Genomic DNA, 144,179 nt, shown 5'->3' on the forward strand with positions numbered 1-144,179 from the left:
ATACTACACCATGCTTGGGGATACTAATCTTGCGGTGGCAACAATGACAATCATTTAGAGACATAGTCTGGAAGAGTAGGGGTCAGAGGAATGGAAGGGGCCCCTTTTTCATCCTCTATTCTGACTCTTTCCTCTTCTCTATACTGTTAAAAATATTTTTAGATAGCAGTCAAGTTGAGATGCCTATAATTAACCATTTGAAAATAATGGATTAATTTGGCTATCACCTTTGTTATTGATATCACTCCTCACATAAGGTATTTGTCTAAACAGCTTTATCTAGAAGAATAAATTTTTAAAAGTTGAATTTTAGACATCATGAAAAGAATGGTGGTAAGACATTCTTGGGTTTTTAATTCAAATCCCTTCACATCTTTTTTTTTTTTTTTTTTTTTTTTTTTTTGCTGTACGTGGGCCTCTCACTGTTGTGGCCTCTCCCATTGCGGAGCACAGGCTCCGGCTGCGCAGGCTCAGCGGCCATGGCTCACGGGCCCAGCCGCTCCGCGGCATGTGGGATCTTCCCAGACCGGGGCACGAACCCGTGTCCCCTGCATCGGCAGGCGGACTCTCAACCACTGCGCCACCAGGGAAGCCCCCTTCACATCTTATAGACCTGATTATATGCATACCTGTATGTGAATGCATATGTATATGTATATGAGTATATATATATATATGTATCAACATTCTATACATATGTACCTCATTTGAATTATCACAAAGATTGTCCAGTAACTAATAAATGGTTAAGCCAATTACAATCTCCTTTTTCTGTTTGACAATTATTGAAGTTTTCCTGCCTCTTCTTATTTTCTTATTTTTTTCTCTCCCTGGGAGAGATGAGTAAGTCTAATGGATTTATATACTCTCTTAATGCTATTAAAGAAGAACCAAGAGGGAAAATCTGCTTTACCAGGTATTGGGAGATAGTATAAAGGCATATTAATTTAAAAAACAAAAGGTATGGTTTTGGTAGGAACCGAAAATTTAACTAATCACTAGTAGTAAAGCTCAGAAGAAGACATATAGGACATAACTTATGACATAATTGCAACAAAAGGTAATGTGAAAAGGGTAAATTACTTTTGTTAGACAACATTGAAAAAATTGGCTTATTGGAAAAAATTAAAATTGTGTCCCTACCTTATACCACATATAAAAGGAGTCCAGATGGATTATATGCCTAAATGTGAAAGGTAAAACTCTAAGTTAATAGAAAACATTTAAGAGGATCTTTTTGTATCCTAGGAGTGAAAAAGGATTTCTTCACAGAGTCTCTAAAAGCTCAAATCCAAAAGTAAAAACCTGACAGACTGCTATATTAAAAGTAAAGATTTACATCTCCAAACAACAAAAAAGCCAACAAACAGAATAGAACAGACAAAGATAATTGGACTATTAAATAACAATAAGGGATTACTATCTAGAAAATAGAGTGGTTTTCTACAAGATGGAGAGGGAAAGAAAAATAGCTGATGGAAAAATGGGAACAAGATGATGAACAAACAACCCCCAAAAGGGAAAGCCCAAATGGCTAACAAATGTATATAGAGATGCTCAAATTCACTAATAAGGAGGAAAAAAAAAATCCAGAAAACTTAAAATATCAGACATCACTGTTTATCAGAATATCAAAATTATAAAAATTTGTAAAACAAAGTGTCGGTGAAGATACAGGAGACAAGAACTTTTTGGTGGGCTGTTGATGGGAGTACCAAGTAAGACAGCCAATCTAAAATGCAACATTAAGGCATAGAAAGTTAGGTATGCATGTGCCTATGAGCACTGCCACCCCTGAGTGTACTTTCCAAGTCATTTCTAACTCAGAAACATAAGAAACCATGCAGAGGAAGGTTCAGCACAGCATTTTTTGTGTTATTAAGGAATTGGAGTCCTTCACTAGCTCAGGGAATAGATACATGAAATGTGGATGCATGGTGTGGAATTCTGTGCAGAGCTAGAAGTAATGGACCAGGTGTAAAAACAACAACATGGATAAGCACAGTGTTGAGTGAGAAGAGAAGAATACAAAATGAGATTTTAGCTCAATTTATGCAAAACCACATGAGCACATGAACTAATGCTATATATTCAAGTATGTAAATCAGGTACATGAGAAGGGCTGCTTGCAAGGTGAAAAACCAGTGCTGAGTAGGAGCGGGGGTTGAGAAAAAAAGGAAAAAATAAAATGAGAAGAAGCTTTGCCCAGACTGATTTGCTGTGAAATGAAGAAAATGACCATTGAATTCCACCAAAAGAAGAAAAATGTTATTAATAAATGAAAAATTTTATTGTAAACTTTTATGAAAACTTTTATTGCATTTAAAATAAATTTCCCAGTAGCTTTCCTAGGCCTGCATGACCCCTGCATGACCTGGTGCTTGTCTAACTATTTCATTACACTTTAGTTATATTGACCCTACTTTAGTGCCTGGGACACACCATATGCTTTTATACCTCAGACTCGTTGTTCATTAAGTTTCCTCTCCTTGGAAGACCACTTCTCCTCCTTCTGGGCTTGCTTAATTGTTACTTCTTAGTGATGTGATCCCTGTTCATACTTCCTAAAAGGTCCTCCTCTCTTATTCTGTATCACAGACCTGACTTTGATATTTGTTCACACTTACAACAATTTGCACTTGTTTTATTTGCCTGTTCACATACCATTTATTCCCTGCTAGTGGGTGAATTCCATTAAGGAAGGTGGTATCTGTTCCTTTCATTGCTGTGTCTGCAGCCTCTAGCATGTAGTGAGCATAACAACATTTGTAGGGTGAGTGAAGGAATGAAGGAATTTTAGGCAGAGAATTTCACAAGGTCCCTGAACTTAGGATACTCTTCTTTTAAAATCAAAATGAAATGATATTTTTGAAAGGGATAAACAGGTATGAGGCAGTTTTTGCAAAATCATCTTTCTGCCTTGCTACATTAAAAAAAAAGATCTCATCCACAAGGCTTAGAAAACAGTTTACATAGAGTACCATATTTTATTCAATTATTAAACATATATGGATTGTTGTTCAATATCTGTATAATATTCAGGATATATGTATCATTGTTATTATATAATTACAGCTACATAAGTGTTGTAGGTCTAGTATTTTCAGTTCTTGGTATGTCCCATACACACCACACTTTTTTTTACAAAAAGAGAATATGTATATACATACACATATATATTATACATATATTTTAACATATATATTATGTATATATTAACATATATATTATATACATATATACTCTTTAGGAAAAAAGTAAAAATGAATACAAATATGATATGACCTTAAATGAGTCACTTGTAAAGGAAAGAGAAATCAAAATTTAAAAATAAATTATGTTTTGCCCTTTAAGATTTTAAAATATCTATTAACAGCAGCTGAGTTTCGTCATGTAAGAACTATTTTCCTTGGAGAAACTGAATAACAAAAGGATTGCTTAAGGTCACACCATGAGTCAGTGACTTTGATCGGAATGAAAACCCAGAGAGCTGACTCACTGCATTCTAGGTGGTGAGCTCTCAGCCACGGTCCTCAACTGCCATGCTCCTCAAGTCAGTCTGAGGTCAGCCACTGGTTCAAAGAAATCACAACTGTCTTCAATCATGGCAGATGGAATTCTATAGATATTGACATGTGTCCTGTGGTAGTTCTATTTTTCTTAGAAGAAAAGATTATAAATAAGTCATTTGAAGTGTACTAAAACAGTAGGAAAGAGAAATAATCTTGAAAGTCTTTATTTACATTATACAGACTGTATAAAAACCCCAAAGCCCTCTAAAATAGCTGGCATAACCCCAGATTTTACCAAGAACAAAATTCTCAGTTTCTCAAAGCTAAGAACCCAAGGGACATCAACATTTTTCTACTATGTTATAAATATTTTCAATTATAAATAAAGTGAGTTAATTATTGAAATGGCTGGTACTTTTGTATAACAAGGTCAGTTGTATTTGTTCATTCAGCTGGTTATTCATTCAATACTCATTTACTTAGTGTATTAGGCATCATGTTCGGTGGCAGACACAATCCTTGCTCTCATGGAGCTTATCTTCTATTTTCATAAATAGATTAAACCATGCTTGGCCCTGAGATGAGCTTAAAAGACTAGACCTATTTTTTTTTCCGTTAAACTATTTACTGAAAAATAATGCTAATATTACTCAAACTTTTTCTATAAAATATACAATATGTGCAGATATTTGTTAGTGCTAAATTTAAAAAGAAGCAGAAATTATTTTAAAACATATGAACTGCTTGCTATACGCACTGAAAAAGAGCTGATTGTGGGTAATAAAATATGTGGTTTGTTACTGGTCAGAAATGATAAGCTATGATACATTCATAAGGATGTGGATATTACACATCTTTTGAAAATCAGACTGTGTATACTGCCATAACAGAACTGATCTGGACTGAAATATTCAGATGATTATTTTCACAATGGCCCTAGTACACAGTTAAATGCTGTAATAGATATTCAGAATCCAATTTACTCATAATCATGTACAAGTGACTTTAAGTACAATTTAAAAATATTCATAACTTCCAAGTGGAAACCTGATAATTAGGGAATTGTAATCCTTCTATGATTGAGAAAATATGTGTATATTTTCATGATAAATTACAATTCAAGATTTGATATTGATTTAGAAAGGATGCCATATTTTCCTCACTAATATGCTTATGAGATTTTTTTTTTAAGGCTAAATATCCCCAAATGGAATACGATGTGTTGAAATGCCCCATTTAGGATTCCAAGGCAAGCAAAATTTCTGTGACTAATGGATGCTGTATAAAGATATTGTATGTGGGTTTCCACATATGTGGAGAGAACAGAGCCCAGAAGCCCTGACTCACAGTTCCTAGCTTTTAACCACCACCTTACATTTCTCTGATTCCTATTGTGAGGAAATAACACAGGAATAAAAACTGGGAGGAATGAAGTCCTCAAATTTCAAGAAAACAGTTCTGTAAAGAGGTAACATGGGGAGAGCTTTGCAGTTAGGAAAAAAACATTGTTAAAAATCCCAAGCCCAGGGCTTCCCTGGTGGTGCAGTAGTTGAGAGTCCACCTGCCGATGCAGGGGACACGGGTTCGTGCCCCAGTCCGGGAAGATCCCACATGCCGCAGAGCAGCTGGGCCCGTGAGCCATGGCCGCTGGGCCTGCGTGTCCGGAGCCTGTGCTCTGCAATGGGAGAGTCCACAACAGTGAGAGGCCCGCGTACCACAAAAAAAAAATCCCAAGCCCACGTATTATTCCTCTTTAGATTTTCGTTTTCTCATCACGAGGTAGGAATAATAATGCTGAGCCCTTAGAGGAGATCCTGATGCTAACTGCCATTGATGATGATGATGTTGGTGATGATGAGGATGATGACAATTGTTGATGGTGCTGAGGATATCTAACATTTATTTCGTGCTTGTCCTGTGGTAGACTAGGGTTAGGAGTAGATGTGGGGGTGCTCTGTATGCTGTGTGGAGTCCGGGGGAATGGAAAGAACATGAGCTTTGAGGATGCTGGAGGGAGCAAGGTCCGAGAAGTGACGCTGGGAATACTATATGCCCTTGGGTGAGTTACTTTATGTCTCTGACTCTCAGATCTTTTACCTATAAAATGGGACTAATAATCATACCTTATTCTTAAAATTGTTGTGAGGGTCAAGTAAAAAAAATGTATGCGACATACCCTCCTCAGTGCCTGGCATATATGGGGACTCTTCCTGCCTCCTTAATAAGACACTTGAACACATGTAGCTACTTCTCCCTCCATGAAGGGAAATCATTAAGCTTAACGCTGACTTGGTTTTCTTCATGTGTGGGGAGAATCACTCAGTCCTCCAAAATAAAAAGGACAGGGGTGTTATGGGCTGAATTGCGTTCCCCCCCAAATTCCTATGTTGAAGTCCTAACCCCCAGGACCTCAGAATGTGACTGTATTTGGAGACAATGATTAAATTAAAATGAGGTCACATGAGTGGGTCCTAATTCACTCAGACTGGTGTCTTTATAAGAACAGGAAATTGGACACACAAAGAGGGGCATGGGGAGTGCATGCCCATAGAGCAAAGACCATGTGAGGACGCAGAGAGAAGGTGGACAACTGGAAGCCACCTTTGCATCTGGTCTTTGGTTTTAGACTTCTAGCCTCCAAAACCATGAGAAAATACATTTCTGTTGTTCAAGCCATCCAGTCTGTGATATTTGTTATAGCAACCCTAGGAAACTAATGCAAGGGGGGGGTGCTTATGTGGCATCCCTTTAAAAAGGAGGTGAGGTGCCAGCTTTCCAGGCAGTCCCTGTAGCTGACTCAGCTATGCCACCAGTATAGTGTCTGGGGCATAGGGTTTCAGGCATTCACTGTCTAAACTTCATGCAAGAACTCTGAGGCTTGCTTTTCTTTTGCCCAGAAGATGGTATTGTTAAAGTGAACATTTGTGTGATCCATTTTTGCAGATGCCAGTGGTTTAGAAAATACACAAGTGAAACCGAACATAGAATGTGCTACCAAGGAAAAATGGATAAATATTATTACTGATGAACAAATGGGTGGGAATGCAAGGAATGTGAGAGGTACACATCCCTCCATGCAGCACAGAGTATCTCTCACATGACACTGTATGTGGCCTTATATTAAGGTTGTGTTGAAAAAGTTTATATTTTATTAACTTTTAAGAAGAAATGTATCCTAACTTCTACTGACATTAGAAATTGTCAGATCATTATATATTTTAAAAAACTGGACATTTTAATAAAAGATCTTAGGCACTTGAGCTTTCACAAGATGCAATACCAAACCGGGCAGCCAACTTCAAAACAAAGACTAGTGGTGGAAAAAACATGTGGCGGGGGGTGCGGAACAACTTAGATTATGAAAACTAGGATTGTTTAGAATGTGGAAAGGCGGCCAGTGGAAAAGTCTCTAAAGTAGCAGCAGGAAAACACACACACACACAATGTTATTAAAGAAGACATTGAGGGTACTGTAGAAATTCTTAATCATTACTTTTTTTTGCCTAATATTTAGCAGACCTAATAATATTACTCAGAGCATAACTATAATTTAGAGAAGATAAAGATAGCTCTCCCCCCCATCAATTACTGCTGCTTCATCATCTTCGTCCCCATTTGCACATGCTGTCTCCTCTACCAGGAATGTCCTCCTTGTCTTTGCTTCCTAGGAAATTTCCCATTTCAAGAGCCAGATCACTGTCACATTGTTTTCTAACTCTCCCAGACAGTTTGGTCATTCTCCAAACCTTATCCTCTATCCCTTTTTGTTAGCACGACACTGCACACACCTTGCTTATGATCCTTAGCATGATGTGTCATGATTGTATGTGTTAATGCATCTATCCCCCCCACCCCAGCAGATCCGAGACACTTGGAAGGTAAGGACTCAGTGCCTTCCTCTGTGCCTGCCATACTATAGACACTCAATAAAGTTTGAAAAAAGAATTTAAAAAAATACATTAGATATATAGATTTCAAATGTAACAAATATACATATTTGTTACATAAACATCAATATATTCTCACTGGAAAAATTCAAATTATGCAGAACAAAAGTGAGCAAATGGGGGGCTCATTACTCTGTAAACCTACTGAAGATATAATATTCTTTTCCTACTTGGGAGTTTATAAGTAGATATTTTCATGACACTAGCTCATGTTTACTGGTAAACAGCTGCACAGTATTCCATAACTTGGATTTGCCTAATTTAAATAACCAAGTACCCATTCATGGCTATTTAAGTTCTTACCTCTTTTTTGTTTATTTATTTGCTTGGTTGGTTTTGCTATCACAGCTGAAGAAACAATGATCATTGTTGTACCTACATCTTTGAGCACATGTACCTGTTACTTTTAAAAACAGTGTACCAGAAACGGAATTGCTTCAATAAAGGAGATTGACACTTAAAATATAAGTAGATACTGACAATTTGCTTTCCAAAGAGGTTTCACCCAGTTTAGACTGTCTTCGACAGTTTCAGAATGTTCTTTTCAACAAATTCTAAACAATAATTCATGTTTTTAACACTTGAGTTGTGCTATTCTGATAGAAAATAGTATGTCATTAAAAACTTTTATTTTCCTGATAACTAGTGAGAGTGGCTCTAATTTCAAATGTCTACTAAGCATTTGGAATTATCTTTTTATCTTTTTTGCCCATTTAAAAAACTGGGGTTACTTGCAGATTTCATATTTATTTATAAAAACTCCTTATATAGTTTGACATTAATGTTTAGTTGTTAAGTAAGTCATACACATTTTTTCCCAACTGTTACTTGAGTTTTAACATTTGTATGGTGTTATTGTCTTCTTGAAGTACTTTGTTTAAATATATTTTTTAAAATGTGGCCAGATGTGTTAGTTTATTCCTTATGTTTTCCGGAATGTTTAAAATCTTGGTTAGGAAGCCTTTCAATACTTCAAATTATAAAAAAATTCTTCTATATTTTATTTATTTTATGGCTTACTTTTTTATGTTTAGCTTTTTTATTTCATTTGGAGTTTATTTTTACATACTATGTGATATGTAGAGGTCCAATTTAATGGTTTTCTAAATGAATAAACCATTGTCACAAACTATTTATCACATAGACCACATCTTTCTCCTACTGATTTGAAATACAACCATTATCATAAGTATGTGCATATGTAGGCAAATTTCTGTACTCTATTCCATTCTATTCATCTCTTTCTCTAGATTTGCACCAAATAAAATAAAGAAAATTAACATCATAGAATCCTTTGGAATATGGTAAGGCAAGTTCTCTTTAATTCATTTAAAAAATGTCTTTGCTATTAAAGATTTTTCTTTTCCATGTAAAGTTTAGAATTATCCTGTCAAGTTTTATTTTAAAATATCAAAGTGGGATATTAATTAGAATCCAGGAATTAGAAATTAACTTGAGGAGAATTGAGTTATTGATGAACCTGAGTTTTCCCATCCAGAAACATTACATAATGGTTGGCTCTAATTATGTGATTCGGGCAAGTCACTTCACTTCTCTATGCTTTAGTTTCCTCATTTATAAAATGGGGATTTTAAGAGTACTGATCTCAAAGAGTTGTTATGAGGTTGAAATGAGATAATACAATGAAAGATTGCAGACTACTACCTAATATTTAATAAGTGCTAGTAAGTAATATTACTATCACTATTGTAATTGTTATGTACTCCATGTTTTTCAGTTAAATTTTGTAATTTTCTTCATTTAAACCTTATACATTACTTGTTGGATTTAAGCGTAGGTATTTTATATTTTCTAATTGATATTGTGGTTGTATACATTATTGATTTTGCTTATTGATATTATAACTGGGAATGTTAACTTGTGTTACTGTTGAAAGTTTTCCAGATAATTTTCTTAGATTTTTCAAAGAAAACAATTAACTGCCTGCAAATACTGACTTCTTAAGACTTATGCTTCAGATTTTACTTGTCTCATTGAATTAGCAAGACTAAATTTTGGCAGTGGTCACAGACTCAAATGTCTATCGAGGCCAATTAACATAAATGAGGGAAGTAGGAACTGAGTCAAAAGGAGAAATTGGTGGGAAGTGTAGTAAACTGGGGAATGCATTCCCTGTCTAAAGGCATTAAAAATACAGTGAAGGGACCAATATGTTTGGTCTGAGGAATGCTATTTTTTGGCTCCTTATTCACCTGGTGATCACACTATATTAGCAGTTCTCAAAGTGTGGTCTGGTGCTTTTGGGAGTTCTCAACACCCTTTCAAGGTCGAAGTATTTTTATAATAATACTAAGACATTATTTGCTATTTTACTGTGTTGACATTTACACTGATGGCGTAAAAGCACTGGTGAGTAAAACTGTTGGCTCTTTAGCTGGTACAAATCAAGGCAGTGTCTTGAAACTGTCCTAGGAGTCATCGCATTTTTCATTGCTATGAGCTCACAGTGGGAAAAACAAACAAACAAACAAAAAGCCAGTTTTACTTAAGAATATTCTTGATGAATTCTAGACTTTAGTAAATCTCAACACTTGAGTACACACACCTCTTAATATTTTCTGTGAAGAAATAGAAATATGCACAAAGCATTTTTGTTGCCTACTGAAGAAGAACTATGCTGGTCTTGAGGAAAAGCACTTATGCAGTTGATTTCTGAGCTGAATGAACTAGCTTATTTTTTCATGGAACACCATTTTACTTGAAATAGGGCTAATTAATAGACAAACTGGTTTGTGGGACTTGGGTATTTGAAAAAATGTTCTTAAAAATGTTCAAGGAGAATAACTGACAGTATTTGCTATCAATGATAAAATTCAGGCTTCTAAACAAAAATTAGAATTTTGGAAAACTCCTAACCAATGCTAGGAGTTTCCCAATACTAACAGACTTTTCTGATGTTATCAGTGGTGATATTAATCAGTTATTTTTTGATATTATGTTATAAAATGTGTCAACATTTAGAAGATCTGTATTACTCAGTGCTCAATATTTTCCATAAGACTAATGCACAAGTTTAGAAAACCATGCATGGGTTAAATGTCCATTCAAAATGCAAGATAGGCTCCCATGAGGCTATTGGCTGACTTTTTAACAGAAACTCTATAGGGCATAAGGGAGTGGTACAATATATTCAAAATGATGAGAGGGAAAAACCTACAACCAAGACTACTCTACCTGGCAAGGTAGAGGTCAAAAGTTTTAGACAAGCGAAAGCTAAAAAAGTTCAGTATCACCAAACTGGCTTTACAAGAAATGTTGAAGAGATTTCTCTAAACAAAAAAGAAAAGACCACAACTAGAAACATGAAAATTATGAAAAGATGCACCCCAATGTTCATAGCAGCATTATTTACAATAGCCAAGATTTGGAAGCAACCTAAGTGTCCATCAAGAGATGAATGGACAAAGAAGATGCGTCTTATATATAGACAATGGAATATTGGTCATAAAAAAGAATGATTTTTCTTCCACTTGCAACAACATGGATGGACCTAGAGGGTATTATGCATACTGAAGTAAGTCAGACAGAGAAAAGACAAATACAGTATGATATCACTTACATGTGGGATCTAAAAACTAAAACAAATGAATATAACAAAATAGAAACAGACTCACAGATATAGAGAACAAACTAGTGGTTACTGGTAAGAAGAGGGAAAAGGGGAGGGGCAAGAAAGAGGTAGAGAATTAAGACTCACAAACTACTATATATAAAATAAATAAGCTACAAGGAAACATTGTACAGCACAGGGAATATAGTCAATATTTTATACTACTTTAAATGGAGTATAATCTATAAAAATATTGAATCACTATGTTATACACCTAAAACTAACATAATATTGGGCTTCCCTGGTGGTGCTGTGGATAAGAATCTGCTTGCCAATATAGGGGACACAGGTTTGGTCCCTGGTCCAGGAAGATCCCACATGTCGCAGAGCAACTAAGCCCGTGTGCCACAACTACTGAAGGTCACGTGCCTAGAGCCCACGCACCACAACGAAGAGTAGCCCCTGCTCACCACAACTAGAGAAAGCGCGCGCACAGCAACGAAGACCTAACGCAGCCCAAAATAAATAAATTTTTTAAAAAACTAATATAATATTGTCAATCAACTATACTTCAATAAAATAAAATAAATTACAAAAGGAAATTTTTCATTGGCAAAGGCAAATATATAGTAAAACTAGTAAATCAGCCATGTATAAAGCTAGTAGGAAGGTTAAAAGACAAAAGCAGTAAAATCCAATCATTATATCTGCAATAAGCAGTTAAAGGGTACACAAAACAAAAAAGATGTAAAATACGATTTCAGAAACAGTGATCATGGTGGGGGGAGTAAAAATGCAGGATTTTTAACATGTGTTTGAACTTAAGAGATAAGTAACTTAAAATAATCACACATATATATAGATTGGTATGTACAGTGTGGGGAATGTAGCGTACAAGTACATAATATCTTTGGCAATGTATTGTAACTAGATTTATTGTCATGATCCTTTTGAAATGTATAGAAATACCAAATTATTATGTTGCATAACAGAAATTAACATGGTGCTGTAGGTCAGTTATACTTCAGAAAAAAACAAACAAATTCATAAAAAGATCAGAAGTTTTGTTACCAGAGGTAGGGGGTGGGGTGGGGGGAGAGAGAATTGGATGGAGGTCGTAAAAAGGTGCAAACTCCCAGTTATAGGATAAATTAAGTGCTAGGAATGTAATGTACAACATGATAAATTAACACCGCTGTATGTTGGAAAGTTAAGAGAATTTTAAAAATTGCAAGATAGACGAATAGATTATAAAGTGACAGCGTGTGGAAAATTCATGATATGGTTTCAGAATCCCTATTGTAATAATCTTAAGAAACTACAGCTTACTGAGTTTTGATATAGTATCAAAGAAGAATATTTACAGTTATCCAAAAAGTCTACTCTTCTGTTTCCAACTACATCTGTGTGAGGTTGGATATTCTTTGTTTACTTCAACCAAAGCAGTATATTGTAACAGAATGAATGCAGAAAGTAACATGATATACCAGCTCCCTTATATTAAGCCAGACTGTAGAAAATGTTTTAAAATAAAAAATTTCAATGGCAATCTTTCCACTAATTTTTTCTTTGAAAAATACTGTTATTTTTCATTAAAATGTTATTTATATTAGCTGCAAATTATATATTAGCTGTAAAATCACCCAGGTGACAGGTTTATTGTTACTTTCAATGTATTAATGAGTAAATACTTTTAAAACTTCTAGTTTTTTCTGTAAAGACCCATCTTTCCCATATGACTTAGTAAGACTCACTGTAACTGTTTCTCCTGATTCCTATAAGACTTGAGATGACTCCCTTGTTTCCCTGTAACCATGTCAAATACAGACCCTCTAAATTCCCATTCTTTGTCTCCTACCTAATTAACTGAGCTTCCTCTTCACTCCCACAAATCTCCAAACTAGTTAGATGCAGGTAAACATTTCTTATCAACTGACTGACTGAGATTCCTCTGATGACAAAACGAATCCCACTGTAAAATCTTCCCTCCTATAACTTGTCTATTTCTTTCCATAAAGGTTTAGGCAAAACAACCTGCCAAGACACTCTGATCTTTGGACCTAGAGTGTTTTTCCTATTATAATAATAGCTAAATAAAGTCGTTCCTCCTCACTTGTTCGTTGATTGTTGTTGTTGTTCTTTTGCCTTTGACATAGCTTTCAAAATAGTTTGATGCCTACAAAAATAAGAAACTCTGGACTGACCTTTATTTTTAAAATTACAAAGCATGGTTTATAATGCAAAATTCATCAGTTAAAATTTCAACCTCAGGAAAATGAAGTTGTATTTCCATTTGTACCTACAACTTTTCTATGATTTCATTCAGGAGAAGGAAAGAACCAGATGAATCAGGCAGGAGTTATCTGGCAATAGAAAAGAAAGGGCTTCCTATGCAGGCCACACAACCGGATGAAAGGTCACAACACATATAGTGCAATTTGTAGAGCAGAGAGCAGCCCTCCAATCTTAAAATATCTCTCCTGTATGCTTGGACATCTGTATGTGTGTGTGTGTGTTGGATGGAGGGAACACAAAAGTGACATCTAAGTGAGTTGTACATCAAGAAGCAAATAACATGAAGCATTGATTTAACCCTTTACATTGACACCAGCTAATGCTTTAGCTGGAATTAGTTAACGTGCTAAAAAGTAAGATCACAGCATGGTTATCACAAACAGGGCATTGTGCAGGAAGAAAGGAAGGAAGTACATGGAAGCTGACTGCGACATTGAAAGAGTCCTGTTGTCTTCTCTGTAGTTCTGCCTACTGCCTATCCTTGGTTTCAATATGTTGGTCTTTGACTCCATTCACTGACTCAGGAAATCAGGAAGTTCCATAGAGGCCAGGAGTCAAGTGTGTTTTATGGCCCATTAGTCCCTGCCCTGCTGCTGGAAACAGGCTCTTTCAGGCCATGTATGTGCTGGCGTAGGTGTCCTGGCCAAGAGGTAACAAATGGCGGTGCTGAAACTTACTAAGGAAACATGCTCTCCCCTATTACTTGAACCTGTAATACCTGTCACTGGAACAATGTATTTTTAATAGTAATAAGTATAAAAACAAAGGGAAAGGCAAGTAGATAAAAGTTCTCTCATGAGTCTCCTGTTCCTAATATACTTCTAACTTCCTGTGAAGAAATATATGTATTTTTTGTTACCATTAAATGAAAAACACTACAAACACAGACTTTTGGAAGCAGGTATATTTGTTACACTTTGGCAATGTAATGCAGTCTGAAGACTACTAAGGAGAATTTTACTAACTACATCCTGTATTGTTACAGAGAACTCAGAGTTGAGGGGAAAAAAATACCATTACTGAATATTTTTAAAGTCAAGGTATTTAACTATTAACCCTGAAATATTTTTGATTGGTTTATATAATGCAACCAACTTACAATAACTCACTGTAAATTGGGCTATAAATTTACTGACTGATATAAAGTTGAAGTAAATCTTCACTTAAGTTTTCCTACATTGAAATATTAAATGCCCTTTTGTAGTATTGATAGAAACAAAAGATATTTTGGAAATAATACCTTTGGAATTATATGCCATCATTCCACTAAAAATTGTAAATGATTTTATCTTTTGGGAATTTAATTATTCTCATAACATTCCCAAGGGGCAATTAAATACAGTAGGATATTTTAAATTATTTGTTTTCTTTTCTTAGATATCACTAAGCTTAATTTGAGAACTGAACTCAAATAAAATCATATTATATCTAAATTTATAGAAAGTTTCTTTTCTGAACATGACTCAATATAAAAAATAAAATTTGAGATTAAAATTTTCCTCCATAATTTGAAAGATATAGAAAATTTAGGAAAATTATCAATATTTGGCAAATTTCAAGATGTACTAAATTTCCCAGAATTTTTGATATTAAAATTCTAGAATATTAAAGTAGTCTACTATTGGAGGGTACATCTATTATGTGCTTTTTTTTAGTGAGTCAGAAAGAAAACATCTAATTGTTTTAGACACTCTCATACTATATAAAAATGAAAGATTCTCTAGAGAGTGAAATCTCACAGTAACTTATTCTTTACTACTATTCTATAGCAATTTTTTCTGAAAAGAAGACTATTTCTGAAGTAAGCATTCACTTCATAAGAGAAAAAATCAAAAGCCTCTGAATTTAGGAAAGTACATTTAGCCAATGTGATAATTCTCTGTCATGCAGCTCTTGGAGGCCACTCAGCAAACTTGCCGTGACAACATGAAAGGAGCTTTCCAGAGTTCTGTTGTGAATCAATCCTCAGCAGTCCAGAACACACCAGAAAGGATGCAGTGACTATGAAATCATTTCCATGTTTTCATCAATAATATCAGTAACTGTAAAAGCTTGAGATGTATTATGTAAAACATCAGAAAAGTCTAGACAGAAAAGCACCAATCATCCGTTCTACCTGCTGTAAGCACCAATCATCCATTCTACTGCTGTCTCACAGAGACAACAGGCTGTCCTGTGAGAAGAACATTTGTCATGAGTCCAAGGATTTCTGTTCAAGTCTCAGCGAGGCTATTAACTCACTGCATGACTCTGGGGGAGACTCCTGTCTCCCTAGGTTTTCTCGCATGCCTCACCCAGGAGATAAAGAGATTGGACAAGAAGACCCAGGAAATTTCTTCTGGCGAACTTATTATGTTCCAGTTGTAATTATTTAAGGAAAAGTTTTTTTTTAACTATCATGAATGTATATGTTTATAAAAGCAAAAAAAAAACAAAACCGCTAACCACTAATGGTTAGAAAATAAAATTCTGAAAAAAATGATTTATTGTTATTCGTGAGACAAAATATATGCCCCACATAGAAAATGCATTAAAAAAAATAAAACTGGCTAATTCAGTTTCTCTTCCATCCTCTCTCTCCAGTAATCCTTCTTCAGTTTTTACCAGGAATGTACGGTATGACCAAAGTTAACAAAAGCAGTTCTCCGCGCATGGATAATTCCTAGCCAGTGATCAAGGGCGAAAAGCAATGACCATGTAGTAAAGGGTCAGAGCTGTGTGTCAGGGGATGGTTCACACTCCCACTGAGAACAAAGCAAAGCTCTTGGATCCTGTGACCCTAAGTCTGTTTCTTTGTAAAGTTCAAGAAAGACTCAGTGAAGTGCTAAATAACAAACTTATCCACGGGTGCCTGAGAATGGATTTACTTTACAGGAAATTAAATCCAAGCTATTGAGGGCTTGACTTCATCCTCATTTTTTAAAAATCAGTTTCCTACCACATAACCCAAGGCTTATTTTCATTACACCACCCACTTGATTTGTGCTCATAGAAGACTGATTTTCTTAAGCCATTGAAACATTAGGTGGAAAAAAAAAAAGGATGAATATCATGAACACATAAAGTTTTGTTTTTTCTTTGACATAGATTTGTTCTGAAGAACAAAACAAAACTAATAACATCACAGAAACAGCAAAAACAAACCTGAGTTCCCGAGACAGAGAAGAACTAAAATATAGCAGCACAGTTGAAGCTACTATATGGTAGAAGATCTCCCTTAGTTTAATGTGAAGTTTAATAATAATATGGACATAGATTCAGCACACTTTTACTACGAAAAGTAGGAGTTGTCCAGCTTGTACCTTTTATCTCAGAACTAGGAAGGTAAAGCCAATAAAGATGATAGAACAAAAAACTCTACATAATTTTACATCATAATTTACAAGTTGGCTTGGAAACGTTTATTCTTGTTAAAAGAGGTACCTGGCTAGAATTTCCCAACTCTTTTGGGCAAGAATTGTTAAAAAGAAGGAGGAAGAGGGCTTCCCTGGTGGCGCAGTGGTTGAGAGTCCGCCTGCCGATGCAGGGTATACAGGTTTGTGCCCCGGTCCGGGAAGATCCCACATGCCGCGGAGCGGCTAGGCCCATGAGCCATGGCCGCTGAGCCTGCGCATCCGGAGCCTGTGCTCTGCAACGGGAGAGGCCACAACAGTGAGAAGCCCGCATACCGCAAAAAAAAAAAAAAAAAAAAAAAGAGGAGGAAGAAAGGGAGGAGGAAAGGGATTGTGAAAATGGCTTCTTCTATCAATATGTTTAAGGAGAAGTCCAGCTATTTTTATAGAAATGAAAAGCAAATAAGCAACATGTAGTCTAAGTTCAATTATGCCTTAATTAAAAATTCAATAACTTTTTTCTTTGATTTTTGCAAAGGCAAGCCAGCAGTGAAAACTATGGCAGCTCAAATCTGAGCCCAATGCTCTTTCCACTAAAGTTTACAATATATTTTCTTTTCCTATTTCCCCCCCCACTAGCTGCCATTAAAAAAGTAATTTTGCATTATGTCATTATATTACCTCTTGTAGAAAATTTCTCATTTTGGTTTTTACTCTACACATTATTATACCTACTTCTGTTACCATACTAGGCAAAACAACGTATTTGGAAAATAGCTCAGTTCTTTGATGAAAATGCTGATAGAAACCTGACAGGAAAAATGTGTACAGGAAGCCAATACTTTTAATGATTATAAAGGGCTTTATACTTCCCATCTGTCCCCAAAACTACCTTTTAAGGAAATAAAATATATTTGGGATAACTTGAGAAATACTCTGATTCAAGGAAAAATCAGGCATCATGTGTTTTCCATAAAACACAGCAGTTTAAGCTCTATTCCAAGAGGGTAGAAATATTTGTGAAAGAAAAATGTAATTACAAAAATCAAAAGAATTACACAACAGAATGATGGTTTTTTCCTGAAAGAGGAATATTTAAAAACTGAGGGAATTTTTCCTGTAGATTTCTCTGCAAATTTCCCAATTTCTAACAGTCATTTACTGATTGTTCCCAAGTGAATAACACAGTGTTATCTGGGTCTGAGGCCAGACAAGTTTGTTTATAAAGACACCAGAGCACTTCAAAATGCTTGATGCTTATCACATACATAGGCTCGGGCAGTAGGCAGTGGGATGAAGGGAGGTATTTTCTCATAAAACCTGTGAGAGTGATCTTAAAAGCATAGCTAAGATTTTTCAGATAAGGAAGAGGCATATGGTGTCTTTTTTTAAAGGGTTAGGGTGACCCTAATTTTGTAGGAGCCTTTTTTTTTTTTTTTCTGTATGAACGTGTGGGACTCACTTTGGAGTTTTGCATCTGTTAATAGAAATAAGCAAGGTGTACTTTAAAAGCTAAGGCTAACTGCTGGATGTCCCTCTATGTGTCTCTCACAGTCTAGCAACATTTCAGACTCTTGACCTATAATACCTCAGCTACTGGAATTCTGGCCTCAATTTTGTTCTGTTCTTCTCTGTCATCCCCATGTGGATGGAATAAATTAGGGGAATTAATAATAATTATGGAATTTTTAAGCACACTAATTAAATCTGCAATAATAGCAGAAGTTTGGATTTTTTTTCTTTTGGAAATAATCCCTTATTGTTGTTTTGACTTTTTTCTTCTACCGGAACTATTTACACTATCCTATTTTCCTGAAGGATTTGCAACTGGTAGCCAGTAGAAAAATAAAAGGAGTTTTCCGCCAAAAGGAATTTTAGAGATAATCTAACCAAAGCACCAGTTCCTAGAGTTGAAGAAACTGAAGTGTAAAAATTGAGGTGATGTTCTAATGCCACATGATAAATAGAGTCAGAGCAAGGACTTGAACTCACGTCTGATAATTCTTCATCTTATTCTTCCTGATATGCCATGCAAAATAGAAACATTCAGATATGTTAATTATCTTTAAAAGAAAATAGTCTCTTCTGTGGAAGAGTAAAGGATTTTATATTCTCTCACTTCTCTAATAGAAGTTTCTGTTTTCTTCTTTCTGAAATTTTGATTCTTACTAGACATAGTTTTGATTTATTCAAAGTATAAGTAAAAAATAATTGGGAAAATTTTGTCCCAATTTGTTATCATTTTGTCTTGAAAGGGTCACTGGTCACTCAGATAGAGCTTTAGCCAAAGAAGAAGATTTAAAGTGGAGATTGCACTCCAGAGATTGGTTCTTCAGCTTTCCAGATCCTAATAATTTTTTTGCCAGTATACTTTGAGGTGATGAATCAAGTCTTGTAAACTGACTCACAACAAACTTACTGGAAACTGATTTATAAAGTTAAGTGACTAACTTGTAATGAAAACTAAAACTACCAAGCAGACAGAATATTTATGTTTACTGAACAGCAAATAGAAGAGATGCCAAATTATAATGCAGAGGTTGCTCAGATGATTTAACCAGCATCCGGCAAATTAGACAATTTAGATTGATAAGATCGACCGTCTATTGATAACCTGATTTTTAACTCAAGCCTCCTCACTAATTTTAGTTTATATGATATAATAAGAAACTTAAAAAAATGTATTTTGCATGTATGTGTGATATTAATAGCATACACTTTTACGTATACAAAAGGAAAACGTGCATTTAACTAAGCACATTTCCTTAAATTTGTTACTCATTACAGTGGCTTTTTATTCTTTACATCTATGTAAAGAAAACATCTATTTTAAAGAAACATTTGGATATTTGTGGTAGTAATGCCTCAGATTCCTTATAGAAGATTACTTTGAGATGTGTTTTACCCACTCTTACAATGGTGCTGTAAATTTTGATTTAATGCTAGGTGATCAGGCTCTCTTAGGGAGTAATTCTTACCCTTTAGTAGCCTACTAAAATAGCCATGTACATTTAACTGGAATATGCACTCACTTTAAATGTTCTCTGTCCATCAAAAATCAGTCTTTCAAAATCCACCTAAAAAGTCTTTACCTCTTTCAGAAAACCCTACATGATGTATTCTGTCTGATTCTGATTATGCTGTTATCATTTCAGAACTAGTATGTTCATTTTAACTCTATGAATATGTATTTGTTGATTTAAAATGTGCTGTTTGTCCCTGTTATTTAATGACTGTGGTAGCCAGCATCAAAGATGGACCCAAGTATTCTCCCATCCTGCTATTCATAATCTTAGTTGTACCCTTCCACAGTGAATAGGGCTAAATCAGATAACTAATTGGATATTGTGGAAGTGACAGACAGTGACTTCTGAAGCTAGGTCACAAAAGACTTTGAAACTTCCCCCTTGGTACTTCCCTGGTGGTCCAGTGGTTAAAACTCCATGCTTCCACTGCAGGGGGCATGGGTTCAATTACTGGTCTGGGAACCAAGATCCTTCATGCCATGTGACACGGCCAAAAAAAGGAAGAAACTTTCCTCTTGCTCTCTTGAATCATGCTCTGTGGGAGAAACCAGCTGATGTTGTGAGGACACTCAAGAAGCCCTATGGAGAGGTTCCTGCAGTGAGGAGCTAAGGCTTTCTGCCAATATCCACGTGAGAGAAAGCCATCTTGGAAAGGATCTTCTAGCCCCAGTCAAACTTTCAGTTGACTGTAGCCCAGGATGACAACTTGACTACAACTCATGAGAGATCTTGAGCTGGAACCACCCACTTAAGCTGCTCTCATTTTCCTGCAGCAACTGTAAGATAATACATTTATATTATTTTAAGCTACTCAGTTGGGCAGTATTGTGCCATGCATAATAATAACTCTAACATAATGATCATTTGTGTTCTAACATTTAAGCTACTTAAAAGGATTCTAAAAGCAGCAAGAGAAAAAAATGATCTCATACAGGGGAACCCCCATAGGGCAACTGCCAACCAAGAATACTTTCCCCAGCAAAGTTATTCTTCAGCAATGAACGTGAGATAAAGACTTTCCCTAACAAACAAAAGCTGAAGGAGTTCATCACCACTAGACCTGCTTCATGAGAAAGGCTGAAATGAATTCTTCAAGCTAAAATGAAAGGATGCTAATTAGTAACATAAAAACATGTAAAATTAAAAAAATTTTCTTTCTCTTTTCATTCCTTTTTAGCTTACTTCTGGGTTATGAACTAATGGCTTCTACATGCAATGTATGACACAAAGATATTCATATATTATTATCCCTTGAAAATACCATACATTAAAAATAATCTTCACAAGAAAATTGTAAAAGCTATCAGAAATGAACCTCATTATTTTTTGAAGGCAAAAAACAATAGAAACAAAATCTATCAATTCTACTTGACAGTAGCTGAATTTCAAGAAGGACACAGATTCTGAACTAGTGTTTTAAACGAATTAAAATTTTGGATAAACTAAAAAAGAAAAAAAAATAAGCTATTTAAGGTCATAAAATTTGCTATTTATTTCCTCTTTTTTTTGCACAATCCTTTAGACATAGAAGTAGCAGAACTGATATACAAGGTTAAAGATAAACGTCATAGAGAAATGGTGACCTTGCCACTGTGATTTGGTGTCTAGCATTTTTCTCTGTAAATAAATGGATGATAGGGAATTCCCTGGCAGTCCAGTGGTTAGGACTCTTGTGTTTACACTGCCGAGGGTGTGGCTTCAATCCCCGGCAGGAGAACTAATATCTTGCAAGCTGCGCTATGTGACCAAGAAAAAAAAAAAATTGATGATAGGGATCATAGTTTACTCATCTTATCTCCAGTAATATGAACTAGATGAGCAGGTACCATAATCTAATCTTTTTTCCTATAAGTTCTTGATGGTAGAATAATTCCCTGGTAGCTAGTAAAATGTCCACTTTTTTCTTTGTCTCAATTTCCCAAATTAGGTAATAGTCTGTTGCAGTTCTAGTAAACAACGTCAAATTATTTTCAATCTCTCTCTCCCTTTTTCCCTTCTCCCCTCTCCCTCCTTTATCAAATAACTAGCTGAGGATGGAGCAGAGGAAGGTTTTTAAAATATCTTTAATATTGATAAGTAATAGTTTTAAGAGTTTAATACATGACCCCTCTTTCCACTTATTTAAAGTAGGCATAATCACTTTTTTTGAAAGAAAATTTAAGAGAATTGTCTCCGTTTTGATATTTGACTTCTCATTATAACTAATCAAGCTATAATATATCTGAGGGTGGGGTAACCAATGAGGAATTGAGGTGTAGAAATAAAAATCATGCTGATGGGAAAATAGGTGAGAGGATTTTAATTTATAATAATTGCTGGTTTATGGTGAACAGTGATAACCATTTTGCAAATATTAGGGCTGTTCTCATCCATATAAAAAGTTTTTATTATTCGGAAGATGTAGCAGTCAGTATTCTCCAAAGAAACAGAACAAGTAGACAACATATATATATGTATGTATATAAAGAGATTTATTTCAAGAAATTGGCTTTTGCTATTGTGGAGGCTAGCAAGTTCAAGATTTGTAAGACAGGCCTGCAGACTGGAAACATCAGGAGTTGATTCTGAAGTCTTTAGGTAGAATTTCTTCTTCTTCACAGAAACCTCAGTATTTGCTTTTAAGGCCTTTCAGCTGATTGGACAGGCCCACCCATATTAAGGAGAATAATCTCCTTTACTTAAAGGCAGTTGACTGTAAATGCTAACCATATCTACAAAATACCTTCATAGCAATACCTAGATTATTGTATTGATTGAATAACTGGGTACTATCACCTAGCCTAGATAGTATGAATTTAGAATTAACCATACAGTTCCCATTAATAGTAGGAATTATAAATTCCCCAAACACAATTATTATAATTTTAAAAATGCTTTAAGAACATTTAAAGTCAACTACATGTTGATTTTTGTTGTTGTGGAAGACTGAAATACTTTTTTCTATTAGGGAACTGGTTGAAATCTTAGCACTGTGGCTGAAAAGAGGTCCGTATCTTCAAAGATTTCCCACTGTTAACATTAAACTCCTTCTATTTCTCCAAATAAAATGAGCAAGGGCTTCTGGCACATAATCTGGAGCGAGAAGAAGAAAGCTGAAGCTTTTGCACTGTCCCCATTATACCCACAATTTTTCCTTTTTATCTGCTGCAGATTCTCCACTGGTGAAAATTTTTGGTTTAATTTTAATCAGAAACAGCTGTTTCAGGCAGATGCTCAGAGTTCAAAGACATTATGAACACAATTATAAAAACTTTCGTTTTCAGACAACAGGAGTAAACCAATCTAAGTGTAGCATGATAGGGATTCAAATTACATCCTTGTGTTTTATTCAAGAATCTACCTAGTATATGCTTCCTAGCAGATAAGGAAACAACTCTGTCACTTCTCAAGACCTAGAAAAGCCAGTGTCAGGTCCCTGGGGAGGCTGCCTTTTGTCATCTCTCCAGATATGCAAATTGTTTATCTCAGGGCAGAGGTGTTTTTCACTACCTCCAAACAAATGTTGCCTATCTTTACTGTAAGCAACGTTAACAACAAAAATCACCGACAGTTACTGACCCAATTACATCTTTCAAAGTAAAATTCTTGGCTACCTACTCTTCCAATAGGCTGCCAAAAGATACTAGAAAGAGTTTCTAACTTCTGCAAACATTTCCAAAGCCACTTAAATTCAACTGAGAATTCTAAGTACTTACTCTCCTGGGATGTGAACGCTTGTCACCTGCTGGGCTGATATGTTGTCACTTGCTTCTATCATATATTAGGACAGAATTGCATGATGGGTTAGGTATTTCTGAAAGGGTGAATCAATTCTAAAGTAAACACGAGTGGAAAGGCAATATTTTTGTATTAGATTCTCTGCTCAAATGTGAATAAATTTAGATATGCATGATAGTTTTGATAAGCCAAAAAACATTGGAACTTCTTTAATACTCTATTTTTTTTAATATTCAAAAACTCTGGATGGAAGAAAAAGCAAAGCAAAAATTCTGGATGGAAATGAGACTTTTTATTCTTCAAAAATTTATGTTAACAACCATTGAGAAAAGAATGAAAATGTCTGGGTTTTAGGTTTGGTGCTGTCACTGATTAATTGGAAGATCATAAGGAAGATATTTCACCTCTCAGGGCCTCAATGTCTTCCCCTACAAAATAGAGAAGTGTGTTAGGGAAGGTCATTAAGAAGATGTGACTGCCAGTTTGACCTGTGAGCTGGACCAGTTATTTGGAAGCTGCTCACTCCCTCCACTGTCCTTGCTTGCCTTCTTTGTACTAGAAGCTACACAAGGATATAGTAATGTGACAGTGAGAACATCTGGATTGTGTATGTGACTTAACCCAGTTAAAGCCTCTGTTTAAACTTTTAAAATTTGGTGAGTGGGAGCTAGATCTATTTATCTTGGGCTGCTCAATATGAGCGTTGTAAATTAAGCTCCCTTGCTTATTAAACTTGCCACCTACCAACCTAGAGTGGTCTACCTCTTTCTTTGGTCTCTCCCTGCTCTCCACATACAGGGTCAGTTTCAGGTGACACCTGGGAATCTCCCAAGGAAGTTGCCACCCAACAAAATAGGACTATAGTAACAGTTCCCAGACCTGTGTGATTCATGGGTCACTAAAATTAAAAACAAAGTGAAACTGAGCAGGACCCCGTGGGGCTCCCTGGTACAAATCCTTTTTGTGTCCTTTGTTTCTTGTTTGTAGAAAATAGGCTTCACTCAGCTTCCATGACCTTCCCTGAGTTTCAAAAAGTAGATTCAAACAGTTGCTAATCCAGGAAGAGAGAGGATGCAGAAAGAAGGGAGGAGCAGTCAAGAAACAATAGTGCAGGCTTGAGGCAGGGTCCTGGTTCCTCCTCAAGGAATATACACAACAATACCGTTGAGTTCTTCTGCAGAACTAAGGCCCCCACCCAAGTTGAGGATGGTAACTTCTGACTGAGCACAAGATTCTTGGAGCACCGCCCTGTTACCTCACCACCAACCAGTCAGAAGAAAGTCACACACCCTGCAGCCCTCATCCCAAATTTTGCTTCTAAAAACTTCTCCCTAAAAACCATCAGGGAGTTTGGGGTTTTTGAGCACAAGCCACCCATTCTCCTTGCTTGGTCCTGCAATAAACTTTTCTCTCCTTCAGACTCCTAAGGTTCAGTTTATTTGGCCTCACTGTTCATAGGGCACACAAACTTGTGTTCAGTAACAAAAGAAGTTTTGTTAAAACGAGTGATCTAGTTAAGTACAATGACGTTGGACTGCTGACTTTTTTCTTCTTTTTGCTAGATAAGAGCATTTTAAAAATACAAACTTCTACCATCTACCATCTTCATCATATTATTCAAGAAGGCTTTGAATACTAAGAAATGGGAACAACATAATCCCAGAATAATATCAGTTTTTTAAATGGAATAAACCTAGATTAAAGAAAAAATAACTACGCAGTCTTCATCTACTCATTTATCCATAGATTTGTGAAAACTTCACAGAAGCCCAGCACCTGCCCTCCAACAGTTTTGGAATCACTAGTGAAAATGTTACCTGAAAACTTGGTTTGCCTCTTTGTGGGTGTTGAGTCAAAAGACACAACAAAGCCAAAGATTGGGAAAAGGAAGAGTTTATTACTGCTTTGAGTAAGGAAGACACTGAGGATCTTTCCCAAAGCAGTGTCTCCCCAAAGAGCAAAACTGGGTGGTGGTGGGGAGGGTTTAAGCTAAGGGCACATGCATATTCATGAAGGGGCTTGAGCAGAGGGGAATTTAGCATAGAATTGGGGCACAGGTCAACAAAGTCTAAGCTTTAGTTGATTGAAGTCACTGAGGGTCAGAAAAGGTCAACATCATCAACACTTAGGTTCCAGTTGATGTAGTGGTTGATTGCCCAAGGTGGGTTTAATTCTGCGAAACAGCTCAAGAAAATGATTCAGGCTTATCTTTACCACTGAAACAGAACTGGGAGTCTTTACAACTGATTTATTGTCTTTGGTATTTTTCCTTCTCTTGCCTGATAACAGTTTGTTCTTTTGTTCCCCATAAGATCATTATTACTGAGACCTGTTCAAAGGCAAGTGCTGTGGCCAGGCTTAGATCACAAAATGACTTTGACCAGAATAACTTCTCTTAAGTCAAGAAAGCCATTCCTCATTCTCTTTCTCTAGGGAACCCCTAACCTATCTGCTTACAATTATTCTGCCAACCACATTTATCCAGATTTTTTAAAAATAAGGAGACCAAGTGAAATAATTTCCACAAAAAAGAAATAGAAGAGCCACACTTTGAACCCATATTTTCCTATTCAGAGACCGTCTTGCTTACTACTGGTCTTCCCCCAACTTCTATGGCTCTGTCTCTTCCCAAAATAATCTTTTCTCATCCATTCTCCTATTACTCTAACAAGCCGTAATGACACACATACACCTAACTTATAATTTTTAATGCATAGCTGGACCCAAACCAGAAAATCAAGGCTGTTACAATTAGGGTTCAAATAAGAAAAAAGCTTTGAACAGATCCTTAAAGTTTTTTCACCAAATATAATTTATGATTTGAATGCTCGGATTTTATGAAATTTTGTGTGTCTTCTTGGAGACATTTTTGCTTATATTCAGATTCTCATCCATATGAGAACACACTTTCTGTGAAACACTGAGTGATATGGTGTACATGATATAAATTTAGTGCCTACATTACCTATTTGATGGTCCATTGTTTTATGCATCTTCCACTTATCTAGCTGTATTATCTAGCTATATTGCACCATACTATTTCTTCCCTAAAGTGAAAAAGGGTGACCTTCTCAAAATGGTACCTCCATGTTTTGCTTATTCCTGTACAACAATTCTTTACTTATGGTATTCTCATACAAAAAATAATAACAATCACAATAACTGTAATGTGATTTATAATAAGAAATATATATTTGGTTGTCCCCATTTATGTTGCAGAGCTACTAAAACTCTTGGAATTTCTTAAGTGATGAGAGAAACAAAGGCATATTTTGTTATGTAAATGACATGACTTGGACCACACATAAGGATGGGGCCTAGTTGGTAGGGGAAACAACCATGTGATTGGAGGACTGGAACTTTTAGTCCCATCCCCCTGACCTCCAGGGAGCAGATAAGGACCGGAGGTTGAATTGAGAGCCAAAGGCCAATGGGTAATCAATCATGCCTATGTAATGAGGCCTCCAAAAGGGTGGGGCTCACAGAGCTTCTGGATTGGTGAACACATATAGATGTAAGGAGAGTAGAGTGCCCAAAGAGAGCATGGAAGCTCCATTTTCTTCTTCTATTTTCGCATACCTTATCCTATGCATCTCTTCCATCTGGCAGTCCCTATGTTATATTCTTTTGTAATAAACCAGTGATCTAGTTAAGTACGATGTTTCTCTGAGTTCTGTGAGTCACTCAAGCAAATTAATGTAACTGAAGGAGGGGTTGTTGGAACCTCAGATCTACAGCAGGTCAGTCAGAAGCACAGGTGATAATCTGGTCTTGATTGCCCTTTGAAGGAGGGGAGTGGTGGTCTTGTGGGATTGAATCCTTAACCTGTGGAATCTGACACAGTCTCCAGGGAGATAGTGTCAGAATTGAGTTGAATTCTAGGACACAAACTGGCGTCAGAGAATTGTTTTGTGGTGTACTGAAAAAACAAAAACAAACAAACACACATTGGAATTGTAGTCAAAACCATTAATAACTCAAAGTCAAACCATATGTCATAAATTAACCTTAGTTTAATAACTGCACAGGCGAGGTTCTCTTAAAAACAGATTCTTAATGAAAATTAGTCTGAGATGGTCCATTGGTGAGTTCTCTTCTTAACAGCACTTTGAAAAGTAAGAGAGGTAGGACTGGGCACAAAGAGAAGCTGAAGAACTGCAGTGCAATTGCAGCAGAGGCCTCAGCCAACCCTCAAAGAGCTCTGGAAGTGGGACTGCACTTCACAGATGTTCCAAATTGAGGCAGGAGGGCTAGGTCTTTGTACCCCTGTATCAACTAGTCACTGGATGCAGGCTTTCCTTGGAAAGAGGTATAATCTCACAAAGGCAACTCCTTTCAGCAGAGAGCAATCCCTGAGGGGACTCTGCTGAGAGCAGCAGCAGACTACACCATTAGCAACTGTGGGGATGAGAGCATTGACCCTTAATGGGGCATAGGTAGTGCACCAAGGCATTCACTGCAGTACCCTCCTGCAGTGCTTAGATCTGCTTTCTTTGTAAATAAGCTTTCTGCATCTTGGAACAGCTCTTTCCTGCTGTGTTGTAAGGCAGAGTCCTCAACATCACTTTTAAGTGCTTACCTTTAACAGGGAATAGTGGATTTCTTCAAGTACATTGACCCTGATGTCTCCATTGTAAGTTTCAGGGTCCTACTCCTTCCCAGTCAGGTCCCCCCAGGAGAGGGTTGAAAACTCCTCCTTCTCTACAACACCCTTATGTAAGGCCTGGGTCTGATCCTCAGCTTTTTGTGCTTTTGGCTACAGAAGTGAGTCTCTGTATATGCTGTCAAGGTCTCTGGCTTTCACATTTCACTTGAATTGGTAATTAATTGCTCACGACATTTTAATTACTTTCTTTAAGGTCTCAGTAGCTCTGGCAACAACCATCTGATTCCATATTCCTTATACTTATGACTTCTCCCGAACCTCTCGAACACCTGAGATATTTCCATTATCAGCGTATTTCCTTGCACTTATATCCCATCCCAATTGCATGGAGGCAGCATGCCAGAGTCTCTCTGAACTCCACCTATTATCAGTGATAGATCCTCATGGCTGCTGGATAAAGGTTGATTCAACTCCAAAATCCCATTTTAGGACTTATTCCTAAAGCCAACTCTCTTAGATGGATGTCCTAGGGAATAGGCTCTGATAGAAATTTAAGTACAGGAACAATACATCTAGAGGAATGAGGGAAGCAAGACTGGGAAGAGGGGTACTTAATATGTGATGCAGTTTATACAGAGGCTCTCAGACAATCTCTAGATGAGTCAAAAGTGTTTGTGCCTTTATACCCCAGTATCTAACAGTCACTGGATGTGAGCACCATCACTCTGGGTTAGGCAGCTCTCATGGATGGGGGGGAAAACCCTGGGGAGGGACTTACCTGTGAGCCATCAGTAGGCAATGATCCTAGCAGTTAAGAGATTGAGTACTTTGGTCTGAAATGAGAATCTACACTTACTGGCCCAATCACATCTTTTGAAGGAAATTCTTGTCTACCTGCCCTTTGTACAGGCTGCCAAAAGATATTAACATTTCTAACTTCTGCTACCACACTATCCATTACAAATAAATTTTGAATTATAGCCTAGAAATGCTTACATTTATTATTTTCTTCAGATTCAGTCATTTATTTCTCTTGCATTCAAAAAATATCTAAAACATAACTAATGAGTACTCATCAAGCACTGGGCTGGGTAATAAGATTACAGCAACATATGTGATAGACAAGTTCCTTCCCTTGTGGAAGTTACATTTTTGTGAGTAAGACAGGCAATAAACCATTTATTAGTTTAACTAATATTTGAATTAAGCATCTAATATTTTGATAAATCCTATTTTAAGACTAAGGAAATCACAGTAAGACAAAGAATGTCCCTGCTGTCAATTATCTAACATATCAGTGGGAGAGATGGAACATTTATAAGTCAACAAAGAAAAGAATAGTATTATTTCAGATAGTGACAGGTGCTATGGAGAAAATAACACACAGTAATGTGATGGAAAGTGACAGAGTGGAGGACGGTCAAGAAGGGCATGTCTAGCAGGTGGTATTTGAGATAAAACTTGAATGGTGAGAGCAAACCAGTCATGTCAAGGTCAGAGAGACACATGCTCAAGCACAGGCAACAAGTGAACGCTCTGATGAAACAGGAAGAAAGCCAACAGAAGTATCGCTGTGCAGCGTGAGGAGGGAAGGTAGATGGTGAAGTTAGAGAAGTGGGCAGGTCTTGCAGGCCATGGTAAGGAGTTTTGATCTTCTTCTAAGTGATGGGGAAAACATTGAAGGCTTTTAAATAAGTACATGAAGAATATGACTTCAGTTTTTAAAAAAGATTATTATGACTATTATTAAAAAAATTGAATATGTGGGGATAGATGTGGAAACAGGTCCTCCAATTAGAGGGTACTGTGGTAGTCTAAAGCAGTGATGTTGATAACTAGACAGCATAATGACAGCCAAGATGGAAACTAATGAACATTTACTGAGTGCATTTAGGAGATGGAAGTGACTAGCTGATAGATTAGGCACAGGCATGAGGGAAAGAGAGGAATAAAGGATAATTCCTTTTTCATTTGATCATATACTAGATGAATGAGATAAAAGTGGTAAGTGCTGTGAGAATAATGTGATAGGGAATAATGGGTGAGCATCTTTATATGGAGAGATTATGGTTGTGAAAGCCTCCTTGTGAAGGTAATGTGTGAGCAGAGATCTGAGGCATGAGAATGAGTTGGCCAGATGAAGATACGGGGTGAGGGTGTCAGTAGTGCTTTGGACTACTGACACCACGACAAAGGCTTGATATCAACAGGAGCCCATTATGGCTGGAGCAGAGTGAGGGAGGGGAAATACTGTGAGATATGGTTGGAGAGGGAACAAGAACCATAAAATAGCTACTCACAACTGTTTTTCCTAGACCTGTATTTAAATCAGCAAATTCATTGATTAGATAAAAAGCTATGCATGAGAACTGGAAGAAGACCAGTATGCCTGGGGGCAGGGTGAAGTTGTTATAACTCCCAGTATTTGGCAAAGCTGGTTTGTTTTACCACTTATTTCCTAGGGCCACTTTGAGATCTTTTCATCGTGCTTCAAAATTCCATATGACCGAGTAAATGAAAAATTCATTTGTGGCTTTTAGTTTTAAATTTAGAATTAATTTTTGGCAGGTTTACTAAGAATAATAATATAGAACACATGTAATGTACAAATGCTCTTTACTTTCAACATTTTTGTAAGACAATGCAAATATTATTATGCTCATTTTATCAATGAGTTAAATTGAGTCATGGAGCAGTTTAGTGGACTTGGCCCAAATGAATTCCCAACTGACGGAGGAGTTAGCATTAGAATTCAGGTCCCTTGTTTCTTAGCACAGAATCCTTTCTAACAGACCCCTTCTTCTCTGTAAATGATGAATCATCACAGAGAACAATGTTTAGCAGAATGCAATTTTGGAGTCTTGGTCTGAGCAAAACTACAGAAAGAAGCTGCAGAGAACAGTGTTCTCCACAGTAAAGAATACTTAAAGGTAAATAGGCAAGAAAGAAGCAAGCTGGGAAATAAAAAAACTGAAAGGGTACTATTGCTTATCACTTTCTTCTCCTGTTTCTAGTTTTTCCCTTTCCTGGAAAATGCCTATTTTTCTAAGATCAAGAACAACAAAAAATCTAACTGCTGGTCTCTCACACCTACTTTAGAACTGGGGATGTTGGCCCTTACATTACTTCTTTCTTTCTATACTCTTTCCATTTTAAACCCGTGGATTGACTGCATTTCTTTTTTTTTTTAATTTAGATTTTAAACACCTGGAGAACAGGGTATCATCTGTGCATTCTGTACAGAGTACAGTACATTGTGTGAATACATGGCAAATAGTTTCACAATGATTTAGTATAGTTTCTTTTTTTTTAAAAAAACCAAACAATTATAAAAGGACAGTGACTACTTATTGTTGGTTCATTAGCTGATAAATGCCTGTCCAAAGAATATAGGCTTCATAACTGAAGTTGATCTCAACGTGTTCAAGTCAGTACATGTGGGTTTGGAAATTCACATTGATCATAGACTGTGGCTACTCATCTACACGGGGCATCCTCAAAAGACATGTTTGAAAATGTTTTTCCTTTGAGGGATATACAATTTCGTATGCTGCATGTCTTATTTCCCCTCGTCCCCTCTCTGCTTCATGAGTGGTAAAATCACGCTGCATGTTTTGTTATCCCAAGATTATGAAAAATATGAATCTGTTAAGCTGAACATTGTTTATACACAAGTTTTATCAAAGAGAAATAACATTTTCCTTTCAGGCTGGGTTTTTTAGGGGGAGAGAATCTAAAGAACGATCAGATAACAATAAAGAAGGAATTAACTCTTTGCTCACATGTCTCTGTTACATTATATGAGCATTATAGTGTGTTTGTACCTTTTACCATTCCCTGCTTTGAAGACTGAAATGCTTTGCATAATTCATTTCTGTCAAATAACTATCTCAAAGTATACTTTATGAAAAGTAGAAATGAGTTTCAACACACAGCAGTGACACTGCAGGAAACAGTCTGGAACCTCACTAAGAATATTGTCAGAATATGAAGAGAGATTTGTTAGAGGCGTGACATAAAATGTAAAAATTGAATTTCTTGCACAAATTTAAAACCAAAACATCGTATAACCTCTCTGTGTTTTGGACCCAACATGTCTCTGTCTATTTGGATAAAAACTGTTGAATGCACATTTTTTTGGTGAGCTGTCAACAGCGAAGCATGAAAACAGATGTATTTCTGCTCTTTTCATTATTAGGGAAATAAAAGCAGCTGTGCTGGGCTTGTGTGTGAGGGAAGCTCTCAGTCAAGGCTTCACACTCTAGGAGTTGGGAAACCTGGCAGTGTAGACCAGGATTTACATCATGAACATCTTCAAACAAGGCCACTGAGGATAATTCTTGGTCACTGTTCAGGGCCTCACTCCTTTCTGCAGTTGTTATTGCCGTTTTTCTGGTACTGGAATTCTGTGTGGGAAGCTGTGGTAAAGTGAGGTAAAATTACTATGGCCTTAGTTTGCGTGAAACAGTAAGAAAGGCCATTTCAGAACCGGACTTTGTTAGAATCTGAGGCTCAATCATAAAAAAGAGTGAATGTAGCTAATCACAAACTAAGGCTAGTGCTTCGATAGAGATCTGCTAAGACCATCTGAACAAGGAGGACTAAATATGCCTTTTCTAGACACAATACACACAGTGGAATAAACCCAACATGTTTGGTGAAAGAAAAATAAATCCAAGTATAAAAACAGAGTCTTCTTTTATGCACTTGCAGACCTGACAGTAACCAGATGGTAAGTTTTTTTGCATTGAATTGATGGTTTTTGTGCAGAAGGGCTATTTTTGGTCCGGTTTGGGACATTTGTCACTGTAGTTTGTTTGTTTCAGGCTTTCTCTTCCTTCTGTAGCTTGGTGTTTGTGTTTGTGCATGTGTGAGTGTGTGTGTAGTGGAGTGTGTAGGCGTGGAGGGAGTACTTGTATATGTGGTGATGTACTTACCCTGCCTTATATAGGGCAGAAGTTATCCCTCGGCAAAGAGAACAAAGATAAAATGCGAGAATGATGAAATTGGATTTGTGTTGATCTGAAGTTTGAACTGATGTTATATTGTTGATCAGAGTAAGAGAAGATTAAAATAAAGACACTGATAAAAGAGAACAGTGACATACTTAACAAATTTTCGGAACTCTGCATTGATTGATAGTATCTTGTGGAATTTTCTTGAGGGGAGGGATAAGATCAAGAATGAACATCAGATAGGGCTTCCCTGGTGGCACAGTGGTTGAGAGACCACCTGCCGATGCAGGGGACACGGGTTCATGCCCCGGTCCGGGAAGATCCCACATGCCGTGGAGCGGCTGGGCCCGTAGGCCATGGCCAGCCTGTGCTCCACAGCGGGAGAGGCCACAACAGTGAGAGGCCTGCGTACCGCAAAAAAAAAAAAAAAGAATGAACATCACTTAAATGGGCTATGGATAATCAGACCAACCACTAAACTTAAGAAAGTGAAACTAGTGCTTTAAAACAAAGATGCTACACTTTCTTTAGGTATCTGTATGAGAGCAACTCAGCACTATAGCCTTAGTCAAAATCTTCGGGTCACAGAATTAGCTGCAGGTGTTTCTAATAAGAAATGAAATTCTGTAGCATTTATTTTCACAAACTGCTCATGTGCCAGAATCTCCTAAAATTTGATTTGTTCCCCCTCTCATTACAGATCTCAAAAGACTCAAGATTATGAAGCAGTTTTAAAAGAAGAATGGGGAAGAGGAGAACATTTAGGTATGGCTTCCAAAAAGCCTTGGCATAAACTCTGAAAGTCTTGCCCACACCAGCAATTGTGGAGAGCTACTCAGAAAGCTTTCTTTCCAAGGTGAAATACTTTTGATTCTGCAAGTTCAGCTCATATGTTAATTTTTATTTTCATAACATTCCTTTCTGTCTCTTCTGTCTCTTTTTTTTTCTCATTCTCCCTCTTTCTCCGTATATTTTTGGTTTTCAGATGGTAGTACTACTGGCTTATATTTGACCAAGCTCAGATAAATTAAGTATGAGAAAATGAGAACACAACCATCACGGAATGGTTATTAGGAATGACGGGTCAAATGTGCAGGATGTTTGATCAACATTCAAAGAAGTATTATTTTAAAATTAGCACAAATTGGGTCAAATCCTATTTATCTTTAAAGGCCAATTTTCAAAAATAACTATGTCCAGGTTGCCCCTGCTGAATATTGTGTACTGATTGTGGATTGAATGGGAATTCAAAGACCTCCTCTCTGTAAGAGCAGGCGGTAATGGCAGATGCCAAGGGAAAAGTAGGCAGCACCTCCTAGAGATGTAAGTGACCACGCTCTAACCCCCACAGTGGGGTCCACTGGGATCAACTTCTAAGGTTTTATCTTGCTCACTCTTTTGTATTCCTGCCTTCTCCCAGAACATTTAATCCCCATTTCTTTGGGCTTGATCTAAGTCTTGTGTAAGTGCAGAGAATGTGCAGAGAGCAGCAGATTCCAAAGCTCACTCACTCACAACTCCTTTACACTCAGCTGCAAAATTAAGTTCACTAATTATAACATCCTTCAACTTTCTTTTTGCCAATTCTGATACATTGATTTGCATGCACATCTTCCAGTCTTAGAGGACAAGCCCTCCCTCGTGATCAAGGTCAATTTCTCCACCATGCTCATGATTTCCTCTCTTCTTGGAATGGGACCTCACTCCATCCATTTTCCCTCCTCTCCAACACCTTCAACACACTTCTCCTCACCTTTGCCTTTGGCCTATATTATAGACAAATGTCTCCTATCCATAAAAGAAGTTCTATCTTGACCCTGTTTCCTCCTCTAGTTATTGCTCTTTCTTTTTTTCCACTGTAAATGTCATAACAGCATTTTCCTACTCTTTCATCATTTTCCCCATTTACTCTTCAACCTACTGCAATCTGGCCTCTTTCCCCACCCCTAGGAGAAATTCTTTACACCACTCCCTTGATTCTCATCTTACTTCTCTGACTTTCCTTCCTGGTTTCTTGAGGGGCTTCTTTATTTCTGCCTTCCTCTAAAATTTTGATGATCCTCAGATTTCCTTCTTACAGTATGTACCTTATCTGAGAGATATTCATCTGGTTTCAAAATTTTAACTATTGCCTGTTCGCTAGAATCTCCTTAATAGATTTCTCCAGCATAGTTGTCTCCTCAGAAAAAGTATCTTGTATTTACCTCTTCTGAACATTTACACCTGGGATTCATAAGACTTTCATCTCAATACCTCTCAACAGAATCAGTCTCCTTTTGCTCCTCTTCATATGATCCCTGGGCTTTGCCTTCTCCCTTTCTCTCACACTATTACAAGCAAACCACCACCAGGTCCTACAGAATTTATTTGTTAAATATTTCTTGACCCTTTTATCATTTTCTCATCATTTCTTGTCTGGATTACTATAATAACCTTCTAAATGGTGGTTCAGTCTCAAAATTTTTGTTTCTTTTTTTTGTTTGTTTGTTTCTTATATCCATTCTGCACAGTTAGTAGAATCAACTACCACCCTATTCAAACCATAAAATAGCTCCTTTTGACTTAGTCTATAAATTTTCCATCATCTGGCTTCTGCTACATGTTCAGTTTTATTCCCAGTCTCAGTCTGTTCGCCAGTGTTTCTTTTCATTCACCACATTTCTCTTACCTTTGGGGCCTTTACTCCTGTTTCCTCTAACTGAATCACTTTTCCCTCATATCTTCATCTAACTTCTGTTCACCTTTCAAGGTATCACCTCTATATGATGCCTTCCTCAATACCTCTTCAAGATTGTCAGCTTAATGGATGGGTAATGTTTATGCTGGTGACCTGGGGCCTCACAGTATCTTCTAGATATTGAGAACCAGCCAAGAGGTAAATGTCCGATTAAGGACATTGCTTTTTTATCCAAGGTGAATGTTCCAAGCAGCCTCTAGATAGTATCCATTATGTTGAGGAGGTGGGGTAGGATAGCACTGATAGAATACAGAAACCAATAAATTAAAAAAACGAGTGATGTCATTTTAAAATTATGTCCAAAACTTTGGTCATGATTACTTTCAAATGAAATTGAGTAGGAGCAAAAACATTGAAAACCATTACGTTTTTGAGGATTTTGTATTTTCAAAGAATCTACAAGCTAAGCTCACAAAGATGTTATTAGTCAAGCTCTAAATCAGATCATTCTGTACCAGAAGAAATCAGACCGCAAAAGCAGGGCAGCTCTCAAATGTACTTCAGAAGTGGCCACAGAGGACACTAGACTAAACTTCCCAGTGGGCAAAGCCAAAGGCTCCTCACAGAGAGAAGAATCAGGACAGTCAGACCGGCCATATAAGGAACTTAATCAAACGCAGGTAATCTTTGCATTTCTTACCAATAGCCCTTGATAATCTCTATGGAAAGATTGAACAGATAACTGTTCAGTGCTTCCTATTTTTCCTTGTTTAAAATTATATATTTGATGACAGTTATTCTGCCTATTCCATCATTGTAAATTTAGTATGGGGGGCACATAACGTCTCATATTTTAGCAGGTTGTCAGATGCTGAATGAGACTTGGAAAGGGCTTGAATGTGCTCTCTATATGAGAAGAGTACCAAAGAATTTGGCTAGGCAAAAGGGTGGGCCATGAGAGAGAGAGCTAATTGGTCCCCAACTTGTGTTCTCCTTATCCATGGTAATGGAATTTTAACTCTTGCAAGGCCATCCAAAATAAAGAGTATATTTTTTAGCTTCTCTTGCAGCTGGTTGTGGTCATGTGATTTGGTTCTGGCTTTTCGAGCAGAAAGAGTGTATGCTCCCTGGATTTTCCCTTGAAGGGATGTCCTCCCCTTACTCCCTTTGCCTGTTCCAGTAATGGGAAGGAGGGGGTGGGCCATTCATTGAACACAAGATGGAAGCCACATGTCATGAAGGTTAGAACAATGAAATAGAAGGAGGCTTTGTTCAGATATGATAACTAATATAAGTTATATGAAAAGAAACTTTACAAAAAGTACCCAGAGGATTAACATAATTAGTTCAATTTTATTATTAAACCATCTATTTGTTAGGAAAGCTTTTGTGTTTCTTACTTTTTCAAAAGTAGTTCTAAACTTTCCTTGGAATCTGCAATACCAAAGTCACACATGCATAGTTATTTTTTTCCTTTACCCATCTACATTTTACGTGGGGATTGGGGTGGAACGTGGGGTAGGAGTGGGGCACAATTGGAGGATTCATGAAAATAAATGATCAGTTTCATGCTCTTTTTTTTTGGATTATGTATTAATTATGCCTCATTTGCTTTGTGATAGTAGGTACTTATATCATTGCATAGTTTGGTAAATATTAATTTATAATGGTCAGAATCCCCAGGAGATTAATTTCAAGTGAGCATAAAAATGATGAAAGGTGAATTTGAGAAATCTAGGGAAAGAGTAGTGGTAAGCACATTTATGATAGAGCTAGGAAAATTGAAGACCAGGATTTCCTTGGCCATAGAAATCTAAAAAGTTCTAAAGACCATTTCATTTGAGCCTGGTGGATATATTGCCAGAAAATTGGATATTTCTTTTCTCCTTATCTGTGTCCTCTCCTTTCCTGGCCTGGGAGATCATTTTAGATTTTCTGGGTGGGCTCTAAATGCCATCATATGTACCCTTATAGGAGAGAGGGAGAGGGAGATTTCACACACAGGGAAGATGATGTGAAGACAGAAGCAGAGATTGGAGGGTTGTAGCCAAAAGCCAAAGAATGCTAACGAATGCTGGCAGCCACCAGGAGCTAGAAGACTCAAGAAACAGATTTCCCCCAAACCTCTGGAAGGAGCATAATCCTGCCCACACTTTGATTTTGGACTTCTAGACTCTAGAACTGTGAGAGAGTAAATTTGTGTTATTTTAAGTCACAAAGGTTGTGGTAATTTTTTGTAGCAGCCACAGGAAATTAACACAATGGGTAAGTTCTGACTGTTTAGTATATATTGATTTGTCTTTTTTTATATAAGTGTATATACCAAGGTTACTCATTCATTCATTCCTATATTCACCCAGTAACTACAGTTTTTTTTAGTGATTGGTTGCATGTGTGTGTGTGTAATCATGCTGATGTTGTCTTTTCAATATTTAAACAGACAGCATGATGCTAAGGTGACCTTTTCTACTTGCCTCATTCTTTCCTACTCTTCATGACTTCAGCCTTTTTAGTTTCTTTATGTCAAAAAAAAAAAAAGCTATGAATAAGTTGATTACTTGAAGTAGTTTCATCTAATAGCACTGCTATTTGCTGATACATGCAAGCACAATTATTACTCCACCTGGCCTGGCAGTATGACAGACATTTGATGGATGAAAGATTTTACAATGTATTTTATTCTTCTAAGCATTGTACAGGCCTTTACTAGGGTCATATGCATGACAAATAGACCATATGTTTTAAGGAAGTAGACAACTGAGGTTTAGAAATCAGCAAGCTGATCTACAGACAAGGAGCTGAAGCCTCTACTGCCATTAACCTGTGTTCTATTGGGGGAGCCATACAAGAGAGGTATGGAAAATATTTGAAAAGTATTAAACCAATGTGTTTTTATCCCTCTCCCCCATCAAACATGTTCTATCACAGTGATTCTGTTGGTGTAGTCCATGGAAAAGGGGTGGTGACAAACGCTACTTTAAGAAGATGGAAGACATGTAGTAGTGAAAGTCTGTGTTACAAAGTAGGCAGTCAGCCCACCCCCTTGACCCAGTAGCTTAGGGGCAGAAAAAGAGAAAGAAAAGATGGGACAGGAAAAAGGGACTGAGATAGTCAGACATGGGCTTTTAATGGAGAAGGGCATAAGGGCTCTGACCCTGCTTCCCCATTAGGAGTCTAGCAGGAGCCCACTGAATAGACTGGCCACACAAAAGTGTGGACTGGCCCACATTGGGTGAGTAGGTGGAGTGGCATAGGCAGGCTGAGACAATGTTTTGGTTCTCCTCCGGAACCTCCTTCAGGTCCTGTGCAATGTGAATGCTGAGTTGACAGCCCAGCACCTAGCCAAGCCAAGCAGACTCAACCACAAGTTCATTAAGTATAATATCAGCAATAGGACAGCAAAAAGCACAAGAATTGGATGGAGCCAACCATAGTTCACGGGATCCAGCCAGTACACTAACAAAGCAGCATAAGATGGTGGCAAAAGGCATGGGTTATAGAGCAGACTTCCTGGGTATAATTCCTGGCTCTGCCATTTACAGTGTAGTAATATTGCACAAATAACATCGTTTCTCTCTGCCTCAGTTCCTTCGACTATAAAACCAGGATAATGCAAGTATTTACCTTATAGTGTTATTGCAAGGATTATATTAAGCAATGCATGTAATCAATTAAGAACAATGCTGATATTATAATAGTCATTCACTAAACATGGTTGAGTTACCTGAGAACTAGCATGAGGCCAGAGATTTCCCTTTCCATGCTGTTTTGAGGAGACATAAATCCCTCCCTTTCTCCTACTTGAGGAAATTAAAGAGTTGAGGAGATACATGTAAAAGATAGAATAACTAGAACAAACCAAACCTAAAGAGACTATTTAAACAATTGGATTAAATTAAGTTTCAAAATGGAATATAATTTATATAATTTCTTTTTCATTTTTTCTTGCTACTAGCTGACGGAATTGGGGACAGGTTGATGGATAAGACCAGATTAGTTAATAGACTAAGAAAAGATTCTCTTTTTTTTCCTTCATAAATTGTATTGTGGGTAGATATCTGGTCCTGATCCCCAAATAAATAAATGAGCATTCTCTGGTGGTAATGATATGTGACAAAACCCCAAGTGGGTAAAGTCATGTAATGATTGTATAATAAAAATCCCAGCATTCTTCTTAGTTGATTTTTACATGTATAAAGTCATATATAATAAGGGAGCACAGGGCCAGGGAAGAACTCCCTGAGAAAGCAACACTAGGGTTTGGACTTGAAGTTGAGAAGGAGTCAGGGTTACTTATATTTGGAGTAAGAGTTTTCAGATAGAAGGAATAGCAATGCAGAGGTTCTGTGCCCAGAATGAATTGTTATTGTTTTAGGAACGGAGGGAAAGGCAATGTGGCCAGAACAATATAGATCAAGGTATGTGCCATGGAGGGATTTATAGGTCATGGTAGGGAGTCTTAGTGTTTTGAAAAGAAATGATAAACCACTGGATGTTTTAAATTAAGGAGTAAGATGATCTGATGCACATTTTTACAAATCGCTTCTTTGTATGGAAACCATTTTCTCTCTAAGAACACATGCATGGAAGAGAAGTAGAATGAGGTAAACAGACAAGTGAACATGATAGTTTAGATGAGGTTGATGACAGTGGAGATGGAAAAAAGTGGATGGATATAGAATATGTTTTAGAAGTAGAGCCAACAGTTTCTGCTGATGCATTGGATGTGAAGTTGAGAAACTGAGGACAATTTCTTGATTTTTGTCTCTAGCCGGGATGAATGAAAGCAAATACCTTTTACTGAGGTCAGGAAGAGCAGTTTGGGGTTGTGGCCCCAGGAAAGAACAGGCGTCAAGGATTCTGTTATGGACATATTTTGTTCAAAGTGCTTATTGTGTTCTAGTCAGTTGTCAGTATCAAATGGGCAAGCACTGTGAATGAGTCTGGCACACTGGGTAAAGGTCACGGCTTGGGCATGTAAAATTAGGTGTCACCAGCATATAGACCAGATTTAAACCAGTAGACAAGGAGCAATCATCTAAGTAGAGAATACAGATAAAGGAGAGGATAGGGCTCGGGAACTATTTATGATGAAGCAAAATGAAAACATAACAAGTGAATAAAAAATGTTTCTCTCATATATTTGTAAATGAACTGGAAAAGTGCTTGAAGGATACAAGCTAAACTTGTAACACAGATTCTGTGATGGGTGTGGTATTGGAGGTAGTTGAAGGAAAAGGCTTTCTTTTAACTGCAAGCATTTCGGTATTGTCTGAAGATGCCTGACTTGAATATACTTACTAATCTTATTTCTTTTGTAATTAAAACACAATACTTGAAAAGCATCACAAGTAATCCATGTCCATTACAGACAATTTATAAAATGACACCAAGCCAAAACAATAAAAGAAAAATCAATCATAACTCCATGTCTCGGAAGCAATCATTTAACGTTTCAGGATGTGGACTTTTTCTTGTGTATATATATTTAGATGTAGAAACTTCAATATTTTATTTTTAGTTTGTCACAGAAAAAAGATTCACAGCTTGTGTTATTAATTTCCATTCTATCCTACGATTATTTTTTCAACTCCCATGTTTTGATACCACTTATATCTCTAATCCAGATTTTAATCCTATGTACCATACTCCTCCATTGCTTGATACCACATGATTTCACTTGGATATCTTCTAAGAAGACCAGATTCAAGGAATTAGACTTGAAATTTGTCCGTTTCTACAGTCTCCACATTCTGAGTTTTGGTAAAGGGCACCATTACCTTCCAAACCAGAATTTTTAGGCAAGTTCTCATCCCTGACCTATCTCATTCCCTTGCTATACATATCTAAATTGTTAGTGTGTTCTACAAATTCTACATTTTATATGACTCTCAAATCTGAATTCAGCTATCCTCATTGCCGTGGCTTCAGTTCAAGCCTTCAAAATATTTTTTTATTGTTATGGCAGCTGTTTAATTCTTTTCTTGTCCTGTTATAACCCAATCTTTCTAAAAAAGTAAACCCGATTATTGTCACTCTATTATTTCAAACCCCTCAGTGACCCCACCACTGTCTGTATAAAAGCTGAACTCCATCATGTGGGGCACAAGGCGTTTCATGATGGCACTCCTCTGCCTTGGGTGCCTTGTATCTCAGTATTTCATCCTCATCTTGAGTCACAGGGATGTACCTGTGGTTTTCAGAACATGCTCTAGTCCCAAGGTTGCCTGGTAGAATACCTGACACCAAATAGCCATTCAATGCATGCTTACTGAATACAAGAAAGTAAGTTTAAGAGGGTTCCCAGAGCCTACAGTGTGGACATGTGAAACAGCAGACTGTGTAGAGATGAGAAATTCAAATGAAAAAGGAGCTGTATCAAAAAGCTTCAGAATAAGGCAGGAATACATGAAATCACAGAGATATAGTATCCAGGGATTCATATTCTAACCCGTGCTGTCCAACAGAAAGATAATGTGAGCCATGCAGATCATTTAAAACTTTCTAGTAGCCATATTAAAAATGTAAAAAGAATCAGGTAAAAATAATTTTACTAAGATCTATTTAAACCAGCACAGCCACCATATTTTCATTTCAAAGCATAATTGATATTAAAATGATTAAGATACTTTACATTCTTTTTTCATACTAATTACTTGGAATCCAGTGTGCATTTTATACTTAGAGCACATTTTAACCTAGAGTAGTCACGTTTCAAGGGCTCAATAGTCACATGTGGTTGGTAGCTACTGTAGTGGACAGCATGGGTCTAACATGTACAGAGAAGAAGGAGGGGAAAATCTGGTGTAACACTGTGTTGTTATCATTGGGAGAAGACAACATGCATCCAGAAGTTCAAGCTTGAAGGATTTAGGAATGCTACATTTCACTGCCTGTGGATGGAACTGAAAATGAATCAGAGAAGTTAAAAATTGAGAGTAAAATTTAGGAAGAAATTTTAGGATGAAGAGTGACAGTAATAATCATGATGCAGAAATGGGAAGTCTAGGGACTTCCCTGGTGGCGCAGTGGATAAGAATCCGCCTGGCAATGCAGGGGACATGGGTTCAATCCCTGGTCCAGGAAGATCCCGCCTGCCGCAGAGCAGCAAGCCTGTGCACCACAACTACTGAGCCTGCACTGTAGAGCCCATGAACCACAACTACTGAGCCCACGTGCTACAACTACTGAAGCCCGTGCGCCTAGAGCCCATGCTCTGCAACAAGAGAAGCCACCGCAAGGAGAAGCTCACGTACCACAAGGAAGAGTAGCCCCTGCTCGCCACAACTAGAGAAGGCCCAACGCAGCCAAAAATAAATAAAATTAAATCTTTAAAAAAAAAAAAAAGGGAAGTCCAAAACTAAAAGTTGTATTACTATGGTACAAGAAAACAAGATATAGCCACTTCAGATAGGTTATCAAAAAGCTTATGTATTTAGATTTTGCCAAAGGCTGTTTTCTGGTTTACTTTTCATGGCCTCAGTGGAAAAAAATGACAATTTCAGAAATTCTTATAATTTATTATATATTTAACAGCATTTTTCATTTGTTGTAACTCAAAATCCAAAGTAATAGTTTCCATTTTTGCCACCTTGATTTATGAGTGAGTCAAAATCTCTAAAATAGTACAGGGTGACAGCAATCACTAAGCAGGACTTGATGACTGTACCTCTCTCTCCCCTCCAATAAATAGCTGTGAGTTCAGATAGAGCACAAAGTGGAACCCTGGCACCTTTATTAGATAAGTACACTAAATATAGTGAGGTAGAGCGCTATTCATTTACACACTTCTAAAGAAACCAGAGCAGTTTGATGTGTCAGAACTGATAAAAGGTGCTCAGAAACAGGCTGCCTGGTTTTGGTCCATGGAGAGTACACTTCTCTGATTAAAGATGTGAAAAAACTCAAGACATAATCTTTACAAGGGAAGTTCTCATAATTAGATTCTCTATTTATAAATAAGTAATAGTCTTCTTTTTTTTCTGGTGGACTATTTTAACTCTTGGAAGGGTAGTTTATGAATTCTTACAAGTAGAAAAGAAAAAAAGAAATGCAGAAGATTACACTGAAAGCAGCAAATCCTTTCACATATTAAATCAACTGGCTATTTGAACAATGTTCTAGTATTTACCATATCCGTAAGCATCTGATGACTTAACATGCAACAACCATCAGTAAATATTCCGCTTCTATATAGTCTTTCCTTATTCAGTTCTTCCTGATTATTTACCTAATTTCCCCAAAGGATAAAACACTTATACTATTATTTAGCTTTTTGGTTTTGAACTTCAAAAAACATTTAATGAATTTCTTTGATGTACCTTTCAATAAAGAAACTCAATTTTCTTCACTGATTTTTATTCAAATTTTTTTTAACCAAATTTGTACATCTTTTAAAACTTAGCACTAAAAAAAGAACAAAACTTCATTTTTATCACAAACAGCAGAAGATTGATTTATATAGGCCATAGAAAGTTGACTACAGATCTAGGCTTTTGAACCTAGTTATACAAAGTCTCTCTAATGATGTACTTGTCTTTATGACCTATATTTGGTCCAAGTTTAACCCTCTACTGGTGGGGGAAGGTGGGCAGGCACTGGGGGAACAAGTTGGGCTGTGATTTGTGGGAGAGGAGTACTGGGTGTGGGGTAAAGTAAGTCTATAGCTTTTGCAGAAATAGTGGCTTTTGAATGTCACAGGCAAAACTGGTTATCTGTTGCAGGATAAGAAAACACTTGCCATTTCTGCATTTGTTTCAGGTTAAATAATGTTTAAACATATATTTTAAAGACATATATAATTGTTCATTGAAATGAGTAATGTTACTCTTACTTGAAAAAAACCTCAAGATAATGTTCACTTTGTTTTCTTCTTGCACAAACCCATGATTCTCAATCCTAAATTGGAGCCTCTTCCTCAAAAGTTTTAAACAGTTGTAATTCATGACAGTTCATGGCAAGATCCTAAATTTTCTGGTGATGGATCTCTGAGCTAGTGGTCACTGCTCCAGTGGCCTCATTCAGCTCACTGGCAAGCAGTCCTCAGAAGGAAGAGTTAGTCAAACCTCTCTAACCCTACTCAGGCTTCAGGGAGAGGACTTTCTCATAAAAAAAAAAAAAAAAAAAACCCTTGGGAAACCTGCTTTTAAAGTCTGCTTCCATCATTTTGAACCTACAAATCTATCAATACTATAACCCATCTGCTAATGATCTTAGACAACCATCTACATTTATTTTATTTAGAGAACTGTTTCCTCTGCTTCTTCCAAGTTATTTTACAGAAATATTTTCCATACAACCAGGAACAAACAATTTGGCAAGAGGGAACTGTCAAAGCTAAACCATGATAATGGAGAATGGAGTTCAGATAATTTATATTTGCCTAGGTTTTACTTTTACCTAAAGGAAAAAAATAATATTATTGCTTTTAAAGGTTTTGTGGTATGGAATCTATTTGTTTGTTTCTTTGTTTTGTTTTGCTTTTGCTTTTTTAAAGACAAAACTATAGAGGGAATTTCTGAGGGATTAAGTAATACTCTAGGTGTATTTAAGACAGCTAGTTACCGCATTTGGTTAGTCACTCTGTAGATACAAAAAACAAAAAGTACAAATCCAATATGTAATAAGATTCTAAAAAGAATGAATAATAATTACGGAAATTTTTAAATTGATTGATAGTATTTAAACTAGTTACCGTTGGGGTATATTTTAATAAAGCTGTCTTTTAAAAAGGAGGGGAGTTATTACCAAGGCCACAGAAAAATTTTAGTCAGAGTGATGTTCAAAGTTTATAACACCTGTAACTTTAACATACTCTGATGTAAACTTCACTGTCAAGTACTTAAAAGAAAAAAAATTCAGTCTCCATTTACAGGACAGTCCGTGGCCTGTAACAATCTGTAAGGATGAGAGAGAAAAAAGCAGGATTAACGTGTCACTCTCCCATGCTACCGAACCATGGGACCTGCAAATCCCAAGAAAGAGGGAGACTCATACAAGGTCACTTGGGATTAGGCATGCAAACTAATGGCCTTACTCATTGTTCCAAGGGGTCCTGTGATTGGGCTTGAAGCCAACACACTTCAGCCAACAAAGTCTCTCAATTAGGTACAGTCCCAATGCCAAGTTTCTCAGCAAGAGCATGTGAAAGGGCTCCTTTTGACTTTTGATCAAATCCATTTAAAATCTTTGCCATGGGACTCTGAAAATCACCATTTAAAAAATATGTCTGGAATGCCTCATACCTGGGAACTAATATTAGGTACTTGTTCTTATTATAGAGATTATCACCAATGAGTTCACAATGCTCTCAAGATTCAAAACAAAATATTGCGCTAGACATTGGTGGAAACAGGAAGTCCATTCATGTTTGCCAGCAGTGCTAGACTATCAGTTTTTTAGGGTGGGGGACTTGTCTTATACCTCTGCGCAGGTGCAGGGCCCTGCACGTGGTAGACACTTAACGAATGTTTTTTTGATTGGAGGGATGAATTAAACAGATTTGTTTACTGAGCGTGCAAAATTATTGTCAAACAGGTCATTTACCATTTGGAAGAACGTTTTGTACCCTGTTTTCCCAGTTACCTATGGTGAGACCTGAAATGTTTGTCCTTTTAGAACAGAAGAAGAGCTTTTTAGACTGGGAAATCCAAACCAATGGCAGTGTGCCTGCTTTGTGGAGGTTGCCTAATCCCTCCTGCTTTGGAATGTTCATTTGTGTTGGGTTGTGAAGTCTCCTGCCTAGGCTGCGATCACAGAACTACAGAGGAAGTCTTTTACTTCTGCACCCTTTCTTTTCTTTTCAAATGTAAAAAAAACAAGGTTTGTCTAACATGTAGTACTGAATACTTTGTTTTCTGATCATATTTGTCTTTTCTATTAAATTTTGGTGATGATAATAAAACAATGAATCACCATCCACGAGAAGGATCCACGCATAGAGAGATGCTCCCATGATTTCAGCTCAGCTAAGGTGGACACAGTAAGTGGAGACATTGAACCCAAAAGCAACCGTGTCAGGACAGACTGTGGCAAATTTCGTGGCTTGTGCACAGGATTATCTGCTATTCTGCTAAGCTTCCCTACGTGGAGCAAAACACAACTTCAAAGAAAGGAACTGGTGTTTTTTCTTTTTGGTGAGAAACACAGAAATTTATGAGATATTGAACACTTAAATCTCAACCATGAAGGCTTTGAGAGGGTAAACTGTAAAAATGTACTTTTACAAACTTAAACAATATTTGCAAACTTAATTGCCTATAGTGTTCAAAAAGGTAAAAAAATCTGTGACGTGGGCCAAATATCAGATGAATGGAGTGGTAGAAACTGTGGGGAAGTGGTTAAGGTTGTGCCTGTTTCAAAGTTGTTCAAATTCTCAGACACACACACACACGCACACACACACAGACACAAAGGGACATTCAGAGTCACGTACCTTGAGCGAAATGTATCAGTGACTATATGTAGCCCTTTGGCCATTAATTTTAACCCATGAATTCTACTGTTTCATTTAGTTTTTCTAGGTTAGGGGGATTTTTCCAATTGAGAGTCAAGTCTGGATCTGCATCCTGTCATGTGAAATTTTTAAAAAGGTGTGATTTCAAAAGAATTAAAGATTCAGCCCGGTGGAGGTTAATTCCTTCTAATCCCTTCCTAATTCACCAAAAACTCAACCCACTACTACCATGACCCAATATGGTCTTAGACATGAACCTTATTCAGTGTTCCTCTCCTTGAGCTCCCCCTAGAGGTGCGAGTCTTCCACTAACAGAACCACTGGGGCCACTCACTGTCTTCTGAGAAAAGACAGGATAAATACAGTGGTACAAGAGTGGCACTGGGATGATTGCTAAGAACATAACAATCAAAAGGAAAATAAGAGCAATATTTAGGTGAATTTATTCCTCATGTCTTGTGCACCAAATAAACATTTAGGGCATATACTATACGCAAAGAATTGTAAATGTTCTGGAAAATACTGAAATCACCAATAACACATTTCCTTCCTCTCTCTTTCGGAGAATTAAAAGCATACAAAAAGCAACATTCTTCCCACTTTTCTGACTTTGGAAAATTATCTTTCACTAATTTTTCTACTAGGTACTCCTTAAGTAATGGTGTTCTTCAGAACTCTCTTCAAATTCTCCTTTTCTTGCTTTTCTATATTCCTTTATTTATGTACTCCCATTCATTCTTCTGGTTCTAATCAACACCTATTTTCTGAAGACTTCCACCTTTATATCTCTAGTCTGAACTTTTCTTTAAGTTACAGATTCATGCTTTCATTTTTGTGCTGAAATTCTTCACTAAAAAGTTCAAAGTCACTTCAAACCAACATACCCAAATGATAATTCAAGACCATAAGTATTTAATGACAAATAAGCATTGTCAGTGGTAAGTGCTATGAATCTAGAAGATCACTTTGGGCTGAGGTAGTGTGGAAAACTCTCACGGCACAGCTAGACTTGGGCAGGACTTTGAACAAGAGATTGTTTGTGGGCAACAGTGTAAACGAAATCAGGAGCACGTCTATCATCACTCCTTCAACAGAGACTTTTTCTGCCGTCCCAATACTTTTCAGGTCCAAGCTCAGTTTTGAGCTCTATTACAATACAAATTTTTTAAAAAGAGAGAAAAAACTTGCCTCATGGTGATCCTTCTCTATCTACTTTTCCCCCCTTCTAACTGGAGAAATTGGAGATTGGAGACCACATAAACAAAGAGGGACCAAGCCACATTCCACTCACAACAGAAATACATATTTTCTCAAACATACATGGATTTCTCTGTCTCTGAAAACCAGAAAGGGCAATCCTGAAGCCCAGTTGAGAGCTGGCTCTTGAATACCAGGCATTTTCTTTATTCCTTCTACATCCACTTGAGATTGTGGATCTGGCCCTGCCTTTGTCCCAGACAAGGAACTGAATGTAGCCTCTGACACTCTCAGCACTGCCCTGCAATCTTGAAAAAGGAGTAAAAGGACTGCCTTCTTTCTGTTCCATCCCTTGCAGTGGCACTTTCAACTTAAGCAACTCTCAGCCCAAACTGGACTTTTTACAATCCCATCAGGCAAGTTTTTTTGATGCTTACTTCAAAATAAAATAATTTTTCCTTCTTTTCATCTTATGCAATGCTGTTATTTAGAAGGAACATGGGGAGGTTTATCTGTTCCTTGAGTAATCACAGTGGTTGTTTTTCCTGTACAGAACTGTAGATAATTAAGAACGTAATTTTTCTTTTTCTTAATGGACAACTAGATACACCATGAAAATCTTAGCTGTGTCGAACTTTTTCACAAGAGAGAACTATGCTCTTTACTATGATAGCCTCAGGGGTGAAAGAAGTTATACTGTGACAGCTTACAGAAAAGGCAATAGGGTCGTGAAAATTCAATCAAAAACAATAGGCTGGGGCTTCCCTGGTGGTGCAGTGGTTGAGAGTCCGCCTACCAATGCAGGGGACATGGGTTCGTGTCCCGGTCTGGGAAGATCCCACATGCCGCGGAGCGGCTGGGCCCGTGAGCCATGGCCGCTGAGCCTGCACGTCCGGAGCCTGTGCTCTGCAACAGAAGAGGCCACAACAGTGAGAGGCCCGCATACCGCAGAAAAAACAAAACAAAACAAAACAAAACAAAAAAAACCAGTAGGCTGGGAGGGAGACTCAAGAGGGAGGGGATATGGTGATATATGTATATTTATAGCTGGTTCACTTTGTTATAGAGCAGAAACTAACACACCATTGTAAAGCAATTATGCTCCAATAAAGATGTTAAAAAATAAATAAAAAATAAAAAACCCAATAGGCCCCATTGAAGTGTTCTAATATTCTTCAGTAACCACATTGACAGTTACAAGATTTTTAAAAATTTAATTTATTTTTTGTAGACTTTGATTGGGAAAGTGTCCATTTGCAAGGCAGGTAAATATCTTTAAATATTTATCAACCCGCATCATGAAAGAGATCTTTTATAATAGCACCTGTAGGAGTTAATCGGGCAATATTGTATATCATGACTTGTCTGCCATGATACTGGCTTTGTTCTGAAACTGAAGTGCTATTTGCTGAGTCTGTTTAATGAAAGACTATGTATTTTCTTTTGTAATTCCAAGAGTCAGAAAAATTTATCTTGGATCAATGAAGAAATATGCATTTGAAGAAAAAGAGGAACTTTCCTGATTTTTATTTGTCTATAAGCTAGAGCTTGCATTGGAAAGTAGTGAAAAATATGTTTTGTTTCTAAGGTAGAACAAGACAACAATTCACTTGGCATAAGTTTTGAAGGAGTAGTCACTTGGCTTTAAGGAATTCATCCTACAGAGATACATGTGGTTCCTGCTCCTCTGAGCTTCAGTAGAATGAAGATCATGCAGAGACTAAGGCCTAGTGTGACCTGTTTCAAAGTTCAGGATACAAATATGGTTATAATACGGTCATCTCCAAACCCTCCCCCAATCAATCACCTTTCCCCTACACTTTTTCAGACAACGACAACAGAAGCAGTATCTCTCTTTCAGCCCTTCTCTCCCCCAAAATAAAATTACCCCCAAACCCACAGAACTTAGTCCAAAGGAAGTAAGTGTGAGGCTTTGTCCTGGTTCCAACACCAAGCAGAGAGAGAACTGTCTGCCTGATTAGACCCCTTCTGCCATTGCTTCTCCCTGGTGCAGTGTTGACGTTAAGGACTCAGCCTGCCCAGCTTGATAGACAGTGTTTGTGTACTGTTGCTAGGTTACTCTTGCTGATATATATACACACCAGGCCATAGGGATGCCCTGTATTATGTGCCAAGGTTACAGCTTTTTTTGGTTGGTATCACCATGCTTAACTACTATTCCTGAAAGCACATAAATGGAGGAAAGATTATCCCCAGCATATAGAACAGCATGTGTGAAGACCCAGAGATAGGAGAAGTATGGCTATTTAGATAGACAAAAATACTGGAAAATGGCATCAGTTTTCACCAGCAGTTATTAACTCTGGACTATAGGATTATGGATGATTTTGTTTTACTTATATTGTTTTCAACTTTTTCTGCAATAAAACCACATTACCTTATTATTTAAACATTTTAATGTACCCAAGAGAGTAAAAAATCAGTGGCATTGGAAAAAAGTTGAACTTAGGAGTAATATTATTTAAGAAAATAGTACAGGGCAGAACTCAAACTGGAAAATAAAAAGGAAGAGAGAAAAAGAATTCAAGGTTGGTACCTAAAACACTGGTGTAGGAATCCAGGTCTAGAGTGAAGAGGTCTTGGCCTGGGTACTGGCAGATGCTGTGGAGGTTATAGTGATATAAGAAATAATTTAGAGCTGAAATCAAGAAGGAAAGTTTTCTAGCCTTTTCCTCCTACAGTGTAGGTGCCACCCATACAAGATGTCTGAGAATTATCTTTAATCCTTTACTTTTCCTCCTCTCTCAAGATTTTTCTCTTTGTCTTTGGTTTTCTGCAATTTGAATGTGATATGCTTAAGTATACATATTTTTGTATTTATCTTGTTTTTGTTCTCTGAGCTTATTGAATCTGTGGTTTGGTATCTGTCATTAATTTTGGAAAGTTCTCAGCCATTATTACTTCAAATATTTCTTCTCTAGTGTTCTAATTATGTATATATTACATCCTTTGAAATTGTCACACTGTCCTTCGATGTTCTCTTGTACTTTCTTCATTCCTTTACTCTTTGCATTTCAGTCTGGGAAATTTCTACAGAATTACCTTTAAGTTCATTGATTCTTTCCTCCATCATATCCAGTATATTGATGGGTCCATCTTCATTCTTATTTCTGTTATATTGTTTTAGATTTTTAGAATTTCCTTTTGTTTTCTTTCTTAGAGTTTCTTTCTCTGCTCGCATCATCAAACTATTCTGGCATAATTTCTGCTTTTTCCATTAGAGCGTTTTAATATATTAACCACAGATATTTTCAATTTCTGCCTGAAAATTCCAAGTTTATGCCATATCTGGGTCTTATTCTGAGGCTGCTTTGTCTCTTGAAACTTTTTTCTTTTTTTGCCTTTTGCATGCCTTGCAGTTTATTTTTGAAAGCTATGATGTATTGTATAATAAGAATTGAAGTAAATACACTTTTGGTGTGCAGTTTTATGTTCATCTGCTAGGAGTTGGGTTGGGCCATGTTGCTTGTTTTAGCTGTAGATGTCAGAGGCTTCAGCTTCCTCTAGTGCCCTTGATTTTGTCTCTCTTGTTGACCTTAAACTTCCCTAAGAACTCTTCCTTGGACAGAATCTGCATCTTGCAGCCCTTTAACCTGTAATCCACTGCTATTACTCTGGAGCCTTGTTGGTGTGGTGGTAAGATATGGGAAGGGAAAGCATTCTCTAATCCTATGAATAAATCTCGGGCTTTTAGTGGGCTTGAGTTCCTGGGCTGTTACCTTCACAGGTATTTCTTCACCTTTTTCCTCTCCTTATATCAGAGGAAAAGGCTAGAGGAGCAGCAGTCAAGGAAAATGTCCTTTCCACTCATTGGATAAGGTTCTGGTAGAGTTTTTTTCCCTCTGAGTATAGGCCTTTGTTATAGAGAACACTGTGGAGCTCTGCACCTATTTCATATCTGTGCTTTTCCCTCCCCCTGCCAGAGCCATAAGGGGATTTTCTTGGCTTTTCACAAAAAGAACCTGGTGGGATTTCTGGAAGCAGAACCCATAGAAGTGTGGGTGGTCTCCCTAAGACTGTGCCTTTAAAGAGTTTCTCACCCTCATGCTAGCCCACACTCAGTCTCCAGTAATTCATCAAAATTACAATTTTTTTTCCTACTAGTTTATGGTTTCAGAGGCTTCTTCCCCCGATAAATATATCTTAGCTATGACTCTGGATTCTTCTGTCTTGCCAGATTTTGGGGTGGAGGTTTGCCTTGCAACTTTAGTTCTCTGCTGGGTCCAAGAAAAGTCACTAATTTTCAGTTTGTTCAGTTTTTTCTTGTTGTAAGGACAAATGGGACATCTTCCAGACTTGAAACATGTCAGAGCTGAAAGCAGAGTACCTCTCCTCTTCTTCCTCCTTACAACCATTAATCAAAGAGTCCCGGTTTTATCTTCCAACTATCTCTTAAATTCATCTCTCCTTTTTATCCCCACTGCTATTGCTTTCATGGAGTTTCTTTGTCTCCAACTTAGATCGTTTCAGAAACTTCATAAATGGTCCCAGTGTCCTTAAATCCCCTCAAATTATGTAAACATACATCTAGTTTTCCAGAGACGGTCCCAGTTTATGCCTATTTTCTGAATGGGATGATCACGGTGCCCCTTTTACAGTCTCAAAGCATGCCTGTTTGGCAACAATGATGTGGTCACCCTTGATTCACCCAGGATTGTGAATCAATCTTGCCCTGAATCCACCTCTGCCCTCAAATAATCTTTCTAAAATTTAAATATGATCATGTCCCTCTTCTGTATAAAATTCTTCAAGTTCTTTTCTCGATCTGTAGGGCAAAGTCTCAATGCCTTATTAGACAAGGGCATCCAAGGTCCTCCGTGACGTGACTCTGCTTTTTCGGAGTAGTTATTATCATGCCTTTCTCAACCTCTTAAATTTGAAGACCTAACAAAATAGAGCTACTTGGTATTCCTTGAGTACAACATGTTGCTTTAAACACTGCTACCAGATTTCCCTGGTGGTCCAGTGAGTAAAACTCCATGCTCCCAGTGCAGGAGGCCTGGGTTTGATCCCTGATCTGGGAACTAGATCCTGCATGCATGCTGCAACTAAGATCCTGCATGCCACAACTAAGACCTGGCACAGCCAAAATAAATTAAATAAATAAATAAATAAATATTTAAAAAAACAAAACAAAACAAAAGTGCTACCTTTGCTCTGAAACCATCCAAGGTCCATTCTTCCCCCTACCAGCACTCCCTACCCTACCTCTCCCAAATTATTTATAAATTATTATAAATTAATTATGGTTAATTAATCATGCCATTCATAGTTGCATATTATTATAACCATTGTTGTGTGGGCTCAGTCACACATATACAAAGACTACACTACAAACACATACTACTCATACTAGATTATGAACTCCTCAAGAGCAGAAACTATGTCCTAATCATTTGAATTCTCGGTATCTGACATAGTAGGTGCTCAGTAATGTAGGTGGTATTCAACAGTCTGTTGAGTTGCATTAGGAGACAGGAGAGCAGTAAGTGCTCTAGTCAGTGGCAAGGGTATATTTGAATTAATGTCACAGATTTATACAGAGTAAGGGTCCCTTAGACCTATGAGTCCCCTCAGGAGAACTTACAATGGTGATTTTCTGTAATTCTGAGACTTCAAATGATTAGAGATGAAAACAGCAGGGCAATTTAATGATTTAGAAGCAACAAAGAATAAAGGGAATTAAAAAAAAATTACCCTTCACCTCTCGGCTCAGTTCCAATTTAGAATTCTAAAATTCCTTATAGTTCTGTGCCGGCTTCTGGTACACAGCACACCCTTTTTTTTCTTCCCAATCTCAGTCCACTTTTGTAACCTCTGCCTGCACTCTCAACAAACAACCACTTCCTGGCCACCCACCCTCTTGGACCTAGAGTTGTACACACCAGTCGTATTGGCACTTCTGGAATATAGCCAGAGGAAGTGGCCTATGCAGGGAACATGAAATTCTCTGGTCCCTGGAGCCTGGAGTGTGCCTGGAAGGGTAAGCAAAAGCATATCACTTGGCCCAATAGATTCCTTACCCCACTGGGAGAAGGATAGCTGAGAGAGAGCCCAGTGGGGTCCTCTAACTGTTAGTGCTCTGAGTAGGGGCTCCTCCCACCAAGGTCTAGAGTGGTATTGAAGTGAAGACTATATAGGAAATGGCAGAGAATAGCATTGTGTTATTACTATATCAGCAGGTTTTTAGTAGAACAAGAGGTGAGAAAATGCCTTGGGGAACTACCTATAAAATCTGTCCTTAATAGAATGGGAGCCCTATAGGACAGAGTGGAAAGACACAAAAGCCATGGATGGAAGTACATATAAAGACATATAAATTAGGGGTGAATATTAGCTCATAATCTCATTTCCTCCATCTCTGCCCTTTTTGGCTCCCTATACCTGGACAAAGTGGTTCTTTACCTTAGAAATAAACTCACACCCCTTTCCTAAATACATCTTTTCCTTGCTGCCCACAGTAGGCTTTGGAATAAGACATTTCTGGACTCAAGTCCTCCTTCTTTCATTAATGATTTATGTAGTCTTCAGTAATTTGGATAGTAAGATTTCATTTCTCATAAACCTGAGAAGATTAAGATGAATTACCACATTAGTTTGAAGAGAGTGAGAGAATTGGTGGTTAGAAATGCAAAAACGGGATACCCAGGTACAACCAGATATTTATCAGAATCTCCCATGAGAACTTTGTGCTACGGTCTATAGAGCTTGTTTTGCTAAGAACCTTTCAGTTGCTAGAGACTTCATTGACTCAATCTACTAGAAGTCTGGAGAGAGAATTTATTTCAGTCATACCTGGTTTCCCAAATAATTAGTCATCTGTTTTCTTCTACCTACCACAGGTAGAGTCCTCCAGAAGCAGATGTTGAGATGGAGCTCAGAGTGCAAGCTGCTACCTGTGAAGGGAAAGGCAGAGGGAGAAATGAAACCATGATGAAGGCCCTGCAAAACCTCGACCAACCAGCTGAGTTAATACTCTGTATTGACTGTGAGGTCTTTCCCAAGACTGGTCAAAATAGCCAGGCTTTGTATGCGACCTTGCTCAGTCACTAATGCAGGCTGAGCCATGAAGGGCATGACCTCAGGTGAGGCAGGTCTCCGTAGCTGAGGCAGACTCTAAAGAAGCTGACAGCTGGGGACCATCTGATGACCACACTCCCTGTAGCTGGGCATCCAGTCATTCCCTGAAGAGAAACCTAAGTGGCACATCTCTGTGTCCACCTCACCATCTTTGACTCTGCTTTCTTTCCTATGTGCTGGTTTCATTCTGCAGCTTTTCCAAAGTTATGTTGAACATGTTCACCGAAAGTTTCAGACTTATGTTTACCAGCTGGGAAGCTTTAGAGGAAGAATCTCTCCTACAAAAGTTCCAGTTAATGTCCTGAGATTGAATATTATACATTTGGCTTGGGGTCAGGAGCTCACTTCCAGCACCAGTGTCCAAGGTTAGCCTCACCTATGATGAATGGACTGAGAGCTAGAGTGAAGAGATTCCCTAAAGGCACATTATGGTACTGTTAACAAACAAAGGGTGTTAGGGAGTGGGAAACAGATGTCTTCTACCCTGATGCAGGTTCAGGCACTCATGCACTCTGGAGCCTTTCTAGAGCGGCCTGGAGGTCCCCAAGGAGTTGTGGGACTGCATTTAATTTTAGGTAGAGGATCTCGAAGAATATTGTTAACATTCACAGAAACCCTCATTATTTTGGAAGACATGACCTTGAATTCTTTCTAAGTAAAAGAATTCATGATATTATAACATAAAATTATTACAAATTCCTCTCTCCCTTTCTACCAATTGTACCAATTTTCTGAAGCTCCATTTGCTTTCTTTTTATTTGTGATAGTGTGGAGAATAACTGTGAGATTCTGCAAAATGCTGAATGGGAAAGTAGCACAAGAACACAATAACAAAGAGCCTTTCATGCTGCAAGGAAGAGTACTCCTGTTGGCATGGAGAACCTCTAACACTGGGACTGCAAAATGGCAAACTTGTGAAAAGAAAGAGATTTCTATATTCAGAAATACAGGATACATTTAAAGTAGTGTCAGTTTAATGTGTGTGTGTGTGTGTGTGTGTGTGTGTATAGACACATGATTTGTTTGTCTCTGTAAGTATGTACAAATATTTTATTTAAAATCTCTTTGGTTGGGTTTATGAAAGGTTTCTCTCTTTGGAGTGCTGAGTTTGTCTTAAATATAATAAACCAGGGCTTATACTCAGGGGGCTCATGTCAAAATAGCCACACTACTTATTAAATATTGAAATATTTTTCTACCAGTTGGGAAATGATATAGTAGTAAATGTGAATGTGATAAGTTCTAAAATTAATTAACGAATTTCAGCACATGTGGTTTTTCTCAGAAACCACACGCCACTGTGATTCCAAGATTTTAAAAAATTGTTCTGGTCTGGGCACTGGAGCACAGAACTGGAAGGCCCATTGAAGAGATTCTGTTATTTATTTCAGGTGTTGAGGAATTTCTTTTGGGTTCAAATGTCCCTGGTTGGGAGAAGGGAAATCACACAGTCACATTGAGGAGGAACTTGATGACAGTTGAAGAGTTTGGGAGAAGCCTGGGGCACAGACAGCACAAGTGGGGCTTAAATCACTCAAGTATGATTGGGACACTTTGCTTTATTGGAAAACTCTTCCCTGGTGGTACTGACCATCCCTGCACCATGTACAGAGGTTTATGAGAAGGGGATCTCCTGGGATCCCTTTCAAAGGTCAAAAGAATGTGAAATGCAAGCAGTAACCATAAGACCCTTCTCTCTGCCCACTCCCTACTGCTCATGGCCAGTTCTCCCCATGGAGGAACCTCAAGATACCCTGGCCCTCCCATCCCTGCCCCTGTCTGCTCCTACAACTCTTCCAAGCACTGGCGCTGGCTGAGTCTGGAAGCAATTGCCCTTTCTCTTTACCTCTTCTTTTCTGTCTTGCATTTGTCCTGCTTATTAACTGGGCTTCAACCAGCTGTCCCCATCCCAGCACCAGTTGTTTCCTGACTGGGCTTTGCAGAGAGGCAACCATCTCGCCCTTCTTGCGTGGAACAAAGCAGGCAAAAGACGCAGATTCTTAATCAGGTAACTAGAATTGGCCAATAACCACACCCCTTGTCCCCTCTTCCTACTTCTCTTTTGTTTTAATAGGATTTATTATTATTTAGGATGGTAAGGCCAACATATCAGGAGACAATGGCCATTGGAAAAAATTATTATTATACACACAGATCCCAAGTGAGAGAATACAGGTCATGCCACTGAGGGCCACAGGGAAGCACCAGGTAGTCAGGAGGCAGAGCGAAAAAACTGTGGGCAAGAGCCTTTATCATGTTTTCCATAGGCAGGGTAAACAGGGTTGGGATTGACTAGTCTGAATCATTTCAGTGGACCTTGGAGCATAGGAGCTGTCCCAGTTGTCTCACACCTGGCCCTGCAGTGATTAGGGCTGGTGGACTGTGGCCAGGAGTGTGAGAGCCTAATAAGGGAGGTGGTGAGAAGTGTAGACTCTGAATTCGTTGGTTTGTATTTGAAAAGAGTGGCCCTGGGAGGATGATTCCTCCTGAGGGGGAAGAAAGCAAAGGAGGCCAAGGCAAGGTGACTCAGAGAAATTACCAGGTTGTTTGGAATAAGGTATCTCTGGTACATGCACGTAGGGCAGATTTTAAATCATAAAATTTACAGAAACTAGAAACATGATTAATACACTCTTTCCCTCTCATCCTTTTTTTTCTCCTCCTCTGGCTTTCCAACTTCTATTACTAAAGTTATGACAAAGGGCCACTGTCTTTTGCTATTTTTTGATGGTGGTTGGAGAGAGATTCATTTTAATGGAGAAGTCTTTGGAAGAACTTTATATGTAAAATCTCATCTAAGAAAGGAGCATCATTTAGCTCTGTCAACCAAAAATTACACTAATGATTTTAAAATCATAGAATGACTTGATGAATGAATTTTACTATAAATTTGAATACTTGATAAGCAAGATATATATATACAAGGTATAGAGAATACAGTTGGCCCTTAACCCACACAGTTTTGAATTACGTGGGTAATTCAAAACTATTGAAAAAAATGTGGATTTTTTTTCAATAGTAAATACTACAGTACTACATGATCCATGGTTGACTGAATCTGGGGATGCAGAACGTTGAATTATGAGGAAACGTGGATACAGAGGAACCAAGGATAGAGAGGGCCGACTATAAATTATACGTGGATTTTTTTTTTTTTTTTTTTTTTTTGCTGTACGCGGGCCTCTCACTGTTGTGGTCTGTCCCGTTGCGGAGCACAGGCTCCGGACGGGCAGGCTCAGCGGCCATGGCTCACGGGCCCAGCTGCTCTGCAGCATGCGGGATCCTCCCAGACCGGGGCACGAACCCGCGTCCCCTGCATCAGCAGGCGGATCCCCAACCACTGCACCACCAGGGAAGCCCTATACGTGGATTTTTGAAGGTTGGCCTCCCTAACTCCCGTGGTTTTCAAGGGTCAACTGCATATATTTAGAGACTAGAAGAATATATATTTTTACAGCCTTGATTTATATATTAAAACTATAAACTCTGTATATTATACAATATGAATATATTCATATATTGGATATTACACATTTTATATGAATTTAAACTACTAAACTGTTATTACACATGGTATTCTTGTCACTTCCAACTTTCTAAATCATGATTTTCTTTCAAAGCCTATTTAAAGTACCATCTTCTTCTTATAAACTTGCTCATGATCATGACGTGCATCTCTTCTGTCTGTCATTGCCTTTCTAATTTTATGATGGTAAGATCACTAATCATTCTCCCCCTTAGTTCCTAGAGCAGTTGTACTTATCTAGGGATGAGTGCATATCAGAATCACTGCGAAGTCTCCTCTGAAGTATGTATTCCTAATCCAGTCCCTCACCCAACTGCACACACAAAAATATATCTATCTAGGAGATATTTGAATCTAATGAGAAATTTTTCTTGAGCGTATCAAAATCATTTGGGGGCTATACTGACTTAAAGCAGAAAACACCAGGGACTCCCTGTCCCTACCTCGTCTTCTAAACTGGGGAACTTGGCACTGAGCAATGTTCCTTGACAGACTGGCCTTGGTCATGGTGTTCTAACATTGCTCACACTTACTAATGTAATCCAGATCATGGCTAGTACTGGCCACTGTTCTCCAAGTCAAAATTGTTATGCAGTATTCTGATAGCAAACTCCTGTGGCTGGGTTTTTAAGTCTAATCATTTCTCTCCCCTTCCACGCCCCATCCCCCTACATTCTGCATGCCCAGTCACCGGAACTTGGTCGCCAGACCTATGGTTTAAGTTTTTGTTGTGGTGTCCTGCCTTGTTATTTAGATCGACAGAAGGGTCTCTGCCAGTATGGCACCCCTCCATGGATTTCCTGGAGGGTGATGACAAGCCTGTCAATATAACCAAGTAGTTCCTTCTGCTGTTATCGACTGGGCCTGCCCCCCACCAACATACATTTTGGCCCTAATGGATGAGTTTATTCTTAAGTCCTGGCCATTCTCTGAAATTAAATCTTGTTTTGCTTAATTAGCCATGTCTAGATAATAGGTGATTATTATGTCTAGATAACGTAGCTGGGATATATTAGGTATCCCAGCTACATCTGTTCTCCTCACATACTTTACATCAAATACATTGGCTTTCGGGTGGTTATTTGGATTTAGGGCCTCATTCCTCCTATTGTATTTGGAGGAGCTACACGCCTCCTTCGTGCTTCTCAGAACACTCACACATGATTATTTGATAAAGGTCCACTTCCCACACTGGACTGTGATTTCTAGGAGGTCAGTGATCTTATTCTCTTTGTTATTCCCATTGCACCTAATGCCTGACAGAGTGCCTGGCACATAGTTAGTCCTCAATAAATATCTGTTGAATAAACAAATGAAAATACTAAGGCCCTTGAAAGTATGAGACTGTGTAATGTAAACTCCATCTTAGAATCTACTGTTATGTTACTCAGACTCTCAAAATATATTTAAATGGTGAGTGAAGATACTTGGAGGAATATATAACTTAATGTTATTTTCGAATTCATGAGCTTCAGAAGATTAATGTTCAATTTCAGAGACAAGTGTTCTGCCTAAAGGTTTAGACCTGAATATAAGAGGACATATCCCTGAGTAAAAGTTAAGACAAGCTCTTATTATGTAGAGCATTCCTGAGCTCATTTTGATGGTCAATCCTCACATTCCTTTAAAAATTCTGTTTAGATAACTTTCTCCTTTTCATGTTGGCAACAAAACAGAATCAGAGTGACCAACGGACTTAACGTAGTTCTTAACCATTGCACAAGCCAACAGAAGGCTCCTTCTGAGTGCGTTTTTGGGTTAGTCCACAACTCCCTCATTTATTATGGAATGTAACTGGTATTTCCTGCTTCCACAAAGAAACTCAAACCCCATTTGATACATCAAGGACTCAAAAGGACAGGGCTGTTTTCTCTCTTTTCATCCATAGAACAAGGAATCCTCTCCTCTCCCCACAGGGGGAAAAAAAAATCACAAATAAGACCAGAGGTACTAACAACTTCAGTCCCAATTCTGTTTGTTCTGTAACTGTGCTGTCCAGTGGAAATTTAATGTCAGTCATAAATGTGAACCAAAGAAGTAATTTAAATTTTTTTAGTATTCACACTAAAAAAAGTAAGAGAAACAGATGCAAATAACTTTAGTAATATATTTTAACTTAACATATCAAAAATATATGATTTTAACATGTAATCAATATGAAAAATTATTACTGAAATATTTTACATTCTTTTTCTGTACTTTGAAATCTGGTGTGTCCTTTACACTTACAGTACGTCTCAGTTCAGACTAGCCACATTTTAAGAGCTTACTGCCACATGTGGCTGATGGTCACCCTGGAGAGTATAGTCCTAGAATGTGTTTTTGTGCTATAGTTTTTCACACAGTCAGAAGAGACGTCCCCATTCATCTTCACTGCAGCCACCGGCACCTGAGTGAGGAAAGGCAACCTGTTGAAACTTCTGAAAAGTTTTCAGTAGATTCAATAAATAAAACCTGTCGAAATGCTTCAGTGGTCTCCAGGCACTGCTCACCACAGCTGCAGTTGCTAGTTTAAGCACACCTTTGCTACAGTGTCGCTGGGCTGAGGCCGTTTTGCTGCAGCCGTCATTCTGTCCCTGTTCAGGCTTCAGTGTGGCCAAGGCACAGGGAAGGATTCTTTTCCCTTTGGCATTAAGCACAGCCAAGGGTGATCAAGCCAAAACTGACCCAGCCTCTCAATGCCACAGTCCTTTTCAGATACACTCACATTTCTTTATCTTTCTTTCTTTTTTTTTCTGTTTCTTGCTCTGGATAACTGAAGAGCAGGTAGAATCCTTCCAGGCCAAGTACCTATAGATGTTAATACCTAGAATAATATTTTTTAAAGAAGACTTTAATAGAGAGGACTGATGAATTTGTGGAGAAATAGGGAACAAACCTATCCTGTTATGAGAACTAAGTAAGTTTTCTTATATTGTAATATGTAGTCAATCAGGACGATTATACAGCACATTCTGATCGCTTCCAGGTCATCTTTATTAGGGAGTGGTTGATGAGAAACTTTAGTATAAGATGATTTTCTTGATTTTCAGTGGTTCTTAGACCTCATGCCTCTGCAGAGTCTGCTGGGGAAGGCAGAGAGTGGGGATCAAGGGTGTAGGCAGCAGAGCTTTGGCCCTCCGTCTCTGTCTTCAGCCAGAGCAGCTCTGTTTGTTTTCCTTTTAATGCTTCTGGGCAAGATCTAGTACAGATAAGTGGTTTCTGTGCCAAATTTTTAGAAAACCACCCACCTACGGGAATTGTCTCTGTTTTGATTCAGTCTGAATCTGTTTCTGCGCTTGCCATATTGCATTTTTATCCTGCCATCTGTGCTAGGACGTCTACTTTTTCTATAGGGCCTTTACTGCTAAGCACTTAGTTTTTGCTTGTGCAATTGGGCAAAGAAAAGCCTTTAAATATCACATGTTTGGGGCTCATTTTTATTGTTTTTACTGTTTTCTGTTTAGTAATTTATGCTTATTGTGGGAAAATGAAAGAGAAAACTAGATAGAATAAAGGAGAAAATAGAAAGCATTCATAACTGCATCACACAGATAAATGGTGTTAACATTTTGATATAGCTCCTAAATTTTAACATGTATATATTTTAAATTAAATTGGAGTCATATTTTACACAGTTTTATGTCTTGCTTTCCTCAATTATCATCATATTGTGATCATGCTTCTATTTCATTAAAGCATAATTGTTATTAGCTTTTAAATTCTTAATCCTATGTAAGTCTCACAATATACTTAATCATTCCTCTATTGTTGGAAATGTTGATTGTTCCTGATTTTTTTTGTTGTTAAAATTGATACTTCATCTATCATTCTTGTACAAAAATTGTGCTTCAATGAACATTCTCATACATAAATATTTAACTACCTTTTAAAATTTATTTCCTAGAAATTACTAAGTAAATAAACTTTCTAAATGTCTACATATTGCTCAAATATTGCCCTCTTATATCAAAATACAACCCCACCAGTAGTATATGTGAGTGTCAATCTATTCTCACCCTTCCTGACTTTGAGTTCAGTACTTCAAAAGTCTTTTCCAACTTGATTTTTTTTTTAATTTTTAAAAATTTTTATTGGGATATTGTTGATTTACAATGTTGTGTTAGTTTCAGGTATACAGCAAAGTGAATCAGTTATACATATACATCTATCCACTCTTTTTTAGATTCTTTTCCCGTATAGGCCATTGCAGAGTATTGAGTAGAGTTCTCTGTGCTATTGAGTAGGTCCTCATTAGTTATCTATTTTATATATAGTAGTATGTATATGTCAATCCCAATCTTCAATTTGATTTTTTTTAAGTGTTTTAAAAAATTTATTTGCAAGTCATTGATAGCTTGTTAAGGGACTTTGCATTTCATTGTCTGGAGATCTATCATCTATCTGTCTATCTATCTATCTATCTATTTATCTATCCATTTGACCATTTTTCTTCTGATATGTTAATAATTTTAATTTTATTTATAAGAACATTTTATGTATTAAGGCTGTCAAATCTTAGCCTATCATAGTCATTGCAAAAACAAACGACCTAATTTGTCTTTACTTTTGTTAAAATTTTTTTTTTTTTGGACAGCATAGGTTTGATCATAAGCACTCTTAAAATCTCTATTCTGTCACTCCAAGCAGTTTCATCCACACCCATAGCTTCAATTACTATCTATTACATTGACGATTCACAAACTTACACCTCTAGCCCAGGGAGCCCAAGATTGAGAGGGACTGTCTCAAAGAAATATGTTGGTCTGGGTTTTATCTGAGTGGAAATTGAATTAATAAGAAGGAAGACCATAAAGTTTTAAAAGTTGTTGTATCAGCTTCAACTACAAGATAAAGACAGTATAAAATTAAGACAGGCCTCTGGAACTCCTGAACATATACATATATACACATAAGATCTTATTGGTTCTGTTTCTCAGGAGAACCCTGATTAGTACAGAGGGTATATAATTTGTCTCCTTACTTCATAGATCTTCAATTGAGAGGAACTATATTCAAGGAGTTGTATACAAGGAAGCACACCTGCTTTTATGATCGAATTTTATTTTGTAAGCCAATGTGTGACTCTGTCTTTTGTCAGAGAGATTTCTAAGGACTTTATTTTTATTGATTGACTCTAAGGGATGCTGCTTGTCTCTAACATGTTTACCAGAAATGCAGCTTCTGACATGGCTCACCAACCTGGGAAGGGCAGGGAGGTACTATATGCAATGATTGAGCTCTCAGCTGTCTTCTCAATGGCAACTGAATTCTCTGGATGGGGTCAGCCTTCTGCACATATTGATGAAGTAAGAGGGAGCACTTGGAAACATCTTTTGACAGGTTGAGCCACTTCTAGCTAGGAATGTGACCTAAAAAAGAAAATTTCTTATTTTGTAGCACCATAATCTTTCTAGCTCAAATTTTAATAGTTACCATTTGTGTGTATAGCATTATCTTGAATGCTTTACTTGTAACATTTTATCTTCCCAATATCCCAATGGGTAAATCTTACTCTTCCCATTTTACAGGTGACAAACCAAAGCCCAGTGAAAAGTTATCACTTTTAGGGAATGGCGGCAGTTTGAAAATGAGCCCATTTTACCTCTGCACCGGTGTTTTCTTCTATTGCACCAAATCCCCCAGTAGACAGAAAAATGCTTGACAGCACATTCCTTCTGCCTCCCACCCCTTCCTGGAGCTTTCCAAAATTTTACTGTTTATTCACTTCAGGCTCAGAATCGAGTAGGCAATTGTAGTACTATCTTGCTCCTCTTACGTGGTGCAAAAATCAGTAAGCAGTGGTCTAATGCAGATGCACCACAAAGAAGACAGGTAGAAGTCACAATGTAAAATTATTAGGAAAGAAGAAAACCCATCTTAGATGAATTCAACTGATAAGCATTGGATTAGCCTCTGCTGTATGGCGATCCTTGGGGAGATATAAGGCTGAAATTAGATGTAGTGTTTGCAAATAAGAAGCTCCCAGATTGTGATAAGTAAACATGATTTGAATATCATTAGAAGAGGAGTATCCAAAACATGACACTGCATCATGAAAATAAGGATCACAGTCAGAGGGCTATGTCTCCACTAGCATTTAAACATCATGCTTTGCCCTTGAGTTAGTGACTCAGTTGGAAGAAATGACCTCGAGGGGCCTATTGTTTTTTAGCCAAGAAACAGCTAGTTTCCAAAGACCTAACAAGTTTCATAGACCATTCAAATTCTCCCTAGTATGCGAGCAAGATTTTTTCAATTTAAAAATTAGTCTGTTTATAGAAATATTTGTGGATGCTTCACAGACCTTTCAGAAAACTACTAAACATTAGCTTGGCATGTTAAGCGATTTCTAATATTTTTGTCTTAATGTTTCCCACAGAAGAGTGACTATTAAACACCCTTCCCTCCACTGTCAGGAGCAGAGTATCATTTTTGTTAAAAATGAGTCTTTGATTTAAAAACATAACACATTTCAAGGAAAGAAAATATTCTTGTTTAGTGTTTCCAGAGTACATGCTTACTTGGAAAAATTGAAACTTAGCATGCTGTTTTCCATAATTTGATACTAAGTACTCAGAGTATGTTTAAATCTTAGCCCTAAAATATATTTGAAACTGAAATGTTACATTGTTTTAATATCAAGACTCTATGTACAATTTCTGACCTGATGTGGAATATTGTACTTCAGATTTCAGTGCAATTATCTTCAAGTTTGGTGTTTGTTGAAATGATATTTATTGAAAAACTGGACATTTTCACACACTATCTAATTTGGTAACATTAGAAGTGATGCCAAGCTTCCCACGTGTCTCTCTCCCTCTGAAAAACTTATAAGTGGAATCCTAGCAGAGACAGGCAGTACTAAGATTTAAAAAAACTTTCATGTACTAAAATTTTAAAATGTGTAAGTTCCACTGATATGGTAGGTAAGAAAGTACTGTATTTAGATTAAAGGACATGATGTTAAAGCTTGCCTTACGTTTTTATTACATCTCAAATTGCAACAAATCAAAAAAGATAAAACTTTATGAGACTACAGTTATTTCTTGTAAGACACTTGCTTGTAAAAATTTTTCTCTGCCCTCATTTATTTTTATTTTTAGTTTAAAAGCTAAAGCCAAGCCAGGAAGAGGAAAACAAGATGAGAAACCCAAAATCAAGGTAAACATTGTTTTAGCAAAGCACAGCATTGTGAAATAAACCAGAAAGAACATTATCATGCATGTCATACTAAGTGTCCCAACAAAACCTGCTTTACCTTTCTTAAGGATATTTTCTATATAAAACAGATATTATTAGAGAAAATATTTCTGTATACTTGTCTTTCAAAAATGTCTTTCATATGGAATGTTTTCCTTTTTCTAATTTCCAGCTGAGAGAAATATGAAATATCCAGGTCCTGCCTGGAGGTTAAACAGTTTTCTGTAACTGATACCATAAAAACGAAAGAGAAAGCCTGAAAAGGCTTGAATCTGACAAGCACCCACGTCTGTGCATATATCTGAATTATCTAAACCCCTTAGGCCTCCAACTCATATGAAAGTATTATGAAGTTTTCAGAAGATTCTCTATTTCTTCTTGATTTCAGCTGAGTAGAAGATAGCTCAAGATCTTTAAGAAAAGATTGCTACTTAGCAGTTTGTGTGTGGTCAAATAGTCAACAAATTAGTTGTGTGTCAAAAGGAAAAAAAAACTTTTATATGCTAAGATAAATTCCGTAGGCACTTAACAAATTATAAAACATAGTAATAAAAATGGCATAATAATTTAAAAATATAGCCTAAGCTACATTGAAAAATGAGAAGGGTGGCTGAAGTTAGATGAATTTGGTTGGTTTCTGCCTTGAATCTCCTGCTTTTTCCTTCTCCGCCCTCCTGTCACTCTATCCTCCTGTGGCCACATGCAGGCCCACAGACATAATCCTGGTTGCCTAGGAAGTTTTTTAGGAAGCTCAGTGCCACTTCCTCTCTGGGGGTGGTCCTTACAATGGAGTCATGTCACAGCAAGACATGATGTTTTGTGTGCAAAGGATAACTGGAGTTACTAACTAGGTTGTGAGTTTCAACATTCTCTTCTATCTTAACTTTTCAAAATACCTTCCTGTCCTTTAAATGAAGGTCTTGATACTGAGCTTGCTTCCATCTCCCTTTTGCAGAATTGCATGATGACTTTTGGGCTCACCCACTGACTTTGTTGTGTTTGGAGAGATCTCCCAGGAATCAGGATTCAGCATCTCACCTGAGAGATAATGACTGAAAAGAACTTTCACTGCTGTACCTCATTCATTCGTTTGTTGATTCATTTATACATTTATTAAATAATACATTTACATATTTAGTCAATGTGTCCAAGAGAAATTTTTAATGAAGAACCACCAGGATTTAGTAGTTGATTGGATATTGGGAGAAATAAAGTGGAAGCCTTTACCAATTCTGGTTTTAATAAAAACTTTGCCAAGTAAATTTCTGCTACCAGGGATCCAGATCATCAGCTTTGTAGCCCTTTCCCACTTGACTTCACTGAACAAAAGTGCCCTAAGAAAGGGATTCCTCTGTCCTGGGCCTACTGTCATATGACCTTCCCTCTCACTTTTTTTTACAGCCTCGTCTTTCACACTACCTGGGGATGCTGCTCCCACCATGGAAAATTTGGTGTTTAAGATCTTTAAGAGTGATGATTTTAAATTGTAAGCTAAACCTACTTAAGGTATGTAACCTTCTTTTTACTATTTAGTGTAAATAACTATTTAAACTCCATATTCCAGAAGGTACCCTTTAAAGAAATAATAATTGGATAAGCTAAAATTCTTTAGGTATTTTATGAAGCACAGCAAAATATTTAATAAGCAAATAGAATTTGGTATATATTTCTTATCCTCAGGGGAACCTCCTTTCTGTGACAATTATGTGATTTTTATTTTTGTATCTTACAACAGAAAGGAAAGACTTAATTTGTAGAATAATGACATAAAATGTGATAAAGAAATCACACTTTTTAAAAAAGTGAGCTCCTGTTTAAAAGTTATGAACCCAAGAAAATGAAGGAAGACAGGCTGTTTTCAACGCACATCTTGTATTTCTATAAGGTATATCAAAGCAAATACTTTGTATGGAAAACTAACAGCTTTCCATGGAAGGCATGTGATTGATTGCCAGACTAGTGATAAAGACTAGTTTGACTTGATCTTTTTTCTTTTTTCATACGTGAGCAAACTTCATGTTTGAACACATTAGTTCAAAATCCACCTTTGTCAGCTAAAAAATGGTGATTAAAGTAGACTTAATCCTAACGTACCTCCCAGAGGTATGCTGACAAAAAGAACCACTGGTGATTCTATGCTCCCTTCACATGAAAATCTGTTCTAAAGACATTATTATAAAAACCCTTCCTTTATCCTCTATATCTTTGAAGAACATAGGAATGGTAAATATCATCTTTTTGATGATGAACTTGCAAACAAGTATCAACACTAAATGAAGAGTGGTTATTTTCCTGGCCTGGTTATGTTCAGACAAGACATAATTTTTTCACACTGGTCTGTACAGAGTCTTTCTTTCTTTTTTATTTTTTTCCTAAAACGTTGGAAAATGAAGTGAAAAAATATTTTAACAGTCCCTGTTCTGATTTTCCCTAGATCTTCCTTATTTCTTTTTGAAAATGTTAGAGGCTAGTAAGAAGACATGAAGAGTTGACATTAGTTTCAGAAAAAGTAAACTTGTGATTTTATACATGCAATTTATTAGGCAGCTATAGTGGGCTTTAATGATACTCACATTGGTCAATGTCATCTCTTATCATTGAAATTATCCAAAATTTCTAAGTGTTCTCTATGTCAACAGAGTAAACAAACACAAACATCTGTTTAGAAAAACAGTTTTCCTATAAATACATAACTCTATGGAAACAAACAGAAAGTCATTGGCAGGAACAGTGATAGTATCTCAGCATTCTGGGGTGTGACAGTGTGATTAACCTGGCCCTGCTGCTGAGTGTCTAGGACAACTAACTTCTTCCAGAACCTGATGCTTTCTCAGGCTCATAGTTAGCATGTTAAAGGCATTTAGCACATCATGAAATCACAGTCTGAGAGGAATTCATAATGGTCGGGGCTGTGAATAACTTGAGATAATGTAAAAGGATTAGATTTTTTAAAAATATAAGACAATTTTTACCAATGCACAATAAAGTAATTTTGCATTCTATTTTAAAAGTTTTCTTTTTTTTTAATGTCATGACAAGAAACCTGTTCATTCCTTTTCTCTATACTGCCTTACATATACTTTATTTTTTTAAGAAAAAAAAGCTTATATTTCTTTTAGCAACAGTGGTGCCTTCTGTGTTCCTTAATGATATGAGTATATTCGGTTACTTAGGAACATTATTTCCTAGTCTGTATGTGGGCATTCCTTTAATTTTTTTTTTAAATTTTGTTTTCTTGAAGAAATAAAATGAAAGTGTTTACAGAGGAAACACTAAGCTAGCTTACTGATCTTTCTTTCAACTACAACCTTTTTTCCTCATAAGTAATCTGAAAATAAATAGTAAAAATTTGTCCTCTCCCAGGATGATTTTGGAACATTAATAAATAAGAAAATACCTTTAAAGGGGAGTAATTTTTTAAAGTATGAATTTTAAAATAAAATATAATCACTGTGGAAACATCAAGGAAAAAATATAAAAGACAAGTGAAAGAGTAAAATAACAAATATCCAGTGTAGAAAGATCAGGGTAAAAAAAGATTAGAGAAAAGAAAATAGTAAAATAACCTATAAGTCTGTGACCCAGAAAGAACCAATATTAACATGTTGGTGGGCACCCTTCAGAATTTTCTCTATGTATACATAAGCAGGGTCTGGTTTTAGCAACACTGGGAAATAAAATAATGTTTTATTTCTTTATTTGTGCAAATTAAAAAATTTAACCTTGGTCCAGTCTTTCCTAAAGGTCTCGTGGCCAAAGATTCTCAAAGACACCTGGCTAATTCTGACAATAGGAGAATTAATCCTTATGCTAGCCTCTGCTGTCTTTGAGAGAAGAAAATCTCAGATATGGCCCTTGCAGCCAGTCTCTCTCCCTGCAGTCCTTAAGACCGGAATCATCCCAACCCCAGTGGTCAGTGGGCTCCAGCACCTTCTTCCTGCCATCAGTTTCTTCTATGTTCTGCTGGTGGAACCAGAATTCAGATTTACTTCATTTAGATCAGAGCTCAGCAAATTTTTCTGTAAAGGCCCAGGTAATAAATATTTTAAAGTTTGTGAGCCAAGTGAAAAATGAAGGATAGTGTGTAGGTACTTACATAATAAGAAAGAAAACAAATTTTGGCATATTTAAAAATTGATGAAATGTATATTATGGGGCTTCCCTGGTGGCGCAGTGGTTGAGAGTCCACCTGCCGATGCAGGGGACATGGGTTCATGCCCCGGTCCGGGAAGATCCCACATGCCACGGAGCGGCTGGGCCTCTGAGCCATGGCCGCTGAGCCTGCACGTCCGGAGCCTGTGCTCCACAACGGGAGAGGCCACAACAGTGAGAGGCCTGCATACCGCAAAAAGAAAAAAAAAAAAAAAAGGAAAAAAAATGTATATTATGATTGTAATTAAGCACTCCAGTAGTCAAATTATTTTGCGAACTACAAAATAATATTTTGTAATACAGGACTGTAAATAAAAAAATGGAATTCTCTTTTTTGAGGAAGGGGTATAACCTTGTGCTTCATTGGAGTTTGAAGTTAGTGTCCCCAGTCATCAGAATCCATTATAAATATTAATCTGTTAATGTTATCTGTCATGAGATTTTATACAGTATTTCATCTTTCAAAATGTCTTTTCACAGAGATAATACTGCCAAATACTGTTATCAATCCACCAGCATATGATTTTAATAATATTTAAAATTTGAAATACATTAACAAGATTCTGTGAGATTCCTCTTCTGATATTTGCCTTTTAGTATGTCAATACACTTCAGATTAATCACTTCCAATTGACAGTTAGGTGAAAATTTCTCAATTGTACAGTTAGATGGTTTTGAAATGATGAAATTTCTTTTCCACTTGCATCAATCGACATCTGAAAAATGCTGCTGGAACTGTAGTTAGAGCCCCAAAATGTACTCACTGTAAATTTGTATGGGGATAAAAATCTTGACTCTTGTTTTAACTCTGCCAACACATGATGTGTATAAGGCAGCTTAAAATTATGTATCACTCAAGAAAACATTAGTTGTCCAAATGTCTTTGCTGCAGTGTAAGTTTCACATATAAACTCTGTATGGCCTTGTAACTTTATTTATTTGTTTATTTTTTTAAATTTAATTTTTATTTTTTTTTTATTTATTAGTTTCTGCTTTATAACAAAGTGAATCAGTCATACATATACATCTGTTCCCACATCCCTTCCCTCATGCATCTCCCTCCCTCCCACCCTCCCCATCCCACCCCTCCAGGCGGTCACAAAGCACCGAGCTGATCTCCCTGTGCTCTGCGGCTGCTTCCCACTACCTATCTACCTTACGTTTGGTAGTGTATATATGTCCATGCCTCTCTTTCGCTTTGTCACAGCTTACCCTTCCCCCTCCCCATATCCTCAAGTCCATTCTCAAGTAGGTCTGTGTCTTTATTCCCGTTTTACCCCTAGGTTCTTCATGACATTTTTTTTTTAAATTCCGTATATATGTGTTAGCATACGGTATTTGTCTTTCTCTTTCTGACTTACTTCACTCTGTATGACAGACGCTAGGTCTATCCACCTCATTACAAATAGCTCAGTTTCGTTTCTTTTTATGGCTGAGTAATATTCCATTGTATATATGTGCCACATCTTCTTTATCCATTCATCCGATGATGGACACTTAGGTTGTTTCCAGCTCCGGGCTATTGTGAATAGAGCTGCAATGAACATTTTGGTACATGTCTCTTTTTGAATTATGGTTTTCTCAGGGTATATGCCCAGTAGTGGGATTGCTGGGTCATATGGTAGTTCTATTTTTAGTTTTTTAAGGAACCTCCATACTGTTCTCCATAGTGGCTGTACCAATTCACATTCCCACCAGCAGTGCAAGAGTGTTCCCTTTTCTCCACACCCTCTCCAGCATTTATTGTTTCTAGATTTCTTGATGATGGCCATTCTGACTGGTGTGAGATGATATCTCATTGTAGTTTTGATTTGCATTTCTCTAATGATTAATGATGTTGAGCATTCTTTCATGTGTTTATTGGCAGTCTGTATATCTTCTTTGGAGAAATGCCTATTTAAGTCTTCTGCCCATTTTTGGATTGGATTGTTTGTTTTTTTGCTATTGAGCTGCATGTGCTGTTTATAAATTTTGGAGATTAATCCTTTGTCAGTTGCTTCATTTGCAAATATTTTCTCCCATTCTGAGGGTTGTCTTTTGGTCTTGTTTATGGTTTCCTTTGCTGTGCAAAAGCTTTGAAGTTTCATTAGGTCCCATTTGTTTATCTTTGTTTTTATTTCCATTTCTCTAGGAGGTGGGTCCAAAAGGATCTTGCTGTGATTTATGTCATAGAGTGTTCTGCCTATGTTTTCCTCTAAGAGTTTGATAGTTTCTGGCCTTACATTTAAGTCTTTAATCCATTTTGAGCTTATTTTTGTGTATGGTGTTAGGGAATGATCTAATCTCAAACTTTTACATGTCCCTGTCCAGTTTTCCCAGCAACACTTATAGAAGAGGCTGTCCTTTCTCCACTGTACATTCCTGCCTCCTTTATCAAAGATAAGTTGGCCATATGTGCGTGGGTTTATCTCTGGGCTTTCTATCCTGATCCACTGATCTATCTTTCTGTTTTTATGCCAGTACCAGACTGTCTTAATTACTGTAGCTTTGTAGTATAGTCTGAAGTCAGGGAGCCTGATTCCTCCAGCTCCGTTTTTCGTTCTCAAGATTGCTTTGGCTATTCGGGTTCTTTTGTTTTTCCAAACAAATTTTGAAATTTTTTGTTCTAGTTCTGTGAAAAATGCCAGTGGTAGTTTGATAGGGATTGCATTGAATCTGTAGATTGCTTTGGGTAGTAGAGTCATTTTCACCATATTGATTCTTCCAATCCAGGAGCATGGTATATCTCCCCATCTATTTGTATCATCTTTAATTTCTTTCATCAGTGTCTTATAATTTTCTGCATACAGGTCTTTTGTCTCCTTAGGTAGGTTTATTCCTAGATATTTTATTCTTTTTGTTGCAATGGTAAATGGGAGTGTTTTCTTGATTTCATTTTCAGATTTTTCATCATTAGTGTACAGGAATGCCAGAGATTTCTGTACATTAATTTTGTATCCTGCTACTTTACCAAATTCATTGATTAGCTCTAGTAGTTTTCTGGTAGCATCTTTAGGATTCTCTATGTATAGTATCATGTCATCTGCAAACAGTGACAGCTTTACTTCTTCTTTTCCAATTTGGATTCCTTTTATTTCCTTTTCTTCTCTGATTGCTGTGGCTAAAACTTCCAAAACTATGTTGAATAAGAGTGGTGAGAGTGGGCAGCCTTGTCTTGTTCCTGATCTTAGTGGAAATGGTTTCAGTTTTTCACCATTGACGACAATGTTGGCTGTGGGTTTGTCATATATGGCCATTATGATGTTGAGGAAAGATCCCTCTATGCCTACTTTCTGCAGGGTTTTTATCATAAATGGGTGTTGAATTTTGTCGAAAGCTTTCTCTGCATCTATTGAGATGATCATATGGTTTTTCTCCTTCAACTTGTTAATATGGTGTATCACATTGATTGATTTGCGTATATTGAAGAATCCTTGCATTCCTGGAATAAACCCCACTTGATCATGGTGTATGATCCTTTTAATGTGCTGTTGGATTCTGTTTGCTAGTATTTTGTTGAGGATTTTGGCATCTATGTTCATCAGTGATATTGGCCTGTAGTTTTCTTTCCTTGTGACATCCTTGCCTGGTTTTGGTATCAAGGTGATGGTGGCCTCATAGAATGAGTTTGGGAGTGTTCCTCCCTCTGCTATATTTTGGAAGAGTTTGGGAAGGATAGGTGTTAGCTCTTCTCTAAATGTTTGATAGAATTCACCTGTGAAGCCATCTGGTCCTGGGCTTTTGTTTGTTGGAAGATTTTTAATCACAGTTTCAATTTCAGTGCTTGTGATTGGTCTATTCATATTTTCTATTTCTTCCTGATTCAGTCTTGGCAGGTTGTGCATTTCTAAGAATTTGTCCATTTCTTCCAGGTTTTCCATTTCATTGGCATAGAGTTGCTTAGAGTAATCTCTCATGATCTTTTGTATTTCTGCAGTGTCAGTTGTTACTTCTCCTTTTTCATTTCTAATTCTATTGATTTGAGTCTTCTCCCTTTTTTTCTTGATGAGTTTGGCTAATGGTTTATCAATTTTGTTTATCTTCTCAAAGAACCAGCTTTTAGTTTTATTGATCTTTGCTATCGTTTCCTTCATTTCTTTTTCATTTATTTCTGATCTGATTTTTATGATTTCTTTCCTTCTGCTAACTTTGGGATGTTTTTGTTCTTCTTTCTCTAATTGCTTTAGGTGCAAGGTTAGGTTGTTTATTCGAGATGTTTCCTGTTTCTTAAGGTGGGATTGTATTGCTATAAACTTCCCTCTTAGAACTGCTTTTGCTGCATCCCATAGGTTTTGGGTCGTCGTGTCTCCATTGTCATTTGTTTCTAGGTATTTTTTTATTTCCTCTTTGATTTCTTCAGTGATCACTTCGTTATTAAGTAGTGTATTGTTTAGCCTCCATGGGTTTGTATTTTTTACAGATCTTTTCCTGTAATTGATATCTAGTCTCATAGCATTGTGGTCGGAAAAGATACTTGATACAATTTCAATTTTCTTAAATTTACCAAGGCTTGATTTGTGACCCAAGATATGATCTATCCTGGAGAATGTTCCATGAGCACTTGAGAAAAATGTGTATTCTCTTGTTTTTGGATGGAATGTCCTATAAATATCAACTAAGTCCATCTTGTTTAATGTATCACTTAAAGCTTGTGTTTCCTTATTTGTTTTCATTTTGGATGATCTGTCCATTGGTGAAAGTGGGGTGTTAAAGTCCCCTACTATGATTGTGTTACTGTCGATTTCCCCTTTTATGGCTGTTAGTATTTGCCTTATGTATTGAGGTGCTCCTATGTTGGGTGCATAAATATTTACAATTATTATATCTTCTTCTTGGATCGATCCCTTTATCGTTATGTAGTGTCCTTCTTTGTCTCTTCTAATAGTCTTTATTTTAAAGTCTATTTTGTCTGATATAAGAATTGCTACTCCAGCTTTCTTTTGATTTCCATTTGCATGGAATATCTTTTTCCATCCCCTTACTTTCAATCTGTATGTGTCTCTAGGTCTGAAGTGGGTCTCTTGTAGACAACATATATATGGGTCTTGTTTTTGTATCCATTCAGCCAATCTGTGTCTTTTGGTGGGAGCATTTAGTCCATTTACATTTAAGGTAATTATTGATATGTATGTTCCTATTCCCATTTCCTTAATTGCTTTGGGTTCGTTATTGTAGGTATATTCCTTCTGTTGTGTTTCTTGCCTAGAGAAGTTCCTTTAACATTTGCTGTAAAGCTGGTTTGGTGGTGCTGAACTCTCTCAGCTTTTGCTTGTCTGTAAAGGTTTTAATTTCTCCATCAAATCTGAATGAGATCCTTGCTGGGTAGAGTAATCTTGGTTGCAGGTTTCTCTCCTTCATCACTTTAATTATGTCCTGCCACTCCCTTCTGGCTTGTAGAGTTTCTGCTGAGAGATCAGCTGTTATCCTTATGGGGATTCCCTTGTGTGTTATTTGTTGTTTTTGCCTTGCTGCTTTTAATATGATTTCTTTGTGTTTAATTTTTGACAGTTTGATTAATATGTGTCTTGGCGTATTTCTCCTTGGATTTATTCTGTATGGGACTCTCTGTGCCTCCTGGGCTTGATTAACTATTTCCTTTCCCATATTGGGGAAGTTTTCAACTATAATCTCTTCAAATATTTTCTCAGTCCCTTTCTTTTTCTCTTCTTCTTCTGGAACCCCTATAATTCGAATGTTGGTGCGTTTAATGTTGTCCCAGAGGTCTCTGAGACTGTCCTCTGTTCTTTTCATTCTTTTTTCTTTATTTTGCTCTGCATCAGTTATTTCCACTATTTTATCTTCCACCTCACTTATCCGTTCTTCTGCCTCAGTTATTCTGCTATTGATCCCATCTAGAGTATTTTTTATTTCATGTATTGTGTTTTTAATCGATGCTTGATTCATCTTTAGTTCTTCTAGGTCCTTGTTAACTGTTTCTTGCATTTTGTCTATTCTATTTCCAATATTATGAATCTTGGAAATAGAATCTTGGATCAGCTTTACTATCATTATTCTGAATTCTTTTTCAGGTAGACTGCCTATTACCTCTTCATTTGTTAGGTCTGGTAGGTTTTTATCTTGCTCCTTCACCTGCTGTGTGTTTTTCTGTCTTCTCATTTTGCTTATGTTACTGTGTTTGGGATCTCCTTTTTGCAGGCTGCAGATTCGTAGTTCCCGTTGTTTTTGGTGTCTGACCCCAGTGGCTAAGGTTGTTTCAGTAGGTTGTGTAGGCTTCCTGGTGGGGGGGGACTAATGCCTGTGTTCTGGTGGTTGAGGCTCAATCTTGTCTTTCTGGTGGACAGGTCCACGTCTGGTGGTGTGTTTTGGGGTGCCTATGGCCTTATTATGTTTTTAGGTAGCCTCTCTGCTAATGGGTGGGGTTGTGTTCCTGCCTTGCTAGTTGCCTGGCATAGGGTGACCAGCACTGTAGCTTGCTGGTTGTTGACTGAAGCTGGGTGCTGGTGTTGAGATGGAGATCTCTGGGAGATTTTCGCTGCTTGATATTATGTGGAGCTGGGAGGTCTCTTGTGGACCCGTGTCCTGAAGTTGGCTCTCCCACTTCAGAGGCACAGCACTGGCTCCTGGCTGCAGCACCAAGAGCCTTTCATCCACCCTGGTGCTCCGGACCAGACCTCCTCCTGGAGAAGAGCTTCAATGGGGGCTGCTCTCCAAACACCACACAGAGCCGTCTGGATGTCCTCACTGAATCTGCCTCAGGGGCCAGGAAGGAAGTGGCCTGGCAAGGCACTCCCGGACTGTGTTTGGAAGAGGCTCGTTTGCTTGTCTTGGAGCATCAGCCTGAGACGCAGGTATCTGCTTTGACTCATATTTGGGGACTGCTGAGGCGCTCTTCGGGATAGAGACTGGCTGACACCCTCCTCATCTGCCCGTCACCCTCCTCGTCTGCCTGCGCCACGCAGTGCCGCGCCTCGCCCCGCCGCGCCCCGCCCTCGGCCTTGTAACTTTAGATTTAATTCATTAAGAGACATTATCAAGGCTGCAGCAAAAGCTACCATCCAAAGCTATTCAGTATTCAATAATACTGATTGAGGGCAGTTCTTCTTGTTCAAGAAACTTTCACAAGCTTGGTAAATTTGTCCAACTATACACTATATGTGTATAGAATGCTTGGTCTGATAATGTTGATGTATATTGTATTATTTTAGTACAGCTATAATGTCACTTCATAATAAACACCATTCTTCAGCATCTAATTCAATAATAAAATAATCCGTACTCCATTGTGCCTTAAAAGTATAATTTTCAAAGTGCAGTTTTCTCTTCTTGTGTTGACATGATAGATACACGCTGGCAATTCATAAAAATCATGTGTGGTACAGCAATATGCATGGCATTTGAAATGCTGTTGAGTTATAATTACATCACTGTGATTTGTAGTGCACAGAGCAGGCATATGAAGTGATGAAAGTATTATATACGGTCTCTGTTGCAGCTACTTAACTTTGCCAATATAGCATAAAAGCAACGATATATGATATATACACAAATGAATGTGGCTGTTCCAATATTACTTTACTTATAAATACTGAAATTTGAATTTCATGTGTCATGAAATGTCATTATTCTTTTGGATTAATCTCAACCATTTAAAAACAGTCTTAGCTCACAGACTATACAAAAATAGGCAGAGGGTCAGACCTGATTCATGGATCAGAGTTTGTCAATCCTTATTTAAACTAAAAGCTTCATATCACTGCCATTTCTGCCTCTGTTCCTGAAGAAGAAGGACAGGGAAAAGGAGAAGGAGAGAGAGAAGGAAAAGGAGAAAGGATTTTACAGCATGGTTCACGAAAGTCTGTTTCTTGTGGTCAAAGTTAGCCAATTTTCTATGTCTAGAATCACACTTAGACTTCCTCATGACTCCAGTTTTGTACTGACAGCATAAAAGAAGTTGCTCCTTTAGTCCTAAGGTCAGATTTAGGATTAATAACTTTTTAGGATTGTTGGTAATGACAATAAGCACTGACTTGTCTTCCTTACCTTAATATAAATCACAAGATAAGGTAATGCAATGTTGGTAAATTTTCAAATGTCTGTTCAGTCTTACTCATGTTCACACAGTTGGTGTAAATTTTTTGCGCATGTATTATATACAAACTAGAGATCTCCCTACCTTCAATTCCTCCCTTTTCAAACACATACTTTTAGAAAGGGAAATCTTTAAAAAATTTAATTGAATCTACTACTTCTTAGGAAGGGAAACTAAGGCTAAGCCACTTATACTTAATATGATGTCTTTTGTAATAATACCACACTCGGGACATGAAAGGGTCAAATGCCTCTTAGAATAAGAATGGTGGAGTCTATTGTTCTGAGAAGAACAGGCCAAAGTAAAGATAAAAGGTTTAAAAATAGCCTTTTATTTTTCACACACACACACCACACACACACACACACAGACATACACACACATACATGTATGTATGTACACATGAATGTATTTTGGATTTGAGATTTGGTTTTGTAATCTTATTGTCCACCATGATGAGCATTACTTACTAGATGATCTAGTGGGAAAAGAAGCCATGTTTTCTTCTGCAGTACGTACTGAACTAGAATAGACACAATCATATTTACCTTTTATTTTTTAATTTATTTATTAATTTATTTGGTTGCATCAGGTCTTAGTTGTGGCAGGCGGGCTCCTTAGTTGTGGCATGTGAACTCTTAGTTGCGGCATGCATATGGGATCTAGTTCCCTGACCAGGGGTCAAACCCGGGCCCTCGGCATTGGGAGCTAGGAGTCTTAACCAGTGTGCCACGAGGGAAGTTCCCATATTTACTTTTAATCATGTAACGGGAATGCATCCTAACTTCCTGAGCAAAAGAGATTCTTATAAACATTTGACCAAAGTTGGAGAAGCCATTCAATTTGCCAGATATAAAAGAGACCAAAAAGAGAAATTTATTTTTTTAATAGATCTTCATTAGAGTATAATTGCTTCACAATACTATGTTAGTTTCTGTTGTACAACAAAGTGAATCAGCCATATGCATACATATATCCCCATATCCCCTCCCTCTGGAGCTTCCCCCCACTGTCCCTATCCCACTCCTCTAGGTCATTGCAAAGCACTGAGCTGATCTCCCTGTGCTATGCTGCTGCTTCCCACTAGCTAACTATTTTACATTTGGTAGTGTACATATGTCGATGCTACTCTAACTTCGCCCCAGCTTCCCCCTCCCCACCCTGTGCCCTCAAGTCCATTCTCTATGTCTACGTCTTTACTCCTGCCCTGATACTAGGTTCATCAGTACCTTTTTTTTTTTTCAGATTCCATATATATGCGTTAGCATATGGTATTTGTTTTTCTCTTTCTGACTTACTTCACTCTGTATAATAGACTCTAGGTCCATCCACCTAACTACAAATAACTCAATTTTGTTTCTTCTTATGGCTAATATTCCATTGTATATATGTGCCACATCTTTTTTATCCATTCATCTGTCGATGTACATTTAGGTTCTTCCACGTCCTGGCTAATCTAAATAGTGCTGCAATGGACATTTTGGTACATGACTCTTTTTGAATTATGGTTTTCTCAGGGTATATGCCCAGTAGTGGGATTGCTGGGTCATATGGTAGTTCTATTTTTAGTTTTTTAAGGAACCTCCATACTATTCTCCATAATGCTTGTATCAATTTACCTTCCCACCAACAGTGCAAAAGTGTTCCCTTTTCATGACACGCTTTCCAGCATTTATTTTTTCTAGATTTGTTAATGGCCATTCTGACAGGTGTGAGGTGATACCTCATTGTAGTTTTGATATGCATTTCTCTAATAATTAATGATGTTGAGCATCTTTTCCTCTTTTTTTTAAGGTAATTTTTATTTTAATTATTTATTTATTTATTTAATTTATTTATTTTTGGCTGTGTTGGGTCTTTTTTGCTGTGCATGGGCTTTCTCTAGTTGCAGTGAATGGGGGCTACTCTTCGTTGAAGTGTGTGGGCTTCTCATTGTGGTGGCTTCTCTTGTTGCAGAGCAGGGGCTCTAGGTGCACAGGCTTCAGTAGTTGTGGCATGCGGGCTCAGTAGTTGTGGCACAGGGACTTAGTTGTTCCGCAGAATGTGGGATCTTCTCGGACCAGGGCTTGAACCCGTGTCCCCTGCATTGGCAGGCAGATTCTTAACCACTGCACCACCAGGGAAGTCTGATCATCTTTTCATGTGCCTCTTGGCCATTTGTATGTCTTCTTTGATGAAATGTCTATTTAGGTCTTCTGTCCATTTTTTAATTGAAATGTTTGTTTTTTTGATATTGAGCTGCATGAGTTGCTTGTATGTTTTGGAGATTAATCCTTTGTCAGTTGTTTCATTTGCAAATATTTTCTCCTATTCTGAGGGTTGTCTTTTCATCTTGTTTATGGTTTCCTTTGCTGTGCTAAAGCTTTGAAGTTTCATTAGGTTCCATTTGTTTATTTTTGTTTTTATTTCCATTTCTCTAGGAGGTGGGTCAAAAAGGATCTTACTGTGATTTATGTCATAGAGTGTTCTGCCTATGTTTTCCTCTAAGAGTTTGATGGTGTCTGGCCTTACATTTAGGTCTTTAATCCATTTTGAGTTTATTTTTGTGTATGGTGTTAAGGAGTGTTCTAATTTCATTCTTTTACATGTAGCTTTCCAGTTTTCCCAGCAGCACTTATTGAAGAGGCTGTCTTTTCTCCATTGTATGTTCTTGCCTCCTTTGTCATAAATTAGGTGACCGTTTGTGCATGGGTTTATCTCTGGGTTTTCTATCCTGTATCACTGATTTTTATTTCTCTTTTTGTGCCTGTACCATACTCTCTTGATTACTGTAGCTCTGTAGTATAGTTTGAAGTCAGGGAGCTGATTCCTCCAGCTCCATTTTTCTTTCTCAAGATTGCTTTGGCTATTCAGAGTCTTTTGTGTTTCCATACGAATTGTAAATTTTTTTGTTCTAATTCTGTAAAGAACGCCATTGGTATTTTGATAAGGATTGCACTGAATCTGTAGATTGCTTTGGGTAGTATAGTCATTTTCACAATATTGATTCTTCCAATCCAAGAACATGATATATTTCTCCATCTGTTTGTATCATCTTAGATTTCCTTTATCAGTGTTTTATAGTTTTCTGAGTATAAGTCTTTTGCCTCCTTAAGTAGGTTTATTCCTAGGTATTTTTATTCTTTTTGCTGCAATGGTAAATGGAAGTGTTTCCTTAATTTCTCTTTCTGATTTTTCTTTGTTAGTGTATAGGAATGACAGAGTTTTCTGTGCAATAATTTTGTATCCTGCAACCTTACCAAATTCATTGATTAGTCCTCAAAGTTTTCTGGTGGCATCTTTAGGACTTTCTATGTATAGTGTCATGTTATCTGCTAACAGTGACAGTTTTACTTCTTTTCCAATTTGAATTTCTTTAATTTATTTTTCTTCTCTAATTGCCAATGCTAGGACTTCCAAAAGTATGTTGAATAAGAGTGGTGAGAGTGGACATCCTTGTCTTGTTCCTGATCTTAGAGGAAATGCTTTCAGTTTTTCACCATTGAGTATGATGTTTGCTGTGGGTTTGTCATATATGGCTTTTATTATGTTGAGGTAGTTCCCTCTATGTCCATTTTCTGGCGAGTTTTTATCATAAATGGGCGTTGAATTTTGTCAAAAGCTTTTTATTCATCTATTGAGACGATTATGATTTTTATTCCTAAATTTGTTAATATGGTGTATCACATTGATTGATTTGTGTATATTGAAGAATGCTTGCATCCCTGGGATAAATCCCACTTGATCATGGTGTATCATTCTTTTAACATGTTGTTGGATTCTGTTTGCTAGAATTTTGTTCATGATTTTTGCATCTATATTCATCAGTGATATTGGTCTATAATTTTCTTTTTTTGTGATATCTTTTTCTGGTTTTGGTATCAGGGTGATGGTGGCTTTGTAGAATGAATTTGGGAGTGTTTTTCCCTCTGCAATTTTTTGGAAGAGTTTGCAAAGGATTTGGTGTTAATTCTTCTCTAAGTATTTGATAGAATTCACCTGTGAAGCCATTTGGTCCTGGACTTCTGTTTTTTGGAAGATTTTTATTTACAGTTTCAATTCCATTACTTGTCATAGGTCTGTTTATATTCTCTAATTCTTCCTGGTTCAGTTTTAGAAAAATTGTACCTTTCCCAGAATTTGTCCATTTCTTTGTGGTTGTCCATTTTATTGGCATATAGTTGTTTATAGCAGTCTCTTATAATCCTTTGTATTTCTGAATTGTCAGTTGTGATTTCTCCTTTTCCATTTCAATTTTATTGATTTGTTTTCTCTCCCTTTTTTTCTTGATGAGTCTGGCTAAGGGTTCATCAATTTTGTTTATCTTCTGAAAGAACCAGTTTTTAGTTTTATTTATCTTTGCTATTGTTTTCTTTGCCTCTATTTCATTTATTTCTCCTCTGATCTTATGATTTCTTTCCTCTACTGACTTTGGGTTTTCTCTGTTCTTCTTTCTCTAGTTGCTTTAGGTGTAGGGTAGATTGTTTATTTGAGATTTTTCATGTTTCCTAAGGTGAGATTGAATTGCTATAAACTTCCCTCTTAGAACTGCTTTTGCCATGTTCTGTAGTTTTTGGGTCATCATGTTTTCATTGTCATTTGTTTCTAGATATTTTTTTATTTCTTCTTTGATTTCTTCAGTGATCTCTTGCTTATTTAGTGTGCACTGTTTAGCCTCCATGTATTTGTGTTTTTTACAGTTTTTTTTCCTGTAATTGATTTCCAATCTCATAGCATTGTTGTCAAAAAAGATGCTTGATATGATTTCAATTTTCTTAAATTTTTCAAGGCTTGATTTGTGACCCAAGATATGCTCTACCCTGGTGAATGTTCTGTGTGCACTTGAGAAGAAAGTGTATTCTGCCACTTCCGGGTGGAACGTTCTATAAATATCAATTAAATCTATCTAGTCTCTTGTGTCATTAAAAGCTTGTGTTTCCTTATTTATTTTCTGTTTGGATGATCTGTCCATTGGTGTAAGTGGGGTATTAACATCCCCTACTATGATTGTGTTACTGTTGATTTCCCCTTTCATGGTTGTTAGCATTTACCTTATGAAATGAGGTGCTCCTATGTTGGGTGCATAAACATTTACAATTGTTATATCTTCTTCTTGTATTTATCCCTTGATCATTATGTACTGTCCTTCCTTATCTGTTGTAACAGTTTTTATTTTAAAGTCTATTTTATCTGATACCAGTATGGTGACTCTAGCTTTCTTTTGATTTCCATTTACATGCAGTATCTTTTTCCATCCCTTCACTTTCAGTCTGTATGTGTCCCTAGGTCTGAAGTGGTTCTCTTATAGACAGCTTATATGGGTTTTGTTTTTGTATCCATTCACCCAGTCTATCTTTTGGTTGGGGCATTTAATCCATTTACATTCAAGGTTATCATCAATATGTATGTTCCTATCACTATTTTCTTAATTGTTTTGGGTTTGTTTTTGTGGATCTTTTTCTCCTCTTGTGTTTCCCACCTAGAGAACTTTCTTTAGCATTTGTTGTAAAGCTGGTTTGGTGGTGCTGCATTCTCTTAGCTTTTGCTTGTCTGAAAAGCTTTTGATTTCTCCATCGAATCTGAAGGAGATCTTTGCTTGGTAGAGTAACTTTGGTTGTAGGTTTTTCTCTTGCATCACTTTAAGTGTATCCTGCCACACCCTTCTAGCCTGCAGAGTTTCTGCTGAAAAATCAGCTGATAACCTTATGGGGATTCTTTTGTATGTTATTTTTTGTTTTTCCCTTGCTGCTTTTAATATTTTTTCTTTGAATTTATTTTTTGTTTGTTTGATTAATATGTGTCTTGGTGTTTTTCTCCTACGGTTTATCCTGTATGGGACTCTCTGCACTTCCTGTATTGGGTGACTATTTCCTTTCTCATGTCAGGGAATTTTTCCACTATAATCTCTTCAAATATTTTCTCAGACCCTTTCTTTTTCTCTTCTTCTTCTGGGACCCCTGTAGTTCGAACGTTGGTGTGTTTAGTGTTGTCCCAGAGGTCTCTGAGATTGTCTTCAATTCTTTTCATTCTTTTTTCTTTATTCTGCCCCTCAGAAGTTACTTCCACTATTTTGTCTTCCAGATCACTTATTTGTTCTTCTGCTTCAGTTATTCTGTTATTGATTCCTTCTAGTGTATTTTTCATTTTGGTTATTGTGTTGTTCATTTCTGTTTGTTTTTTAGTTCTTCTAGATCTTTGTTAAACATTTCTTGTATTTTCTCAATCTGTGCTTCCATTCTATTTCTGAGATTTTGGATGATCTTTGCTATCATTACTCTGAATTCTTTTTCAGGTAGATTGCCTATTTCCTCTTTGTTTATTTGGTCTTGTAGGTTTTACTTTGCTCCTTCATTTGTGACATATTTTTTGCCATCTCTTTTTTTTTTTTTTTTTGATGAGTGTGATTGTGTTCCTGTCTTACTGGTTGTTTGGCCTGATGCTTCCAACACTGGAGTTTGTAGGCTGTTGTGTAGAGCTGCGTCTTGGTGCCAAGATGAGGACCTCCAGGAGACCTCACTCCAATGAATGTTCCCTGGGGCCTGAGGTTCTCTGTTAGTCCAGTGGTTTGTACTCGGAGCTCCCACCACAGGAGCTTCCACCTGATGCCCCGCTCATGAATGAAGATCCTGCAAGCTGGAGGTCTCTTCCTGCCTGCCTCTCTTGATCTCCCCTGCCTCCCTCCTATGTCCCCAGGACCCACGCAGCCTGAAGGGGGCTTTGGAGGGTGGAGGACCAGTCTGGGAGCTCAGTAGCTTTCCTGGGCTCGAGTGGGCAGGGCCAACACCCTCTGTTCCTCTCCCACTCCTCCAGTCCTGGAGGGTTCCTCCCACCTGCCTCTCCTGTTCTCCCTCAGCCTCTCTCCTATGCCCCCAGGACCAAGACTGCCCAGAGGGGGCCTCTGTGGGAGTAGGATCCAGGCTGAGAGCCAGGAGAGTTCCTTGGCTGATTGGGCAGGGCTCATGCTCCTCCCTGATCTGAGCGCCCAAGGGTTCCTCCAGGTGTGGGATCCCCTCCCTCCCCCAGCCACCCCTCAAGGACATCGGTCCTGTCTGGCCTCCACTCCTCCTCCCCCCTCAGCCCCCCCCACGTCCTACAGGTTTACTTGGGGGTTCCTCCCATCTCCTTGGGTGTCAGAGTCCCCCACCCACATATAGCAGGCCCGCTAGTTTTGGGGAGACATGAACTCCACATCTTCCCACACCACCATCTTGACACCACCCCCAAGAAGTTTCTACATGCTGAAGAAAGTGGTAAGATTCCCCAAACAAGGGCAAAGGACTGAAATAGGAAGATAAAGAAATATTCCTTTAGGAAAATGTAATTTTTTAAAAAGAGGATTGGAAAGGAAGGAATTTTGTGAGAATCTAAGTGTGGAAGCAGCTACATTAAATACATTGGAAGGAGTTCCAATTTTCCTTTCTTCTCATTTTATTACTGTCCAGAAATTTCCCCAACTAATTTTTGCATATTAGCATGTTTAATGTGGTGGAAGCTAGTGAGGAAAGGTGGCAGGGGGAAGGATAGACTGAGAAATGGACAGAAGAGATTATAGGATTATAAGTGTCCTTTTGTACCTTTTAAGGGATTATCCAGTTCTCTAAGAGTGTACATCTTTGATTGCTTGGGCTATTTCGCAACTCCAGATGGGTAGGAAACTGATAACTTGTAGGAAACTACAGGTAATACAGATAAATCTTTTCCAGAGCAATGCAAATGAAATTGTCCCTTAGAGATATTATCAATATAAAAATTAACATTAATCTATAACAGGTGTTCTGAAAGTATGAGTCAGAGTCCTCTTTTAGTCTCACAGACCTTTTCTGGAGACCTAAAAGGTCAAAACTATTTTCATAATAATACTAATATATATCTGTCTTTTTCACTTTTATCCCTTCACAAGTTTACAGTGGAGCTTTCCAGAAGCTACATGACATATGATATCACCACAGATGAATGCAGAAGCAGATATAAGAATCCAGATGTTTTCTATTAAGCCAAACTTTAAAGGGATTTACAAAAATGTAAAACAATGCTACTCTTCTCACTAAATTTGTATTTGTTTCGGAAAGTATGGCTAATTTTCATAAATATATTACTTATGTTTTAAAGTACTATCTCTCACCTCAAAATTATATAGCCGCTATATTTCTTCTAGCATCTCAGGGTATCAATTTTTAATATTCAATTTTAGTAAATTAGTAATTTATTTTGCTATGTGGAATGAGGTAGGGATATTTTTTATTCTCAAGTAGTTAGCTAGCTCTTTTACTAAGTAAACTTTTCTTTCTTAATCATTTGATATTGTTCCTCTGTCGTATATTAAATTTTTATATATATAGCGTTGTTTCTTGATCTTCTGTTATAGTACATTATTTTCTTCTATTCTAGTATTAGTTACAGAATTCTTAAATTATTAAAATTTTATAATATATTTTAATGTATATATGTAAATATATGTCTCCTATTGGTTCTGTTTCACTGGAGAACCCTAATACAACTAACTTTAATATAAAAAAATTAAGTAGAGCAGTAATAGCAAGAGCTATAACATTTTAGGAGCATACTTGAGTGACTACTCCATTGATCCCTGTCTTCTAATTATTCATCCATTTATATGTACTAAATATTTCCTAAACGTCTCTTATAAGAGGTTTTAATTGTTTTCTTTTCTCTTTTTTTCAGCTTAATTTATTTAATATGAAGTTACATGTATAATGGTTACATGGTCCTTCATATGAATATTTTTCTTCTTTACTCAGTTCTTCAGGCTTTCTATATAAAATGTGTTGGCATAGCTAACTTATTCCACATTTCTCTGCCTTGAAATTCCAAGAGGTGTTTCCTCCACTCTATTGGCCTTTCCCACTTTCTTTCTTTCCTTTTTCTCCCCAAACTTTTCTGGGCAGTAATATCAAATAACTATGAAGACAGCTGATACTTCCAGAGAGAGGATTTCTTGTTGGAAAAAAAACTTCTTGGAAACAGGAAATCATTTTTAGTTGACCACATTAAGAGTTCCAAAACTAAAAGCTTTGGAAAGTTTTACTTTATTGTTTTTTGATATTAGCATAATGTAGGCTCCCATACTTAGTCTGGATGTCTTACCTGTAATTATTACTTATAAAATGATACTTTAAAATGTTCTGCAGAATGTAGTTTGATGTGTGTGCCACTAGTTCCATCTACCTATCTATCTACCAATCAGCCACCTTCTGTGAAGTAAGCAATGCATATAAAACATTAGAGCTATCAATATATATTGCAAACAAACAAAGCTAGAATGATAAGCAGTGATGTACCATGTAATATGAAGAAAATCAATTTGGTACTCCATGAAGAATTGTTTTAATATATTATCTGTTTGAATTTATATGTTTGCTTCTGAATGTGTGCATTATTTTTTATAAATTGTTAGAGTTTTAGAAGAAGACAAGGAATATGACAACACAATTATAATGTGTTAATTTTGTTTATATGGAGACAATTGATAGTAGCACAACTTTGACCCAAGTAACTCAGGTTTAAGCCATAGAATCTACAGTAAACCCATTGAAATGTAATTGACTCAAAGGGCTTGGATAACATTCCTTCTCCACTTTGTTTGCCTCTCTCTACTCAAGATGTAAACTGTCAAGCAACAGAGAGAAACATTACTGCAATTATCTCTTTTACAGGTTTTTATTTTTGGTTGCATTGGGTAGGACTCATAAAGAAGATTGAAACACAGGTTAAGTGCTCATCATTTTTGAAAAGCCAATTAGTTCATTTTGCATATCTTGGGAAACTAAAGGAAAGCCAAAGGTACATCAGCATTTCCTTTCTTGTATGTGCCATGTATCTTGAGGCACATGAAGAAGAATCACCACCTCCTCTGGTGACCTGAGTTTGGACCTGCCTAGGGGAGAGTGAATGACTTTACACTGGAACACCTGAGGTTTGAGCATTCTGGCATCATTACTAGTCATGGGAGCACTTTAAGGGAATGTGGAGTCTGGGGAAGTGTTATCTGAAGAGAATATGATGCACAGGTCAACTTCTGGATGCTGCTGGGGGAGTGCTGAACATGCCTGTCTAGAGAACTTCACAGAGTAAGTGCCTCTCCTTACCCCACAGTATGCTTCCTGTCAAAGAATCCCATCCGGAGTATTCACTACTGTTATCTGAAAGGCTTACAACATTGTTGGTGTTCACTGTATGTTAATGAAGGTCATCAATGTTATAAACTGCCCCATAGTGTTGATCACACTAGCATTTCAGCCTCAAAGGGACCCAGAGCCAAACTAAGGATTTTAGAGGGCATTAGATGTAGCACTAGATGTATAGAGAGTTGTCCCAGGAAACACCTATCACAGGACCTGCTGCCTGGAGAGAAACCACTAGTAACAGAACAATCACTGAGAGCAGAGAGAAGTAGGAGAAGCAGTGGAAGAAGAGCCACCTTGAGTTGCACCTTTTGCTAACTGGAAGTGCCATGGAAAGCACCAGTCCAAAAAGTTCAGCACCCAGCTCTCTTCTAGGTCACAAAGGTTATAAGTGGAAAATTTAGAATAGAAGAAACAAGAGTAAAAGGGTAAGAAAGTAGGTGACTCATGATTTATCATTCAGTTTAGTGCAAACTGGCATGTGCTTTCTTGTGGATTCACTGTAGGCTTAGCACATTTGCTAAGCCTCTTATGCGTTTGAGCCTCAGTTTTAAACATCTATAACTTCAATTGTCAGCTCTTTAGGGTTTTAGGGGAAGAACTGACTCATATGGGCTCAACCCATATAAGCCTGGGTTATACCAGAATCAATGATTCCACAACTGAAGAATTTTTAAGCACCTACTAGTGTTCAATAAATTGCACTGGACTAATTGCAAAAGGGAATCCCTAAATATGGTTCAGAGTATCCCATTTTATAATATTTTTCCTGAGGGGGCTCACCTGGCAGGGAACTGTACCTGTGTTCGTTTTGTCCCAGCTTGTTACCTCATGCTGGGTACCTCTGTTGAGAAAAGACCCATCTAGGTAAGGATTGTTTTAATCATATTACAGTGAAATTCATGCCAGGAATAGCTGGGATTCACAGGGTCCTACAGCAGGTGCTGTGAGTGGATTTTCTGCCAAAGAACAAGTTTCCCTTAAGACTACCAATTACAATGACAATCCTTGCACTCAGGTGCAAGAATGCCAATCCTTGTACTCAGGTGTTGCCAGGTGAAATAATCTTCATCCAAGACCACTGCTAACCAAAGGGCTTGGATTGCCTATTGAAAATTACAGCCTCAGAGTTTCCTTGGACTGTGCTAGAAGCATCTTTTCCAAGTTCAGTTTTCAGTACACCAGCTTAAGCTTGTATGTCCTCTAACTTACTAACTCTTCACTGAAACACTCAACATCTTTACACATAAAAATGCCTCTAGGAGATTGTGAGAGGCTGGACCATTGGAAATATGTTCTTAGAACTAACTGGAGAAAATAAAATTGGTTTCTAAACTGAACTTAATATCAAATCTCATGAGATAGGGCTTCCCTGGTGGCGCAGTGGTTGAGAATCCGCCTGCCGATGCAGGGCACACGGGTTCGTGCCCCAGTTTGGGAAGACCCCACATGCCGTGGAGCGGCTGGGCCCGTGAGCCATGGCCGCTGAGCCGGCACGTCCGGAACCTGTGCTCTGCAACGGGAGAGGCCACAACAGTGAGAGGCCCGCATACCACACACACACACACACACACACACACACACACACACAAATCTCATGAGATAATGTCTGATTTCTTCCAAGTGAACCTAGGTGGATATCAATGCCAACCCCTGTGTGCTGAAATTCCTGTTACTGCCAGTAACATGGTATATTTCCTCAGCCACTGACTGTGGCACAATCCTGCTTTATTTTTTAATGAAAATCCTGGAAGATACAGAAAATTAGGATAAAAAAGGAAAAAAAGCATCCATGATTTTATATTCTCCAATAACTATATTGTTTTAGTTGTACTTGTCTGTCTGGAAAAATCTATTTTCTATACATGTACTTTGTGTTTTCTCAGCATTTATTTGTTAAGTTAATATTTATGTGTTAGCCATGATACCTCTAGATTGTCTGCATATAACTTTGTTTTATCCTTGTCCAAATCCTACAAATTAGGTACTATATTTTACACTTGAGGAAACTGAAGTTCAGAGAAGCTCAGTAAAAACTCCATACCACACAGTAAAAGAAAGATTGAGATTCAAGCCCAGATCTGTCTGATTCCAATGGTCATTTGTTAGCTCTTACAATTTACTGCTAATACTGCAAGGGAGGTCACAAACACAAACATGCTTGAAGATGGATCATGCATAAAGGTAACAACCATTTTTTTTAAGCGAGAAAAGAACTGTTACATTCCATGAAAATTGTTAATCTATGCATTTACGGTTAAATTTAACAAGGCTGGAGACCACTGAGACCAAGATGTCCTCCTAAAATAAATGTCGCCTTTCAGAATCAGAGACACTTGGCAATCCTAACTGGGCCACATGTGTTCATTTGTTACATATGTGGCAGCAAACAGATGTGCAGACACTGCAAAGTACAGAGGAGCTTGTGTTGCAGATTATTTTTTCCCAAACTTGACGTTTAAGTTCTCTGGGGAAATACTAAGTCATTGAAGTTATACACATTTCTAGCAAGAACACAAGAGGTTTTAATATTTTTTAAACTAATGGACAATTATTAAGAAACACAATGAAGTCCAAACATATTTACTTTAACTTAAAATGTACTAGAATCAGTGGATTCAGATTTTCCTGATCACAGGTGTGATATACAGAGTTTAGCTTGGGCTTAGGAGTTAGGCAGCTTATGATGAAGATCTCATCTGTATCAACAGTAGTTCTTTGTCTCAGTTTCTCTGAAAAGTTGGGGTAATAATGCTTCTGAGTTCCATTGTAAGGGACAGTAAATGATCCATGAAACGTCTGTGAGTATTCCTGCTCAGAGTTTGCATTTAAGAAACATTAGCAATTCAACACTGGAACAGTTAGTTAGTCAACGGAATCCATAACTTGTGAATATATTCTTTTCTAATTTTAATGGATTTTGTATAACATTTCATTTTGAAGGACATGATTGAAAATACAAGAAAAACTTAAAACATACTTAATTCAAAACCATTGTTCCTAGACTTTCATCTTACTGTTCTTTATGCCACACTTGCTTAGTCTTCATGATTTAATTCCACATCAAGAGCTCTCTCATGCTTTTTCTTGCTTTATATCAAGTGCCAAGTCACTTAAAGTACTAATCATATGCCTTTATTATGTTTATTAGTTTTGTATCTCTGTGACCTCTTAGTATTAAGTCATTTTTTCTGTACCATTTTAATAATGTATACAAAATCCAAATCACCAGCTTAAAACTATAAAATTGACATGATCAAGTACGGAAAAAAGAAAGCTATTAAGCCAAATGAGCATTAGCAAATCAGAAAAGATGGCTCTAAATCCCTCTGTTGTCCTTCAGTCAGTGAGATCTTGTGTGAACCACTCATGATTCCCTAGTCTAGCTTCCTCATCTGTAAAATAAAGATCATAACATCTGTCAGGCCTTCCTCCAAAGGAATGATTGTGAGATAAGATATCTGTGAAAGTCTTCTGTAAACTTTATAGTGTGAGGGTTTGAAAGTTTGTTTATTTAAAGTGTCACAGTGAGAGATAAGATAAAATGTGAAAGCTGTATAAGCTGTATAGGCCTATAAGCTGTATAGGCCTCTAAAGGCTGTATAGTACATACATATGTTACACGTGGCATTGTATGAGAGCTTATTCAATTAATCTTTCATGATGGAGGCACTGTGGTGTGATTTGGGGTTTTGCAGCATTGCAGAGGCTTTGCAAGAAAGACAGCACATAACACCAAGTAGAATCTGATAAAGGCCCAGTAAGTGGTCTTGGGAGTGTACTGTAGGTGTCCAGAGAAGGAAATGAGAACCAGGGACTGACTGGGCTCTTCAGGGAACATGTACAATGAGGTGGGTTTTTGACTTCAGCATCGGATGTTGGGTAGGGTTGAAATAAACAGAGATCAGAAGTGGGGGTCCCAGATGGAGGAAAAACTTGAGCAAACATATACAGAAGTAGAAGAGCACAAAGGCTGAACAATGGACTGATTTGGACGCAGGGAAGCCTTCCTGTAGGAAGCAGTGGGAGATGAAACTGGCAAGACTGAATGAGCTCAATGGAATGCCAAAAGAATGACGAGCTTTGTTACCGCAGCACATTTAAAAGAAAAGCCACTGAAAGGGTTTCTGAGCACGAGAATCATGTGGTAAAAACTGTGAACCCTAGCTTCAGTCTAACCAGTTCCTAGTCCAAACTGACCTATTAGCCAATGTTTTCTTAGGCAACACTTACTGGACATGCATGGTGCAGTGGAAAAAGTGTGAGTCTGGGAGTCGAGGGCGGGCCCTTGGAATGTGAGGCCTCTTTTCTGGACCTACATTTTGGCCAGTGTGGCCGGCAAAGCCATCATCTTATATCCTGGCTCTTTCCCATCACTTCTGGAACCACTTCTGCCACATTTTTATTCCATTGAATTTCTATCAGAGTTCCTCTAGGTTAAGAGTACAAAAACAGGTTAAAAGATGTTTTCTCCTGAGAGCCCTCAAAAAGTTCAAAACTGTCCTGTCTGCTATTAATTCTTTTTCCATTTCTTTATTGCTCAATCTTCTTTAGTTGGTCACATTTCCTTTCAGAATAGAGTGTGTTACCACATCACAATTAGAAGCACATGATAACATTTAAATGACCGTTTCCTGTCCAGATTCATCATTAAAATGCCCTTTGTAACTAACAAATTCCAACTCATATTTAATGCTATTTTAACATCAGATATATTCTTACTACATAAAATTATCTTTAGCCAGGCTTATGTAGAGAGTTTGAAAGTCATCTTTGTATCTACTGAGGCTTACATCAATCACATTTTTGCCGAGAAAGAAAAACTTTGGTCCTAAAGCTATTGGTGGGTCCCCTGTTGGTTATTTAGGTATTGACACGCTAGCAGTAAGATTTTTCTTTTCTTTTCTTTCTTTTTTATCACGGAAAATAAAATCATTGTACCCATCTGTCCTCATTTTCTCAAAACTGGAAATAGGAATGAACTTAAGTTTTCACATATACTTTGATTTTTATCTCAGCTTCCAGAGAGTGGCAGAAACCTGACAAATGTAGATTGGGAATGAGCATTATTTAAAACATGCTCTGCAAAACCTAACTGGTAGATAAAAGGCAAGTCTGCAATAACAGCTAAGCCAATAAAGAGGGCTGAGGAGAGTCAGTAAAGTTATTAATAACGTATCCATCCCACTGAAATACGAAGTAGAAATATAGGGAGCCGGGCTTCCCTGGTGGTGCAGTGGTTGAGAGTCCGCCTGCCGATGCAGGGGACACGGGTTCGTGTCCTGGTCCGGGAAGATCCCACATGCCGCGGAGCGGCTGGGCCCATGAGCCATGGCCGCTGAGCCTGTGCATCCGGAGCCTGTGCTCCGCAACGGGAGAAACCACACACACACACACACACACACACTATATATATATATATATATATATATATATATATATATATATATATATATATATATATATATGGAAGGAGAGAGAGAGAGAGCCTAAAATGGCCACAGTAGAGAAAGGAGAATCACAATTTCTAAGTTTCTATTTATTTTTTTCTCATAGACATGGGATATGACTTGAGGTAAGTTGTCTCACCTTCAAGAATGTGTTCATACTTTACTTTTCACATTGTAAAATGATATAGACACTCTATGTCCCAAATAATAATGGTCTATCTAGGGATCAATTTGAGATACTTGGAAAACAAACATTAAGCAATGGTAGAAATGCCTGATAGTGATTTATGAGTCTGGAAACCTTGATAATATCATTGCCATCTGAGTTTTAAGTCATTATAGAGTAAGAACAGACTTAGAATGCCATTACTATGGAATTATTCCCTATCCCTGTACCTCAGTAACATTTTACAAATATAAAGTGATGTTTTCAAGATAGTTTTTTTAGGGTGTTTACTTTCTAGTTTATTATTGTTACACTTAAAATGTTCAGAGGTAAAATTATCTGGAACTAGACATCAAGATGATCAATATATGTCCCTGGCTTTTCAGATAGTTTGGCTGTGGTCTGTTATGAGCTCTTTTTGGAGAATTATTTAGACAAGCCCACTCTTTTTTAAATTAAAGATTGAGGTAATTAAAAGGGATTTTTTTATGGAACTCATTCCTATTAAGAAAATCAGAATTCATTACTGAAATGAGATGAAGAAAGCCTAAAAATATTAATATCTCTTGCCACTTTTTGAAAGCTATGTTTTCATAAGTTACATTTTCAAAGCCAGCACTTCCAGATGATGAAGCAAAATGAAAACTGAATTTTTTAAATCAAAGAAAGAATGCTTATGCTAGAGAGGAAGAGGAAAGGGAAACATATTAGTCCTTAGAACTATTCTTTTTTTTTGTTTTTTTTAAAAACACAAATATAGGCTTTCCCCGATCAAAAGTGGAATCATACTTCACGTGTTTGTTTTTTTATTAGTTATCTATTTTATACATATTAGTGTATACATGTCAATCCCAATCTCCCAATTCATCCCCTCCACACTCCCCAACCCCCGCTTTCCCCCCTTGGTGTCCATACATTTGTTCCTTAGAACTATTCTTAATTCCAACTACAGTTACTAATTCTCATCTTTTAAACTTAAGAAGTCATTAATACATGTACAATATCAGTTGTGTACATGTCTATGGTATTATCTAGTGACACACAAGATGTTGTGACTGCTTATATCCAAATGGGAGAAACAAGTGAATGTGTATATTTGCCTGTACATGTACAAGAGTACGAAGATGGATATGTAAATATCAGAGCACATTTTAGGAAACACAAGTATAAGGGTGTGTTTTCATATACTGTCACAGAAGTGTAAATATATGGGAAACTGGAGACAATGAATTCATCAAGCCAGATAGTTCAAGGAAAAGGTGAGATTGCGTTGTTTAGGAGGAGAGTAGGAAAGTGACTTAGCAGAAAGGAAACAAAGAAATACCATGTGTCACATACCTCTGTGTGATCCTCCAGAGCCATTTTCCCTTTATTTCCATCTCCCCTCTGCCTCAAAAGTGGGACCGCATTGACCCCATCAAAGGACCCTGGTGTACTCTGGCTTCTGAATAAGTTTGAGACTTTATTTCTTCCAGGTTTCATTCCTCAGCCCTTTGGCATTAAAAGTGGTAACGTCTCACTGCTGCTGGCCTCCATTTCTGCCCTGTTTGTGGTGACCCACTTCTACTCCAGACAAATTTTTATAATCTGTCACTTTGTAAATAAATACTCATCTAATGATCTCTTTTCTGTTGGGAACTTGGCTGATACATTAGTTGGTACTAGAAATGGCCCCAAGAAACAGACTCCTTGAACTAAGACTCTGGGATTAGCACATCATATATTTGAGGCATACTGGGATAACCCCTTTGCTGGGGCTGTGAGGGATTGGGTAGGGGTAACGCTTGGCATATTGTAGCCTCATAAATATTCAGGTAACCACTGCGGTTGCATGAGATGAAGAGCTGGCAGAGATCAAGTGGCTGTAACACATAGCTGCTCTGACAATTAAGATTTTAGCGTCATTTAGCTTCTTTCTACAGTTCTAGATAATATTGTTGACTGAAAAAAAAAATGCACAACCTAAAAGTTGAGAGTTATGTTTTATTCAGCAGACAAAACTGAGGCCTGAAGCCCAGGACACAGCCTCTCAAATACCTCTAAGGGACTGTTCTGAAGAAGTAAGGGAGGAGCCGGGACACACCGGAGTTTTTACAACAAAGACCAGGTAGTTGGAACGTCTAAAGGTTACTGTTATCTAAAAAAGGGTACAAATTAACTTATCTACAAAACAGAAATAGAGTTACAGATGTAGAAAACAAACTTATGTTAACCGGGGTTGGGGAGAGGGATAAACTGGGAGAGTGGGGTTGACATATACACACCATTATACATAAAATAGATAACCAATAAGGACCTACTGTATAGCACAGGGAACTCTACTCAATACTCTGTAATGGCCTATATGGGAAAAGAATCTAAAAAAGAGTGGATATATGTATAACTGATTCACTTTGCTGTACACCTGAAACTAATACAATATTGTAAATCAAGTGTACTCCAATAAAATTTATTTATTTTAAAAATATTTATTTACTTATTTATTCATTCATTCATTTTGGCTGCACCAGGTTTTTTTTTTCTGTAGGTTTGTATTTTAATGATTTATAATATTTTTGTGGTATATTTGTGTGTGTGTGGGTTTTTTTTACATCTTTATTGGAGTATAATTGCTTTACAATGTTGTGTTAGTTTCTGCTGTACAACAAAGTGAATCAGCTATATGTATACATATATCTCCATATCTCCTCTCTGTTGAGCCTCCCTCCTACCCTCCCTATCCCACCCCTCTAAGTCATCACAAAGCATCGAGCTGATCTCCCTGTGCTATGCAGCAGCTTCCCACTAGCCATCCATTTCACATTTGGTAGTGTATATATGTCAATGCTACTCTCTCACTTTGTCCCAGCTTCCCCTTCCCCCCTCCCCGTGTCCTCAAATCCATTCTCTACATCTGCGTCTTTATTCCTGCTCTGCCACTAGGTTCATCAGTACCATTTTTTTAGGTTCCATATATGTGTGTTAGCATATGGTATTTGTTTTTCTCTTTCTGACTTACTTCACTCTGTATGACAGTCTCTAGGTCCATCCACCTCACTACAAATACCTCAGTTTCATCCCTTTTTATGGCTGAGTAATATTCCATTGTATATATGTGTCACAACTTCTTTATCCATTCATCCATTGATGAATGTTTAGGTTGCTTCCATGTCCTGGTTATTGTAAATAGTGCTGCAATGAACATTGTGGTACATGACTCTTTGAATTATGGTTTTCTCAGGGTATATGCCCAGTAGTGGGATTGCTGGGTCATATGGTAGTTCTAGTTTTAGTTTTTTAAGGAACCTCCATACTGTTCTCCATAGTTGCACCAGGTCTTAGTTGCAACATGTGGGATCTTTAGTTGCAGCCTGTGACCTTCTTAGTTGTGGCATGCAAACTCTTAGTTGTGGCATGCATGCAGGATCTAGTTCCCTGACCAGGGGTCGAACCCAGGCCCCCTGCATCGGGAGTGTGGAGTCTTACCCACTGGACCACCAGGGAAGTCCCTAAAAAAAATTTTTTTTAAAGGGTTACTGTTTTTTAAAGAAAACCAGATATCTCAAGTTAAGGAATTTGGCACTTTTCTATGCATGGGAAGATGCAAGAGCCTGGGTTCAATGAAATCATTCCTTTGACATGCACCTCAGCTATCTGGGGCCAGTATCCTGTGATTTCTCATCCTGAGTCTCCTCAGTATATATCATTAGGAGGGGCTGTAGTGTGATAGCTTGATGGCTGCAACATCCCTTATTTACTGATATGGCAGGCAACATTTTTTTTCACTGACAATATCGATAGGGAAAAAGATAATTAAAACTATGAACATGTAATTACAAATGGGTACAGAGAGTCAGAAGGTTTCCTGAGTCGCTTTGAAGGAACCCTTCTCTCCTATAGTCACTCAGAAGATATAGCTGACAACCAAGCTCACAACCTGATTGTAAAGGTCGTAGAGTCACAGCACTAATTATAAATCAGACCCTCCACCTCTATTATGCTAAGAGAAAGGCAATTATCAGGAAACAACAGAACCATGCCGCATTGGATGTGCTATTTTGGAAGATAATGATGAAGTTAAGAACTATGAATCTCCAAATTCTCTTGAACACTTACCTCACACCAAATATTGACTCTCTTCACACTCATACCCTCCAGTGGAACATGGAATTGGATGGTGAAAGTAGGCAGTTATGATAATCAGTTTATGCCTAGTGACCAGCTTCAGAGGGAAAATTCAGATGCTGCATCTTATGGTATTCCTTTATTTTTTTTTTTCTACTCTTTTCCCCATTAGTTCCTATATGAAGAATAGCAGAGGGCTTCCCTTGTGGTGCAGTGGTTGAGAGTCTGCCTGCCGATGCAGGGGACGCGGGTTCGTGCCCCGGTCCGGGAAGATCCCACATGCCGCAGAGCAGCTGGGCCTGTGAGTCATGGCCGCTGATCCTGCGCGTCCGGAGCCTGTGCTCCGCAACGGGAGAGGCCACAACAGTGAGAGGCCCGCGTACCGCAAAAAAAAAAAAAAAAAAAAAAAAAAAAAAAAAAAAAAAAAGAATAGCAGAAATAGCTAAAATTTTAGACTTTGGGAAGGAATATGATAATTAATGTTACCCCATGATGATGCAATAGCTGATGAGATTTTGTTCTTGCTGGTTGCAGATAAAGGCTTTCCACCCAGACAAAGACAACACCGGGTGCCGAGAGGCAAAAAGGGCTGACTCTTTTTGTACTACAGCAAAAAGCCTCCCATACCCTCTGACTTCAGGTCAGTGGGGAGCCTAGCATAAGGTAGGAAGTAGGGAAGAGAGTGATGGCAGGGAACTTACTTCCTTGGCTTCTTTCTGGTGAAGTGACGTAGGGCTGGCTATATTCTCAGTGGAAAAATCCCTGCTCCTCCCCAGGTGGTCTTCTGTTCTCATCACTTCCTTGGTGAGTCCTCCTCTTAGGTCTCAGGACATGAATGGGGTAGGGGAGGGGAGTAAGAGCTCTGTTGTGGGTGGTCCCAGGTCCCTGCATGATCCAGTTGTTTAATAAATTCCATTCACACCTTGGTCATTAGTCCCTTTGTAAATGAACATTCCTTAAGTTACTCTGATGTGAGTGGGCCATCTGTTTCCTGTGAGGAAAGACCCTGACTGACACTTAGATGTCTGATAACAAACATGCCAAAACCAACTTTAGAATATGCAGAGGCAAATTTGGCAAGCTTCCCTGTTTGAAAAAAAAAAAAAAAGTTCACTAAGAATTTTCCTCTATTCTGTATCTTTTCTGAAAAGACATCACTGAATCTCTAAGAGAACATAGGTTTTGAGCGCCAACCATTTCTGAAATGATACTGATGTTATCCATGAGTGCTGCCAAATCTCCAGGTCATGTCTGAAATATAGGATGATGCTTTGGAAGCTTTTAGTGAAGGTAATCTTTTCTAGAAACCTTAAAAAGTCTATGAATACAAAATCATTGACCATACCAATGAATACAAAGCTGTTTACCATAATTACCCTTCAAATTCCTCTTCTTCTCATTTTACATCTGGGTACTCAGTCTAAATAAGCATGACATCATCATGTAAATCATGAGAATTTTCAAGTAGTGATGGTGGATTTTAACTGATCCATTGGATCTCTCTTGCTTATTTCTCTCTGGTGACTAATGGTGAGTAACCAGAGAAGGTAACTCATGTGCAGTTAGGTTTGCTATCTGGTTACCTATCTAATAGTGGGTTAATCAACTGTAGCAAAGACTAGAAAACATTCCAAGTAATTAAAATCCATTAGGTTTGCTGGCTCTTACCTAAAAATCTAAAACAAAACAAAACAAAAAGTAAACAAAAATAAAAGACAATAACATTGTCCTAAGCTGGAATTAGGTTTGTTATTTATCTTTTGTTGTCTAACACATTTATTAATTCAGCCAACATTTGAACATCAAGTTTCAGTTTAGGTACTGATGATGAAAAAATAAAAGAAAAAAGAAAAAAGAAAATAATACACAAATCCTCCCTTTGGGAAAATTTCTAGTCCAGTTGGGAGGAAGCAATTACAATATAAGTACCATGATAAAGGTAAACCATATACACACATAGGAGGGGCATCTAAGTCAGGTGGGAGATGGTCCAGAAAAATCTTCTTAGAGGCATCACATAGGAAAAATGTTTTGGAGAATAAATAGAATTAGATAGGCCAAGAAAGGGGACAAGGACATCCCTAGGAGAGGGACAGATACAGACAAAGATGCAAAGATCTGAAATAGCATGATGTGTTCAGGGAACTGCCAGGGGTACTTTATAGCTGGAGAAAAGGGTAAGTATGAGAAGGTGACTGGCCAGGAAGCAAGAGAAATAGAAAGGAACAAGGTTCCAAAGCCTGGAGCAAGGCTACAAAGTTTACACTTCACACAAAGTTGTAGGGCTGTATTATTCAGAATGTCAGTTGCAAGTATAGTAAATGGCTTCAAAAGAAAGAAATGGACTGGCTTAACTGTAATTCCATGATAGGGTTGGCTTCAGGGTTAGCTAAATCCAGAAGCTCCCATGATTTCCTGAAGTTTGCTTTCCTCTATGTGTTGGGTCCAACCTTGGACTATAAAAATGTCTCATGGGGGCAAAATAAATGTCACTGCCCTTGGATTCCTTTGTACATACCATAAGGTCCAGAGGAAGATAAGAGTCTTCTATCCTGGCATTTGAAGCAAGAGTTCTGAGATTCACCCAGATTGAAACTTTTTAAGTCACATACCCACCTTTAGACCAAACAGGGTTCAACCCTGGGAGTGGGAAAATTTCCAATGAGGCATGTGTGTCAAATTCTCAAAAAGTAATTATTTCACAAGTAATGGAACTACCCTCTTTTTAACACTACATTTTACTAAAAAGCTCAACTAGTGCTGTCTTAGAGGCTTTACTTTTATCCACCTTAGTAAGCCACATGGTCAAATGATACTAAGTCCTGGAGAAAAAGGTGACACGCTATAAACCAACTGGAATTTCATTATGTTAGTTATTTTAATTATGCATGATGGGCACCAGAATTCCAATGCCTGTTCTTCTTTTCTAAGGAATTAGTGAGAACTTTTACCCAGAATCAGTATGGCCAAGAACAGTGTCAAACAATCTAATATGAGTCCTTTGAATGTGGGTTTTATATTATTCTATATTGGCCAATTCATGCTGAGATGTCCAAATTTTGCTTCTGGCTTGTATTACCGAATTCCTACTTCTTTCTAGGTTTTCTTCAACATACAGTCTTTGAGGATGGCGTCTTTGCCATTTGATTTCTTGAAGAGCTTGCTTCCCTCTAATGTGCTTTGCACAATGTGGCCTGTGCCCTTTCCACACATTTGCTTTGGTGGCTGTATCTTCCCTCGGGTGAGATGCTTGCTCTCACCTCAGTGGTGGCAGATGCATTTTAATCCCCTTTTGTGAGAAGTTATTTTTGTTAGGAGTTTGCATTGTTCACAGTACTTTGACATGTGAAGAAAAAGAATACTAAACACTAAAAGATGAAGCCATTCTTGACCATTACTTAATGTACAAGATTAAGGATATATCTCTACTAACTAACTTTGTGAATGTTTAACTTGATGTTTGTTGAAGTTCATTTCACATTTGTATTAATAATAGTAGATTATTTTCTTCCCCTTTAAACTGGTTACCTTGGTTTTTACTGGTCCTTAATGTTGATCTGTATCTGGACAGGACTGACTAACCTCTTCCCAGGTATTTCCAACTTCTAACAATGTTTGGGTCAACTCTTGCACATGACTCATATTGATTATACATTCATTGTAATATCTTCTCCATTAGGTAATAAATTTCTTAAGGGTGACATTAGTGTTTTCCTTCTCAACTATTCTATATACTTTCTAGTGCTTGGAGGGCTAGATCTTCAATGAGTATTCAATATATAATTAAGACATGTTTTTAAAACCAAGTCAGGAAAAGTGTTCTTAACCATAGTCCTTTTATTTGAATAAATGTTTAAATCAAGTATCTTACCTAAAGGTGAACTATCCAGTATTAAATTATGTCGGATTCACTAATGATGTTCTTCTTAGGAAAGATACTTTCCTGTAAAGATGATTTCCATTCACCATCTCTGTTGATGACTTCAAGTACAGAGTTTGGGATTTTCTTATGAAATATGTAGAGAATTCTAAATGTACAGGGGTAAAAAAAACAGGTACATGTAAACTGGTCATAATACTTTGCAAAAATGACCCTATAAAAGTCTCAGGGATTATATTATGTTAATGTATGTAAGATATTTTTAAGGTCATAAGTCATAAGATTTAGTGCAAAGGTGACCAATATAATAAATAAAAATAGAGTGTAGAATCACCAAAGAGCTATATCATGCAATATTTTTTATTGCTAAGAGAAAAAAATTATTTGTTGCTTTGAAAGTAGTGATATTTCTTCACATTGTTCTCATTTCATATTTTTAACACAATACTTTAAAACAGAGTACTCTTTTATTGTAATATCAATTTTATCCCTCTTGCTTCAAGGAGTATATCCCATAATCAGAAGAATTGTACATCCTAAGGCATAAGTTGGTCACCCTTTATTTGGATAGCTACCTGATGAACTCAGTGGATTTTCTGAGGTCCTTTTCAGGTCATTGTCCTATTATAATTGTGAGAAAGGAATGATTACTGCATAGAATAGCAAAAAATTGTTAAAAATTTCTCCTCCCTATATCCTTTGAACCCCACTAAAGTTTATACTTCATTTGTTTTGCATTACAGTTAACTTTATACTTGTCTAACTCCTTCATTTTTCTATCTTTAAAGGTAAGGACATACATCTTCTCTTTTCTTACATCGGTAATAAAAGTTCTTTTCATGTAAAAGGGAGACCCTAACATTCGGTGAGTTGACTGTCCGGAGGACCATGTAAAACCCACTCTTACTGTTAACTAGCCATGTGATTGATTTTTGATAAATCACTTAATCCTCCTGGGCCTCAGTTTCTTCATCTGTAAAATGAAGGAGTTGAACCAGCTAATCCTGAAGACATGATCCAGTTCTAAAATGCTACAGAGTATATGATGGCAATAACCAAGCATTATTCTTCCCTATCAACATAACGCCACTAGAAATCTATGGAACATGTTTATATCCCAATATATTTGGATTTCATCTGCTATTAATCATCTACAAGTTACAAGATGGTTTGGATTCCAGAGTTTTATTTAGACTCTTTTCATTAACAAATGAGCTGAATCGTATTGGTTTAATGCATTCTGATCGTTGCTCCTACTCTGTGCCAAGTCTGGGTAAAGGGATCCTTCCCTGTAGGTTAAGTCACTCTAGAGAGACGTTGCACCTCCTGTAAGAATTTCTGGATGCAGTATTTGCATTAGTTTGCCATGTTTCCCCAGGCAGGAACTTGTCTGGTGATGTAGGCAAAAGAATTCAAGATGCAAGTTTTGTTTGTACTCTTTTTTTTTTCTTGACTTTCTAACCTGTACTGAAGCAAGTGGTTGAGCTCTCCCCAGCCCTTGCCCAGTTTACTTATTAGGAAAAAATGAAGGAGGTGCAAAAGCTGCTGACTCTCAGGTGTACATGGTAAAGACCAATGTGAGTAAGGGTTCATTGTAGATTAAATGTATTCTGAAATAATGAGTTTCCCAAATTTCTAAAACTACATATTTTCTTTAGCTCTGCATTCTGAAACAAAGCACACACAACTCCCCCCAAACCCCCCCCCCCCACATTTTGCAGAGCTGCACTTTGGCACTGAGGGTGTGACTGAAAAGTCATAATAAATGAGTAGCCAACAAAAACCACTTAATGAGGCCCACCTATACAGTGTGACCCAGCGCAGGATGAGCCTTGCTAAAATATTTCACCTGGCATGGGTTCAAGTTTTGAAGTTGAATGAGTCTGCTTTTGTTTCTCACTAAGTTGGGAAGAAAGAGGTCTTGTTGTGGAGGAGAGCAAAGAAGGGAGGAATGAGTTAAGTCCTCAGCATCTGTAGTTCTTTTGCTTTGCTTCTTTTCAAACAAGCACACCACATTGAATAGCATGTGGAAAATTGGCATTTCCAGTGAATAAAAATTAACTGGCAAACAACAAAAGGAAAAACTGAGGAATGCTGTTTGGCTTGTCTTGTCTTGTCAGAGAAAGAACACGTGTGAATCAAATGGTTTAAGATGAATTTCACCTACACGTCTGGCTCCTGTTCAGATGTTTTTAGATTTCTTACTCAAGTTTGTTTACTTGGTAAATTTTTTAAGTATAATTTTTCTCTAAGTTAAGAATAAAAAAGGAGAGGACCATAAAAGTAGTATGGGTGAACAACTGTTCAAATGTTCCACTTCAAAAAACTTCCTCACTTTTGTTTTCTTTTGGGGAGACATTTAAAAATTTATGTGAAAAGCCAGAAAACTAACAATAGTATTGTAGAGTTCTGGCCTTTAGAGAAGATTGCTAATCTGATATTTTCATATGAAAGTATGTGTTTTTAAAAAAACATACAAAACATTTTTCAATATCAAAATACTTTTCTTCATGCACAATAGTTCCCCACCCCCCCACCGCCCAATATGCTGCATGCACTTAAAATATTTGAAATTAAAACCTCATTTTATTCTAGGGAATTTAGAACTGTTCATTTGCCTCCCTGTGTTGTGAGGTTATCCACTGACTGAATGTGTTTGATCTTAGTAAAAAGCCAGGAGCCAGCCTCATGGCTGTCCTGTTCCACGCTATCTTCCTTTGAGGCAGAAAACCATCTGACACAAAATACAATTTATATTTTCATTTAAAGAAATGGTCCTCTGAATACAGAACAGACAGCCTTTGTCATGCCAAGTCTATCATGACTTGTGATGGAATCAATTAATCAAAGCAGTTATCTGGTGAAAGAACATATGTTCAGTGACAGAGATCAACTTTCCTGAAAAATAGCTTCACGAAAAGCTGCACAAGCTTAAATTTTAGTGACAAGGATGTCAAACAACTCATCACGTATGTAAAATAAATCACCACCAAGACCTTTTCAACAATACCAAGGTCATGGGGTTTTCACTACTCTCAGACAATGTCATTAAATTATAATGACTAATGGTGCATTTCAAACAGTGTTTAACTTTCAAAATAACTGAACATTAACTTCAAGGGAAAATATATCACAAGGGAAAAAATTCCCTACAAATGATACTGCTCAATAAAGCCAGACTTCATAATTTGATGTCAGGTTGTAGCCATCTGAAAGTTAGGAACTTTAGGATCAGAGACTGGCTGAGTTGTAGGGGAACTTAGATCACTCAATGTAACTATGTTACTTCATGGATGAGGGAGCTTAGGTTTAATGATAGCAAGTGACTACACAGCAAGTTTTGAGCAAAGCATGGTGAAGACTCAGTTTTCCCAACTCCCAGCACTATGCACATTACACTACAGCACATTTCATGTAGTTTCTGGGTGATATACTTGTCTCTATTTCATATCAGTGTCTCTGGCCTCTAGAGTTAAAAAGAGAGAGGTATCTGGATTGGAGCTGAGGAGACTAGAATGGATGGCACACTAACTTTCCTTTGGAAAAAATGGCAGTGCCTCTCCTGAGCTTAGAATCACACGACTGCTCACTCTAAATAAGAGTAAGGTGAAAGGAATACTTTACTGTCTTTTGAGGAGAACCAGAAGCTCAATTCTTAGGAAAGAAGCATCTTTCCCCAATAATTTTATCATTTTGATGAATTTCTGCTAGAAGTTGACAATATCTTTTTGAAGGCAAATACTCCTGCAAAAGCAAAATAAGAAAGAGAACTGCTGTTACAGTTTTTTTCAGTGACCTGTTTTTCAACTTAGTTTCTGTGTGTGTGTGTGTGTGCACGCTTGCGTGTGCATACAAACTAAGTGAAACTATTTTTAGGTATTTGGATCACAAATAAAAAAAGGAAAATTAAGACAAATATCCCTAATGTAATTTTTGTGTTCTAAAATGGATTCACTCTATGACTGTTTGTTTGATTTTATGTGTTAAAAAATAAAGTTATAAGATTTAAAGCAGGGCATATTCAGCAGACTTTGAAAGGTTCGTAATTGTTGACTGTAGCAGCAGGTGATTAAGAAAGTGTTTAGAAACTATTTTGCATGGGCCTCTCAATTATTCATCATTTGAATCAGTCCAATGTGTTCAGCTTTCAAAGACTGGCTTAGTATCACTGCCAAACTGAAGCTGGCATCTTGAAAGCTTATTGAATCTTTTTGACCAAGTGCTTTGTTATTGTTTAAAAATTTTCAAAGTAAGAAAGAATAATTATTGAAGGTGGAAGAACACTTGCTTGTGAAAATAAGTTTTTAACACTGTTGCTCTAAGAATCATGTTCCATTTTGATACCTCCTATTTCTCTTATATACTGATGAATATACAGCTATGCCTCAACATTTGTCTTCCTGGAAGCTTCCCTCATCTTACTTTGGCTCATAATAGTTGACTTCCAGTACTACACGATATGGTAATTTAAACCTCTAGGACACTAACACTGAAAGTATTATTTCTCATTACATTTTTTGAAGTTCACCTTCAAAGCCACTTAATAAAAGGCAACTAAAACAGAAGTTTTTACGTTCCCTTTCTCTCTCTAACCAGTTTAATTTTTCTTGGAAGATGTTGTTTGTCCATAATGTTAAAATAGGGAACTATTTTTTATGTAGAAAATAATGGTTTATTTTCTGAAAATGTGATATGCACAAATGGTGAATTATTATAAAACTCATATTGCCTACAATATAACACATTATATATTCTTCAAGGATCACCAAAAAGGCTACCTATCTCATTTTATTCTAAGCAGCAAGAAGCCAGATGGGACCTTTGATACTGCCTGGAAATCTTCGCTAGATGAGCCGGTTCCTCAGGTATATTTCACCTTCCATGTCACTACAGGCACCAGTGTTGCTAAATTTCTGCTGCTATACAACACAGATCCCCGGTATTCAACATTTCCTCACTTTGCTTTGCTCTTCAAAGATGGTCAGGCTTTGCTGAAAGTCTCTTTAAGGCCTCATATTTTTCCTAACAGTCTCCTTAGGTACCCCCAGATTTTTCCTACTACCTCATCCCCGAGGCACTGTTCTGTTTTAAGACATTTATAGTGATAGCACGCTACTTCCAAGTAAAACATTTGAGTGTGGTGATGTCTTCCATCTAAATATTTGTCAATCAAACTTCCATCTTCAAATCCTGACCCATTTTTGTTCATGATATCACCTCAGCTAATAGCACAGGCTTCCTTGAAGCTCAGTGACTGAGATTTATCAAAGAAAACTGCCATGATCTCTGCAGAAATAATTTCCAAATTTTTATGCAGTTATTATATCTTCTGGCCAGGGAGTATGATGAGTTTAAAGCATTAATTAGGAGCACATTCCATCTTTTGCATCCCATGGTTAAACTTTAATTAAAGGCCTTGAAGCCTTCTGGGCAAAACAATCAGCACATGGTGTGATCATCTCCTTCTTATTCTCTTTGCTTTGTGCTTCTTCATCTTTTGGACCTTAATTCGTTTATTCTAGGACTGTTTGGCCTTCTCTACTCAGGCAGCAGTAGACAAAGGAAGTCAGTAGTAGTTTGGTTTGTGTAGATTCTTGGAGAGACTGATTTCTGAAGGTTGAAGACAGTCATGCCCTGCACAAATATTTGTTGAGTGAGTACCAACTAAGGTTCCTGACACTGCTGGATGTTTTGAAACAACTGATAAATCAGATGTAGCTCCTTGTTTACATGTGAAGGAATGTTCAGGCAAAACGGGGAAATGAGACTGGGACAGAGCTATCTACAATCCAAAGAAGCAAGGGTAAAGTGCCATAAAATGCTACAACAATGCAGACAGTGAAGAGATTATTTCTTAACAGGGGGAATTAAGAGAAGACACAAGGGTAAAATGGGATTTAAGGTCTACTAGAAAGAATTTAGACTTGCAGAGTTTGAGGGATGGGAGAACGTGGGAAATGAGAGACCAAGCAGGCAAGGGCAGTGTGGGTCACCAAATGAAAGGATATAAAAGGAAATAATGGGGAATAAATTTGAGTTAAGGTAAAAACAGGGAAGCTGGGCTTCAAATTCTACAGGTAACAGGCAGCCATCATAGATTTTTTTTAGCAGGGTTGTGACATAATCTAAATTTGCTTGAGTGTTAGAGAGTGAAGGCAGCAGTGAGACCATTTAGGAGGTCAAATCATGCAGGTTCTTGTTAGGTCTTTTTAATGATTTTGGACTCTATTCCAAGATTAAAAAGAAGACGTTATTAGAAAGGTTTTAAATTGGGGAATTAGTTGTTTAGATTTGTGTTTTAAATAGCTAACTCAGGCTATAGTGCAGAATACATTGGAAGGGGTAAGAATAGACACAGAGAGGAAAGAAACTAGCCTGTCTCTTGTAGCTCTTAATGTTTGCAGGCTGCACTTTTTGTTTGATAATCCATCAATCCACAACCCCTTTTGCCTTGACTTGGCTTCCTCTTTCAAGCATCTTTTTGATATTCATTGTCTGATCTCTCACCTTGTGACCATACCTAAGAAACATCCCTTTTTCAGTAGAATCAATGCACTGGACCCACTGATTACATGGCTTTCCAATAGGGGAGTGAGGAGGTAATTAGAAATGCCACTCTTTGTCATCGTGGTTGTTATAGGTTTCTCTGCATGTGTGTGTGTGTGTGTGTGTGTGTATGTATTAGAAGAGTGTGAGGTTGGTCTATGAATGTGGGTTTGGAACAAAGGGAATCAGATTTTGTATTTTAGGCTCATTAGTCTCAGGAAGCAAGAACTGTGAAACTTTTTTTTTTTTTTTTTGCAGTACGCGGGCCTGTCCCGTTGTGGAGCACAGGCTCCGGACGCGCAGGCTCAGCGGCCATGGCTCACGGGCCCAGCCGCTCCACGGCACAGGGATCTTCCCGGACCGGGGCACGAACCAGTGTCCCCTGCATTGGCAGGCGGACTCTCAACCACTGCGCCACCAGGGAAGCCCTGTGAAACTTTTAAGACTGCGGGAATAGGTGGATTGCAGGTACTGTGTCCAAAGTGAAAGGGCTAATTAACATTTTGCCAAATGGAGTGGGTGCTGGAGCACACTGGGGCAATGGCAGACTTGGAGAAGGAAACTTTTTACAAAGAACCTTTAACAAAGCCTGTGGCCCATGCACTTGCTTAACATCAGAGAGCAGGGTCTATGGGCAAATCCCATCACCTTAAATGCCCTATGGGTAGCCAGTTTTTATACCATTGGGTTGATTTTAAAGATAGCTGAGCCATTGTAAATATTTCCTTTTGGTGAGTAGAAATAAACCTTCTGGGGGAGAAAAGGCTATAATTTAAAGAATTCTCTGCTGGCCTCTTTCTATATTGTATTGGATTTAAGATCCTGTGACTAAGTTAACACTTCCAGTGTGGTATGAAATAAATATACTAAAAAATGTACTCTTATGGGTGGCAACACACATAACATGGCAAGAAATTAAGCCTCTTGCTGAAAGTTACATGGCAAATTGGTGTGGTGCCATTTTACATACAATTTATTATCAGGTCAGTGGGTGGATTTGCATTTGTGAGGATAGAGACTAAGAGCAAAACCCAATAAAAGAAGACAGGGCTTCCCTGGTGGCGCAGTGGTTGAGAGTCCGCCTGCTGATGCAGGGGATGCGGGTTCGTGTCCCGGTCCGGGAAGATCCCACGTGCCGCGGAGCGGCTGGGCCCGTGAGCCATGGCTGCTGAGCCTGCACGTCCGGAGTCTGTGCCCCACAACGGGAGAGGCCCGCGTACCGCAAAAAAATTTTTAAAAAAGAGGACAATTGATGACATAGACGAGATGGCTCACCACCAAATTAGCATGAGTGGCACTGTTTTTATGACTGGCTACTTATACTTCATTCCAAAGCTCAGCATAATGAAATGTAAGAAAACATTTAGAACATTCAACTTATGAAAAATACTTGCTTTCTTAAGACAACATGCCCATTCATGATACTGAGTTCAAAGCAGCTATTTAATTATAAGAAATCTAGCTTAGACAATTATAAATCAAGGAGCCATCAAGGCCCAAGCCCACAATCATTCTTTAGATACTGTTAAAGGTTGTTAGCATCATTTAAAAAAATATTTCATGTATCTGTCACTGAATAATCATATACCCAATCTCATGTAAAAACAACTATATTTGCCAATAGTTTGCAGTCTGAAGTAAAAATAAAACTCTTCAAGCAGAGAAACATCTCAAAATGTTACGGTATTTGCCTGGGTTGATTTTATATTGATTTTCTGACATTTATTCATTAATTTACATACTCAAGAAATTTTGGCAATGTTATCCAATGTCAAATAGCATAGGTCCCTATTCTCAATTATTTTATAGTTTGGAAAGACAGACAAATAAGACATATTTGTATATTAAGAAACTTTGTTAGTTATTTCTGTTAGGAATATTTGTCCATTTTATAAATATGTGAAAAAATGATATACAGTAGTGTTTTTTCCACATTTTTAAACGTATATGTAGACATTTAAAAAAAATGATTTCAGCCTTTGAAGTTGGCTTAAATAGTTTTTTTAGTCTAAGATTTGAAAGTGATTCTCCTGGGACTTTCTGGGTGGTCCAGTGGTTAAGATTCTGCCTTCCAGTGCAGTGGGCATGGGTTCAATCCCTGGTTGCGGAACTAAGATCCCACATGCCACGTGGTACAGCGAAAAAAGAAAAAAACGATTCTCCTATATATTTTCATAGTATGTTTTCATTTTTACATTTATAAAGTTAAACTTTCTAGAATTAATAGAGTATTAAGGAGAATTTTGAAAATCCATCTACTGTTTTTTTTTCTTTTTCTTGCCTTCTATTTTTTAAAAATTTTATTGAAATATAGTTGAATTAAAATGTGTTAGTTTCAGGTGTACAGCAAAATGATTAAATTATACATATATATATATAAATATATATATTCTTTTTTTACATTCTCTTCCATTATAGGTTATTAAAAGATATTGAGTATAGTCCCCTGTGCAATACAGCAGGTCCTTGCTGCTTATCTATTTTATATACAGTAGTGTGTATATTTTAATCCTAAACTCCTAATTTATCCCTCCCCCTTTTTCCCCTCTGGTAACCATAAGTTTGTTTTCTATGTCTGTGGGTCTATTTCTGTTTTGTAAATAAGTTCATTTGTATCATTTGTTTTAGATTCCACATATAAGTGATGTCACATGATATTTGCTGTTCTCTGTCTGGCTTACTTCACTTATTAAAGAGAATTTTTAAATGTCTAGCAATTCATCAAGCACCATGTGGTATTTTCTCAAATACCACAATCAAAATATTCTTATTCTTGGAAATTTTATTTTTATTATTTATTATTTAAAATTAGTTTTTATTAACATTATTTGAGATTTTTCTGAATACACTTATTCTCTGTATAAATCTGACTAGATTTTCCAGCAACAATTAAATCATTTTTTAACAACTGAAACTTGAATTGGTCTGGTTATGTTCATAATTTCATTGTCTATAACTCCAGTTGGACCCACGGCACTACTGGGCAATACTCTGTCTGCTGTTACACATTTCCATCTACCTTGTGGATGGACCAAATTTTTCCTATCTCATCTACCGAGCCCTGGTAGATAAGAGCAACAAGTAAAAGTAAAGAATGCATGGCATGAATTACAAATATGTGTTTTATCGAAGAATAATTGCCTGAAAGTAAGGAAGGGAAATGAGGTGAAAAGGGAAGGCAATTTCTCTCTTCTTGAATTCTATCACAGGTTGAACAAATCAGGGAAAATAAACTTTCAGATTCTGAAAAGTAAGTACCTTCATTTTTCTTTTCTTTTTTTTTTTTGGCTGCACCGTGCGGTTTGCGGGATCTTAGTTCCTCGACCAGGGATGGAACCTGTGCCCTCTGCAGTGGAAGCCCGGAGTCCTAATCCCTGGACCACCAGGGAATTCCCCTCATTTTTCAAATTAACCGTTTTCGATTATTTTATTGTTGTTCCTAACTAAGACCACTTACGAATCTTATTTAAAATGATATTTACAGAGGTAGCATTATAGTGTAGTGTTTAAGAGGTCTGGGTCTGGAGCCACCCTACCTAGATTTGAATCCTAGCTCCACAGCTGACTGTTGTGTGACCTTAGGCATATTAATTAACCTCTCTGAGACTCAGTTTCTTCATCTGTATAATAGGGATATAATAGTACTTTTCTCATAGGACTGATATAAGGATTAAATTAGTTAGTATATCTAATGTACGTTCAGTCATGTCTGGCATATAGTAGAAACTTGATAAATATCATTACTGTTAATACTATTATTACACCAAAGCAACAAATTTTACTTTATTGAGTGAAAAAATGTTTTAAGTTTAGTTTTGTAAAAATATTTTGATATTGTCCAAGTGAAAGTATCAACTCATTTTTTGTTTACTTCATATTCAACCAGTTATGATAACATGAAGATATAACCTGAATGTCCCCTTTATTTATTTATTTATTTTTTCACGGTACACGGGCCTCTTACTGTTGTGGCCTCTCCCGTTGTGGAGCACAGGCTCCGGATGCACAGGCTCAGCGGCCATGGCTCATGGGCCCAGCTGCTCCGCAAGATGTGGGATCTTCCCAGACCGGGGCATGAACCCGTGTCCCCTGCATTGGCAGGCGGACTCTCAACCACTGTGCCACCAGGGAAGCCCTCCCCTTTATTTTTATTTCTCACATGACAGAGCTAGTGCTTTAACTCATAATATTTTCTAGACATTTTTACCCATGATAGTTTTAGCTCTTCATTCTCTCTTATAACCTTTTGAATACAATATTTTTTATTCCTCACTTTTCTTGTTCTTATTGTCTGAAAAGAAATATAGTGAAAACTAGAAAGTACATGGATATTTGAGTTGTACTTGAACTTTAATTTGTTTATATGTCATTGATTACCTACATTTGACTTAGTGGACACATGATTTAATTGTTCTGACCCTGATTATCACCACCAGGTACTCAACTAAGTCAATGGCTCCTCTCATTTCCTCTTCTATTGTGTAAGTATAAGAACAAGGAGGTCTACTTAAAACGTAAATTGTTGGAGGAATTTCCAACAAGCTCCCATGAAATTCTGAAGATGTTAGTCCTCAGATCACACCTGAAGTACCAAGGCTCAAGTACTTCCTGCTAAAGCAGTACCTTAAACAAAAGAGTAAGAAATGAACCACTTTGGTCCCTATTCCTGCCCCTCTTCGCCAGGGGCCAATAGCATTAAAACTTAGAGCACTTTTTCTGGTGACTCCATACTATGTGTCAGAATCCAGCTCAACACAATATCCCATTTTTCAGGAATATTTGCTCAGTTCTACTTTCAACATATTCAAATACAAAGCCACTTTCACATTATTTTATGCCATGGGTTCTCAAGTGTGCATCAGAGCTTATTAAAACACAGATTGCTAGGTCCAATACCAAAATTTTCTGATTCAGTAAGTCTGAGATGGGGTTGAAAATCTGTACTTTTAACAAGTTCCTAAATGATACAGATGCTGCTGGTCAAGCACCACACTTCAAAACCACTGTTTTATGCCATAGTTTACATGCAAGAAAACCACAGCCAAAATGAACTCATGCCAATATCCAGTGATAAAAAAACCAGAAAGTTCAAATAAATGCATATGAAATGGTTTTCTTATTTGAATAAGTCAAACTGGAAAAGCAGGTCCTTTCAATCCTCCCATAAAAAAAAGAAGACAGAATTGGAAAGGCAACTTCAAAGCCAAGGGCACTCCCTGGAAAATGTACCACATCCAAGCTGAGAACAGAAGTGTGAAAAAAATCTTAATCACCCTCTGCAGCAAGAGAAACATTGATTCATGAGATGTGTAAACATTGCTCTTAAAAGTAACACTTGATAAGGATCAGTCTTGTGAACTATAAAGGAAAGGAAAATATCTGATTTGTAGCCACATTAAAATATTTCATAACTAGTCCCTTGTTGAGACTGTTGAGATGAAGTCTTCCAGGTTTAAGTGTAACCCTTTAAGTAATACAAGATGAAGGAGAATTCTGTGACCTTCTTACCTTCCTCAAGTTTTAGGAAGACTAAAGTGCTAAAGTGCTAACCAAGGAGAGGCAAACTTAGAAATATTGTTAGTATGGTAATAATTCCTTTATTTGGAGTCTATACATGTGATGCTTTGGACTGAAAACTGGCAAAGTTTATCCAGGGGAGGATTTTAGGGAGTCTAAGCTTGGAAGTTGCCACTGTTCCTAATATGACTTTTAGAATATTTAATGTAAACACCAAGAAGCTTCTGGACTTTGAATTCTTTCTATTCCTAATGTTAATTGAATCAAAAATGAATTCAGAATGATTCACCACATCAATTAGACATTTTCTGTTTCTAAAATTTCCCCTTAGATTTTTTTTTAGATGAATTAACACTTTACCTTAGGAAAACAACATTTACATTTGAAAATTTGAGGTCACGTTAGCAAATAATAATGACAAGCTTTTCCTAAAATGTGTAACAGTTTTCAGGAGGTATATTATAAACTTACTCTTAAAAATGTAAATAAATCATAGGAATGTTTTCTTAGAGCAGTCTCCCAAGGCAAAATAAGTAAAAGCAAAAATAAGCAAATGAGACCTAAACAAACTTAAAATCTTTTGCACAGCAAAAGAAACCATCAACAAAATGAAAAAACAACCTAAGAAATGGGAAAAAATATTTGCAAATGATTCAACTGATGGGGGTTAATAACCAAAATATACAAAGAATCATACAACTCAATATCGAAAAAATAAACAACCCAAACAAAAAACGAGCAGAAGACTTAAACATTTCTCCAAAGAAGACATATGGATGACAAACAGCCACTTGAAAATATACTCAACATAGCTAATTATGAGAGAAATGCAAATCAAAATCACAATAAGGTATCACCTCATATTGGTCAGAATGGGTATTACCAAAAAGCGTACAAATAATAAATGCTGGAGAGGGTGTGGAGAAAAGGGAACCCTTGTACACTGTTGGGAATGTAAATTGGGGCAGCCACTATGGAAAACAGTATGGAGGTTTCTTAAAAAACTAAAAATAAAGCTACCATATGATCCTGCAATCCCATTCCTGGGTATATATCCAGAAAAAAACCCCAAAAATTCTAACTCAAAAAGATACATGCACCCCAATGTTCATTGCAGCACAGTTTACTATAGTCAGGACATGGAAACAACCCAAGTGCCCATCAACAGACAATTGACTTAAGAAGATGTGGTGTATATACATACAATGAAATATTACTCAGCCATAAGAAAGAATGAAATATTGCCATTTGCAGCAACATGGATGGATCTAGAGAATATTATACTTAGTGAAGTAAGTCAGACAGATATTATATGATATCACTTACATGCAAAATCTAAAAAGTAATACAAATGAACCTACATACAAAACAGAAACAGACTCACAAAGAAAACAGATTTATGGTTACCAAAAGGGAAAGGGAGGGGGGCAAGCAACTTCCTTTGTAAATGCAGTAAGCATTGCATACACCATAGATTCTCACATTCCAGTTTCTAGAATATAGTCAACTAGCCATATGTAGCTACAAGGGAGGCTGAGATAGATGAACTCTAGCTAGACATTAATGTGTCCAAAAAGAAAAAGAGATTTTAGCCATTTTCCTAAGAGATGCTTTTCAAATGGAGAAATAGTTGCTTTGCCTCCAAATTCTATGGGTCTGTCCTCTCTGTGCCAAAGGCTTTATGCAGTGTATCTGGGGATTGAGAAAAATATTTTTGCCAGGTGAATAGTTGCTATCCTAGGAAGATGGGACTGTGTTAATTTTCTCCAGCAAAGATATCACTTCTGGAATGGCAGCTACAATCAGATTAAGTTTTTGATAATCCAGTCATTCTCCAAGGTCCATCTAACCATCTTCCCAGAAGCTGATTTCCCAGGTCCTTCTTCAAGAACTTCCTAGGTCTGGAAATTGAGTGGGAGATGATAAGAAGGAATGAATTCTCCCTTTGGTGAATGAAATTAGATTTTTGTTTACCAGACCTACACTCTCTCCGGTTATAGAGATCAAGTAATACATTGCTGGCTGCCCATCCACTTTATACTAAAGAGCATTGTTGCCACCACCACACATTTCTGTAGATTAAAACACTGGTTGCCACTCAGTCTCTGTGGCTGATTATGATAATTGCAACCACCTTTTCTCTGAGGGTTAAGCACTACCACATGGTCTTTCCCACTCCAGTACTGTGTTATTCCCATTGAAATGAGAGATCCCAACAGATGAGAGACCCTAATACAATGGCCACATCCTTCACCTTTATTTTCAGTTTGCCAAAGACAGCTCCCATGGAACTTCTCAAGGACACCATTCTCTTCTTGGTGAATTTTTAAAACTTATTGCCTTGATGGAAAGGATGATCTCTGACATCTCCTGATGGACATAGAAGGAAGGTGTGTAGGTTGTATATAATAAATCTACCTCAAGTGTCTCAATTCTCTAAACCTTTAGATTCCTTCCTGCACATAGTGCAAGGAAGTTCTGGCATCTCGACAACGTGAACTGTTGATTTTCATTGAATCCAGACTTCAGTAGTCAACAGAAGAAACTACTAAACGTAGTTAAAGCTGCTTGGCTGGCACGCTAAATTCAAAATGCTAGGTTAGCACATGTCTATAGATAACTCACTTTTTTTTTTAAACATCTTTATTGGAGTATAATTGCTTTACAATGGTGTGTTAGTTTCTGCTTTATAACAAAGTGATGCAGTTATACATATACATATGTCCCTAGATCTCTTCCCTCTTTCATCTCCCTCCCTCCCACCCTCCCTATCCCACCCCTCTAGGTGGTCACAAAGCACCAAGCTGATCTCCCTCTTCTATGCAGCTGCTTCCCTCTAGCTATCTATTTTACGTTTGTTAGTGTATATATGTCCATGCCACTCTCTCACTTTGTCACAGCTTACTCTTCCCCCTCCCTGTATCCTCAAGTCCATTCTCTAGTAGGTCTGTGTCTTTATTCCTGTCTTGCCCCTAGGTTCTTCATGACCTTTTTTTTTTAGATTCCATATGTATGTGTTAGCATACGGTATTTGTTTTTCTCTTTCTGACTTACTTCACTCTGTATGACAGACTCTAGGTCCATCCACCTCACTACAAATAACTCAATTTTGTTTCTTTTTATGGCTGACTAATATTCCATTGTGCTCAACATCATTAATCATTAGAGAAATGCAAATCAAAACTACAATGAGATATCATCTCACACCGGTCAGGATGGCCATCATCAAAAAATCTACAAACAATAAATGCTGGAGAGGGTGTGGAGAAAAGGGAACCCTCTTGCACTGTTGGTAGGAATGTAAATTGATACAGCCACTATGGAGAACAGTATGGAGGTTCCTTAAAAAACTAAAAATAAAACTACCATATGACCCAGCAATCCCACTACTGGGCATATACCCTGAGAAAATTATAATTCAAAAAGAGTCATGTACCAAAATGTTCATTGCAGCTCTATTTACAATAGCCAGGACATGGAAGCAACCTAAGGGTCCCTCAACAGATGAATAGATAACTCACTTTTATATTTTGTCTGCTTCAGCAGAACACTCTTAGACACCATCCCAATACAGCTCATCAGATTCCTACTGATATAATTTAAAAAGATTTTCTAAGTCTTAGGATGCATACTCTGTCTCTTCTGAAACAAGCTTATCAATTTTCCACCTGAGCAATTCTGGGATCTAGCTCTAGTTATGGATATAGAGGCAATGAGAGATGATGGGGACGGGTATTAAGAAGAACTGATATCCCTTTGTGAGGCAAAAGCACGGATGAAGTCACTGAAAGGTCTTTATGCATGGAAATATTGTTTTTCTCATACAAGGGGAGGGAGGCTACTTCTTCACACCAAAAAATCTCAGGGTGATTTGAGGAATCGAAGTTCACACCTTCAAATGGGTCTGTCCATATATGCTCATCCCAAGTCTCAGAGTCTAGCTTCTCAACCAGTGCTCTAACCTTAACATAATGGCTGTGGTGATGCTGTGTATTTCTACAGTGTAGCAATTCTGCAACCTAAACAATCATATTTTTGGCCCAATCCTCAGGCATGTCTGCCCTGTAGTTACTAGAGAGAAGGGGTTCTTTTTAGGCTACCATGGAAGTTTTTAGTTCTCCACTAGTGCTTTGAGCTTGAAATTTAAGTCCTGTACTTATCTTTTTTGTTTTTGTAAGCTCCCAGGATAGTCAGAAACAGCTAGTCTACTCCGTACCCTTTGTAATCATTATTGTCATAAAAACCAAATGCAACAGCCATTTGATATCTGGCTCTTCATCCCACATCAGCACTGAGTAATTATGATGCCATGACACGCCATTACCGGTTTCTCATTTTCCTTCAGGAAGACCATGTTTTCATCAAATATGTTAACAAATCAGTTCCAGAATACCATACTGAGGATCTACTTTGTGTGGCTACTTCTGATGTCCAGTACTAGGTCAGTCAGAATCCCTACAGGAAACAGAATTCTCCCCAGATTGTTCAAATGAAGAGATTTCAACAAAGGGCTACCTATGGATGTGTGTGCAGGGTGAAGGGATAGTGAGGACCAATAGTTATGTTAATGATGATAGCACATCAGCAGGAAAGCATACCACTCCTAGGACCAAAAGGCCAAGGAGGAAATGAAGTTCCTTAAGCCCGTAGAGAGCTAGAATTATGAAAAAGGGACCACCTGGCTGAAGTTCTGAACTTGGAGAGACACAGCTAGTGCTGAATATACCTGCCAAGGCATGGAAGCATCAGGGAAGAAATACTCTGACCTCTCTCTCCTTGAACTCTCCAATCTCCTGCCAGTGCTTCCACTGGCTAAACTTAACTAGAAGCCAATCAACAAGAGAAACCAGGAGATGAAGTCCTTGGGGGTCAGCCTCTGGCCACAGAGTTAGGCAGGGGTAGGGAGAAATAGATCTGTGAAGGGGTTCACGGGGGCGGAATGGAGGAGGATGCAAATGGAGAACTAACAGCACAGGTAAATATTTCATATGTCATCACAGTTTATCCTTTTACTAATATTATCTCTGCTTTCCACATTTTATAAATAGGAAAAGTGAGGGTCAATGTGGCTAAGTAAATTGTTTAGGATCACATAATTAGTAAATGGTCAAGCCAAGGATGAATCCAAGTCTGTCTAGTTCATATTTATAGTCCTTCCTCTTCTATACCATATCGTGACATAAACATTTAGATATGAGCATGGAAATGAAAGGAGATTGAAAGTGATAGAGCTGGAATGGGGGAAAGGGCACAAACAAAACATGAATTTTTGACATTCTTGAAACAAGTAATTTTAAAGACACTTGTTTTCTTAAGAGAACTTATCACAATCTGAGATTACTTCCTTGTTTACAAATTTGTCATCTGTTTCACTTACTAGAATGTAAGGCCCATAAGGACAAGGATTTTGTTTGCCTTGCTTATTGCTGTATTCCTGGTGCCAAAATTAGCACACAACATTTGTAGATTCTCAAAGAATATTTGTTGAATGAAAAAGTAAATAAATGAATAAATGATTGGGTTAAGGATATAAGCATATTCCTTTGGAAAATTGGGGGCACAGAATTCTATCCTGACATATTAAATTTGCAAATAATTGTGAGTACCATTCAACATTTCTTGAATATTTCCAGGAAAGAGACATCAACTGTATAGGCATCTATTCCCTTGTTTAAATACATTGATAATTATATTTATACCTTTACTAAAGGCAATCAGTTCTGTTTTTATCCCAAATTTTAACCTCTATAATAGCAAAGATAATACCTTTATCACAGAAACCTTTTAAACACTTATTAAGAAACATTATATAATCATTTTTCTCTTATTTAAGATAAAGCCACTGGTTCCTTCAGCTTTTCCGCATGTAAACTAATTTCTAGTTATGTTATCCTTCTGGATGTCCTCTTCTGTGCACAGCCTAATCTTTCAGTACTTTTCTTAAAATGTTAAAACTTGATAACGTGAACTTAACACAGTATTCTATATGTTGGCTGACTGATCAAGAGCAAAACTGCCTCCCTTGTTTTGGGAAATATATCTCTACTAATTAACCTATAAGTAAAAACTATTATATTTTCCTTTGTAGCCTCATCCTGTTGTTGATGCAAATTGAACAATCAAGGAACTAAAACCATTGAACTAAAATCATAAAGTCAGTGGGACTTTGTCATTGCCAGCTTTTCCTACACATTTAAAATTTCAGGTTTAGGATGATGGTGGGATCCATTTAAGTGTGCCATTCTATGAGGCTCACTGGATACTGATCTCAGATTCCAGTCTGTTCAGTCTGAACAGGCTCACCATGGGTATCGCCAGAGCTGATTCGCCCTGTGTACCTAGCACCCACATTTTCTTATACATTTTTCCTTTTCTCATTTCCTTTTTTTTTAAGCTGCCTTTTTGAACAACTTGTCTAATTCTATGCTTTACCTAAAACCCATTGAGATAAATGGAATAAAGGAAAGTCATTGCAATAACCAAGGATATACTCAGACTTGAGAAATATAATTATATTTGAATGAATATGAGAGAATGACAAATGTTTGTGTAAATGTTTGCCCATCTGTGTGACTGGCTGTGAAATCCTATGTTTATCTACAATTAGCATTATAACATGGGGTTGATAAAATGTATACAAATAACTTTCTTAAATTAAATAAAACATCAGTTTTTTTAATGGTACCCTTTGTAATATATAACACCAGTGGTAAGTTATATCAGGCTAATTTACAGTCTGAGGTGGAGTCAAGAAACAGTGGGATGTTTTACCCAATCATATCCCTTCCTATTGGTCCCTAGAGTAGAGTTGACGATTTTTCTCAACTCTCCCTCCTGCCATATGTCTGGCAGTGCATGTGCAGGAGTGGAGTATATTTTCCCACTTCATTCATGCTGGGGTTGACCATGTGAAGTTTTTGGCCAACGCATATGGAATTCTGAGTCAAAGTCTTCAGAGACATCATAGATTTCTTCTTGCCTTCTTGGCCTTCTGTGAGCCACTAGGAGGAGCCCATGGCTTGGGTGGCTCCTGGTCCTATTTGTATGCGGACACAGACAGAGCCTACCTGCAGCCAACCTGAAGCCTGGGACCAACCCAACTGACCTATACTCTGCAGCAGAGCCAACCCAGACAAAACACAGACCTGCAAGAAGAAAAATAAACACTTGTGGCCACAAGGTGCTGAACTTTTCTGAGTGGTTTGTTATGCAGCATTATAGTAGCTATAGTTACTATATTTACATAGTTACATTAAATTTTGGGCGAAAATTAATATCAAAAGAAGAGATAAGAAAAAATAAAGTTAAGGGTGATGTCAGGAAAGGAGCACAACTTTTTTTTTTTTTTTGCAGTACGCGGGCCTCTCACTGTTGTGGCCTCTCCCGCTGCGGAGCACAGGCCCCGGACGCGCAGGCTCAGCGGCCATGGCTCACGGGCCTAGCCGATCCGAGGCATATGGGATCTTCCCGAACCGGGGCACGAACCCGCATCCCCTGCATCGGCAGGCGGACTCTCAACCACTGCGCCACTAGGGAAGCCCGAGCACAGTCTTTTTAAATGTTGATAAAGAAATGGAAATCTTATTAAAAAGAACCACAGTCCCATTTGCCTTCAATTCCTGGCTTCCTCTCAGATAATGGGTTAAATGAATTGTCATCTTGCCATACTAAAATGTTAGTTTTTAGGGATTTACTAATGTGAGTAGTGAATAAAAGATATCTAGAAGCGAAGGAAGAGTTTACTTTTCTTAAAAAAAAGGGGGGGTAAATTAGGGGATGGAAGGTAGGCACAGATGGTCTGTGGTTCAGTTTACATGAATCGCCCTTTCCAATGAAATCCTGTGTGCATCTCAACTAGGTTTAAATGTTAGAGATCCATTTATAGAGTACAATATGTCTGCTTTTTTTTTTTTTTTTTTTTTTTTTTTTTGCGTTACGCGGGCCTCTCACTGTTGTGGCCTCTCCCCTTGCGGAGCGCAGGCTCCGGACGCACAGGCTCAGCGGCCATGGCTCACGGGCCTAGCCGCTCCGCGGCATGTGGGATCCTCCCGGACCGGAGCACGAACCCGTGTCCCCTGCATTTGCAGGCGGACTCTCAACGACTGCGCCACCAGGGAAGCCCCTATGTCTGCTTTTGATATCCTAATCACATGCCGTGGAAAAGATAATATGGACTTGGAAAAAACTAAAAGAAAAAGACAATTTTCTTCTCTTGGGGGAAAAAAGTGTTTCCAAAACGTGCTGCAAGTGAGTTGAAGCTGTGTTTTAGGTGTCTTTTGCTTCCATTCTGCTACGGGAAGCTGAATGGAAAAACTGATCCACTATTTTTAAAACCGGGGAATTAGAAAGTTACTCTTCAATGCTCTTTTGAATATATAACTAATGAGAAATAAATCTACTTACATTCTTTAACTCCTGCCACCTCCCAAGAGTGGTGGCTCTAATTTAGCATGACCTGCCGTCGGCTCAGGAAATTTCCACCCTGAGATTTTCCTAGCAGAGTCAAAATCAGTCACAGTCAGAAACAGATAAAGATTGTTTTTATGAGAGTTCTTGAAACTGCATTTAAATTCTATCTTTAAAAGTTGTAAAGGGCTTGGCTAATGATTTTCCATAGTGTCATTTTTAAACTATTTTGGCATGTCCTATGAACAGTACATAATTTACTGTTCAAAAATTAATTTTAAAAAGGCATTATATTTCTTGGAACAGAGTATCTTTGAGAAAGCAAAAATCCATCCCAGCACACTGACGTTATCCAGCTTATTAGGGGTGACAGACTCAGGCCTGCGTAGACCTTGGCCTGGTAGTAGATTAAGAGTGAAAGAAGAGGGCTTCCCTGGTGGCGCAGGGGTTAAGAATCCGCCTGCCAATGCTCGGGACCAGGTTCGAGCCCTGTTCCGGGGGGATCCCCCATGCTGCAGATCAACTAAGCCCGTGAGCCACAACTAATGAGCCTGCATGCCACAACTACTGAAGCCCGCGTGCCTAGAGCCCTTGCTCTGCAACAAGATAAGCCACTGCAATGAGAAGCATGCGCACCGCAATGAAGAGCAGACCCAGCTGGCTGCAACTAGAGAAAGCCCCTGTGCAGCAATGAAGACCCAACGCAGCCAAAAATAAACATAAACAAATGAATTTCTTTAAAAAATGAGAGTGAAAGAGGAATTCGGAACAGGCTGCTTCTCAGGCGAGATGATGATATGATGTGGGTTCCAGGTGGGAATAACTCTGGGTGGGTTTTGGAAATGTCTCCACTCCTTTTCCCCAGCTGAGTTAACAGTATATTCTCCAAAGACATTCTTTTTGTGCAGTTCTAGGCCTAGTATAAGGAAGGTTCCAGGATCTATTCATTCTCCTTTCATTTTTTTTCCCTGAATTCTGTAAGGCAGTTCAAGAAAATTCAGTGAAGCAGCAGAGGAAAGATATTTTGGAGATGCAATTGCAAATGAGTCATTTATTAATTACATAGTGAATAGACTAAGAAACAAGGATAAAACTGTCAATTTCCTATCACTGCAATTATGGGGGCAAGGGGGAAAGGAAAGAGCTTACAGACAAACCAAATTACAATGAAAGAAAAAGAACTCAAATGGATTTATGAAAAAATATAAGGCATATCCAACATTTGGGAGCAAATAATATATTCTGCATACCTCATTTAAAAGTGTAAAGTATTATAAATTTAGTTCAAAGACACTAAATTTCAAATAAATTCTTACAATGGACTTGAGGACGTGGGGAGGGGGAAGGGTAAGCTGGGACAAAGTGAGAGAGTGGCATGGACATATATACACTACCAAACGTAAAATAGATAGCTAGTGGGAAGCAGACACATAGCACAGGCATATCAGCTCGGTGCTTTGTGACCACCTAGAGGGGTGGGATAGAGAGGGTGGGAGGGAGATGCAAGAAGGAGGAGATATGGGGATATATGTATATGTATAGCTGATTCACTTTGTTATAAAGTAGGAACTAACACACCATTGTAAAGCAATTTATCCCAATAAAGATGTTAAAAAAATACTGTCTAAAAGGTTTACTGTTAAATAGTCTGAACTGAATCGCTTATATTTTAATAGAGCTATCTTTTGTCAGTTTTTGGAACAGGAGCTAAGTTAAGCAGAATTAGAGTTCAGGCTCCCTTTCCTTCCTTACCTAATTTTTCCAGCTGCACAGGCAATATGGTAACCTTTGCCTGGGTTTGGTGCTGATCCTGTAATTAACTCAGAGGTTAGACATTAAACCCATTACAGAAGGGACTGAGTCAACCCTTTCACCATCACCAGCACCTAGCACAGTACCCAGCATGTAGCAAAGACTTCATAAATATTTGCTGTATAAAAAACATGAATGATTGACTGTTGGCCAGGAGTGGAGTATTGGGCTCTGAGGGGCTCAGTGAACGATACCTCTGTACTCTGCTTGGTTCATGAACCAACTGAAAAGTAGGACAAAAGGACAAGACAGATGGAGAACAAAATAATTCATGAAAAGCTGATAAAGTAGCATATGGCTTAAATGTGTGGGCAAATGGATTTCTTAATACTGACCCTCAGAATTAGATAAACATAATCTATACAGGGACAAGCAGTGCTAGACCACCAGACACTTTCTTCCAAAAAGATAATGGGAGTAGAACAGGGCTAGTTTATATATAGCTAGTTTCTTCTAGATTCACCCATTAAATGGAATCTTTTGTCTCCTTAAGGAGGAATAAATAAGGGATGGAGAGAAGCTAAGAGTCTCACATTAGTGGGATTCTTCCATGTGGAAGGCAACACTAGCAACACCGAAGAGCCATCTTCCCGCCTGTCAACAGTGAGCGCTGTTACAGAGCTGAGTGGTGAGAGGCAGAGGCACTCTTGGTACATAGTGTCCATTGGTTACTTTCAGTTTCAGACAGCAAATGTCTTCCAAATGTCGACTTTTTGATAATCTGTAGAAATCATAAAAGTTCACAAATGTGTTGTCTCAGTGTTTGCCTCCACAAATAAGCATTAATCAATCAATCCCTAAACAATTGAATTAAATGTAATTTCCCAAACTGCCCTTTAAGTTCAGAGGCAAATTCTGAGCACATCATTGTCCTCAATGGAGGCTTCACGGAATGAGTCACTGATAGAATTACACATGAATCATGGAAAAAAATCCAATGCCAACTTAAAATGTTTTGAAGTTATCTGGGGATTTGTGAAATATGTTAGCTATAGGAAGTCCTTTAGTTAATTCTGTATATAATGGTATTTTAATACCATAAAATACACCCAGGAAAATCTTCAAAACATGCAAATACGGATTTGTGTTTCATTTCTAGGAAAAAGAGAACCTCGAGAAAATTAAAATTTAACTGAATTTTAGGGTCAAAAGTCTTAGAAACTATTGAGCAGCACATGTTTCCCATCAGAACTTAACTGAGCAACATCAGCCAAAACTTCACCCCTGAATTGTCAGATGGTTTAAAGGCCACTGAGAACATAGGTAAAATTATTAAACTATACTGAAGGAAAATTTCACCCTATCTCACTTTTTGTAATGGAAATTTTCCTGGTTCTATTTATCTAAAAACTGCTAAAATTGGTGCTTCCCTGGTGGCGCAGTGGTTGAGAGTCCGCTTGCCGATGCAGGGGACACGGGTTCGTGCCCCGGTCCGGGGGGATCCTACATGCCACGGAGCAGCTGGGCCCGTGAGCCATGGCCGCTGAGCCTGGGCGTCCGGAGCCTGTGCTCCGCAAGGGGAGAGGCCACAACAGTGAGAGGCCCGCGTAATGCAAAACAAACAAACAAAACAAACAAACAAAACAAAACTGCTAAAATTTGTTTCAAATAGTGACAAATGATTGAAAGTTGTCAAATACAATTAAATAAAATGAACGGATGACAAAGTTATGCCTACCTGGGTAACTCAGAAAGTAAATAGGAATGGTTTAAAAGAGGAAGAGAAAAAAGTTAAATAATCAGGTCGAAGTATTGCGTTGAGAAAATTAAGTTTGTCAGAGAAATGTTTTCTTCTTGAATTGAAGCTAAGTCAGTGGAAACTTCTGATAAAAATCACAGATTTGATAAAAATTCATGAGTAACTGTTTCTATTTTTAGCTATATGTCTTATGAAAAATACATACAAAATAATTTAGGCAGTTTCAGAGTCCAACTACTATGAGTTCTGATTTCATATGGGACAATCACAAACAGATATTTCTGAATAGTTTAGATTTTCTCATCCTTGCATTTTTTTCCACGATGCTTTCACAGAAGGAATATAACTTTTTAAAAATAATAACTTCTTAAAAATTTAAATGCCCTCATCAATTTGCAGTATTATATTATCATATATCATATATTTTTGTCCAATCTTCTTTTACAAGATAATTTTAGGGAAAAATTTTAATGGAGAGACACATAAGTACACATAAGTACAGAAATACATGGAATTTTATAGGAATAAAGCTTCTCATTCCTGCATTTCCTTACCTTTTCCATTTCTCTCACCTCTACCTCTTGTTTTCCCAACAGTATACTTATGAATATTTTCCCAGCCTCTCCATGTGTGTGTTAATTCAGAAAGTTTCTATGTACTCTAAACTAGAACTTTCACACACTGCATATCTTCAGTGGATAAATTTCTAACCTGGATGTTCTCCTCACCCCTGTGGTTTAATCCTTATTTTGTACTTCTTAAGATGATATTTTTTTGGGGAAAGCTATATCATCATCTAAAACTCAACAGTTATAAGCAAAAGTCTTTGCGTTTCCCTCAGGCTGACTTCCTCTCCAACTTCAGGCTGCATTCAGGGGCACTGTGTCTGTTTTCAGTCTGTCAATCCAGGAACTTTGAAGTCATCTTCTTTCCTCTATCTTTCCTTCCTCATATCCACTTCACTCAATTTATCGTCAAATAACTAACTTCTTTCCTTTGACATAGTTCTCTGATATGCTATATCTTCTATAGTAGGATGCACAAAAAGAGAGTTGCTTTAGAGTATAAATATTTTTATTCTTATATTTTAACTCCACTAGTATAAAGATCACTCTGAATAGAAACTGAGGTATGACAAGTTTGGTGTCATTACTCTTTACAAAGTTTGAAGGTAGATATATCTACCTGGTGCCAAAATAATCATTTCTACTCTGGATTATCAGCAGCCTGATAACACTAGAATGTTTTATATATATATATATATATATAAATTTATAGGTATAAAATTATCAAAGTACACAAAACATTTGAACCCATTCTGCAGCACCTACTTTGATTATTGCCTTAAAGGAGCTCTCTAGGTGCCATATTTCTTGTCCTGGTTTCTGGGACTGATTCTGTACTTTGGGGGCAGCACAGTTTCTGATATTGTGAGTAACAAGTTAACTGGCATACATTATCCATTACCTGGTGGTCCTATGACACAAATAATGAGATATTAGCCATTCACTCCTTTCTCTAACTTTGCCTCCTCATTGCTTTTACTGCCTGCTGGCCAACAGGAGAGCCAGACATCTTATGAGATAGCTTCAAATTCAATCTTGTCAGAAGCAGAAGGGTGAATAAAATGGGTAAATTTCAAGATCTCTTCATTCCTAAAATTTTTGCTTAACCATTTATTTTTTTTTAATTATTTGATAAGTAAGTGCAGTGAGTCTGTGTTGGTGCAGCTATGTGAAAGATGAGCATCAAGAAAAATGTCATTATAGTAAGTATATGAGGAGAAGATAGCTGTATAAAACTTATACATACCAGTTTTCTTTACATATTCATAGACTTTGCTTTTCTTTGAATAACATTTCTTTGTCAAGTAATATAAAAACTTCACTAAAATTGTGCCAGATTATTAAACACACCTGTATAATTTAGTTGATTAAAAGATGCACAGATGAGTTAGCTGATCAAAATGCATGGCTATCTTACTAACTGAACTCATTAATCAGCTAACAGTGGAATAATCAGTAGTAATTAGCCATCATTCTCTTTTTCATGGTCATTATACTAATTAAAATGTTAGCTTAAATTTGGAGCATAGGAAATATAAATTAAAAAGTACTTATTCTAACTACAGATTACAGTGACCCATCCATTCTTGGTTTGCTTGTTATAATTTCTATGAGATGACTTACAGGTCGTGTGGATATTTCCATCTTATAGGACCTGAATGTAAAATTACTTATCAAGTAAGTGTTAAATCAAAGAATTAACAAATACATTTAGATCTTACCATCATCTCATTTTAAAATATAAAAAGGAAAGTTTTTGCTCAACAAAGGAAACCATTGACAAAATGAAAAGGCAACCTTCAGAATGGGAGAAAATCTTTGCAAAGCATAGATCTGAAAAGGGCTTAATATCCAAAATATATAAAGAACTCATACAACTCAATAGCAAAAAAAAAAAACAAAACCTGATTAAAAAATGTGCAGAGAAACCAAATAGACATTTTTCAATAAAAGACATGTAAGTGACCAACAGGTTCATGAAAAGGTGCGCAACATCACTAATCATCAGGCAAATGCAAATCAAAACTGCAATGAGATGTTATCTCACATCTATTAGAATGACTATCATCAAAAAGACAAGAGATAAATGTTGGCAAAAATATGGAGAAAAGTAAACCCTTGTGCACTATTAGTGGGGATGTCAATTGGTGTAGCCACTAGGGAAAACAGAATGGGAGTTCCTCAAAAAATTAAAAATAGAACTACAATATGATCCAGCAATCTCACTTTGATATCTGCACTCCCATGTTCATTGCAGCATTATTCACAATAGCCAAAATATGGAAATAACCTAGGTGCCCTTCAACAGCTGAGTGTATAAAGAAGATGTGGTGTACATGCGCAATGGAATATTATTCAGCCATGGGAAAGAAGATATCCTACAATTTGCAACAACAGGGATGAAACTTGAGGGTGTTATGCTAAGCGAAAAAAACCAGACAGAGAAAAATAAATACTGCATGGTATTTTTTAAATATATGGAATCTTTTTTTAAAAAAGTCAAGCTCGCAGAAAGAGAGAGTAGAAAAATGGTTGCCAAGTGCAGCAGTGTGAGAGATATAGGAAGAGGTTGGTAAAAGGATACAAACGTTCAGCTAGATTAATAATGTCTGAGGATCTAATGTAAAACATGGGGACTATAGCTTATAACACTGTATTATATAATTGAAATTTGCTAAGAGAGTAGAACTTAAGTATTCTCATTAAAAAAGATAAAAAAGTGAGGTGGTGGATATGTTAATTAACTAGATGTTGGGAATCCTATATGTATACTATATCAAATCACCACGATGTTACACTTTACATATCTTGTGATTTTAGTTTTCAATTATACCTCCAAAAAGCTGGAAAAAATAAAAAAATAAAAGGAACATTTTTATTCAAGCCTAAAAATTACTCCTTATCAGCTGTCATCTCATTGAAAATCTTAAAAGTGCCAAAATAGAATTTCAGTCTATCTCAATGACCATGGTATCAAGGTAAATAATTTTCTATCTCTAACACAAATCCATGAATAAAAGGGTCCCATATTTATCTGAAAGTCTCTGATACAAAGAATGCTCATGGACAGACTCCCCAGACAGTTTCCTTAATACCTTCTGCTGTAGGCAAAGCTACACACAAGTGCTCATATTAGACAAAGGTCTTATTTTTATGGAGAATTCCACAGACTCCATGGACACCCCATTCCAGTGTTTAACTACCATCATGAAGCTCTGCCTTATTCTATAAGGTCATTCTTTCTCCCTGCTCTGTGCTCTTATGACTGAGAACATCTGGTCCCCATTCCTAATTTAATGATATTTCCTGCTCCAGAGTTCCTTTTAAAATCACCCTCAAATTCTCTTCTATAGGCTAAATTCCAGGTCCACTCACCCTTCTTTAGAGTCTTATGTGCCAAGCCTTTAAGTACCTCGCCCTCCTCTGAACCCATGAAGGGCCACTCTCCTCCAGCCCAGAACAGGACCCTGTGCCGACAGAAGCAGCATTTCCCACTTGACCCCTGCCGAGCATTCACACGACCACCCTTCCACATCTCTGCTCATTCACTGCAGTTCTCAAACTGGTTCAAGGAAGAGACACTGTTTTATCTCAGGGAAGAGACGCTCTTTCCATCAACTTGCTTTCCCTCTCTGTCCCCAGGGGAAAGAGCAGAGAAGATTGAGCTTTGGGAGTCAAGTGGCAGACAGCTGTGGTTTCAGCTTCTAGCGGTCACACAACTCTAGAGGGACCGGAAGGTCAAGGGAAGCATGTAGAACCGCAGGCTGTTCACGTGGATCGGAGGAGGAGATGACCAACCCCTAATAAAACACTGTCTGCCGGACGTGCCATTGGGACTGGCATGCTAATTGAAAACAGCAGGCTTGGGGCTGCCGCACTTTGACTTTAGCACTCAGCTTGGAATAACTTTTCCTTCCACAGCAAAAGCAGTACTGGGCCAGGAAAGCAGTGCTGTTATTTAAAAAAAAAAAAAAAAAAAAAAAGATTCAAGCAAACCAGCATCACTGCTCCAGTAGAAGATAAAGAAATATTTCTTTATTTCTCTTTATTTACTTTTTCAGGAAGTTCATATCTTGTTTATTTCCTTTCAACTAGGCCACAGCTTGACACTGCTGTACACAATGTTTTATCTTAGGGTAGAGAATATCTACTAATCCAATTAATCTTTCAATAAAATTAGTGCCCTGTTATTTTTATTTTAACTATTTATTTTTTCTAAATCAAAATAACACAGGCATATAAGTTAACAGTTCTATATTATTTTTATTGAATGGAGGTACACTGTCGACCTCAACGCAAACCAGTTTTCCTTTCCCAGAAGTACCTTCTGTGTAGTCTTATGGCTATTTCCTTTGCTACTTATCTCTGTTTCTTTAAATAACACATCTAGTGTTAATTTCATTTTAAAAATTTTAGACATTATATACTGACTTTCTACTATGGAAAAAGAAAATTTAGCTTGTGTCACTACATTTTCCTTATTCACTTTCTGTTTCCTAAGCCTTTCAATGTAGTTGTACCATAACTTTGGTTAATTAAATAATAAGTGGTATTCACATTTTTATGAATAGCATATACATGTATAATGGTGTTTACAAATAAACTATATAGGAAAATGCGATTACTTTTCACCATTTGCATACCTTTCTATTTCCCTAGAGTGTAAATTTTTTCTTATTTTTCATTTGTTTAGTTTTCTATGTACTTATCACTAATTCATTCTCAAACTCTCTCCCTGTCACCTATGTCTGCTTTTTAAATGTTCAAATACATCAAGTGTTTTATCAATTTATTTTGTGGATACATTCCTCTTGTAGATTTTTGATCTGCCCTAGTCTGGCCTGGTTTCCCAGTCCACGGCTGTGATCATGGTCTTTCTCTTCACCATTATCTTGGGGAGTCCCTTTGTTTCCCTTTTGACTGGATGTTCTATTTTCTGGATTCCATCCCTTCCTCTTTATGGGTTTATCCCCTCATTTTGCTGCAGATGTCTTCTAAAAAACTTCCTGAGAAGGCATACATGAAGTACATTTTTGATATCTTTCAAGTTTGAAAACATCTTCATGCTCTCACATCTAATAAATTGATAATTTGTTTGCATATGGAATTCCAGGTTGATTATCATAGTCACTCAGAATTTCAAATGCTTTACTCCATTGTCATCTAGTTTCTAGTGTTGCAGTGAAGAGTTCTCAGCCATTGTGATTCTGGATCCTTTTTTTTTTTTTTTTTTTTGTAATCTATTTTATTTTCTTTCTGGATGCTTATAGGATCTCCTTTTTGTTCTTAATGTTTTGAATTTCACAATGGTGTGTTTTGGTGAAGCCCGTTATTAGCACTGCTCTGGGTTCTTTTTGGGACCTTTCAATTTTGAAAAATTATCTTGAATTATTTATTTTATGATCTCTTCCACTTGATTTTCTGTTTTTTTTCTTTTCTTAAGTGTTGTTTTCCAAATGTTGAAACTTCTGGATCAATATTACAATAATCTTTTCTTTTTTCCCTTTATTCTATTTCTTTTATCTTTCTACATAATTCCTGGGATTTTTTTTTCCCCTTTCATCTTTATCTTTCATTCATTCTATTGGATTTTAAATTTCTACAATCATATCTTTTAGTTTCAGAAACTTTTTTTTGTTTGTATTCCATTTTTAGGATAATTTTACGGTAGGAAATTTCTATTAATCCATTTGCTATTTGATAGTCCCCTATTCTTAATTGATAAATGATACATATTCTCATATCTCTTACGACAATAATTATTCTCTCTTTTTAAAAAACTTTTCTTCTCCCTGTGAAGACTCTGGATGTCCAAGTTGCTTTTATCCCATTTCTTTTGGAATATTTATGCCTTTTATGCTAACAGGTTTCTTCAAATGTTGACAATCATTTACTGTCTCCTAGTAAACAGTTAAGGTTGTGACACAAATAAACTGATTCTAAACTTAGTTCTCCCTGTGCACTTTACTTTTTGTGTGATCTGACTAAGCCATTTCATTGGGGGAAGGCTGTATATGTATTGGGGCTTTTCTCTTAGGCTCATCAAACTCCCAAGAAAGTAATTCTACAATCTTCTGCTTGGGAGGTAATAGTCTGCCTCCTAGTATTCTGGAAGCCATGTAGCAGAAGAAAACTGGTGCCTCAACATTCAGTTTAAAAACTTACATTGACTTCTTCTATCTGTAATGATCCCTAAATCTCAGCTCTTCTTGGTATCTCCCAAAGAATTTCTGCTTTATCTTTTCCAGAGGAAAAATAACGAGTGGGAGAAGTGTAGTTGCATGGAATGAAAGAGAGGATCTAGGAAGTCTAATAGTCTCCTAAACAAACCTTTAAACAGTAGTCTTTTCAGCTCCACCTTCAATTCACTTTTACAGGCACCCAATATCACTTTACTGAGTCATTTGAGGCATGACAGTGTAAATTGAGTTGCTTTTTGTTTTCCCCACTATTGTCTTAAAAATCTGTTTTCTCAATCTAAAGGTGTCAATTACCACTTACTCTGCTTTTGAGCTTAGCATGTTTTCTTACTCACATATCATTTCCATTTCTTTTTGACCTTGTAGATTTCATTTAGTAAGCTTTATTTTGTTATTTTAGTAAGTTTTTAAATGACTGAAGAAATGTTTATATGTTTAATATGCCACCTTTAGCTGGAAACCACCATTCATTCTTTTACTTGGAAATGTAAAGAGTCACATGGAAATAATCATGCAGAGATATCCATCCACAGAACTTTATATTTCCTATTGCATTACATCTACTAGATTCACAGGTTTGTGTTATCTCATTGAGTTTTGTAGAAATTTGAGCTAGTAATCTCTTCCTGTAGACAGAAGTAGTGTTGGATTCTAGCCTTGTAATTTACTAGACAGTTGGCTTTAGAAAAATAACCTAACCTCCTTAAGTTTCAATCTCATCTCTAAAGTGGGGATAAAATAATTTCTTTATATGACTGTTGAAAGAACAGATTCATTGTATGCAAAGTGCCTGGGTTGTGGTCATTATTATTACTTTATGAATTTCTGAAAATTATTCCTCTAGACTATTGCTTAATCTAAAATATTTATAATGTTTAGTTATCTCTGTTTACTGTTTTCAGCTATAGCTATGACTTGATCAAAGTCAAACTTCCAGTGGATATTGATTGTAAGTGATTTATTCTGATCCCAAAATTTTGAGATAGAAATATACATTATGGTAGTTGTTTTACAGTTGCTTTGTTCCTGATCTTAGCAGAAAAGCTTTCAGTTGTTCACTGTTGACTATGATGTTTGCTGTCGGGTTTTCATATATAGTCTCTATTTTGTTGAGGTAATATTCTATTCCTAGTTTGTTGAGTGTTTTATTATGAAAAGGTGTTGAATTTTGTCAAACACCTTTTCTGGATCTATTGAGACTATCATGTGATTTTTATCCTTCACTCTTGTTAATGTGGTATATTACATTGATTGATTTTTGTATATTGAACTATCTTTGCATCCCAAGGGAAAAAAATCTCACTTGATCATGGTTTATGATGCTTTTAATGTGCTATTGAATTTGGTTTGTTAGTATTTTGTTAAGGATTTTTGCATCTGTTATCATCAGGGATATTGGTCTGTAGTTTTCTTTTCTTGTAGTGTCTTTGGCTTTGGCATCAGAGTAATGCTGGCCTTGTAAAAATGAGTTGGAAGTGTTCTCTCCTCTTTGATTATTTGGAAGGATTTGAGAATGATTAACATTAATTCTTCTCTAATTATTTTGTAGAATTGTCTAGTGAAGCCATCTTGTCCTGGACTTTTACTGTTGGGAGACTTTTTATTGTGATTCAATCTCCTTACAAGTTATAGGTCTGTACAAATTTTCTACTTCTTCATGATTCAGTCTTGGTAGTTTACATGTTTCTAGAAATGTATCCATTTCTTCTAGCTTATCCAATTTGTTGACATTTAATTGTTCATAGTAGTTTCTTATAATCTTTTAACTTTCTGTTTCATCAATTGTAATGTGTTTTCTTTCATTTCTGGTTTTATGAATGAGACTTTTCTCTCTTTTTCTTAATGAATTATTTGTCAATTTCATTGATCTTCACAACAACTAACTCTTAGTTTGATTGACTTTTCCTATTTTTTTACTAATCTCTGTTTTGTTTATTTATTCTCTAATCTCTATTATTTCCTTCTGCTAACTTTGGGCTTTGTTTGTTCTTCTTTTTCTAGTTTCTTGAGGTGTATTTGAGGTCATCCCTTTTTAATACAGGTATTTATCACCATAAACTTCCCTCTTATTACTGCTTTAGCTGCATCCCATACGTTTTATTATGTTATAGTTTTGTTTGTCTTAAGATATTTTTTAACTTCTCTTTTGATTGCTTCCTTAACTCACTGGTTGTCAGGAGTGTGCTGTCTAATTTCCACATATCTGTGAGTTTTCCAGTCTTCCTTCTGCTATTGATTTCTAGTTACATTTTCTTATGGTTAGAAAACATACTTGGTATGATTTCAAACTTCTTAAATTTGCAAACACTTGTTTTGTGACCTAACAAGTGATCTATCCTGAATAATGTTCCTGGAAAAGAATAAGTATTCTGCTGCTGTTGGGTGGGGTGTTTTGTATATGTCTGTTAGGTCCATTGGTCTATACTGTTGTTCAAGTTTTCTCTTTCCATATTGATCTCCATCTGGTTGCTCTATCCATTATTGAAAGAGGGGTATTGAAAGCTCCTACTATTATTGTGTTGCTATCTGTTTCTATCTTCAGTTCTGTCATTGTTTTCTTCCTAAATTTGAGTGCTGTGATGTTTGATGCATGTATATTTGTAATTGCTATCTCCCCAGTGAATTGATCCTTTTATCACTATGTAATGTCCTTCTTTGTCTCCTGTGACAATTTCTGACTTGAAGTCTATTTTCCTGTCTCTTTGTGGTTGTTACCATTTTGTCCAAGTATGATTTTCCTGAGCTTTTAGCATCTTTATGATGAATATCTTAAATTGCCAGGTAATTTATATACTTTCAATTCTTTAGGGTCAATACCTGGAGATTTATTTTGTTCCCTTGGTTGGGCCATGTTTTTCTGTTTCTTCATGTGACTGGTTACTTTGTGTTGTAATCTGCACATTGAAAACAACATCCACTTCTCCCAGTCTTTATGGACTAGCTTCGTGCAGAGGAGACCTTCACTCATTAGCCTGAATAGAGATTTTGGGGGCCTCTCAAACCTTTTCTGTGGATGTATCATCGCTGGGCTTTTGCATATAAATTTCCAGTCAGAGAGGTTTTGCAGGCTCTTTCTTCAAGGGTTCATAATCTCTTTTCCCATCTTGTGTCTGTTTGTGGTACTGCAGGTTCTATGGAGCTGCCATAAGCCACCCAGCTCTTTTTTGTTCTCAAAGACCCCCAGGCATCTAGAGTATCCCAGGTCCTGTCAGCACTCCAAGTCAAATAAGATGAAAACCAATTCCTCTGGCATGTCCCCCACCCCCAAAAGAAGCCAGCCGTTGGACACATGATTCGACTCTTTCCCTCTCCAGGGAGAAGCCAGGAGTTGGGGGTTTTCTCCCTCTTGCTCTATTCTGAGACAGGAGGAGTGGCAATGCTAGTTCAAACTTTCACCTTTGTTCTTAGCAGCCCCCAACCTAGCGTTCTTTCCTGTCAGTGTTTAGATTCAAGCAAGAAAGAAACCAATTCCTCTGTTAGCCCCCACCAAAAGTCAGAATGTTATATGTATATTCCAGTCTTTTGTCCCTCCTTCCCCCCTCCCTGGAGATTCCAGGAGTTGGGGATTTCCTTCAGATCATGCTGCAGTGTGCTGCATTGTGCTGGTGGGAGGGATTCTGATGAGTGAATGCTATGAATTTTTCTACCAGCTTTGATGCAGCTGGTTTCAGGCTTGCCTGTGGTGAAGCAGCCTATTAATTGGTGTCTGGATTTCTCACAAAGGGAATTGGTCTTGTATCATTGTTGAATTGATATCTCCATGGGGAAAGGAGGGTTTGAGGCTTCTTATTCTGCCATCTTGCTGATGTTTCCATTCAAAGCATGAATAATTCTATAAATAATAAAAAAGTTCTCTAAAATGTCAAGCAGTTATTAGATACAGGTATGTTATTAAAGAGTGTTTTTGATAGAGCCAACTCCCAATCTTCCTTTCCTACCTTTCTCTTCTCTAGCTCACACTGTAGTTGAACTTGAGGTTTGGATTGCAAAGAGAAGTTCTAAAGGAAGGGGGCCTCACATGGAAATTTTACATGAGGTTCTACAGATATTTTTAGAGTATCTGAAATAAGTCTCCCATGAAGTAAGTTTCTAACATTTCACATCTTTTCTTTCCTTCATCACTCAGCCTTGAAGTTGGAAAACCATATTACATATTAATAGTTTTACAGAATGAGTGTCAGAAGTTCATGTCAGAAGTAGTCCAAATCACCTCAATTCCCCTTGCCTCTTTTTCAGATCTCTTTTGCATGGAAAGATGAGTCCCAGCTGCAGATATTTTATTAGCTGTCAACTTTCCATTGACCAATAGTTCATTTTCTCATTTAAAATAAATCACTTCCACTCTGCTACACAGTAGGAAACTTCCTGGTGCATTTCTAGCATAACTGAAAAGAGTTTGATGTTCTCGGCTTCTCCCTGAATAGTTGAATGAAGATATTGAAGAACCTTCAATGTCTCTGTGTGCTGAACATGGGATCATCAAACAGTTTGCCAGCTTGCCAGCGAGACACAGAGAAGCAAAATGCAGCTGAAAGAGAAATTTTGGGGGGAGGGGTGACAATTTTATTTCAAGTGATCTGGATTATCTCTCTATGTACATTCTTATGCATCTGGGGCAGCTCACACTCTTCTACCCACTGCTTATTCCTTAGATGGATCTAACATAGCAAACTTTTCCCTAGGTTCAGAGTCAGAGGGAGAGGATGGCCCCCAGGTAGAGTTGGAGCTAGTAGAGGTGACAATGGGGACACTGGATCTTCGTGAATTTGAGGTATTGCCCAAGCAGAGGAGGAGAAAAAGGAATAAGAAGGAGAGAAACCGAGACCTGGAGGCTGGGGTGCAAATGACTCTTTCCCAGCAACCTCAAGAAGATGAGGCCTTTTCACAGTCAGCCCCTTTGGGGCCTTTCCCAGATGAGGCCAAGTCTCCTGGTCAGCCAGAGCTCTGGGGTGTGCTTCTGGCTGCTTGCTGAGCTGGAGATAGCTTGCTTGCTGATGCTGAAGCTCCGGCTAGCTGCCAGCCCCCTAGACCCTGGAGTTCTGTCTCTGCTCAGTGCCCCCTTGGGCTCTGGTGGCTTCACCCTCCTGCGCACAGCAGCTGCAGCTGGGAGAGGCTCAGTGGTTGGCCTCAGAGGCAGGGGCAGACCCCTGTGCAGTAAGTAAGGGTCTTCATGCCGACTCCTTCTGGGGTACACGGACGATGATCTTGGCACTGGCTACTTGACGGTATTTCCCTTGGTCTGCTTGGGTGATGTTGGGAGGAACAGGAGGCAAGCTGAACCCATTTTTGGGTTTTCACACCTAAGGACTCCCGGACCCAGCCACCATGCACAGTTGCAGCTGACAAGTCAGCACGTAATGAGTTACGGAGGTGCATGGAGAAGAATCCAGATGCTTATGATTACAGCAAAGCTCAGCTCAGCTTATACCTTCCCGGAAGTCCTCCAGGGGCCAGGGCCACTGACAGCAGAAATGGAGGCACGGCAGGCCACTCAGAAAAGGGAGCAGAAGGCCAAACGGAAAGACGAGCACATCTGCATCACACATTCCAGTCCCAAAGACTGAGCTCAGCTATATATGTATGCATGTATGTATGTACCACAGAATATCAATAATAAGTTGTTCATAAATATGCTAGAAACCATTTTTCTTAATTTTCTCCCTCTGGAATAGAGTATGTTAACATACTAGACATTCCATTGTCTTAGATCTCTTGTTTGTCTTATCTCCATTTCTGAAATAATTTACTCACCAGGCACAGTGACAAGGACTGATAAAACACAGAAAAGAAAAAGTAAACAATACACAAATAGTTAATTTAAAATACTTCTACTCAAGTAACTTTCCTTAGAGGAATTAGCAAACTTACTCTAGTGGGGCATAATGTTATTGGTGTGTATTTTTTGCTCTTTGGCCATAATGCTTTTGGTGGAAAATTTTCCTAGTACTAATTTTAGGAATGCTATCAGTAAGCAAATAATCTTCAAGTAACATTTATTGAGCACTTAATCTGTCCCAGGCACTGTTCTAAGTGCTTAACACATATTGCCTACCTGCAGTGGCCGTTACAGAGAGGAAGATGTTAAGTAACCTCCTAAAAGTCACACAGCCAGATTGTGGCAGGTCTGGAATTGAAATCCACTCTGTCTGACCACAAAGCCTATACTCATAAACATCTTATTCTGCCCGCATTCTTGGTGTTCAATGAGTAATAGCACAACCTGCTTTCCCTATAGCCTTAAACAATGAAGGGCTGGAATAGGAAAGAGCTAAATTGTAATAACAACATCCTACTCTGTTTTATGGTAAAGCAAACCAGTCATCACAAAAAAAGAAAATTTATATATATATATATATATATATATATATATATATATACACATGTGTATTTCATTGTGAATCTCTAAAAAGTCTCATTTATTGTCACTTTGCTTGCTGTCCAAAGACTGAATTGAGTGCCCTGTATCTTCTTAGACCTCCATCCAGGAAAGGATAAGAAAGTTTATATACTCTTTTTTCTTTCCTAAATGGCAAAAAGCCCAGACTTTTTGTTACCATTCCATGGTAAACATTTGTCTCTCCAGTCACCCAGATTCATGATTCATTTGTTAGCGGCTAGGCGGGCACATTTTGGCCAGCAGCCTGCCATGTGCCCATGTCGGACTCTGAGTGAGTTCTGTACAGAGGAAGTCTCCTTTTGACCATACAAGAGCATGTGCATGGGATTTCAACCAGAAGCAGCTTAGCAATGAGATAGGTATGCAGCACAGGAAGGGCCTAACGAGGCACCTCGCCCATGAGTTACCATGGGAGCCACACTGAGCATTGAGCATCGTTGGCTGTGAACCACTGTTGCAAAGCAGAAGCACTGTAGCTGCACTGTTCTATTGTGCCTCTCTATGTGTTGGATAGGACAGAGATGTGGCTGCTTTAAGATGACATCACTGATTGGAACACACGTGAAGCAAGTCTGGAATCTCTACACCACATTACCACTGTGTACTTACCTTCTGTCATCGTGATTCACCATGTTCTCTTGAGCTTTGTAGCATCGCTATTTACCATAGCCTCATCTTTTAAAGATAAGGTGAGCCTTCCATTAACACTGAATCTAAAAATCTGCATAAAACATGTGCCCGGCTGTCCTCCACCCTACCCTTACCTCATTTGTTGGAACTCAAGCTCTCACCTCCAAGGGAGCCATTGTGCAAAACAACAAACAGATGAAACTTGGAAAACAATGTAAATATAGGGAAAGTGAAGAGGCTATAAAGGATCAAAACCACATCTTTTCTCTTTTACTTTGTATGTTTCTTATTTCATTCATTCCTTCAATGAGTAATTATTGAGTGCCTTCTACATGGAAGGCACTGCAGTAGTGACAAGAGGGGAGGGAGATCATTTTGAGGCACAAAGTCCTTGGGGAGGTAGGCTGGTCCTGGGTAGTGTGCCAATAAGTGTAGTTTAAAACAGGAAGTGAGTATAGCACACACCAAAAACTGAGCAGCAGGCAAAATTCAGGTGACAGATGAAAGAATATAAAAGATTCCTAATAAATATTGTCTATGACAATATTTTATTCACAGCCAGCCCTAAAGGAAAGAAGTAAATGTGTGTCCTCTGCCTTCTTCCTCCCTGAAAGAGCTCTGTCTCAAATATAATAACCACAGTTCAACTTAATTATGCATTCAGTGGGTTTCAGGTGGAGAGGGGCTATGATTTGAAATATTTTTCTGTGAGAAATTATGTTTAAGAGCCAAACCATTTGCAAGCAAATTTTGAGGGCTGTGTGTATCTACATGGAATCATGTTTTTCCCTTTCCCAGGACTTAATTTGTTATATAACTGTGTTTCTAACTATATAATTATATAGAGTTTAACTACCTATGTAAAGGCAGGCAGAATATGTAGTAAAATTTCTTTTGCCACAGTTAAAAGTTCAAGATATATTTATGGCCAGTATCTTTCCACCTATAATAGAGATAAACTGGTTTTCTTTGACGTTTCTAAGTATGAGACTTTTTTATCCCAAATATTCACTAATAATATATTAATATATAATATATAATAATATATTTAGATCATAGATCTAAAGTGTTTTCCTCTTGAGTTTAAATTTGTGGTACAATTCTTCTACAAACTTAAAAAACTTAGAATTCATCTAATCCTTCTTTGGGTGAAAATTTCAAAGCAGGGAAAGGAATAATATTTTTTAACTCTGTACCAAGATCATTCTGACTAATAGTACATACTTAAATTCTTGTGAGTAATTTTAATGGATTTGCTGAGAGATCAGCTTAACTACTTGAGGAGGAAAATTGTTAATAAGGTAGCTGTGTTATGACACAGGTATACTCCTGTTTCATTATTTGCCTTCACCAGAATTTCTCAGACCCAAACACTTTATCAGATTTAATTGTTTTTTAGAAATTAAAGACTTCAGTCAGGAGACTTCATCCTTAGTTTTTATGGGACCTGATCTAAAGAGATAAATCAAGAGTAGTTTTTCAAATCTGAATTAATATTGTTGAGATTCCACTGGCAACACAACTGCTGATTTGGAATATCTGTCGTGACTTTAGTCATGAAGAGTGAACACAAAATATTATAACATTTCATTAAACATTACAGAGTTCATTTCAGGCCACTATTTTGGTTCCCATTTGTATTCTTCTGGACATACATTTAATAGCAGATTAAATATCCAGTATGACTGACATTCTGAGAAAAAGAAGTAACAGAGGTTTTTCAAGTTTTATGAATAGAAAAATCTCAAGAGAACAAAAATCTCCCAGAAAAGTTAACATATTAAGGTAGAAATGCCCCCTTCACTTTGTCTGTGCTGCACTGAGAGGTACTTCACAGAACAGCATCCATCAGAGAAGGGTGAATCTTGGTTCTGTCACCTCATAACTCAGAATTTGTGTTTTCATTCAAATTGCTTAAAGATTCTGGGCCTTGATTTCCATATATGTAATAGAGAGAAATAAATTGTACTATATAGAGTAGTTGTGAGGATTAAATGATATCCTGAACAAAAAGCATCCAAGAAAGTGGCTGGGAGATAGCAGCTTTTCAGTAAATGGTAGCTGTGTAGCTCCATATACCGGAAAAAAAAATACTGAGCAATAATGAGTAAGTCAATCACCACAGCCCTGGGAGTCCTGGGTCTGAGTCCTAAAGAACTTATGAAATTTAAAAAGCATGGTCTTTTTTCACCCAGAAAGTTGGAGTAAAGGGGTTTACTCAATAGCAATAGCCACAGAGATTGAATTGAAACATAAGCAACCTTTTTATTAAAAAAGTAGGATGAAAAGGTGGTTCACAGTTCTAACACAGAACTTTGCCTAAGTAACTCAATCTACTTCTGCCTTTGCCATTTGGAGGAAAACAAACAGTAAGTCTGTGGGGAAAAAAAGAAAAGCATGGTCTTTTCACTGACCAGTGTGTGTGTGGGTGTGTGTGTGTGTTTCGGATTGAGGGTGGGGTGGGGTGTGTGTATAGGGAATACATGTTTATGATGGATGAGAGATTTAAGTCCAATTTTCTATTTTCTTTCACTCAATAGGCAAAAGAGTCTCATGTGCTCAACTTCTTCCTTCTTAGTACTTATTTGAAGCATTAAGGCTATTTTCTCTAAGTGTACATGATTGGTAATGGGTGTTAATCATGTCAACTAGACTCTGCACATGTGTTAGCTAATTCTTTACCCTTCTTTGGTCTAGAAATGTCTTGACTTTATTAAAAATCTAGTTCCTTAAGAAGGCACTAACTGAGAATTTATAATGTTGGAAATTTCAGGAAAACTACTGGACTTCATTTTTAGGGACTGTCATGTACATTATCTGTGCAGACTTCTGAACACTCTTCTGCACACAAGGCCAGTCCTAACTGTGGCTCCTCTGTTGTTTCCATTGTCCATGCCTGGTAAAAGTGGGGCTGTTCTATTTAATCAACAGCCTAGATGACTTTATTCTTTAGTTATATGATGTAACCTTTTTGGAAAACTATTTAGCAAAATGCGCTATGAGCCTTGCTGATACCTAAATACTCATATCCAGTTAAAATTCAATAGTTTATAATTTACCCACAGAAAAATAATTTAAAGGAAAACAACATACACAAGCAATGTGAATGAAGAAATTCACTGCAGTGTTATTAACAGTTACATTGGAGGTGACTTAATTGTTCAACAAGAGGGAAATGGCTGAATAAATATCAAAGCAAGTCAATGAAATACTATGCAGTTGCTAAAGTAGTCATTATGAACATTATGTAATAACATGAAAATGTCATGATATAATGTTAATTAAATAAAACATAACAAAGATCATATTACCTCATCATTACAACTTCAGAAAATATGTAAGCATGAATAAGTACTAGGAGTAAAAACTGCATAGTGTGTACTGTAATGGTAGAAATTGTGGATGTTCTTCATTTCTTTTTCTACTTTCTATATTGTCATAATTTGGCTTGTACAACAGAAACAAGTTTTGAGTAAGCGATAAATAATTGAACATGATCTACAAAATTCACAACACTATTCAAAATATGTTCAGGTATAACTTTGTAGATCAAGGTTTAACTTGTACTATTTAAATTAATAATTATATGGATAATTCAATACATGTAGTCACTTTTGTTTTTCAGTTGGTATATCTAGAAAAAACAGAGGCTAAAGGTAGTGAATCAGAAGTAGAAGACGTAGAATGTTGCCTCAACTATGCCACTAACAGACCGTTTAACCTGAAACAGTGTCTTCCCCTGAAACTGAATTTTCTCACTTGTAAAACTCAGGAAATGGACTAGAACATTTTTTAGGTAACTTTCCTATCTAAAGTCCTGTGATACTGAGCTTATAGTCCTTTATTCAAACACTATCTAATGTTTACCGCCTCTAGTCAGGCACTATCTTGCATGCTAACAATATTTATTACTGTTATTGTATTTATTTAGAACACCTGCTGAAAATGTGACTTAATTAAATCCCAAATGATTGTAAGTCTTATCCACTATTTCTTCCCAAATCCCTATCAATCCTAGGAATTTTATCGTTGGAGTTGCACAGGATAAAAATTGTATATACATGATCACTCTATTTGAAAAGAAAAAATAAAGTATCAGTAGCTTCTTCATACATGCTTCTTTTCAAACTTCTTCAAGATAAAAAAACATTTTATGACCAATTTAAATTTTGCAATTTAGGTAGAAGTTCATAGAATGATGAAACAAAGTTTTCCATAAAAATATGACTAGATCAGGTACAATTTTCTTGTAATTGTAACAGGTAACTATAAATAATTTAAAAATTGGTAAGATAGAATCAGGAGTGAGGAAATCAATTTGCTTATGAATATAAAACAAAAGACTGAGGATATTTAAAAATAAGCTCCAGCAAGAAACTTCAAAGAATCTGTAAAACAGAATATA

The sequence above is a fragment of the Mesoplodon bidens genome (genome assembly GCF_964165515.1).
Source record: "Mesoplodon bidens genome assembly, chromosome: 12".
Classification (NCBI taxonomy): Eukaryota; Metazoa; Chordata; class Mammalia; order Artiodactyla; family Ziphiidae; genus Mesoplodon; species Mesoplodon bidens.